Raw genomic sequence first — 119,735 nt, forward strand, 5'->3', positions numbered from 1 at the left:
TTTGGGGTTTTCATCAGCTGTACACCATGATCATCACAATTATAACAAATAAAGGCTTGGCATATCTCGCTTTGCATGTCATGAGTCTATCTCATATATTAGTTTCACCTTTTAAGTTGAATTGCTGAAATAAATGAACTTTCACACGATATTCTAATTTTTCGAGTTTCACCTGTACATTTTTGTTAACAATTTCTCATTGTTTTCCAATAATTCCTTTGCGAACTCCTTCCCAAAGCCCATCCCTTTATCGCATCTGAATATGTCAATTAATTGATCATATTGTAACCAATCTGTTAACAGAAATTCCATTTCATTATATTCTTTCACCCTTAATTGATTTTCTGATTCTATTAACAGATCTTTATATGTTGCCTAGTATCCTTTCATATTTACTTTTTTCAGAGATATCGCTTCCAATGGGGAAAGCCACCAAGGTGTCTTACATTCTAACAAATTTTTATATTTATCCCATACTTGAGAAATTGATTTCCTTATAATGTGGCTCTGGAATCCCTTGTGCACCTTTGTTTTCCCATACCGTAAATAGGCATGCCAACCAAATCTATTATCGTCTCGGTAGGACAGAGATGTGCTTTCCCAAGCTCACATTCCCAGCATGATCACACTCCTGTTTCAGCGATGTCTATGCTGGGTTGGTGATGCCCACAGAATAGAAGATGGAAGGATCCTTGATGACATGCTCTATAGGGAGCTGTCTTTAGGCACCAGGCCTTGGGCAGACCAACAGCATTACAGAGATGCCTGCAAACATGACATGAAGGCATGACAGATCACCACATTGTTTTGTTTTAAGCTAGGAATACATCTCAGATTTTGCTTTAAAATTGTGTACCATGACACTCCACCTTTACAACATCTGTGCTACTGACTTTGTGAGTGTTGAAATATATAGAGAAAAAGAGAAAAATAACTACCAAACTTTTAGAAGACATCTGAAGGCAGCCCTGTTTAGGGAAGCTTTTAATGTTTAATAGGTTATTGTATTTTAGTGTTTTGTTGGAAGCCGCCCAGAGTGGCTGAGGAAACCCAGCCTGAGGGGCGGGGTATAAATAATAATTTTAAATAATTATTAAATATTAATTTTAATAATAATAATAATAATAGAACAAAAAACTAATCAATTTGAGTTGTGCAAATCAAATTGTGTCTGCTGGACCCAAATCTTTCAAGCAGTGTGGACTGAAGTTGCTTTTGGGGCCCATCCAGGATTAGGAGCCCTGAAGCTTAAGCTTTCTTAGTTTCATAGTAGCTTCACCCCTGCCCAGAGAAGACACTTTGGTGCTGCTAACGTATCAAAAACAACATGGGAAGCAGCAGCTCTGAATGACCAGTCTCTGCAGCCACAGCAGGCGCTGTGATTCTCCAGCAGTTTGACTTCACCCCTAGAGGCATACTCCATTGTCTCTAGAGACAGCCAGCAACACAACCCCTGACTCCCTCCAGCTTTTGTCAAATCTCCCACTCCCAGGTTTCTAACAACAGCAGCTAAGGAGGGCTGTCATGAAAGATAAGTCACTCCCTGTCCCCTTGGCTTTGGGTAGAGCACCCACTGCCTTGCTAGTTTTCCAGATGCCTCCAGTTCTCCACCACTGCCACCCTTGTCTGTTCATTTCTTCCCTTTCTGTGACCTGGAAGCCCCTCCTTGCACTTCCTGATCCCTGTAACGCTTTAGAGAAAGAGAAAAGCACTCTGCACATGGTCAAGTATGCTCTTGCCTATTTTTTTAAATCTATGCGTGTGTGACGGGAGGGGAAGAGAGAGGGAACCCAAGCCTGCTGCAGGATACGCAGGAGCCTGGGTGGTATAAAACGAATGAAGCTTAAGTTTCAGGACTCCTAATCCAGGAGGGTCCCCAGAAGAGACCTTAGTCCACATTGCTTTAAAAAATGAGTCCCGTGTACGCAATTTGAGTCGCATGGCTCAAATTGATTTTTTGTCCCATGTATTTCAACAATCCCAAAGTTTGAGAGTATGTAAGCACAGATGTTGTAATGGTTACAACCCCATTGAAGAAGATAACAGTGGTTACCCAGACCTCGTTGCTGGTTATGAAGGGGCCCCCATGAGAGTGCAAGCTTCAGGGTCCCCAAAATGTATGTCCGCCACTGAGAAGGGGCAGGAAGGGGCGGCAGGCAGGCAGGCAGGGTGGGTGCGTGGGTGGGTCTCGGCGCCTGGTTGCCGCTCCGCCCGCTGAGCGGCTGGGGAGGCCGATGGGCGGCGACTTGCTTGCTTGGAGAGGCAGGGCTGGGCAGCAGAGAGGGCGGAGCTCGGAGAACCACAGAAGGTGCCGCGGGAGGGCAGGACGCACCTGGGGAGACCCGCTGGATGTAAGTAGCGCCGGCACCGGGGCAGGGAGGGGAGGAGCGCGCTGTTGAGGAATTTGGATCAGTGTCTTCGGCTGGGGAGAGGGCTTAGCTGGAATAAGCCTGGATTCAGGGGAGGCAAAAGCCTCATGCAGCAAAAGGGACAGGGTCCTCCCTTGCGAGGCCGGGGGTGCGGGAGACGATCTGCTTATTCTTTGCCCCCAGGAAAGAAATGGGGGTGGGGTTCTTGATGGCGCGCCGGGCACAGCGCTGCCCCCGCACCTTTCTTCTCTCTCTCTCTCTCTCTCTCTCTCTCTCTCTCTCTCTCTCTCTCTCTCTCTCTCTCTCTCTTACGCCGCGGGAAGCTCAGGGCAGGAGGGTGTTGCAACCGCGGGAAGAATGGGTGTGGGAATAAGGCAATGTTCTAAACAAGGGTTTTATTGGGGGCGGAATCCTACTTGGAAGTACCCCCTGTGATCGCGATGCCCCGCCCCTCCAACCCCTGAAAAGTTTGAGGTCGCGTGCTCTGCTTCTTCTGAGGGAGGTGTACACGATCCCGGACACGAGAAGTCCCTTTTCTTCAGTATCCCAGAGCTCGCTGGACCCTAGTGGATTCTGGCACACATTTTGAATTTCGCGTGTGACTGGATCGCAGCTGTCATTAGTGTGCTTGCGTACGTGCGCGACTGTATTTTAGTTCGTATTCTTCCAGACTTTAAAATACAACTCATCACAGGCCCTCAGGAAAGTGTGCAACTCTTAAATCAGAGATAGGGAATGAATGGCCTGCCAGATGTTACTGGACTACAACGCCCATCGTCCCTGGCCATTGGCCTTGCTGGCGGGGGCTGATGGGAGTTGGAGTCTTCTGCCTTTGCCTTAACAGCTTAACTGAATGCACGCACGTTAATAATTGTGAATGGAATGAGAAGTGTATAGCAGATTCAGGGAGAGTTGGGGAGCAGTCTGATCGAACTCCTGGCATTCTAAATGTTCTTGAAATTATGTGGGCTTGACTCCCTGGTTCTCATTTTCAAAGTGGTCCTTTGGGAGATTTGGGTGCTGACCCGCCCTTTAGAATGAAGGAATGAGCGCTTTCTCCTGAGCTCCCGGCTTATCTTACAATGTTGTGATTGTACGAACACAAAGTGCTTCTCTTAAGAGCCTGAAATCTCTTGCGTGATGGCATTGGGGGCATGCACCCCCTCCCAGCCTTTAGAATTTAATCTTTGAAGGAGGCACCGCTAATGCAGCCCGGGGATGTCAGTACTCAAGATGTCAAAAGGCTCCATCTGTCTATTTTAAGAATACGGAGAGGCGGAGGGATTAGCTAGGCTGGCTAGTTAGAGTTAGACAGCCAAGCGTTCCACCATATGCTTTCTAATTTTCCTTCTTTCTCCCTCCACCCCATTTCTCTCTCTCATGTGCGTGAGTTTGGTTGCCCTTGGGGGATGGTTGCTCTTAATTTATAAGCACAATTTGAGCCACTAATTGAAGATCCTTAGTTATTCTAGTTGCACTCAATTCAGTGTCACTTCCCCATACTGTATTTCCCTTCCTAAACCTTCACCTGAGAGGTTCAAAAGTATTCTGTTGTTGTTTCTATTGCTGGACATATTTTAGCAGGAGGGGCGGGAGCGGAGATCTGTTTTATTATTAGCATTTATGATAGCAGGTTCCCACACTCCCCATCTAAAGTTCTTATAGGAATATAATTATAGCAGCTATTTCTGCACGGCTACCATATATTTCAATAATTCCACACAAGCTTATTTATGCTGGTATTTATGCGCTTTCCTACAGGTAAGATCAAAACACTTGCTTGCATTAGGGCATGGGTGTGGAACTCCCGAGCAATTGGTGGACTGCAATTCCCATCATCCTTGACTGCTGGCCCTGCTGACTGGGGCTGCTGGGAGTTGGAGTTCAAAAGCAGCTGGAGGATCACAGTGTTACAAACCCAGTTTGGGGTGGAAATGCACAGGTTGGTGCTAGTGCTTCTGCTTACAGTGGTACCTCAGGTTACAGACACTTCAGGTTACAGACTCCACTAACCCAGAAATAGTACCTCGGGTTAAGAACTTTATCTCAGGATGAGAACAGAAATTGTGCTCTGGTGGCGTGGCAGCAGCGGGAAGCCCCACTAGCTAAAGTGGTACCTCCGGTTAAGAACAGTTTCAGGTTAAGTACGGACCTCCAGAATGAATTAGGTTCTTAACCCGAGGTACCACTGTATTAGGGCTGCCAACTTACTAAAGCAATTTAAAAAATAAAATAAAAAGGTGCATTTTAATCATGGCAACAGGCAGTGGCATAGCGTGGGTTGTCAGCACCCGGGGCAAGGCAAGTAATTTGCACCCTCTTACCCACTAATTTGAGCCACTAATTGAAGATCCTTTGTTATTCTAGTTGCACTCAATTCAGTGTCACTTCCCCATACTGTATTTCCCTTCCTAAACCTTCACCTGAGAGGTTCAAAAGTATTCTGTTGTTGTTTCTATTGCTGGACATATTTTAGCAGGAGGAGTGGGAGCGGAGATCTGTTTTATTATTAGCATTTATGATAGCAGGTTCCCACACTCCCCATCTAAAGTTCTTATAGGAATATAATTATAGCAGCTATTTCTGCACGGCTACCATATATTTCAATAATTCCACACAAGCTTATTTACCCGTGGATTTGCGCCCCCTAACCCCCAGATGTTGCGCCCGGTGTGGCCGGCCCCCCCCTGCACCCCCCATGCTATGCCACTGGCAACAGGTTCCTTGTCCTTGTATGATGGACTGTACAATCACAGGACATGTTGTAGATAGCTTTCCCAGAAGAACTCACATTCTTCTGGAATAATTAAGGTTATTCCAGGAACAAATACATTGAAAAGTGCTTTCTTTTGATATAGCTGTTTTTGGTGGAGGGAAATGACCTGACCTGCTTGGTTATTGGGAAATAACCTGACTTTGCATTTAGGAATGGGGAACATGCAGCATTTCCAGATATTGGTAAACGTCAGCCTCCCAGAGGGACTTGGGGGTCCAGCACTATGAAACTGCATCAAGCGATATTTTATTTTATTTATACCCACTCTGCCTTTTCCTCTTTTTTTAAAAAAACAATATTTTATTAAAGCAATATATTAAATAAACTAAGTAACATAACAAACAAACAAGATACATACTGTTATTGCTAACATGAGCAATTTTAACTTGGAGCAGTTTGATTTTTACTGTCTCTCTGGACGGACAGTAACAGCTTTCATTTGTTTTAATTTGTTATGCTTGTATGAATCATTGCCATTAATAATAATAGTAATTGCATTGAACTTCTCCTTTACTCCTCTGTTAGCTGCCCTGGAAACATAAATTCAAACCACATTTTGTAAATGTTTAGGGCTCTGGAGTGCAGGGAAGGCAAGTGCTGCTGCTTCATTTCTTGAATTTCCTTCCCATCCATTTATTTGTTTAGGTTTTCTTAGCACTGGAAACCACAGTGTGAATGGAAAGCAATAATTTTAGACTCTGGTTGCTTTTGCCAGCACCTTGGTACTGTCTAATGAGCACAAATTCCACTCCACAGAACAGGGGTGAAGACACAACCTCCAGATGCTGCCAACGTCCAGCCCTGCTGGCTGCGGCTGATGGGAGCTGGAGACCCTCAGCTTTTGGAGGGCCACAGTTTCCCCACCCCAGCACTAAATTGTGATTGACATCCATCTGTCTTGAGAGACAATGGAGTGCACCTACAGGAGTGAAGTCAAAACTCTGTGTGGGCAGCACTGAAGTGATACCCCTGGGGTTCAAACCTGGGCAGTGTCTATGGTGATCCTGGGATGCCCAGACAACAATATCCTGCTTTTTGCTTCACTGCTGTGGTCCAAAGGAAAGGAAAGCAATGCATTTGGCACCAGCTTGGCCGCAGGAGTTGCCAGAAGGAGCACCATCCAACTGCCTTAGGGACGAAGCACCATCCAACTGCCTTAGGGACTCCACTCTGGATTTGTGTAGGGTTTACTCCTTTGCCTTTTCTTCTCCTGAAGATCTCCTGCAAGGCAGTGGAGGGTTAGGATCAGAGCTTTCCTTCTCCTAGATGGGCTCCCTTCCCAGGTTGACAAGCCCCATTTATCGCTTCTTGAAATACTTTGTACACTGGAACAAACAGCATATTTTCTACTTCTTTACGCATAGCGACCTCTGGATATTTCGTGATCCTAGCAAATAAATGTTTTCACATCTCCGATCAATCTTTGCCTGATGCTTAATTGCATTTTTAAATCTGGTGAACATAATCTAATACATAGTTTTAATGGGATAAAATACACAGGGCCCCGGTCAAAAGGCCTGATCTTCTGCCTCTTTCCTCGCCTCCTACTGGAGGATTGCTGCTAATCTTTGTCTTTCTAGCATGGTTAGGCTCTGTGGTTAGCCTCCATATCATTAGTTACATAATGTGGGCATCAAATGATGCAAAAGAAGAGCAAGCACAGGGTAGAAGCTGCATCTCTTGGTTTCTCTTGGGGTTGCATGAAAATGTTACCCTGCAAAATAATTTCAAGGAAAAGATGTGCTTTCAGGAAGCAAACAAACCTACTTTTGCAACAACTTGCATTTTTCTCTCTGCTCATTTGCAGCTCTGGTGAGGTACTTTTAATATTTTCTCTCTCTCCAAATTTCTGCACAACAAAGAGACCTGCATAACCTACTCAGCATCCATACCACTTGACTTCATCTCCATCTTCAAAATACCTGCAATTAGGGATGGAAGGATCTGTCAATTCCGGTTCTCTCAGTTTCTCGTTTTTCGAATCTTAAATTCAGTTGTCCACATTTCTACAGCAATTTACGAATATGTGGTGGTTTGTTTGTTTTTTAAATCCTCATGGAAATTCTTCAACATTCTTGTGTGAATGTCTTTTAATAAACACATTTTTGTATGCAGTTTTGACAGATTCACACATTTTTGCAAGCAAATTCTCCTTTAATATAATGGATTTCTGTGTTATTTTCACTAGCATAATCATTTTTATGCACACTTTAATATATGCCTTTCAGGTGGTAAACATTGTTTGGAGGAGTGCAGCACAAAATTTAAATAAATATAAATTTCAGTAGATGAGTGTGCTTTGGTTCTTGGATGATTCCAAAAAGTGCAAATTTGATAGAGTCACCTTTAAATGCAAACTAAATCAAATTTCTCCCTTATCCCATGAAAAAGCTACAAGTAAATTGTGTAGGTATTCTGTAGGTACTCTTCTTTCTTCATTGCTTTTCACCTCTTTCTAGTACACCTCCCCACTAACATACGCATTTTGTCCACCCTTTATAAATGCAATATACCTACTTTTGTGTGCACATTTTGGGACTGAAAATCTATAGAAATGTGTGATCCAACTACTAGTACTGCTGTGATCGACAAGCAGCTTTGGAGAAGTCAAATCAGGTTGATCTGCTGAAAAAAAGTGCACAAATTCTTCCTACTCTCCCTGGTATTTTGCACCTGAGTTCCTGAACCCGCCTTCAAAGATGCCACTGCCCCTTAACATCTGTTTACTCCACTTCAAAATGCAAAGTATAAAACTGTTTGGATTGTTCCTATGATCCTACACTGCAGGACTATGTGCACCTTAAAAGCTTGAAATGAATGCATCAAGATCGTTCCCCCCTGCTGTGGTTCAAGAGATGTTCTCACGGTGTTATACACATCAGAGCAGGGTTGTCTTCAGCCAGTGCTCAGGACCTGCTTGGTTTCTTTGCCACTGCAGCCCCATCTCCAGAACTCCTATTCATGAAGCTGTCATCTGCACATGCGTGCACATTTCTAAATGCACAATGGGTATCTCAAATGTACACACCTGATTTCAGTACAAAGTGAATGTGGCTCTAAGCTTTATAGTCTGATTGAAGCTGGTTTGAGAGAGAGAGAGAAAATGCACCAAACAGTATTATTTCTCAGGAAACTACAGCACTGTTTTGGTTTGTGGCAGCTTCAAGAACTAGCAGTGGGAATGCACTGGCTGAGGAGTAGAGTGTGTAATTTGTACACAGCCTAGGCTACTTATTAGAAGAATGCAGCAAGCCAGGCAGAGATCCTTTGCATGTTGCTAACACGTACAGATTTGAGCTCAGCTTTCACACCAGATGTTCCTCTTATTAACAGTATTCGTCCTCAACTTCACTTGATAAACCTGGGTTTTGTCTGAGCTTGCCTGTCTTCTTCCCTGAGGAATTGTAGAGCAGGAAAGCAAGTCCTTGTAAGGCGTTTTTATTTTTTATTTTAATCTTGGTTTTTTTTGGCGTGCTTGCCTGCAGAGCTTCTTCTTTGATGGTGCTCCTCTGTGTTGGTTCCACCCCTCTTCCCCCAGTGAGTTGCAGCTGGGCAGGTTGCCAAGCATAGAATTGTCACTCTACTTCCAGACGGAATGAGACAATGGTCCTGACAATTCTGTGCCTCCAGTGGCTGCCTTGGTTTGGGTATCTGCACCAAGTGATACTTCTTAGGACTGATGTCGAAGATGGAGCAACCCCCAGTGAGGAACAGCTAAACCTTTTGTTTGGCTGAGACAAATAGTCCTGTAATGAAAAATTCTGTAGCGTCGCATCAAGTGAAGAGCCCCCCCCTCTTGATTTTTCACTATCGGGTGGCTATTTACTTAACAAAATTTGCATGCCGCTCAGCCATACATAAGCCTCCAGGAAGTGGTTTGTAAACAATATGAAGTATGCATTAAAATTGACATTAAAAACAGTTTATAACAAAAAGCAAAATGAATAAAATCAACAGTTAGAAGTATGCATTTCTAAGCCAAAATTACAGGCTATTTGTCTTTACTGGTCTGAGTAGGTTCACCTAAACTGAGACTGTATTAGCAGGTGCTGAAAAGAATATAGGGGAAGCACCAGGATAATATCAATGGGCAGGGAGTTCCAAAGTGTAGGAGCCATCACACTAAAATATCAGTTACTTACACGTGTGGAATGAACATTCTTAAAAATGCCAGTTTTGCAGCTCGAAGTGTTTCATTGGGCATATGTAGTGTCAGCTGATGTTTCTGTAGATACCTGAAGCTGCTTGCTCGAATGGCTGCTGATGGCTAGGCTAGGAGATGCTGTTTCACTCGCGTTGATAGCTCAGGTGGCTACTAAGGAAGGATGTGCCCCGCAAAATGAGGTCTGGGAAAGTAGTTGAGAATTGCCATATTGCTAGCACAGGAGGCAGAGAGTTCAGTTGTGCTGGTGGTCGGAAGGAGGAATCCAGAATGTAACAGCTAGCCTGGTGACTGGGATTGGTTGACCAGTCCTGAATTACCTACATTGGCTCCCAGTATGTTTGAGTACAATTCAAAGTGTTGGTGCTGACCTTTAAAGCCCTAAATGGTCCTTGACCAAGAATACCTGAAGGAGCGTCTCCACCCCCATCGTTGAGCCCAGACACTGAGATCCAGTTCCAAAGGCCTTCTGGTAGTTCTCTCACTGTGAGAAGTGAAGCTACAGGGAACCAGGCAGAGGGCCTGCAGTGGCACCAATCAGATGTCAAGGAGATTAGTAACCATACAGTCAAACCTCGGTTGTTGAATGTAATCTGTTCCATTCAGCTTCCGAAACATTTGACAACCGAGGCCCGGCTTCCGATTGGTTGCAAGAGCTTCCTGCACTCAAGTGGAAGCCGCATTGGACATTTAACTTCCAAAAAATGTTTGAAAACCAGAGCATTACATTGCAGATTTTCAGCATTCGGGAGCCAAAATGTACGAAAACGGGGCCATTCAGGAACTGAGATTTGACTGTATAACATTTAGAAGACATCTGTAGTCAGCCCTGTATAGGGAAGCTTTTTCAGGTTTAATGTTTTCTTCTGTTCGTATATATGTTGGAAGCTAGAGTGGCTGGGGCAACCTAGTCAGTAGGGTGTGGTACAATTATTATTATTATTATTATTATTATTATTATTATTATTATTATTATTATTATTATGTTAAAGAGGAGGACTATGTAGATGCTGTTTGCTTTGGGGAAAAGTGATACTGAGTCACACAGTAGTGCTGTCTGAGTGCCTGTGTTCTCCCTCCATGCTCAACCCATATATATTTGTAAATATATAGATATGGGTGGGTTGGGGACTACTCTTAAGCACCCAGTGCTTTTTCCTTCTAAGCAACTCCATTATCATTGCAATTTTTACTGCTAAGAAGAGGAGGCGGGGAGGTTGTGAATGAAACTGGATCGTGCCAAACAAACAGGTGCAATGGCAATACAAAAACCCTTTGCTTGAAATTGCAGGAGGGAGAGTGCTCTTGTCTTCAGGTCCTACTTGTCAGGTTCCCATGGGCACGTGAAAGCCACTGTAAGAACATGATGCTGAACTAGATGGGCCATTGGCCTGATCCAGTTGACACGTCTTATGGTCTTAACTGGGTGAATATTCAGCTTATGCCAGCTGAGTTATATGTGGCATGAAAACATTTGCTGTGCCTGTGTAATAGCCCTAGTTGTAAGAGAGGACCTGGCTATGGAGTCTGTAAAAGCAGAAATCGGAAAAATGAGGGGAGATGTACAATTTGGGGCATGCTGTTATATTTGGCAAGGAGCAATATGGATCTCATTAGAAAGATCTTTCATCTCCCACCCCACCTCGCTGCCCCATCGTCATTATGCAAAGCCTTCTAAAGCTTAGGAAAAAGTATAACAGCATTTCTCTCTGGTTTCAATTTCCCCAGCACTAGGCAATCCAATCAATAATTTTTTTGGTCATTGGTTTAGCAAGGAGAATGAATTGGTCCTGCTGCTAAATTTTAAACTCAGTTTTGTTTTGAGTTTCTCTCTGGGTTTCCCTCTCTTTTTGATGAGGTTTCCCATCTTAACCATTTTCTGCATTTATTGCAGTTGACAGTTTTTCCCATTCAAATGCCTGAAACGTTTTAGTTTGGAGCTCAAGTTCCAAGCTGGCATACAGAATGTAATCCTTGGGAATTCAGTTCTGAGCGATATTAAATTGTACAATTTCAGTTTTGATCTCAGCCTCTCTTTTTCTGGGCTTACTCTGTTGGATCCAACTGGGGAAGGAATTTATATCTCACTTCCTGAATTTATTTATTGTATCTATATCCCGCCCTATATCCAGAGATCTTTGGGCAGTTCACAGAAAAGATCATAATATATAAAATCAAAATAAAATCAATAACCCAAATAACCCCCTCCCCGAAGAGCCACATTTTAAAAGGGCATAGTATGTAAATCAGATCAACAAAGGACTTAAAGAGGAACGTTTTTCCCTGGCACCGAAATGTATATAATGAAGGCGCCAGGCAAACATCCCCGCGGAGAGCATTCCATGGATGGGGAGCCACTGCAAAGAAGGCCCTGTTCTCATGTTGCCACCCTCTGGACCTCTCAAGGAGGAGGCACATGAAGGAGGACCTCAGAAGATGATCTCAGGGTGTGGGTAGTTTCATATGGAAAGAGGCGGTCCTTGAGCTATTGTGGCCCTGAGCCATTTAAGACTTTATAGGTCAAAACCAGCACTTTGAATTGGGCCCGGAAACTAATTGGTAGTCAGTGTAGTCGGACCAGGATTTCCAAACCGTCCTCAGAGGCAGCTCCACTTATAACACATTGCAGTAATCTAACCTTGAGGTTATCAGAGCATAGACAACAGTAGTTAGGCTATCCCTGTCCAGATAGGGGCGTAGCTGGGCCACCAGCCCAAGCTGATGGAAGGTGCTCTGGGCCACTGAGGCCACAAGTGCCTTGAGTGACAGCAAAGGATCCAGGAGGACCCCCAAGCTGTGAACCTGCTCCTTCAGAGGAAGTGTAACCCCTTCAAGAACAGGAGATCTCCCAGCCATCAGGTCTAGGGAACCACCCACTAACAGTGCCCCAGTCTAATCTGGATTGAGCTTCAGTTTGTTGGCTCTCATCCAGTCCATTACTGAGGCAAGACCCTGGTCCAGCACTTCCACACTGTCTCACCTGCAGATGTAAAGGAGAAATAGAGCTGAGTGTTATCAGCATACTGCTGACAACGTACTCCAAACCTCTGGATAACCCCACCCAGTGGTTTCATGTAGATGTTAAACAACATGGGGGAATAAGATTGAGCGCTGTGGAACCCCACATTGAAGGTTCTATGGAGCTGAATGCACTCCACAAGTAACACCCTCTGGGGACGACCATCCAAGAAGGACTGGAACCACCGCAAAGCAGTGCCACCCACCCCTACTTTGGAGAGTTGCTTCAGAAGGATACCATGGTGGATGGTATTGAAAGCCCCTGAGAGGTCAAGAACAATTAACAGGGATATGTTTCCCTTGTCTCTCTCTCAACAGATGCAATCATACAGGGCGACCAAAGCAGTTTCTGTGCCAAAACCAGGCACAGTTCCAGGAAATCAGTTTTTTCCCAAAGTGCCTGGATCTGGTCTGCGACCACTCACTCCAGAACCTTGCCCAGGAAAGGGGGATAAGCAACTGGCTGGTAGTTAGTTAGGTTTTCTGAATCCAGGGAAGGTTTCTTAAGGCTTGGTTTTACCACTGCCTCCTTCAGACAGGCAGGGACCACCCTCTCTCATAAAGAGGCACTGATCACCTCCCTGGCCCAGCCAACTGTTCCCTTCCTGCTGGTTTTCGCGAGGTGAGTCCCACCCCCCGTGGAAATAATGACACATGACACAATTATTAAGGTTAATGGGCTAAATAAGGCCACAACATTTATTGGTTACAGGTGATGAGTGCTATTGGCTTAGGCATTGTCCTAACCGACTATATCAGACTATAGCCCATCCGCTAGAAGTCCGGGAAGGGTTAACCACCAGTAGGGGGAGTCTGCTGATGCACATCAACTAGGAACTCCCCCGGGGTCACTGCTAGGGGGGCGTGCCTTAGGCCCTCACCTCCTTAGGCTTCAGACAGGGCCACGCCCCCCGGAATCCTCTACTGGACTACCCTTCAATATGTGGGCCAGGTGATGGCGCTAGCTCCCCTCTTCCACCTACAGAACTATATCAATGCCTAACCACCAATACCCAGAAAGCTGTGATGATTTGGCTACAAGGTAGGCAAAAACCAAGTGGCTGGTGCCACTTTGCCAAGTGGAAAAATTCCTACCAGGCCCCTCAACGGCGACCAACCAAGGTCCATAGCAAGGTCAAAGAACGAAAACCTTATAGGGCAGGAGGGTGGGAAAAGCAGGAACAGCTGGTAAGCGGCAAAGAAGGAGATCCCTGGCCACGTCCTGCTTTAAATAAGGCAGGCCACACCCCCAGAGCCAGCTGATTGGCTGGCCAGGAGGTGACACAGCCGGGAATCTCCCCAATTGTGCGGGAGCTGTGTTCCAGCCACCGTGAAGCCTGCAACTCCACCTCCTCCGGAGGGCGGAAGTGGCTTTATCAGCCAAGAGGGGCAGGGGTCTAGAGCGCAAGTGGTTGCTCTGACTGATCCAAGCACCTTGTCCACATCCTCAAGCCTTACCAGCTGAAATTGATCTAACACAACAGGACTAGACTATGCTCTGGACGCGCCATGAGATTCATCTGCTATAACAGCAGAGTCAAGGTCTTGGTGGATGCAAGCGATTTTATCCTCAAAATGCTTTGCAAACGAGTCACAGTGAGTTACCGTACAAACTGGAAAAGCTCTGCCGGACGACATAATGAAGAGTTGTTAGGGGTTGTTAGATGCTGTTCACAAGTTCAGTATGCTCAACAGCCATTACGCTTCTTGAAGAAAAATTTCTTAGCCCCTAGCCATCAAAAGCACCTGAGCAAGCAGCTTCAGCAAACTGCAGATCAGTTGATGACTGCTGTTTATTATCAATCAACCAAGTGGAACAAACAAACAAGATCATAATCTCTTCACCGGAGACAGACAACATCACAGCATTTTCATTGCACCAAGGATGGGGAACCTGTAGCTTTCCAGTTGCTCATGGGCTGCACCTTCCACCATCCCAGACCATTGACCATGCTGGCCAGAGCTGATGGGAGTTGTAGTCCAACAACTTCTCGAGGGCCACAGGTTTCTCATTCCTAATTTACAGAACTCTTTCTCGCAGTGATACAAAAAAAAGCCTAGCTGAGTTCATTGGTATTTGCATCTGGCTGAAATAGAAACCTTCAGTCCTCTGCAAACTTGCATGGGAGTAAGGGCTTTTGAACATAGTGGGAGTTAAGGTCGTAGTGGATAGCTTGATAAAGATGTCGACCTAGTATGCAGCAGCTGTGAAACAGGCAGGAGAGGAACTGAAAATAAAAGTGACCGTATCTTGATGCTGTTATACAATTCTATGGTGTAAATGCATTTGGAATACTGTTGGAATACTGTTCTGGCCACCTCTCCTCCAAAAGGATATTGCAGAGTTGGGGGGGAACCCAGTACAGTGGTACCTCAGGTTAAGTACTTAATTCGTTCTGGAGGTCCGTTCTTAACCTGAAACTGTTCTTAACCTGAAGCACCACTTTAGCTAATGGGGCCTCCTGCTGCTGCCGCACTGCCGGAGCACGATTTCTGTTCTCATCCTGAAGCAAAGTTCTTAACCTGAAGCACTATTTCTGGGTTAGTGGAGTCTGTAACCTGAAGCGTATGTAACCCAAGGTACCACTGTAAAGGGCAGACAAAATGATTGAAGCGGTGGAGCAATTCTCCTATGAGGAAAGGTTGTAGCATTTGAGATTTTTTTTTATGTTTGCGGAAAAGGTGAGTAGGTGCTGGCATGACGGAAACCAATAAAATTCTAAATAGCATGAAGAAGGTAAAGATAAGCCCCCCTATAATAACAATATAACTTTTTGACATCCAATGAAGCTAAATGCTCAGGACAGATAAATAGCAGGTATTTCTTCACACAGCACATAAACTGTGGAACTTGCTTCTGCAGGAGGCAGCAATAGTCGGTCCCCAATTGAGATGGCTGTAAAAGAGGATTGGACAAATTCATGGAGGGTAAGGCTAGCAATAGCCCTGAGTGCTCACTGGAAGGACAGATCGTGAAGCTGAGGCTCCAATACTTTGGCCACCTCATGAGAAGAGAAGACTCCCTGGAAAAGACCCTGATGTTGGGAAAGATGGAGGGCACAAGGAGAAGGGGACGACAGAGGACGAGATGGTGGGACAGTGTTCTCGAAGCTACAAACATGAGTCTGACCAAACTGTGGGAGGCAGTGGAAGACAGGAGTGCCTGGCGTGCTCTGGTCCAGGGGGTCACAAAGAGTCGGACACGACTAAACAATAACAACAACAACAAAGGCTAGCAATAACTATTAGCCACAAGAGCTGTGCTTTGCCTTCATGGTTGGAGGCAGTGGTGCTTCTGAATACCCGTGGCAGGAAGCCACAGGAGCATAGCTGTCAACATTTCCCTTTTTCAAAGGGAAATTCCCTTATTCCGAACAGGATTCCTAGCAAGAAAAGGGAAAAGTTGACAGCTATCCACAGGAGGGGAGAGGTCTCTTGGGCTCGAATCCTGCTTGAAATTGCCAGTTCCCCACAGACATCTGGTTGGCCACTGTGAGAACAAGACCCTGGACTAGAAGGGCCCGATCCACAGGCTCTAACTTCTGAGTAAACATGCATTGGATTGTGCTGCCAAGCATGGAAGAGTAGCCATATCAGTGCTTTCCTCAATGGTTGTTTTTAATCAACATTTACCAACCCAGTTCCCACAGATGTTCTGGATTATTTACTCTCATCAGCTCCAACTAGTGCAGCTGTGCTTGTTGGGGCTGATGCAGGGTGGTTGTTACCCAAAACACCTGGAGGGAAAATAGTTTGCTGAAGATTGGTTTAAATGACTTCATTTTCAGTATTTTTTATTTATTGGTATAGAGGTTTTTGTCAATTTGGTGGTATAGTTGTACCTTGGTTTTCGAACAACTTAGTTCTTGAACGTTTTGGCTCCCGAACGCTGCAAACCCAGAAGTGACTGTTCTGGTTTGTAAACTATTTTTGGAAGCTGAACATCTGATGGGGCTTCCATGGCTTCCGATTGGCTGCAGGAGCTTCCTGCAACCAATCAGAAGCCGCACTTTGATTTCTGAACGTTCTGGAAATTGAACGGACTTCTGGAGCATATTTTGTTTGACTACCAAGGTACGACTCTATATAAATCTTGTCAAGTAAAATATAACGGGGATCTCATATTTTTAAATAAAAAAAATAGCTGGAGGGAATAAGCTACACTGTTGCATTGCTGAGAGAAATTTCTTTCCTCAACAACTGGCTGTGCAGCATGCTAGAAAGGATGTCCCTTGCTGTATAATTTAGACTCCTAATGGCTAGAGGAAATAACTTCTCCATTGCTGCTATTAATCTGTTGACACTGTTTTCTGTTCTGCTTCTTTTGGGTGCCCCAACATTTCACAACAGCCTATTTTCTGAAATCACTCCAATTGCAGGGATAGGCAACCATCGCCCCTCCACATGTTGCAGCTCCCATCATCATAGCTGTCAACGCTTCCCTTTTTTAAGGGAAATTCCCTTATTCCGAATAGGATTCCTCGCAAGAAAAGGGAAAAGTTGACAGCTATGCCCATTATCCCTGATCATTGGTTCTGCTGGCTAATGCTGATGGGACTTGCAGTCCAGAAGCATGGGGGGGCGGTGCCACAGGCTCCCCATTTTTGCCATATAGAAACCTGCCTTGCACTGAGTCAGGGCTGTTGGTCCATTTAGCTAAGGATTTGCCCTGGCAGGCAGTGGTTCTCCAGGGCTGCAGCCAGGAGCCTTTCCTTCCCCTTCCTGGAGTTGCTTGGGATAGAATTTGGGACCCTCTGCGAACAAACGCTCCTTTTTCTTAACAGGATTGCAGCTTGCTAGTTTGCCCCATCCTTTTTCGTACGGCGTGTTTCAAGTGTGTGTTCTTCTTTAATAGTCGGCAGAGTCCCTTATTAGCCATGGGCGGGGTGGGGGGGGGGAGAGAAAGAGGCGGAGAGACAAACAGATGGTATTTAGGGCTCGAGATGCTGTGGTTTTGTAGAGTTTGAGAGAGACAGGAGAGGGGAGAGTTAACAATTCTTACCCATGTATGGAACAAGCACAACCTTCTTTGAATCCTGTTAAACAGAGCTCGTGGGCCTCAGATCAGGAACTTTATCTGGCTAGTAATCTATAGGCACGCTGGCTTTCGAGTTGGTGTGAGGGAAAGCCGGATGCTAAGTGCTTAGTTCTGCTAGAAGGAAGCATCGTTATATGCACGTGAGGAGTTATTAAATATACACTCACACTGACTGTGTATGAGATACCATGGCTGCGTTCTACAGCTGTCTGAACTTTAAAAGGTAAGTGACTTTAATTATTCTTCGCTTCCCACCTCCTTCCCCCATATTACTTTTGCAGCGTGGAGACTTTTGCAAACACTTCTTTTTCTTCCTTTAATCATTGTATTATATTGTATGAAAGAACAGGGACCGCTTATCAGTTGTTTTAGGTTGTAAGCCTGCAGGCAGAATCTGTTGGTTTTTTGAAAAAAAATTGCTCTGTGTAAATGTCCAGGTCTTAGGTGTTTAAGAAAGACCATTCTTTTTTCACATGCAAAGGATGAAGCACCAAATGAATTACCTGGCTTTCCTGAAAGTGTAACTTTTGATATAGAAATGGATAATGGTAATTAAGGTTGCAAATGTACCTTGGGGTGGTGTGAGACAGTGGGAGATGCTTCTGCATAAATATGAACTGAATCACTGCAATCCTATTAAGTTACCTGGAAGTAAGCCTCATTGAATAGAAGTGAGCTTACTTCTGAGTAGACGTTTTTAACAATGCAAAGTGGGATTTCCAGTATGAAAGTGTATGTGCTTTTATTGTTTCTATAGTGTTCTTGGAAACTAGTTGGATTTAAAACACTAAATGGAATTGAAGATGAGAGTGTTCCACTTGCAGAAAAAAATGAAGGTTTTTTTTAAAATTTAAAAAGGAGTGTGATATTATAAAGCAACATCTTTGCAGTTTTAAAATAAATAGGTTCTTATTTGTTTTGATTAATTGCTCTGTGGCTGGAATCCATGCAGCAAATTGCAAAAGGGAAGAAGAATGGAACAAAGCAGGGTTATGTCTGTGTTCTTCTTCTTCTTTTTTATTACGTTATGGTCCATTAATTTTAATATGTACTTGTCAATCACTGAAATTAGTCATTTAAAAATGTGTACTACTTCCAGTGTAGTATCAGAAGAAGTGTACCAGCTTCTGGGAATTGCAAGTTTGGAGAGTGCTGTTGCATCCATGTCTGCCTTGAGGATTTCCCATGGACATCTATGAGAATAGGATACATGGAGTTTTGGTGTGACCCAGCAGGAGTCGCTTTATGTTCTACATAAAGCAGCTTTGCCAGTCCTATACATGGTGCATTGCTGAGCAGAGGGCCTGCAAAGTGCCTTTTGCTGTGGTGCCCAAGTGTCCCAACTCCAGTTGGCTGTTGGGTACATGGGAAGCACTGTGGAAGGGAGTTTGATGGACAGGTGGTTGGCCTGCACAGCTGTGAGAGGTTAGCAAACCTTCACTCCTTTCAAGCCATGGCTTATGAAGCTGGCTTTTTTCAGCAAACCATAGTTAAGGTTAGTTGCGCCATTGGGGTGGCAGAGACCCCAAAAAAATTTCAAGGAGGGGCCCGGGCCCCCTCAAAATTCCCTGGCGGTCATGTGCACATGCCACAGGGTGTCACACGTGCAAGCTGTGGAGTGTGCACACAACACATCAGCAAACCCTGTGGCGCATGCAAGTGACTTGCCCCACAGTGTGTGCATGTGGTGCGAGCATGCTGTGGGACACACTTATGTCATGTGTGCATGCCCCTCAGTGTGCACACACAACGTGCTGATGTCACATGGCCCCAGCCACCTCAATCACGGGGGCAAGGCAGTGTGCATGCTTAAGGTGAACTACAGTTTGTCAAGTCTGTATGCAACACTAAATTGCAGCTGATCAGAAATGGTAGTGAAACTTCTGATGTCTTCCTTTTCAGGTGTGCTAAAGGAGGATAATGAAAGAAGGGAACATGCAAGGCTCACCTAGACACCTTCTGGTCACTCCAAACCAGTGGTGGCAAACCTATGGCATGTGTGCCAGAGAGGGCACTCTCTGTGGGCACACGCGCTGTTGCCCCAGGGCAGTAGCTTCCCAGCTGGGGGTGGGGGAGGAGGGCTCTTGCGAGCTGTCCAAAGCCTGCGGCACCAGGGCCTGGCAAGTGAGCGAGGGTCTGAGCATGCATTGACTTTTAACGCGCCAGGGCCTCCCACCAGTCTGTTTTTCCTACTTGGGAGTAGAGATGGGAAGGCCTGGAAGAAAAAAACAACCAGGAAAATTGGGGGGGGAGGAGAGAAACCAGGGTTTTGTGCCTGGTTCCCCCCCCCCAATTTTCCCGGTTTCTTTCCAGGCCTTCCAGCACCCCCACTTTGGAGCTGCCTGCCAATTGACACCAGGCAGGTGCTCTCACTGTACCTTTTCTGGCAACTGCTGAAAACATTTTGGTTAGGGCCAGCCCACCTGGACACGTAGAAGCTGCATGCGATTTACGGTACTTCCTTTTAACCACTGCTGACTTTAACCATCTTTTGAATACTCTTAAATACCTGCTTTTAACTGTTTTATCAATCATTTTAATATTCTGTTGTATAGTTCTGTAAACTCTTTAGAAAGCTCTCTTACCATCATGCGATGTATAATATATAAAAACAAATTCAATTAAAAACACACACACACACACTCCTTTTCCATTCAAACAGAGTTTGAGCCTTAGTGCAACATACTATTCAGTAACTGGATGTTGGTTACTTCTGGGCCTGGCATGCAGAAAATTTGCCTTATGCTTTGCCCCGGCTGTCCTCAAGTAGAGATGGAAAGGCCTGGGGGGGGGGAATTGGTAAAATTGGGGGGGGGGACAGGTATCCATCCCACCCCACCCACGTTTTTCCCCAAAGCAGTTTTTAAAAACTCCATGAGAAAAATAAGAAAGAGCAAGAGCAAGAAGAAATGGAAAATGATAGCATTACAGTGGTACCTCGGGTTACATATGCTTCAGGTTACAGACTCTGCAAACCCAGAAATAGTACCTCGGGTTAAGAACTTTGCTTCAAGATGAGAACAGAAATCATGCTCTGGCGGCACGGCAGCAGCGGGAGGACCCATTAGCTAAAGTGGTGCTTCAGGTTAAGAACAGTTTCAGGTTAAGAACGGACCTCCGGAACGAATTTAGTATTTAACCCGAGGTACCACTGTAGTTCAGAAAATGAGATAGAATGAACCGCATGTATATGTTGTGTCTTCTGGTTTTGTTTTTTTAAAAAGCACTGCTCAAAGGGTAGACTTTCTATGGAGCTTAAATATTGAGGCGGACCTTAACTTTATGTGCTGTTGGTGCTAAGGGGCAAATCTGATTATTTTTTATGTTTATGGTTTCTTGCTTTTTTGTTGCTTTTGAGGGAAAGGGGGTGGCTACCCCTTTTATTGCAAGCATAATACTTTTATCTACACTCTGTTTCACGCAATTTGTAAAACTACTCCACCCTGAACGTTTTTTTCCAATTTTTCCATTTCCCCCCGGGAAAAAACAGGGCAAAAACCTTTCCCCCCCCTCATGGCTTCAGAATTTCCAGAAATTTTACATCTTTACCTGGGAGTAAGTCACCCTGAGTTCAGCAGGGCTTAACTCCCAAGTCAGTAAGCATATAAAGACGGCAACCTAAGACGGGTCTGCTGGGTTTACAAGTTCGCTGTGCTTTTCCGTGGAAGCCAACAGAGAAATCCATTCCGTGGAGGCTGCGATCAAACGGCAGCCAAGGAAATGGCAAAATATAATAATAATATATATTATTTATACCCCGCACATCTGTCTGAGTTTATTTTATTTTTTAAAATATTTATTTGTATGTGCGCACGCAGACAATCATTACTATCTCATATTAAAAATTGGGAGATGGTGGCTCTTAGTGCAGCCCTCCAGTGTACAATAGCGGCCAGAATTGTGGAACCTTCTGGAAACAATGTATTTCTGAGGTTTGATGGTTCATAACACCACTTTGTTTTGGAGTAATACCGGTGCTTTTTTTTCTGTGGTGATTCAGGGGGATGCATACCCCCAAACATTTTGTGAATTTAATGGGCGAAGAAATTCACTGTATTTATTTCCCCCAAATTGAACTGTATTTATTTTCCCCTGGTGGCAATTTTCTTGAGTCAAAATGACAGTACCCCTAAACATTTTTTCTTTTAGAAAAAAAGCACTGAATTATACTATAAGATAATTTAATGAAGAATGTAATGCAATAACTTTTAGGAAGCATTATTTATTACAGCAGCAGTCATAAAGAAGAAACGTGGAACGCACAGAAAAAATGAGAGACACAGGTTAAATTGCCATGTTGGTACTTTGTGATAAGTGGGCTTTGGGTTGCAGTTTGGGCACTTGGTCTCTAAAAGGTTCGCCATCACTGCTCTAAAACATGGCAATAAATATGGTTTATTATGGCATCTGAATGCAGCCCATCTCTTGGTTGTGACCTGGGAAACCTAGTTGTAATTAGGAATGGGTGAATCTGCCAGTTTCAGTTTCCCATACTTTATCATTTTCCCCATATTAAATTCAGTTTTTCGCATTTCCACTTCAGTAGTCCTCATGAAAATTTGTCAGCGTTTTCACGAGCATTGCTTTTAATATATACGTTTTTGTATGCAGTTTTCCCTAATGTAACACATCCTTGCAAAGCAATTTCCACTAACATAAATGCATTTGTGTGTGCGTTATCATTAATATATGCTTTTGTATGCACACTTTCCCTAATATACACATTATTGCACAAATTGGGTTTTTGTTTGTTTGTTGGAAAACTACATCACAAAATTCAGAGAAATGAAAATTTTAAAGGATAGTTGTGTTGTAAATAACTATACAACTTTTGGAAGACCCCTGAAGTACAGGGAGGCTTTTTTATGTTTGATATTTTATTGGGCTTTTATATTTGTTGGAAGCTGCACAGAGTGACCGGGGCAAGCCAGTCAGATGGGTGGGGTACAAATAAGATAATAATAATAATAATAATAATAATAATAATAATAATAATAATAATAATAATAATAATTTTTGGTTTGTGTATTGTTTTGGTAAGTGTGAATCTGATTCACATTAAATTGCAATCCAAACTGAATATCTGGGCCCTTCCGCATCCCTAGGTGTGGTCGCTGGTCTGTGAGATCTCAATCAGAATGCCGAAATAGGTAAGATGAAACTTTTAATTTGACCACTCTGGTGCTGTAGTGTGTGTGTGCATGGGCACACATTCTCTCACAGAACATCTTCCTTCTGCATGGCGAGGGGTGCTGTATAACTCTGAACTTTGCCTATGCCAACAAAAAACTCTGCTGTACTTATTTCTTTCTCTCTCTCTCTTCTTTCCCCATATCGTCTGCCTTTCTGGAGCTCAGAGTGCAAATTAAATCCGTGTTGTTTGCAAAAGTGGTGTAATTTTGATTCTCAAGATTTGCTGTTTCTTAGAGAAGTAGGTTATCAATGACTGCTAACCCCGAGGACTATGTTCTGCCTCCAGTGGCAGAGACTAAAGTACAGTACCAAGTTCTGAAAACCATGGTGAGGGGAGAGTTCTATTGCACTCAGGTCCTGCTTGTGTGCTTTCCGTAGACTTCTTGCTGACCACTGTTAAAATAGGATATTTGGCAAGTTGGTTCTAGAACCACAGATTCTTCTTTTTTTGGGGGGGGGGGTGTTCTTCCACCCAAAAACGATCTTTATTGAAACTTAACTTATATACATAATAACCAAAATTCCCAATGATTCCCTCACATAAAATATAATATCTAAATTACAACAGCTGCATAATTATGCACTTAACTATAAAATGCAGCACTCACCCTCTACTTCCCTCCACAGCAATTCAACTTCTTTATATTCCTTTCTACCTTTTTTCTTTGCATTCGGTAATAAATTATTTTTGTTAAATTCTGATTTTTCCTTTTCTTTATTGGTTTTGTTATTGCTTACATTTTTTATTCTAAGCCTATTAGCATGTCAGGGGACGCAGGTGGCGCTGTGGGTTAAAGCCTCAGCGCCTAGGACTTGCCGATCGAAAGGTTGGCGGTTCAAATCCCTACGGCGGGGTGCGCTCCCGCTGCTCGGTCCCAGCGCCTGCCAACCTAGCAGTTCGAAAGCACCTCCGGGTGCAAGTAGATAAATAGGGACCGCTTACCAGCGGGATGGTAAACGGCGTTTCCGTGTGCGGCTCTGGCTCGCCAGAGCAGCGATGTCACGCTGGCCACGTGACCCGGAAGTGTCTCCGGACAGCGCTGGCCCCTGGCCTCTTAAGTGAGATGGGCGCACAACCCCAGAGTCTGTCAAGACTGGCCCGTACGGGCAGGGGTACCTTTACCTTTACCTATTAGCATGTCATTTTTAGAACAATATTTTGAACAATCGCTATTTAGCACCATTACATTACAAAACAATAGGAAATTATTATCGAAAATTTACACTCTGTTTTTGGACTATGATTTGATGGATGAAGAGGTAAAAGAAACAATGGTCAAATGGGCACAAGATATCGACCACGCTTTATATTTAGAACAGTGGGAGAAACTCTGGCGTGAGGATATTCGCTTTACCGCCTGCTATATGATAAGGAAAATTTTGTTAAAATGTTTTACAGGTGGTATTTAACACCAGTTAAATTCACCAAAATTTATAAATTAAAATCCAACCTTCGTTGGAAATGTAACAAAGAACCTGGAATAATAATTCATATGTGTTGGGATTGCAAGGAGGAAATAAAGAAGTATTGGGGAATAATCCAGGAGGAATTTAAGAAAATGCTAAAAAAAACCTTGATAAAAAATCACGAAGCTTATCTGTTAGGGTTGGTTGGCAAAGACATAGTACATATATATATATATATATATATATATATATATATATATATATATGCAGGTTTTGGTGTCCTCGGGTGTCTTCCCGTGTAAAAGTTGGGGTGTCTAGGCGACGTTTCGACGAGGTCTCACTCGTCATCTTCAGGCTGGTGCTAAGATGACGAGTGAGACCTCGTCGAAACGTCGCCTAGACACCCCAACTTTTACACGGGAAGACACCCGAGGACACCAAAACCTGCATTCCTGTACCCGTGAAAATCTACGAAAGCATATATATATATATATATATATATATATGAATTATATGCAATAACAGCTGCCAGGGTAGTGATTGCCACTAAATGGAAGTCCCAGGACACTCCAACAAAGGAAGAGTGGATTTGTAAATTAAGTGAGTATATAGAATGGGCAAAATTAACTTCAATTATAAGATATCAATCAAATCAAAAGTTAAGAATGGAGTGGAAGTATTTCGAAGATATTTTTTTTTAAAGATATTTATTGGCAATTTCACAAATTTTATAAAACATAAAAATCACAAAAAGACACAAAAAAAGAAAACAAAAATACATACAAGAAAAAAACCACATGTATAACTTCATTCCCTTATATGCATGAAACTTACTTTCCCGACCTCCTCATACCTCTCCTTACTGTATTCCATTCTCTAATTAAGTCTCTTCAACAAATCCTTCCTTTAATTTCTATTAGATTTTTAAGCTTACTTTCCATATTCACATAAATGTTACAGCTAGCAACCCCTTAATTTCATAATCAACATTGTCTTAGCATTCAACAATTTTACAGTATTTCTTAAGATAGTCTTTAATTTTTTTCCAATCTTCTTCTGCCTTCTCTTTCCCCTGGTCTCGGATTCTGCCGGCAATCTCTGCCAGTCCCATATAGTCTATAACTTTCATCTGCCATTCTTCCACGGTGGGTAGTTCTTCTGTCTTCCAATACTTTGCAATAAGTATTCTTGCTGCTGTTGTAGCATACATAAAAAAAGTTCTGTCCTTCTTTAACACCAATTGGCTGACCATACCCAAGAGAAAGGCCTCTGGTTTCTTCAGAAAGGTATATTTAAATACCTTTTTTATTTCATTATAAATCTTCTCCCAAAAAGCCTTAATCTTTGGGCACGTCCACCAAAGGTGAAAGAATGTACCTTCAGTCTCTTTACATTTCCAACACTTATTATCAGGCAAGTGGTAAATTTTTGCAAGCTTGACTGGGGTCATGTACCACCTATAAATCATTTTCATAATATTTTCTTTTAAGGCATTACATGCCGTAAATTTTATACCGGTGGTCCATAACCATTCCCAGTCTTCAAACATGATGTTATGACCAACATCTTGTGCCCACTTAATCATAGCTGATTTGACAGTTTCATCCTGTGTATTCCATTCCAACAGCAAGTTATACATTTTTTTACCAATTCTTAGTTTTGGACTCTAACAGTTCTGTCTCCAATTTCGATTTTTCCACCTGAAAACCCTTTTTCCTATCAGACTTAAAAACCTCCATTATTTGATAATAGTGAAGCCAATCTCGCACTTTATCTTTCAATTTCTCATAACTCTGCAATTTCAATTTATCCCCCTCTTGTTCCACTATTTCCCAATATTTCAACCATTTTGACTCCATGTTAAGTTTTTTCACGGCCTTCGCCTCCATTGGAGATAACCACCTGGGAGTTTTGTTTTCCAACAAATCTTTATATTTAATCCAGACGTTATACAATGCTTTCCTGACAATATGATTTTTGAAAGCTTTATGAGCTTTAACCTTGTCATACCACAAATATGCATGCCACCCAAAAGTGTTATTAAACCCTTCTACGTCCAAAATATCTGTGTTTTCAAGAAGTATTTCGAAGATTTTATGTCAAAATATAGAACCATGGCTTCTTATTATATTCTAGCATGTGAGAAGCTACACAAAATATTTGGCATGCAAACCTTTGGGCAGACTTGAGATTGGACACCCCTAAAAATGTGCTGTAAATTATATTTCGTTCTCCTCTCCTGTGCCTCAATCCTTTTCCCCTTATCTCAAACCGGCAGCGCCGTCCTATTGCTAGTGCAAAGTGAGAACATAAGAAGACCTTCATAGACCGCAGTATGGTCAGGGAAATCCAGCCACATAATTTTTGTTGCATCAGTTATTAAATATGGAGGTGATAATTATTATATTGGAGTTTATGGATTGGGAACCTCAAGGCTAGATTGCCGCAATGCACTGTATATGTGGGGCTGCCCTTGGGCCTCATTCGGGAGGTCCAGCTGGTGCACAATGTGGTGATCAGACTATTGATACTTACTTTATTTATTTCTTTACACCATTTCTAGAACACACTCTCTCTCTCTGTGCAATGTGCAGAAAACTAGGCAAGAACAGACCACTTAAGCGACAAATATTACACAAATACAGAGCTACCTTATAAGAATGTTACATTAATACGGTACAAAGCATAAACAGATATCCTGCAGCAGAAGGAAGGAAGGAGGGAGAAAAGGCAGCTGGCTGGAAGAAGAAGCGTGGGGAGAGGCAATGGAACTCAAATATATGCTTTATTAACAATAGTGCAGTAACTCCCCCTTACATCTCAGACCAGCCAGTACGGAGAAATTATCTTAGTGCTCTAGATAGTATACCCTGTGGGTGTGAGCTTAATCTGTTTTCCGTCTGTTTTGATGCCATGTGCACAACTGCATGCAAGGCTTAACATCTGCCCATGTACTCGTTCTAGAAGACAACACGTTATGCTTGGTAATTGTTTCAAAACATTTCAGTAAAGTTTGTAATAATAATAATATTAAGAAGAAGAACTGGTTAACATCAGGCCACCTATCTACCTAAAAAGCAGCTGCCCGTGTGAGGCTTTTGTCGGTGGGAGTTTATTTTCTTTTTCTTTTTCATGTTCAAAGATCTTTATTGAAACTTAACATATATACATAATAACCAAAATTCCCAATGATTCTCTCCTATAAAATATAATATCTAAATTACAACAGCTACTTAATTATACAGTTAATTATAAAAGCCACCACCCACCCTCTATTCCCCTCCACAGCAATTTGACTCCTTTATATTCCTTTCTACCTTTTTTCTTTGCATTCTATAATAAATTACCTTTGTTAAATTCTGATTTTTCCTTCTTTCTTTATTGCTTTTGTTATTGCTTATATTTTTTATTCTAAGCCTATTAGCATGTCGGTTTTAGAACAATATTTTGACATATAATCTTCGAAATACTTCTACTCCATTCTTAACTTTTGATTTGATTGGTATCTTATAACTGAAGTTAATTTTTGCCAATTCTATATACTCATTTAATTTGCAAATCTACTCTTCTTTTGTTAGTGTGTCCTGAGATTTCCATTTAGTGACAATCACTTCCCTGGCAGCTGTTCTTGCATATAAAAAAATTGTTTTTTTCATATGTGGTATGTCTTTGCCCACCAACATTAACAGATAAGCTTCAGGATTTTTTAGCAAAGTTTTTTTTTTTTGCATTTTCTTAAATTCCTCATGTATTATTCCCCAAAAATTCTTTATTTCCTTGCAACCCCAACACATACAAATTATCGTTCCAGGTTCTTTGTTACATTTCCAAAAAAGGTTGGAGTTTATTTTCAATAGGGTCGGGATGGTATGGGGATGAGGGACCAATTCCTTTCTCTTGCAGGGGCCCAATTAGTGCCACTGCCTTCTGTTAAGAGTTTGGGTGTAATCCTTGACGCCTCCCTTTCCATGGAGGCACAGGTTACAGCAACAGCCAAGGCGACATTTTTCCACCTTCGCCGCATCAAACAGTTGGTCCCTTACCTTTCCCGTCCCGACCTGGCCACTGTGATCCATGCGATGGTCACCTCCAGGCTTGACTACTGTAATTCGCTCTACGCAGGGCTGCCCTTGAAGCTGTCCCAGAAACTCCAGCGGGTGCAGAATGCTGCAGCGAGGCTCCTCACAGGATCTCTGCCATGGGAGCATATTCACCCAGTGCTTTTCAAGCTGCACTGGCTCCCGGTGGAGTACAGGGTCAGATTTAAGGTGCTGCTTTTGACCTTTAAAGCCCTTCATGGCCTAGGACCCTCGTACCTATGGGACCGCCTCTCCTGGTATGCCCCACGGAGAGCCTCAAGGTCCATAAATAGCAACACCCTAGTGGTCCCGGGCCCTAAGGAAGTTAGATTAGCCTCAACCAGAACCAGGGCCTTTTCAACACTGGCCCCGGCCTGGCTCTGCCTCATGAGACCAGGGCCCTGTGGGATCTGATTTCTTTCCGCAGGGCCTGTAAGACAGAGTTGTTCCACCTGGCCTTTGGCTTGGAGCCAATTTGATTCCCTCCCTCTCTTTTTTCTTTTCCTTTCTCCTCCTGCGATGAGGCTACATTTTAATATTTTAATGTTAATTGTTGTATTTGTTTTTAAGTTGTATTCATTCAACTTGCTTTTATTATTGCTTGTTAGCCGCCCTGAGCCCGGCCTTGGCTGGAGAGGGAGGGCTATAAATAAAAATTATTATTACTGTATTATTATTATTAATAGGGCTAGACCCTACTGAGCCCACAGACCGTTAGTCTGATTAGCTGCAGCTGTTCAGGACTCCCCCCAAATCAGCCCACCTGAGTTGCCTCTTTGGGCCACCCACTTTATTGTTTCATTGGACATTGTTATGTGTGTGGTGTCCCTTTATCTGGAAGGTTTATGTTTTCATCTAGACCAGGGTTTCCCAAACTTGGGACTCCTGCTGTTTTTGTACTACAGTTCTCATCATCCATGGCTACTGGATCTGCTAGCTAGGACTGATGGCATTTGTAGTCCCCAAACAGCTGGAGACCCAAGTTTGGGAAACACACCTGTAGGTCATTTATTGGGTGAGAGGCTGAATGTGGTCTGAGCTAGTGGAAGTAGTTTCATATTCCTGGAGTGCACAGAACTGTGGCCCTTCCCAGGTGTGAGGCAGAAGGGAATGTGGAGTTTTTTTGTCCCAGGTGAGAGCTGGCGTGTGAGTCACGCCCATTTCTTATTTTTGTAAATTTCTCCTTGTGGATTTTCCCCTGACACAGTCCTCTGCTGCTTGTCTGTGTTCCTAAGGTAGGTCATGGATGTCGTATGTCTGGGTCAAGGGGGTGGATGGGAGCTGGACTGCCAACCTTGTGGTGACAGGTTGGTGGGCATTCTCTGTGGTGGCCCCTAAGTTGTGGAACTTCCTCCACATCTGACACCTTCATTATACAGCTTCTGCAGGATGCTGAAGACCAATCTCTGTATCCTAGCTTTTGATACCTGAGGTGTAAATTCATAGGACCCACCTTATTTTTATGATTGTATGCTGTTTTAAGCTACTTTTTTGAATGATGTGTTTTAATTTTGTAACCTGCCCTGGGACTTTGGGTGAAAAGGGTGGATAATAAATAAGTAAGTAAGTATAATCCCAGTTCAATCACTGAGATCAATGGCAAGAGTGTTGTTGGTCATTCCCCAAGCTGGTGAGGCTCATTTGACAAGAACAAGAAACTGAGCCTTTAGTGTCATGGGCCCATTTTTGTCAAATCTCTCTGCCAATAGAGATTCATTGGGCGCCTTCTGTGCCAGATTTCAAACGCCGCTGAAAACTTTTCTATTCAGTCAGGCTTATGCTGGCAATTAAGAATAGGTCTCTCCGTAACAGCTGATATCTGCTTCTAACTTTTTAATACGGTTTTAATTCTATGGGACTGTATTTTATTTTATTTTTTAAAAATCAGTAGTGATATCAAAACATTTAAAGTAAATAAGTAAGTAAATAAATAAATACAGTATTACTGTTCTGTGTTATCCTGCAGAACACAGTAATTTTTTTCCAGACCAGAAAGGCAGGCAACACGGTCGTACCTTGGTTCCCAAATGCTGAAAACCCGGAAATGTTTGGTATTCAAAAGTTTTTCAGAAGCCAAACATCTGATACGGTTGTCTGCTCTTTGGGGTGGTGGTGGTGGGGGTCTCCTGCACCAATCAGAAGCTGTGCCTTGGTTTTCGAACATTTCAGAAGTCAAACAGACTTCCGGAATGGAATAAGTTTGGTGCTTTTGTTTTTGCTATTTATTTTGCGTTTTTGTTTTTGAGACTTTTTCTGTTAATTTTTTATCATCTACAATACTGACTTATTTATTTTATAGTACAGTATATTGATTATTGCTTTTATTTTATGGATCAGTGGTCTCGTTAGATAGTAAAATTCATGTTAAATTGTTTTACGGGTTGTTTTTAAAAGTCTGGAATGGATTAATCTGTTTTGCATTACTTTCCATGGGGAAGTGCGCCTTGGTTTTGGAACACTTTGTTTTTGGAGCGGACTACCAGAACGGATGGGACGCGGGTGGCACTGTGAGTTAAATCACAGAGCCTAGGACTTGCCGATCAGAAGGTCGGCGGTTCGAATCTCCATGATGGGGTGAGCTCCTGTTGCTCGGTCCCTGCTCCTGCCAACCTAGCAGTTCAAAAGCACGTCAAAGTGCAAGTAGATAAATAGGTACAGCTCCGGCGGGAAGGTAAACGGCGTTTCTGTGTGCTGCTCTGGTTCGCCAGAAGCGGCTTAGTCATGCTGGCCACATGACCCGGAAGCTGTTCGCCAGCTCCCTCGGCCAATAAAGCGAGATGAGCGCCACAACCCCAGAGTCGTCCACGACTGAACCTAATGGTCAGGGGTCCCTTTACCTTTACCTTACCAGAATGCATTAAGTTTGAGAACCAAGGTACCACTGTACTGTCTAAGCAAACACGGGGGAAAGGAGGTGTGGCCCATTGGCTTGATGTAGAAGCTCTCCTGTTCAATTCCTGACATCCCCTGTTACCTGTTTGGGTAGCAGATCTCAGCAAAGCCTTCACTTGGCGAGCCACTACCAATCAGAGTAGATCACACTGGACTACTGTTGTGGACCAGTGGTTATAGCTCAGTATGGCCTTCCTCAACCTGGGGCTTTCCAGATGTCGCTGAATGACAACTCTCATTGTTCCTGACCATTGGCAGTGCTAGCTGGGGCAGATGGGTATTGAGGTCAAAAAACATGTGGTCATTACCAGGTTGAGGAAAGTTGGCTTGAGGCATCTTCCAATGCATCCTCCCAGGGGTAAGGAGTGGCTATTAAAAGCAGCGCATAAGCAGGCACTAAATGCCTCCCTCTCCCATGAATATGTGTGCAGCTTACTTTGCAACTGGATTCCAGCCCCCCAACCCCTGGTAAGTTGACTGAAGAGAGCTTGTTGGCAATGCAAGAACTGAAACCACAATGCCTGCCTTTCATTTACAATCTAGAGGCTCAAGGATGGGGAGCTGGGTTTTTTTTTTCCAGGGGTGGGGGAAATTAGTTTTTGTTTTGGCTTGGAGATTAAATGTTTATGGCAAGTGTCCCTCCAGGAATGCATGCCAAAAGTGTACCCTTCCATATTGGAATTCCCTGACCATGAAACATCTGCATTGAATACACTTGGAATCAAGTCTGCCAGCAAGGGATGGAAGGGGAATTCAATTTTGTCTAAACTGCCTCCTGTTCCCCATTGGAGCTGGTTGTTGTTGTTGTTTTTTAACCTACCAATTGATGCATAATTGACTCTTTTTCTTAGAACCTCAGAGTCTTTCCTGGTATTTTGAAAAGAAAAGAAAAAACACCAAGCATTTTTAGACTTAAGCTCTGACCTAACACCAGAAATACAATACCATAACTTCCTTGTAATGGGTAGAGGTGAGAGAGAAAAGCTGTTGGGAGAGGGGGCAGAAGTATGCTGATTTTCAGTTTCTTTTATTTCTTTTTTTAAAGAAAGGAACTCCAATGTGGCTTTTGTACAGGGGAGCAATGGGTGGGTGGAGTGTCTCAGGTAAGTTCCTGAACCAACAGGGCAATAAAGCCCCAGGAACATAGAAAATTACCTTATACAGAGTCAGAGCACTGGTCCCTCTACCTGAGTATTGTCTGTACTGACTAGCTGCGGCTCTCTAGGATTTTGGGTAGGGGGGGGGTCTTTCCCAGCCCAACCTGGAGATACTGGAGACTGAACCAGGAATCTCCTGCATGTAAAAGCAAAAACACTACCATAGACTTAGGATCCTTCCCCAGCTGTGGTGCATTAAAAAAAAAATCTTGGGTGGTGGAACTGGATGTTTGGTGCATGGGACCCGCTTCTCAACGAAGAAGCAAGAAGAACCTCAAAATACTGTTTTAAAAAAGGAGTATTTTATGAAGTAGCAAAAACTCCTCTTAAAATAGTGTAGCACTTCTTCAGGGAGAAGAACAGGAACAGTGAAATAAAAAATAAATAGAGGCTGTTATAGACATACCCACTGGTTAGAATTGAAGGAGCCATCCTTTAAAAAACAAGCACATCTTAATACAACAAACCTCAACTAAATCCAAACACAGCTGCAGCCAGAGGAAAATCACACATGGTATCCTACCAAATCTAAAGGCCTGTGCATTATTTTATTTAAAAAGCCATTGTTGTTGTTGACCATCTTGCTGTATAAAAAAAGGGGAGGGAATTTAAACATCTATATGAAACCGCTGGAGAGATCATCCGGGGGTTTGGGCTGGGTGTTCACCATTATACTCAGCTCTACCTCTCCTTTAAATCAGAACCGGTGAAGGCAGTGAAGGTCCTGTGTGAGTGTCTGGAGGCAGTTGAAGGATGGATGGCAGTTAACGGATTGAGGTTGAATCCTGACAAGACAGAAGTACTGTTTCTGGGGGACAGGGGATGGGGAGTCCTGAATGGGGTAGCTGTGCCCCTGAAGGACCAGGAGCATAGCCTGAGGGTCATTTTGGACTCATGGCTGTCCATGGAGGCGCAGGTCAATTCTGCCTACCTGTTCCACCTGGTACAATGGCTGAGACCTTACCTGCCTGTGCACTGTCTTGCCAGAGTGGTGCATGTTCTGGTTATCTCCTGCTTGGCATAATCAGACTTCCAGTACACATTCCAGTCAGGGAAAGACACATTTGAGGGCAGGCCAGTGAGGGGTGTAGCTTGGGGAGGGCTGGATAGAGTTGCATTTGCTCCTCCTCTGCCTGAGTTTCCCTAACTCCTGAGACAAGGGAACTAAAGGTGTCCTCAGCCCATACATCAGAGCTGGTCATAGGTGTGTGCGGCTGATAGCATACATCAGTGTGCTGACACGTAGTGTGTGGAGTGTGGTTTTCATCTAGCTTCTCACCTGTGCTTGACCTAGAGCAGCAATGGTGATCCTGCAGCATTCCAGGTGTCTGTGGACTCCCAATGCCCCTCTACCACAGTCAGCATGGTGATTGGTCAGGGATGTTGGAAGTTGTAGTTCAGCAACATTTGGACAACTACAGGCTCACCAACCCTAGTTCAGAGGATGGATGTGCCGCAGCAGGGAAGGTATAGGGCAATGGGCCTTCTTTCTCCTCCCTGCCCAGACACTGGATTCCTTCTGGAGACAGAACAGGTTTCTTCTGACTGGGAGATGCCCCTGTGCATGTGGAATAGCTAGTAGAGATGCTCCTTCATCCCCAGCCACATTGAGCATTCTAGATTACCTACAGTGCCCAGATTGTGTGAACTTACCAGAAGTTCAGAGTGACCAAGTGACAGGAGCCCAACTGCATCTCTTTAGGATGTGTATTTGTTTATGACATTTGGCTTGCCTTGAATGCCTGTGTCGGGTGATTTCTATTACAGAGGCGGTGCCATATAGGTGGGGAGAAATCGAGGCAGCATGAAATTCAAGACCTGTGGCTCAAAGAGGCGTTTGTTCCTTTGGCTTGACTGCTACGTAGCAAACCATTTATTTTCGTTTCTTTCACCAAAGAGACTTGCCTTGTCTTTCATTCCCTTTGGCTTCCCCAGCTAAGCCCGTGTAATTGTATGAAAAGCATTTCCTCCTGTTACATTTTTTTAAAGGGGGAAACCCACGAAACCAGCTGTTTTCTATTAGATTTTGTTTTACTTGGGCATGAAGACACACACACAACTCTCTCCAACAATAAAAGGCACTGCAGTAAAGCCTGTTCAATGTGAATGGCGGGAAAATCACACACACACACTTCTCCATACAGATGTACTTACTACTATTACTCCTCCTCCTCCTCCTAATACATTAATGTGTAATTGTATTTAATCAAATTCCTTTTTATAGGAATTGTATTGGCCTTTGTGGTGCACCCAGAGAGCTCATTTGAGTGTGATGTCCATTGATATTTGCAAAAAAGCCAACATGACCTTTTAATGATCCTAACAGAATGCTTTCATTAATATTGAATGTCACTTGGCTGCTGAACTCGACTTTCTCAATGCTATTACTATCTTATTTTATTTGTGATACTTAAGAGAGAGCTTGGCATCTTACACCTACCTCAGCCCAGAATGTGACCTATAGCTTGGAATGTGTGTGTTCTTTAGTTACATGAGAACGTGGGATGGAGGGAGCACTGGGGAAGCTGTGTGCCACCAGATGTTTTGGACTACAACTCCCAGGTAAAATGGCCAGTGGCCACGGTTGATGGGGCTTGGAGTCCAGTAATATCTGGGGGGACAGAATCTCTGACTCCTGTCTAGGATGTCTGAATAAGTGCAGAATTGAACTTCTTCAGCTGTCCTCTTTACATACATAAAAGTTTTCAAGCAACTTTCTGGCCCTTTGATTGTAAATATATGCTTGAAAGTGTATACATGGTTTGCAACCTGTAATTGATTAATTGGTTATATTAATTGATTCTAAAACCTTCTTTTAACTGATTAAAAGATTAACTGGATTATCAGTCAGCACATTTCAAAAAAGTTCATTATTTTTAATACAATACTTATATAAAGGGTTGTATCAAGTGTTTGTCCTCCTTACTGTAGACCTATTGATGGGCACGGCTTAGGCCCATTAATTTCAAGTAAAACTTAGTTGGCTGCAACTCAAAAACTGTAACTGCTAGGTACCATCTTAAAAGAAGGCACACCCTCCCCCCCTTTACCTCCTTACATGAGCATGCCCAAAACATTTAAAGATTCTCCATTCCTGGAATAAAATTAGGATCCACAAACACACTTGCTAGCTCGCCAGCGATACCAGGCAGAATTCAGGAGAATGAGGAAAACGCAGGGGCTGCCCAGGATGCAGCACTGAAACTTGTTATCAGGGCTGAAGCCTGTCTGGACCTCTGCCGTCAACTGCATAGAAATGCAAGAAAGGAAGCAGATGGTGGGTTGCGGAGGAGAGTGTTTTGCAAGCTTAGCAAGTCTGCAACCCTTCTGACTTCTCTGGTATGTGGGCATGATGGAAGGGCAGTCCGGTGGTTGCACTGCAGAACTGGGATTTTTGCAGCCCCGAACTGAGGGACCCTATAATAAAGCACATCAGTTTAGAAAGATAGTTACATGAGGGAGCTCTGTGGCTTTATCTATCTTTTCATTCCTCTGCGCCATTGGATCAGATCTGCCCCCAGTTTCCACTGCTATCATCTGTTGGGACTTGAGCCTAGTCCTTTAATGAACCCAGTAGTTAGGTTAGCCAGAAAACTCTCCACTTTGAAGAAGAAGAATTGTTTATTATACAGTCACAGACCAATAAATTTTTGTACAGAAACAGAATATGTGTCACAACAATGGGAAAACAAATACTTCTAAATATGCAGCCAAATCAGATGTGGACAGCAAGGATAAGTTCCTATTTTAGTCCCTGCTCCGAGGGGGGTTAGACACAGTCCTGTTTCTTTCAAATTTATTTCTAAATGACCTGGCTTCTTATCTGCATATTGTTGATTCTCATGCTCTGTCTTCACATCTGCTGTTTTCTGCTGTTGCTGCTGTATTTCCATTTATTGAGTGATAGCTCATATTCTCCGTTATGTAGATCCTTTAACCCCTTGGCACAGAGGTGGGGGTTTTTTAAGTCTAAAAAAAAGCTGTAGAGACTGATCTGTGAGATTCTTTTGCCCACGGGAAAGAAAAAAAAATTAAACATTCTAAGCATTTACTGTTTCTTCCCCCTCTTAATGCGAACGTTGATCCCAACTTCCTGAAAAGTGGTACATGTCCTCTTGAGAAGCAAGGCTGTTTGTTGTTTTTGGCTGGAGAATGGGGTGTTATTGAAAAGTGAGGGAAAGACCGTTTAGCTCCTGTGCAAATATATCTGTGAAATAACCCAACCCCCCCAACCCCCCCCCGGTTTGGTATGCACACAGTGGTTCTGTAGGACTGCATCAGAGACAATGTTTTCCTTCTTTGCTGGGCGTGAAACTATATCCCAGTCTATCACGAGTCCTTCAGAGTGTGTTCACATCTAAAGTAATCTTTCGTTTTATCATTGGAAATTTCAGAGAGACTGTCATGGCGACTGGAGTGTATGAGATAGAGCCATGTGAGGTTGAAGAGACAGAGGAAGAATGTTCAAGTAAGTAAATATATTGCACTTTTGATGGCTGCTTTGAAGATGTCCTGATCTATGGGTTGGCAACTGTCAGTCTAAACTAACCCCCAATAAGCTGATGATAACTGGCCAGCAGTTGAGTCACCACTCCCAAACTCCTCACCGCTTTCTCTCATGTAAGCTGAAACTCTGGCAAGGGTCTACTTTCTTTTTCCCCCCTCCTAGAGTAGCCTTACTGAACTGTGGTCCTCTAGGTAATTTTGGGCTACCACTCCTATCACATTTGACTATTGGCCATGATGGCTGGTGTTGATGAAAGTTGTAGTCCAAAAACAGACATGGATGCCACTCTGTTGGTGAAGGCTGTTCTAGAATGGCCCTCATGAACAGCAACAGAGGCCTGAATGGCAGCATGGAACAATGGCTGGCTGACTGCTGTCCAAAAATGTTTTTCAAAGTAGCATCTAGGGATGGGGGAGCAATTTGATTCAGTTCCCATTGAAAGGTGTATCTTATCAAATTTGCACTTTCCAAAACTATATGAGAACTGAAAAGCAGCCATTGTTCAAAATTCATGCTTATCCAAATATTGTGCTGCAGTGCCCCGTATCAACCAGCATTTTTTTTTAAAAAAAATATATATGTGAGTATATGGGGAAAGTGTGCATGGAAAGCAAATTCTCAAATGCATTGTATTAATTAGGAGAAGTTTCTTGCAGAAATGCTTATATTAGTCAAAACCGCATACGAAGATACGTTTCTTAGGAGGGATTCACACTAAAATGCTAGTAAACTTTCACTAGAACTTTAAAAAATTGCAGATTGCTGCATAAGTGTTGGGAACTGGATTTAAGACGGGGGGGGGGGAGCTGAAACCGAGAGAACTGAGATAAAACAACAACACCTGAAATTGACAGATCCTTCCATCCCTAGTAGTAGGGTTTAAAATTTCCTGTCTAAAATCCTTTGGGGCAGGCTGCAAATGAGCCTCCCTCAGAAGTTGTCCCTATAGTCTAGGTGCCACCATCTGTGTTTTGCTTTCTGGCATGCCCGGCACACACCAAACTATGGACTGTGTAGGGTTGTCCTTAAGATATCCTGATGTTACACTGTTTATGGAAGCCTTTAACTTTGAATTCCTGGCAACTCCAAAACACAAACATGTTTGGTGATGAACAAAAGCGGATCCTGCAAAGTCCCTGTGTCTTAGATCAAGATGCCTAATCACTATGTGCATCAAACTACGTGGCTTAAGTCATGTTAAGTATGTTGGCTGTGGCTGACATCTCTCTCCCACAGAGCAAGGCAGAGAGAGAGGGCAGGTAGCAGCCTGGAGTCATTGTTCACTCCACAAAGCAGTTACTGTGCAAGCCACTCTGCAGCTGATGGTAGCACTATCTTGCCCCTGCCATGCATGCTGGCACGAGGCGGAGAGAAAACATTGCTGACAAAATGATTAGCTGGCGGGGAGGGGAAGAGATGAATTCCCATTGAAGTGATGCTTTTGTTTTTGAAGGAGCCCACCAGCTGTGAGGAGTTTTAAAATGTCGGGTGCCCCTGTTTAGTCAAATAATAGAATATGTGTCAAGCCAGGTTCTGGTCATCTCATGACTTCTTTGCATCCAAGATAGTGCAATGCAGCTGGGAAAAATTTCTCATCTTAGAGGGAAAGAATGGGGGCGGCGGCATGGAATTATGTGTAATAATCTACACATTTAACAAATGTATGAGTTAATTGTTAGAGGAACAGCCCAATGTTTTCCAGGCATGTGAAGGAGCATAAGTTTCCTCCAAAATCGGACAGATCCATATTTGCTGCCGATTGAAAAAAATCGAAACTTTTGCTATCTAGCAGGCCACGAGCCTTCAAAAAACCACCACTGCTAATTAAGGAAGCAGCTGAACTAGTTTCGTGCATTGTTAATATGTGATATTTTAGCATAATCTTGTGTATTGTTCTTGAAATCTTCAGCTGGAGTGAAGGCTATAAATGGCTTTTCCATCACATTATTATTATTTCCTCCAGGGCTGCTAACAGCAATCAAACAAATAAAATCAAAGTGAATAAACTACAACTCTCATCAGCACCAACAAACATTGCTAGTGGCCAGGGAAGTGGTACTGTAGCTCAGCTACATCTGGAGTGCCAAAGTTTCCCAACACCTGTTTTAATTGCTGTGGGTATTACAGTGGTGGGTCTTTAAGCTGTACGCTGCCTTGCTATATTTCTTACAAAAGTGCCATTTATAAACAAACAATATTTTAAACCAATGCAGTACAATAAGAATGAAGTAATAAAATACAATGGACGCGGGTGGCGCTGTGGGTTAAACCACAGAGCCTAGGACTTGCCGATCAGAAGGTCAGCGGTTCGAACCCCTGCGACGGGGTGAGCTCCCATTGCTTGGTCCCTGCTCCTGCCAACCTAGCAGTTCGAAAGCACATCAAAGTGCAAGTAGATAAATAGGTACCGCTCCGGCGGTAAGGTAAACGGCGTTTCCGTGCACTGCTCTGGTTAACCAGAAGCGGCTTAGTCATGCTGGCCACATGACCCGGAAGCTGTACACTGGCTCCCTCAGCCAATAAAACAAGATGAGCGCCGCAACCCCAGAGTCGGTCACGACTGGAACTTTACCTTTAATAAAATACAATACAGCAGGCAGCCATTAGTTGGACGTACTGTTGTCTTCCATTTTCTCACAGTCATTATAACGCCAGAGAGGTTTTCCCCCTTCATGCCAACTGCTTTGACGTGACACTTTAAAAATTTTCTTTGTGCAGAGAAGAAGAGATCAAGGTTTCAGACTTTTATGAACTTTTTCTCCAAGAAGAAGAAAAACAAGGAGCAGCCGTCCTCCCTGGGAGAAATAAAATTAAAGCCAAGTCAATCCAGTACTGATGTCAGCATCCGAAACCTTGATTCCTGCATACTCCATTTGCCAATAGAGCCTGGGTAAGGTAGTGCAATTGTCTTGTAGCAACAGGTTAAAAGCAAGAATTGTCCCACAGCAAGCTACACATTTCATTCATGCTGGTGCACAAACAAATCCCAGCGCTGCAGCTGGAATGCCAGGAATTTCCTCTTTTCCATTTGCAGCGTGCCTCAAAACAGCTAGTGCAGTAAAAAACACACCCTCTGGACTGTTTTAGCTCACTGAAGCGCTGAGAGATGGGATTTGACCGTCTGTTGTCTATAATCCACCCAGACAGCACCAATTAGCATGGGTGCTGCAGGTGGGTTCATCAATATTTTATTGTCATCATATGGTACCTGAAATATTATCATGGCCTGAGCAGCTATTTCATACCACGATTGTGGGAGGAATATGACCTTATCCCTCCACCTCCAATATGCAGACAGTGGCAACACTCTGTAACTAATAAAAAAGATCTCTATAGCCAAATCTTGAACTTGCAGCAGTCCAAAATACAGAGCGCAGATGTGCACAGTATTATTGACTAATGCAAGGTATTATTTTAGGCCACATTTCCACGGAGAACAAAGTCCCCAAGGTTGCTTTGTATTGTGTATTGTTGTATGCAGTAGTGAACACAGGAAACAGAGTTTGAATGGGCCACCAAAGGTCCTCTAGTCTGACCGCCTTGCCAATGCAGGACAGTCTGGCAGGCCAGTGTGAGAGCAGAATGCTGGAAAAGAAAGCTCTGACTCAACAGAGATCTTCTTATGTGCTTATTTGCTTCTCTCTAGCCTCTGCTCTTAAAAACCTCTAACAAAGGAGAGTCCACCACATTCCAAGGAGGCTTGCTCCTCTGAGCAGAGAAAACTACTCCATTAGGATGAATGGTGCACTGCTCCACCAACCTCACTCTGACCCCCACCTTCCTGCCTTCTTACTAACAAGCAAGACAGTAGATGGCACTGTGTGTCAGCTTCTGCCTCCTCCTTAGTCTCAATGGTGCCCTTGCAGAATTCAACAGGGAGGAGGATGAGAACAAAACCAGGAAGAGTTGGCTGTGCCTGTCGTTAGATCTTGCTTCACCTACTGTTGGGCTTCCTGCTTTCTGCCCCAACCCTCCCAATGGGCACCAGAAACCACTGCCATGGAGTCAAACCACTGGTCTTTCTAGCCCAGCAATGGCTGTTCTCCAGGATCCCCTACAAAGGACTTTCACAGCCTCTGATTATTTATCTGGCTCTTCTATAGGCACTAAACTAAGGGTCCTGCCCTGCTTTCTATGTTACTATGGTTTTTATGGTTAAGCCACCTTGGCTGCTACTTGTAGAAGCACAGCAAGCAAGTTTTCTTAAGTATATATAAAATAAGAGATATAATAAATGAAGTACTTTTGGTGGCAGACCCACCCAACCAGGTGCCCTCTAGATGCTGTTGGACACCAAATCCCATCAGCCCAACAAATAGGAGCAATAGTCAGGCCTGATGGGATATGTAGTTCAGCAATATCGGGGGCTCCAGCTTGGGAAAGCTGGAGTTACTCTCTAAGACCCAGGAAGCCTCTTTCTCAGCTTAGCTTTGAATACTCTGAGTGCCTTTTAAAGCTGCTATTTCTTAGCCTTGGTGCCCTGTGCATGGTATGTAGGAAAGACAGCCCTACCTTACAGGACTGTTGTAAAAATTAGTATGTGTATGTGGAGAATGTAAGGCAGAGATGGGAGCCATCCAGACATTGTTGGACTCAAATTCCCATCAGCCCTATAAACCCTTGCCAGCAAAGACAGTGGCTAAGGATGCTGGGAGTTGGAGTTCAGCATCATCTGGAGAGTCATAGCTTCCCTGCATGTGACTTAAAGAAACAACATTTTTTAAAAAGCGTTAAAATATAGTTTTTTAAAAAGTCTGAACTGCCCCTTTTCCCCATTTCAGATCCAAAGGGAACATGGGAAACAAAGCCTTATCTCATGACAGTGTTTTCACAGTGTCCTCTCCAGAAACCTTTCCAGGGAAGGTGAAAGCTTTGCAGGTAAGAGGACCTTCACCTCTCCCGAGGGTTGTGGTTTCTTGGTTCAGTTGAGGATTCTCCAGGATCCCCCTTTCCTTCCAGCACAGTTTTGTCACTGAGAACCAGATGCTGCCACCATAAGTGGGATCATATGAACTCACCAAGGAGGAGCATGTGTTTCAATGCATGGTGGCCTCATAAGGCCAGAGAATCTCGCAAGTGAGCTCACTCAGTCTTGTCTTTTAAAGCTTGGTGGGAGGGGAGTGACAGCTGTTGGGACACCTCCCCACCTCCCCTCAGTCTTCCATCTCTTTCTTTTATCATGTATCTTGGGAAAATAACTTCTGGGCCCATGCTTGCTGCCGAGCCTGTGCCATTATTAGTAAGAGACACGGTCGCCATGTTTTAGGATGGGAGCATGGCAAATTAAAGCCTTTCAGCATAGCAAAAGTGACTTCCTTTTCCAAGTCAGAACTCATTCTTTGAGTGGCTGTGGATATATGCAAATTCCACGTGAGGATGTGCATCAAGACATTTGTCTGAATGAAGATATTGTACAGCCGCCGTTGGCTCATTTCTGCCCCTTCCTTTTTCGTGTGTGTGTTCTCTGAATGAGCACATTTTTCATTGGGTTGATACAAATGCCACAGATTTCAGAGCTCAGGCCAATTGACACTGCTTTAGAGAGACCACACAGCAGGACTCAGTTACCCACCAGGAGTTCTTTGAAGTTCTGGAGATCAACTTTTGGAACGTTTCTCCCCTGTCTCCATGTTCCATGAAATGTGCATGTTATTATTATTATTATTACAAGCTATGCCCAATACAATTGTAACCATAAGGAACTCGTTTCTTGCCCTCCATATCCGATAAAACCTGAAGTTATTGGTTTTTGCAACCAGCATCACATTCTGAAGTTTGGTCACTTCCAGGTGACCTGTTTATTGAGATTTGTTTGCTGGGAGGTTAGATGATGTTGTACTGAGCAGATGTTATCCCACACATCCCATTGCATTTTCCCAGTAGTTTCCTTATTGTAAAAAGTCCAGCCTTGTGTGGAAGTGGATTTGACATGTACGAGCTCCAAGTCGACCTCATTGGTGCAACCTGAATTTGCCAGGATACACTTGATCCAATAGGAATATTATTACGTTTGTGTCCTCCAAGGTCTGTCCCATCCTGTTGCCCACAAAGCTAGCCTGCTGTCCTCAGGTACAGTGGAGGAGGATACTATCATTGCCAGTGTTGAAGAGCAATTAAACTCTCAGGACAGCTGGTTGAATGCATATAGAGCTGTGGAAATGAAGAGTACCATCCTGTCCTAGGCTTCAGGTAGCAAACTCTCTTGGGCTGGTTGCAATGTAAGGGTAGAATGGAAACCGAAGCAACCTTAGCAGCATTGTACTTGCCAAGAGGGCTGCACCTCCTAGTTAAAGAAAATGTTTGACGACTCCTGTGTACTTTTATTCCTTCCTTTCCTTCCACCCAAACAGCTTCAGTTACAGCCGAACCTCGTGTTTCGATCGCCACCACTTGTTATCCCCAGCAAGAGAATGGAAGAGGTGGGTGGCATTTCGGAAGACGATGGCTTACCCAGAGGTCCTAAGGGAATTTCCACCCTCCATGATGTTCTGATTTCTTCTGCAAACAAGGTATGTGCTGTGCCCTTTTGAACACCATAGAGAATAGCACTTTGGGGGCACTTTCCCCTCACACTATTAATGATCTTGAGGTGTGGGGAGAGGGAGTGGGGTATGCTGCTGGCCCCTGTCCTGGCTATCCAGGCATTGCAGAATGTGAGGCAGAATGTCCTTCTCTATACATGTAGGCTCCTGCGTGGTGTGTGTGTGTGTGTGTGTGTGTGTGTTCCAGTCACTGGGAATGATCAGCTTTCATGCATTAGGGCAGGCTGCTTCCAACAGGGGATGAGGACATACAGTGCCACACCAGTGCCCTGCTCTCTCCTTCACACATTTTAAATTGTACTATTGCATTTATATTACCACTTTCCTCCAAGTAGCTCAAGGCATAGTACATTGTTCTCCCTCCCCTTCCATCCCTGCTTTATCCTCACAACAGCCCTGTGAAGTAGCTTACGCTAACAGAGAATAACTGGCCCAAGAACACACCATGAGCTTTATGGCTGGGTGCGGATTTAAACCTTGGTCTGCAGTGTTTTAACCATGGCACCACTGTTCAATCTTGTGAAGGATAATGCCCGAATAGGTCTATTATATCATGAGGTGTGGTGCCTCTGCCATTTGGCAGGCAACAGCAAATGTTTCACTACACGTTTCATTTCCTTTTCCTCCATTCCAGCTTTATTTAATATTAATTTGGACAAATCCTGATAGTTCTCCAAATCTTTATGGTCATGGTGGTTTCCCTCTCCACCCCTTTTTAACTCAGTCCTCAAATCAAGAAAAGAAAAGAGAAAAGAAAAGTGTGTGTGTGTTAAAGGGTAAAAGTAAAGGACCCCTGGACAGTTAAGTCCAGTGCTCATCTTGCTTTTCAGGCTGAGAGAGCCGGCATTTGTCCACAGACAGCTTTCTGGGTCATGTGGCCAGCATGACTAAACTGCTATTGGTGCACATATACATGTATATGAATAAGGGAGGGGAGCAGGGTTTGAGACTCCCATTGTTCTTGGCGCATTTTGCGATAGGGAATTTCATTAGCGCGAGCAGTTTCTGAGCTCTGGGCGTAGTACTGCGCCTAAGATTACAGATTAAAACTGCATAGTGGAAGGAAAGGAGGACCTTTTTCTGCCTCTCCACTTTCAGCTACGCTCTGAAGACTGGAGAAGAGACCCTCTTAAGAATATTAGGGGGGTGGGCAGGGGAAGGACTAGGCCATGTGAAAAATGAGCATAATATTTCAGCTGCAGTTCATGTGGGAATGTTCTGGGGTGCAGGAGAGGATATATTGACTAATTATATCCTTATCCAACTTGTGCTAACAAGTTCCCAAAATATCAGCAGAGTTTATAAACATTCCCTTTTAGTTTGCAACGGTAACGTGTGCACAGGTTCGCTAGAACCTCTATAATAATTACTCTGGTAATTTCCCCTTTGATCCCTCTTAAAATACAAGACACTACACAGTCTTTATAAAAGTATAAAAGAGTTTACTCACGTTCTGTTCACAATATGATCCCAGAAGGCACACAGACTTAGAAAGGTAAAATACATTTAGAATCTATCTTGTAGCAAGATAGTCCTTATCTCCTCTCTTGGCTGGGAGCCAAGAGAGCATCCTTAGATGTTCCTCATGGAAGGAAGATGGCAGCGAGAGGCAAGAGAGAGAGGCAAGAGGCAAGAGGCAAGAGAGCAAGAGAGAGAGATGGCTGCCTGCCCTGTGCTTTTATCATTACCTGCACAGGTGAGGCCACACCCACCTCTGGTCACATGCGGAGGAAGTCCGTCCCCAGGAAGTTTACCTGCTTGCTGGACAGACATCCCTCCCCATGTTCTAACATGTACACTCTAGGAATGTTGTCATTGACTGCTCCTGTGTTTTACATCCCACATACCCCTTCTCAGGCAATACAACATACACAAAATATAAACAACTTTATTCAACCACCCAGAGTCCCAGCTTGACACGTAGATTCTGGAAACTCTCTCTTGGTAGGGGTTTCGTCAGGATGTCAGCAGTCATCTCTTGGGTGCTGCAGTAGGATAGCTCCACAAGTCCATCCTGGATCATCTGGCGTATGTAGTGGTATTTAACCCCAATGTGTTTTGTTCTGGCCAGGAACTTCTCACTCTGTGTCAGCTTCAAGCAACTTTGATTGTCCTCCAGCAAGCTGACAGGCCCTTTTCTCACCAACCCAAAGTCCTTTATGAGTTGATCAAGCCAGGCGATCTCTCTGCAGGCTTCTGTTGCTGCAACGTATTCTGATTCTGTGGAAGATAATGCTACACAGCTCTGTTTATAACTGCCCCATGCAACAGGTCCATCACCAAACATGAAAACATGACCACTTGTTGATTTATAATCAGCATTATCCCCAGCCCAATCCGCATCAGTATACCCAACCAACTTAGGGTCTCTGACGGCTGGTAACCTTAATTTACAATTCATGGTACCCTTCAAATATCGCACCACCCTCTTTACACCTGCCCAATCATGCTCAGTGGGAGAATTCACTTTTCTGCTAAGAATCCCCACAGCATTAGCTAAGTCAGGTCTACATGTGGTAACTAAATACAAAAGTTTACCAATCGCCGACCTGTAGTCATTGTTGTCTGGCAACTGCTTCGAATCCTGCTGATTCTTCAGGAAGTCAGTAGCCATCGGTGTAGCAACTGGATGTGCGTCTTGCATCTGCATGTGCTCAATTAGCTCGTGGATCTTCTGTCTTTGGCTGAGAAGAAATGAACCGTCCTCTTCTCTTTCCACCTGGATCCCGAGGTAGTACTGGACATCTCCTAGCTCCTTGACCTCCACCTCTTTGCTAAGGTGTTTTACTATCTGTGTATAGTCTTTCTCACTTGCTGTGGCAATAATCAGGTCATCAACAAATGCTAGAATATATGAGAATTGTCCATTATTTGACTTACTGTACAAGCACTTGTCAGCGTCGCCTTGCTTGTACCCAAGTTGCGTCAGCATTTTATGCAACTTCTGGTTCCAGGCTCTAGCAGCCTGTTTAAGTCCATAAAGTCCTTTCTGGAGTTTGCACACTAAATGCGCCTCATGTGGTTTCACAAAACCTTTGGGCTGTTTCATATAAATTTCTTCTGAAATCTGCCCATGTAGAAAAGCGGTAGCAATGTCTATGTGTTTCACTCTCATTTTCTTGGAGGCTGCAATGCTTAAAAGCATTCTTACACTGCTGTACCTCACGGTTGGTGCAAAAACTTCATCATAGTCTTCACCAAAACGCTGTGAAAATCCCTGTGCTACAAGTCTAGCTTTGTAGCGCTGCACTTCTCCTTCTGACCCCTTCTTAACCTTGAAAACCCATTTACTGCCAATGGCCTTCTTACCGGGAGGCAGCTCAGTGAGTGTCCAGGTCTTGTTCTGATGCAGTGCATCCATCTCCTCCTGCGCGGCCTTCCTCCAGAGACTGGCTTCTGCAGCTGGCATCTCCTGTATCTCTTCCCAAGTGGAAGGTTCCTGTGGAAACGCCGACCCTGCAAAGTAGGACAACCGTAATGGTGGGACACCTTTGTTGGTTCTGGACGAGCGTCTGACCTCTGGTTCTGCAACCGCATCAGCTTCCTCATCCTCCTCCAACGCAGGCATGTCCCCATCTGAGTCCTCATCTTCGTCTCTGGTGCCGCCAGGGTTCTGGTCCTCTGCGTCTTCTAGTGTGTTGCCTGTAGGGGGCGCTGTAACACTCGAAGACAGATTATTACTTTGTGGGGTCTCAAAAGGGAAATATACAAACTCTTGAGTCCTTTCTGACTCATCTGAAGAATCCACAACAGTGTTCTTAGTGTCTACTTTTCCATATTCATCAAAATAAACCGCATGGTATGCATTTGTCTTACCAGTTTGTAAGTCCATAATTCTGTATCCTTTGCCTCCAGAGGCATATCCCACAAGGATACCTGCTTTTGCCCTGGAGTCAAGCTTGTGTCTGTGTTCTTTGGGCACGTGGAAGTAACACGGACTTCCAAACACACGTATGTGCGAAAGATTGGGAGCTTTCCCATGCCAAAGTTCAAATGGTGTGCGCTCTGCACCTTTAGTTGGCAGTCTATTCTGCAAATAGACCGACGTGTACACTCCTTCGGCCCACAGCTTCTGTGGCAAACATGCATCCTTTAGCATGCACCTTGTCATGTCCATAATGGACCTAAACTTTCTCTCAGCTATGGCATTCTGCTGTGGTGTGTAAGGAATTGTGGTTACGTGTGCAATTCCTTCCTTGGCCAGGAGAGCCTGCGTTTCATTTGAGCAGTACTCACCTCCATTGTCACTCATTAGCACAGCTGGAGCTCTTTGGAATTTATTCTTGACCATGGCAATGTATTCCTGGAGCTTGTCCACTGTCTCACTCTTCTCTTTGAGGAAATATACAACACAAAATCTTGAAAAGTCATCCAGAAATATTAAAATATATCTATTCTTTCCCAGTGAGGGAACATTCATGGGTCCACATATGTCAGTGTGCACTATGTCAAGCACTTTGTTGCTTCTTTGTTCTGCACAACGTGGAAATGAAGGTTTTACAGCCTTCTCAGTAATACAGCTTATGCACTTTGCTGGAGCTTTGTTGCTCTGCTTTACCTGCAAACCTCTTACAAGATCTCTTTTCTGTAGATCCAGAATGACGTTGGTGTCTCTATGTCCAAGCCTTCTGTGCCATAGGTCCAGATCTGCTTCATCCTTCTGGCTGGAATGTGCCACTTTTGCAGACTGATTCTCTGAAAGATCAAGCTCATATACACCATTGATTAGCTTTGCTTGAGCAAACACTTTGCCATTTCTAGTCACTTTACATTCTCCATTTCCAAATGTGATCTGGAAACCTTTCTTGTCCAAAGTGGACACGCTAGTTAAATTGCAGCTCAGCTCTGGAACATACAAAACTCTAGAGATTGTGTTCTCAATGCATTCATTGTTTATATTGCATTTCAGACTCATGGAACCTGCACCTTTTGCTTTAACAATGTTGCCATCTGCAATCTCAATTTCAGATCCTTCTTCATCATTTATCTCATTAAAATAGTCCTTTTTATATGAAAAATGTGAACTGGCACCTGAATCTAAAATCCATTTATTACGTCTATTCTCACGATTCTGGACTGTTAAATTCCTTTCTTGCAGTAGCCATGTGCATTCACATTTCCCCTTCTTTTCTCCTTTTGGCTGAAAGGGGTGGGGTTTCTTTGCTTTAGGAGCCCTGCAATTCTTTGCAATGTGTCCTTCTTTGTTACAATTGAAACAAATCACTTTCTTAGGCATCTCTTTCGACTTTGTAAATTGCCTAGATGCATAACTACTGTCTTTGCTTCTAGCATTTCTCACTGGAGATTCAGCTCTATCTCTGCATTCTTCTTTTAAATAACCAATCAAGTCTTTAAAAGTCAGACCTTGTCTATGATCCATCAAACTTACAAATGCGCTAAAGCGTGGTCCAAGTGATGATAACAAAAATGCCATCTTTGTATCTTCATCAAAAGCTTTGGGAGTCAAATCAATTCTTTGAATAATCTCAGTAAACTTGTTGATGTGCTCTGTGAATTCCTCTTTTGAATTCATCCTCAATCTGGTTAATTTACACACCAAGTTTCTGAAGCAGTTTATGCTAGATTCTCCATACACGCGCTCAATATCTCTTAAGATTTGAGATGCATCATCTGTACTATTTATTAATGATAGCTGCTCATCGCGAAGTCCACTCAAAATTATGTGTCTAGCTTCGCTGTTCATGCGTTTCCAAGCACTTATCTTGGCTAAATCCTCCTCAGACGATCCTGTAGGCTGAGGCTTTAAAGCTTCCAAAATGTGCTTATAATCTAAACATGCTATCAAGCGCTGCTTCCAGTGTATGAAATTGTGTTCATTCAGCACAGGCATTCCTAGCTTTGCATCACTATCAAAAGCTGCTCTAGCCATCTTAAAATCCAAAAATTTGAAAATTCTTCAAAATTTCAAAATTTCTCAAAATTTTAAAATCAAAATCTCAAAAATCTCAAAATAATTCTTCACTGCCTTGGGTCACTGTGAACTCTGAGGGAAGGGGGGGGTTGCTTAATCCCCACTGCACAATGGAACAAAGGACCATGTGCTTACCAGGAAGTTAACTCAGAAAAATACTACTCAACTCAAAATCACAATCCAAAGCAATCCTTCAAAAATACGCAGAAATATGCAATACTGGGGCCACTAACCCTTTGTGGGAATGTTCTGGGGTGCAGGAGAGGATATATTGACTAATTATATCCTTATCCAACTTGTGCTAACAAGTTCCCAAAATATCAGCAGAGTTTATAAACATTCCCTTTTAGTTTGCAACGGTAACGTGTGCACAGGTTCGCTAGAACCTCTATAATAATTACTCTGGTAATTTCCCCTTTGATCCCTCTTAAAATACAAGACACTACACAGTCTTTATAAAAGTATAAAAGAGTTTACTCACGTTCTGTTCACAATATGATCCCAGAAGGCACACAGACTTAGAAAGGTAAAATACATTTAGAATCTATCTTGTAGCAAGATAGTCCTTATCTCCTCTCTTGGCTGGGAGCCAAGAGAGCATCCTTAGATGTTCCTCATGGAAGGAAGATGGCAGCGAGAGGCAAGAGAGAGAGGCAAGAGGCAAGAGGCAAGAGAGCAAGAGAGAGAGATGGCTGCCTGCCCTGTGCTTTTATCATTACCTGCACAGGTGAGGCCACACCCACCTCTGGTCACATGCGGAGGAAGTCCGTCCCCAGGAAGTTTACCTGCTTGCTGGACAGACATCCCTCCCCATGTTCTAACATGTACACTCTAGGAATGTTGTCATTGACTGCTCCTGTGTTTTACATCCCACAGTTCATTCATTTTCAGCTTTGTATTCTTGTTATAAAAAAAGTGTGCTTAAACATTCTATTGTTGTGCCCATAACTTAGGTTTAAGGTGCCGTTTAGCTCCTAGCTTTCATATTTCAGTTTCTGACACTGGTGGGGAGAAAGACATTGGTCTGCTGGAGCCCTTCTTATTTTACAAAGTGGTGGCACTGAAATGCACACTGAGTGTTCTTGAAGCGTGGAAGAAACATAGGGTTGTATTCAACGAAGTCCTACTCGGAGTAGAATCACTGAAATTAATGACCTGAAGTTAGACCTTGTCTGCACTATCCATTTAAAGCAGTATCATACCATTTTAAACAGTTCCTACAGAGAATCCTGGGATTCATAGTTTCTAGAGGGTGCTTGAGTGTTGCCAGGAGACCTTATTTCCCTGACAGAGCCACAATGCTCAGAGTGGTTTCACGGTCAATCCCTCTTCACAGGGAACTCTTCCCATGGAAAACCACCCATAGAAATTGCAGCTTGCAGCTTGCGGTTTTAAGGCCCCTGCTCCTCTTTACTTTTATTTTTATGCGAATCTGATTTGGAGACATCTCATGAAGCCAAAACAGAGAAAACTCTCAGGAGAGCCCTGCTGAACCAGACCAAATGACTGTCTAGTTTTGCATCCTCTTTTACACAGTGGCAAGCTAGATGCCTCTGGGATGGCCAGAAGCAGGGCATGGGGGCAAGGGTCCTCTCCCACTGTTGTTGTTGCATAGCAACAGAGGTCCGCTGCCTCTGCTGCTGGAGGCCATAGCTAGCTATCATGATTAAGAACTTTAAGGAGACTTGGCTAAAGCTTTCCAGTGCACCCCAAAGCTTTGGAAGCAGCAGTTTATTGAAAACACTTGCCAGGACTTAGAAACCAAACATAACTTTGCACTGAAACGTAACAACTTTGTCCTTGCTCTGCGCAGGCCCTTTCCTGAAGAGCACTGGAGGGGTTCAACTCCCCACTCAGCTATGAAGTCCCCTGGGTACTGCCCACTGTCTTTCAGCCTAGCCTACCTTACAGGATAAAGTTGAGGATAAAATGGAAAGCGGGAGAAGGGTATATGGAGTGCTTTTTTTCCTGGGGGGATGCAGGGGTACGCATACCCCTAAACATTTTGTGAATCTAATTTGCCTCATTGAGGGGCAGTATTTCAATATGAGTAGGAAAATGAGGGTACATATATATATATATATATATATATATATATATATATATATATATATTTAAGGGGGGAAGCACTGGGTGTATGTCAGTGGTACCTCAGGTTGCAAACACTTCAGGTTACAGACACTTCAGGTTACAGACTCTGCTAACCCAGAAATAGTACCTCGGGTTAAGAACTTTGCTTCAAGATGAGAACAGAAATCGTGTGGCGGCGGCAGCGGGAGGCCCCATTAGCTAAAGTGGTTCTTCAGGTTAAGAACAGTTTCAGGTTAAGAACAGACCTCTGAAATGAATTAAGTTCTTAACCTGAGGTACCACTGTAATAGCAACAAGTACAACCCCATCTGTCCTAGTGGCAGCTATTTTGGCAGTGCAAGGATAGTTGCCGGCAATATTGTCATAAATGCATTAGAGATGGGTGCTGTGTTGACATTCCTCCCCCCACCCCCTTTGTGTTTTCTCATAACTGTCCTTTTTATGTGCCATCCTGGAGAACGCTATACCAGCACCATGCTTCCCTGACTTATCCCTTGTTTTATCCTGCAGTCCTCAATCCCTGCCCAGCGCTATAACTCTTTAAGTTTAGGTGGCACAGACAGTGAAGATGACCAGGTAAATAGGTTTTTCCAGCTACTGCTGAAGCGGCAGCCTTTTGTACTTTTCTGCGGTGGCAGAATTCAATCCCACACAGAACCAGACAGACCCCATTCCTCCATAGCTTCACATGGGTCTGAACGACCTGTATTTTATTATTTCTGCCTTTGGGGGTGGGGCTAATTGTAAACTGAGCTGTAGAAATAAATGGTGCTTTGGTTTAATTGGTTGTTTTATGTATAAGGCTTGTGCTGGGTGATTGTCATGTCTGTGCTGGCTTTGCTTTTTCTTCTTTTAGTAGCATTATGAAATAGGTCTTTTAAATGGAACTCTGGGAACTGTAGCTCTTTGAAGGGAATAGGGATCTGCTATAATTCTCAGCACCCTGAACAAACTTACAATTCCTAGGATTCGGGGTGCGGGGGTGTGTGCGGAGCCACGGCTGTTTAAAATTGTGTGGTGTTGATTTAAATGTAGAGTATAGCACACATGGGACCTACCTTGTGCACACCAGGCCAATGTCTGACCTAAGTTCAGCCTGTGAGTTTTGTGGGGATTGGAATCCTTAACTTTCAAAGTGTGTAGTGCAGCAATCTCTATCAATAATATTACACTGACTTGATTGGACAACAGCCTACTTCAGTGCAGTAATTTTCCCAGGTCTAAAGGTGGAATCCTACCTACTTATAATGTTTGTTATGTGCTTATACATCTGAGTATTTTAGCTTCTGAACCCATCTAGGCCAAATTGTTGTTGTTGTTGTTGTTGTTTTTAGCACAATAACCACATGTATAGGGGAGACCTGAAACCTATTAAACTTGTCTGTCTGCATTTTTCAGGTCACCTCAGAATCCGCCTCCAGACCCCTTAGCCCACAACCCTCTGCAGTTGTTGGGAGTCCTACCTTGCCATACTGCCACTTGCTTCCTGTTGATTTCAGCCGTCCACCCACTCCGCTGGGCTGCCTCGACACCTCAGCAGCCAAGCACAAGATTGCAATAAACCCGCGAAAGCAGAAAGCCTTCACTCACAAAACCCGAGCTATTTCAGTAAGTGCCTTCTGGAGGTTGGAAGAAATTCTCTCTTATGAGCCTTCCTGTTTGTTACGATACTCACACAGGACTCTGCTCCAAGAATGTTCTTGCCCAGATCTCGTCAACGCTTGCAGCAGAGTGAGGCATCAGAATGCTGAGCTGACAGCAAGGACTGTACTACTTTGAGTTGCTAATGGGGGAGCATTGCATTTTGAATTGTTGCCTTTTTTATTAATTGCAAGAAGAAAACTAGCCTCACAAGGAATGGGATGGGCTAGTTTTCTTCTTGTAGGTTGGTAGATTATTTTTTTAAAAAAAGATATGAGGGATGATCCAATTCCTTCCTGATTCTTTTGGAAGAGATTCTTCCTTATGGTTTTTTGTAGTCTGTAATTTTTGTAGTCTGCCAGGCTTTGGGAAGGGTAGGTGTTAGATTCATGCCATTTTATCCATTCGACTTTGTCACATTTTATCGGTCCATTGTCGTAAGCTGCCTTGAGGTCAAGGGGTGTGTTAAAACAAATGTGTTTCCTTTGCCTATGGTTCCATCAACACTGTTCTCTTTGGATCTTGTACAGAAGCTCTTGAAGAATAAAAGTTTGATGCAAAACAAAGGAATCATTTCCCCCTTTCACTTTCCATTCTAAGTTCCCAACAGCGCCTTTCAATATTACATTGCGAAATTGGTTGGCTGCCTTAAAAAGGCAGGCAGCTGATCAACCCCCAACCCCCTTTTTGTTGGTTGAAAGCCCTTTTTGTTTATGTTCAGTTGAAAAAATGGAATCTGTGCCCTCTGCAAATTGTCTGAACTGTCTTTCTCTTTCACAATAGGTAAAAGAGGTGGCAAAACAGCAAGGCCTTCTCAAACCCAGAGAAGGAAAACCAGACCATGAAAAATTACTTGAAGAAGATGGTAGAAAAAAGGAGGGCTTGGCAGGTAATGGCCTGTGTGTGTGTGTGTGTGTGTGTGTGTGTGTGCATGCAAGAGTGTGATCATGCATGTGCCAGCACATGTGGGAGAGTGTGGGGAAGAGTGTTGAAGTTTGTATTGGTTCTGCAGACCACAAACCTATGGAAGAACACATTGTTTGCAATGCAAAAGGTCCCAGGCTCACTTACCAGCATCTCCAGATAGGGATGGGAAAGACTTATGTGTGAAACCCTGCAGAGCCAAAAGCAGCTGGTACCTCCCACCATTCCTCTGCATCCAGCCAGCCCATGACATGGACCAATGATCTGACTCTGCTTCTTGTGTTCTTTAACCATCTTCTTCTCTCCTCCTTTCTTACTTAGGCCTATCAATCCAGAATACCAGTAACTTAAATGGGAGTCAAACTAATGATGCATTATCCATGACAAGGGCCTCTGATGCTTTGCATTATTCTTGGAATGCTGGCTCTGGTGCTGAGGAGAATTGCAGATTAGAATCTGAGAACCAGAACCGTATGGAAACAGATCTCCAGGCTTCTGTAACAGTGTCCTGTCCAAATGCACTGTCCTCTCTAACAAAGCACAAAGAAGAAGAGATGGAGGAGGAAGGGGTGAAAACAACTGGGCAACCAACTGATAACGTCATGTCGAACTCACAGAGCTCCGTGAAAGAGATCATTGAGAAATTTGAACCTTTACAGCCTGAAACAGAAAATATTAGATGCTTAGATGCTGCCTTGCCTGGGAATAGCATGGATAAGGACCCTGATGCAGCAGAAGAGTGTCACAACATACCTTGCCTACAACCTGTAGATCAAAAAGCAAAAGACTCCATTGATGGCAGTGATGCAATACATATTTATGAAGCAGAAGATAGACTTGGTGACAGGGACAGCTCGGTCACGCTTCAGGAAGACCCTGCACTGCACGGTCCACAGTTTTCTGCATCTACTATGGAGGCTCCCACAGAAGCAGAGAAGGCCATAGCCTCAGCCCTTGAAAAACACCAGATACCTAAAGAAGTTACAGGAGGACAGTCTGCAGATATGGAAATTCAACTGTGCAAAGGCCACACAAAGCCAACAGCCTTTCCACAGGGAGGACCAGCCATCTCAGATTCCCAAATAGATGAGCTTCCACTTAACAGTGCCGTGGGTGAGAAACCTATCCACCCAAATGAACCTTATTGTTCTGATTTGAACAGCAGCCGAGACGGGCAAGAGGATGCCAACTTTAGAAACCTGAGCAACCCTTCTCTGGTAGGTATGTCCTCTGCAGGATCCCCCAAGGTTGCTCCTAAAAGTAGCTGTTCTGATGACGAGGCTGGAGACTTACCAGGAAATGTGAAAATGGAAGAAAGCAAAGGTCCAGATGAGATTGCCAAGGCCCACCCAAAGTCCACTTCTGCTAAGCCTGCCAGGTTCACCATTGCATCAGCCTGGCAGAGGTCTCTTTCGGGGGGTTCGAGTTCCATGGATAGTTCCTGCCCTGGAAGCACCCCTACTTCACCCATAAGACCAGAGTTGTTTGAAGGAATGCCCCAGTTGGATGCAGCCACAGAGGGATATATAGTAAGGAGCCCAGAGTGTCTTGACAAGGGTAATGGGACTGTTGGCACCAACTTAAATTCTGCAAATGAATGGCCAAAAGAAAATATGCTTGACCGTGAGAGCCCATTTGGGGTTAAGCTGAGGAGAACACCCTCTCTATTGAAATACCGGACCCAGCAGAAGCATCACGAGCCTGCAAAGCAACTGGCATCTGTGGTTCCAGGAACCTCTTCTACTTTGGTCAAAGAAGATGTGATGCCATCAAGTTCTGGGAAGCCTCCCCAAAATCTGACAGGTGGCACTCAAGCTTCGGTTCCAAAACCCATCTTCCAAAAGGAGAACCACCCCATGAAAGCCATCAAACCTGACGAAGATGAAGCCAAGCAGCAGATAGGCAAACTCTCAGGTATTTGTGTTATTATACAAGCCAGCTGCTTTAGAGGCATCTGCTTGTTGGCTGCTTGGTAATGCATGGATGCTCAGGAGAGTGCTACATGTTATGTGGGGAAACAGCTGTGTTTCATGCTGCAAACATCTGCATGTCGCCCAACAGATGATGCTGGAATCCAGCTTCCATTGGCCTGAGCCAGCATAGCTAGTGCTCATGTACGATGGAAGTTGTGGTTCAACAAGTTGTCTGTATTTGGTATACATAATTACTTTTATTTCTTAATGTGTAGATTGCATTTATGCCAAAATTCCACCCCTGTATATACATTCAGAAAACCACATTTTTATACATTTTTATACAGGTTCTGTGGGCTTGGCTGCACTATGAACACAGTGGACTTTTAAATTGTTATTTTTGTGCATATATACAATTTCAAGTTCACAGAACGTTGGGACATAATAAACCAATAAAAAACATTTGAGTTTACTTTCATTCATTCCAAAAATCCATCAATCAGATACATAAGCACTATGTCAGTTAGAAATAGATCATCTGAACCATAGCTTGAACAGTTTTTGCAGTTTTTAGGATGCATTTTGACGTTTGAGACTTTGAATAACTATAATGCAGGGTTTGCTGTTCAGCTGTGCATTGACATGATTTGAATTCCTCTTCTTGGTATTCTGCACTTTGCAGAGTCTGGATCAATAAAAGGGTGTTGAAGAACTTTTTTACAAACTTTGTGTGTGTGTGGACTTGAACAGACTTACTAAGGATTAATAATATACCTCTATTTTCATGGGCAGTAGTTTTGTCATATCAGCCACCCTCTGGTCTGCCACTGCTGCTGTTGAATGCTAAGTCAGTGCTGAATAAGACCCCCCTTACCGCAGAATCTGATTGTGGATGAGGAGGCTGAACTAGTCTGTATCACTGAGACCTGGGTGAGCAGGGTGCAGTTGGTCTCAACCAGCTTGTACCCACCTGGGTACTCAGGGCAGCATCAGGGCATGAAATAGTTGAGTTGGGGTCATCCAGAGTTTTGGAGTTTTCTTTTACATCTGTTGGTGTTGCAGTAGATCTGCTGGACTGTTGTTTTTCCTCTGGATTGGATGATAGTCAACAAACTCAATCCAGATAAGATGGAGGCACTGTTAGTGGGCGGTTCCCCAGACCTGCTCTTAATGGGGGTTCACTCCTACCCATTAAGGTTCAGGTACATAGCTTTAGGGTTCTTCTGGATCCATTGCTGTCACTTGAGGCTCAGGTGGCCTCAGTGGCCTGGAGTGCCTTCTATCAGCTTTAGTTGGTGGCCCAGCTGCACCCCTTTCTGGATAGGGATAGCCTATACTGTTGTCTATTCTCTATTGGTTAGATTACTGCAATGAAGCTGCCTCTGAAGACAGCTCAGAAACTTCAGCTGGTTGTCAGGTTGTTCCAGGACCACAATAACTCAAGGACTGCCTCTCTCCCAATGAACTGACCCGGACCCTGTCATTATCATCTGGGGCCCTGCTCTGTGTAGCTCCTTCACAAGAGGTCTGGAATGCGGCAACATGGGAACATGTGGCTCCCCATTTATGGAATACTGTCTCCAGAGAGGCTTACCTGGGGCCACCTTTACATATCTTTAGGTGTCAAGCAAAAACTTTCCTCTTCACCCAGGCCTTTCACTGATTAAACAATCTACAGCCTTTTAAAGTGTTGGTGGGCGGCAGAGGGGGTATTGTTTTGTTTCTTATTATGTCATGTGTTTTGTGTTTTTATGTTATGTGTTTTGTGTTTTGTGTTTTTATACTGTGACCTTTGGATGAAAGGAAATATATTCAATTGATAAATAATAATAATCTTACATATTTGCGATTGTGCCTGTCCGTGTGTGGATTAAGTGTATGTGATTGTGTGATTGCAGTCCCCAAACAGATTTTTTTACCAAGGCTGCATGGCGCTCTGCATGCGTCAGGTGCACCGGGAGGGAGGCCAGTGTGAAAGTTTGATCAGTTTCTCTCCAATCCCTAGGGCAAACCCCGGCCTCACATGTGGAAAGCACATCCTCTGAACCAGCATGGATTCTGATGGCAAAACTAAAGCAGAAAGGCTTCCAGGATCACCCTCTTGCGAAAGAACAGAAATGCGAGGATAAAACCTCTGCCGAAACTGAACAAGGAGGAGAGAAGTGCAGCAGCATTTCTCAGCAGGAAAAGGTAGGTGCATACTGACCCTTGTTCATATCATTTAGCGGGATAGTTTTGTAGGAAGCTCTCCGTTGGTATACTCGGAGATTGACTGATAGTTTTATTTCTGATTTTAATTTTCAGTAATTGTGCACCTTGAGTACGTGTGTGTGTGTGTATAGTTATGTAGAAAGCTGCTTCATCAGGTCAGACTGTTTGTCCATCTAGCCCGTATTGCCTACTCTGACTGGCAGTGGCTCTTCGGGTTTCAAGCAGGATTCTTCCAATCCAGGGCCAGCACCAAGGGCAGGTGTTACTGGGCTCTTTTCAAGGCCCTGGCCCCTGACCACTGCCACACTCTGCATACAGACTTACCTTCCTGCTCCTCTTTGCTGTCACTGCCTGTGTTCACCTTCTGTCTCTGAACATACGGGCAGTGATGAGCGAAGGGGCACGGCTGCACCATCCACAGGCCTTAGTAGGTGGTTGTCTGGAGCAAGGAATGGGCAGCAGTGCCTCAGAGAGCAAGAGAGGAGCCAAAGAGGTGTCCAAAGAAGCACCTCTGCAGAACCTAGAACCAGCATTGTTCCCATCATCTGCTACTTAAGTACCCCTTCAGCTTTGGCTACCAGGGATTAAACTGCCTATGCTCTGCCACTGAGCCATGGCTACTCTCACTAATACATTTGGATATCAGGATTTATTTTTTTAAGAGCCTAACTCTTCAAAACTTGACTTCAATATTGTGACAGTTGCAGGGAAGGAAGCACATCCTGCTTCGTTTAGACATGGTCTCTGGGTTTGTGTGTAGGGTACTTCGTGTTGGTGTCATGTGAACAATTGGTTAACTGTACACAGTGCTTGGGCTCTTGAGTTGAGGAGCACATCCCGCACGTCTTGATGTTCTGAGATAATGCTTCCAGGTGACCTGGGTTACCATAGTAACAGCAGCGGAGGTCGAGCGTATGACTTCCTGAGAGCTTCACCCTCTCCTCAGTATAATGGTCTCTAGGGCAGGGTTTCCTAAACTTGGGTCTCCATTTGTTTTTGGACTGCAGCTCCCATTATCCCTAGCTAGCAGGACCAGTGGTCAGGGGTTGATGGGAACTATAGTCCTAAAACAGCAGGAGGAGACCCACGTTTGGGAAACCTTGTTCCAGGGCATTGCGTTCATTATGTATGTCCTGATGTCTGTGTCCTGACGCATGTCCTGATGCTACCCTGTTTCCTGTCGGGGGCTGACTCTGAATCTGTGAGAGTCAGCAGAAGAGGCTGTGGGTCTGCAACCTTGGAAAACAACTGATAGTCAGTGGATGGAACAAAAGTCTTTCTCAGTATAAGACACTTTCTTATGTTTCTATGACTGTTGTGGGAGTACTTTATGCACAGAAACTGTTCATGGCTCAGCCAAGCCATTCATCTTTCAGATGGAAGAGTCCTGCCGTGGTAAATCTTTGTTTAGGAAGCCAGAAGCCAGTGCCAAGTCTGCACTCCCCTTTGATGCTTCAACCCTGGTCTGTATAAATCAAAGTTACTTTTCATGTCTTTCATCTCCGGGGTCTGATATATTGGACAAAAGTGGGAACTGAGCCTGTAATTAAGGCTTGATGAAGTTAGGCTGGCTCTTAAAACGTTTATGTACGTGTTTTTCAAATGCTGCTCAGTTTTAAATTTTTATAGTTTCTAATTTGCATGTAAGTTTAGTGATAGGATTTTGATGGTGACTTGCAAAGTAGCATACAAGCTGCAGTGTAGGAAGAATCCCTCTGGATCATAGCTGTCAACCTTCCCTTTTTTTGAGGGAAATTCCCTTATTCCAGTGCTGTTTCCCGCTGCTTCCCGCTGCTATCCCGGATTGTTAGATATCCTGTAGACTGTCCCCGGGACAGGTGAGGCTGCTGATCCCTTATTTTTGAGGCTCCTGATTCCTTATTTTCAAATCTGAAGGTTGACAGCTATGCTCTGGATTTGTGTTGGTTTGCTTACTAGGCACTTAAACAAGGATTTGACTGTGGCTTAGAGTCCTGATTAATACACTGACATTAAACCAGAGTTCCCTATTTCAGTAGTAATTAGGATGCAATTGCAATGGGAGGAAGGGAAAAGGAGTGCCTGGGCCTGAAGCTCACTCCCAACTTTCTAAACCACTGTTTGTTAAACTGGAAAAACCATTGGCTGAAATCCAACACTAGTCATATGTTAATGATTGAAGTCAATGGACTTAAGTCACTCAAGCGTCATCTGCTCTGCAGTGCATGAATTGCATTCTTCTTTTTTTTGCCTTATAGCAAACAAATCTTACCAGTGAGAATATATTGAAGAAGACCAGTGCTCCTCAAGTACGCACACTTGAGAGTAAAGTCCCATTGAAGATGGCTCCATCAGCTATAAAAGGTATTAAAAACTGGAAAAAAGAACAGGAGTGGTTATTTAACCTTCTCCCATTGAGCTCAACTAATATGGAAGGGATGTTTAAACTTTGATATAGCACCGTGCTTGGATGGAAATAGTAGCTATATTTGGATATATTGCAGGATGATGCATGCATGCAATTCTTCCATGGGCAGTGAAAAACTTCAGGGTCTTCACTGAGACTTGGGTTCATTTTGAAGAAGATTCCTGCATAGTGGGAGGTTAGCCTAGACAACCTTTGATCAGCCAGGACATATGACTTATTTACAAACAAATAAGCAGAGCACAGGTGGAGGTACAGCGTTGACAGTTCTTCCAGGAAAGCAGATCCACTACCTCCCCTTCAACATGTTTTCCATCCTTCCAGCAGAATTTCACTTCTCTTTGTGAATTTAGAAAACTGCCTTTTACTTATTCAGGCCATGGACCTATCTAATTTGGTGCTGTCTACCCTGATAGGCAGGGACGCAGGTGGTGCTGTGGGTAAAACCTCTGTGCCTAGGACTTGCCGATCGTCAGGTTGGTGGTTCAAATCCCCGCGGCGGGGTGCGCTCCCGTTGCTCGGTCCCAGCGCCTGCCAACCTAGCAGTTCGAAAGCACCCCCAGGTGCAAGTAGGTAAATAGGGACCACTTACTAGTGGGAAGGTAAACGGCGTTTCTGTATGCTGCGCTGGCTCGCCAGATGCAGCTTGTCACACTGGCCACGTGACCTGGAAGTGTCTTCGGACAGCGCTGGCCCCCGGCCTCTTAAGCGAGATGGGCGCGCAACCCCAGAGTCGGACACGACTGGCCCGTACGGGCAGGGGTACCTTTACCTTTACCTTACCCTGATAGGCAGCAGCCATCCAGGACTTTAGGCAGAGTCTCTCCCAAGGATTGCCAGGGATTGAAGCTGGGACCTTCTGCATACAAAGTAGATGAGCTGTAGCTCTTCTTCCCCTTCTTACTCTGCCTTAACCACAGTTTGTTGAAGCACAGCGACACAGGCACCACAGGCACCATCCCTTAATTGAGGAAGACAATAATTCCTGCACACTTTCCAGGATCAGGAAGCCATCCCCTAACCAAGGGACGGGGAACCTGCAGCCCTACGGGTGCTGTTGGAATCCAGTTCCCACCATCCTTGACCATTGGGCATGCTGGCTGTGGCTGATGGGCCACCTCTGGAGGGCCACAGCTTCTCGCTTATTGTTTTAAGCCAGTGTTTCTCAAACTTGAGTTCCCAGCAGTTGTTGGGCTACAATTTGCACCATCCTTAACTGCTCATCCTGCTAGCTAGGGATTGCATCCTCATTAAGCAAAACTTTCCCGGGTAGCATGAGACCTTTTACAGTCTGGCCCAAAGGAGGTAGCAAAACTGATTAGAGCTCATTGTGACTTGTTGACAAAGCATTTTGAAGAATAAATCACTTGCATCTGCTGAGAACTCATCTCCAGTGTTACGCAGTTTAATCTCAAGGGGGTTACATGGCACTGCTTTGTCCTGTTGGATGAGTTTCAGTAAGGCCCAAGGACACAGACATAGAGCTTGGATCGGTCAGAGCGACCGCCTGTTCTCTGAACCCCTGGCCCTCTTGGCTGATAAAAACTAGCAGGGAGGAGACAGCTGGCTCTGCCAAGGAGGTGATTAATGTTTTCTTGTGAGGAAGTGGTTCATGCTTGCTTGAAGGATGCAGCGATAAGACCACTGCTTAAGAAACCCTCCCTGGATTCAAAAAATCTGAGCAATTTCCTGTCTGTTGTCAATCTCTCCTTCTTGGGCAAGGTTCTTAAGTGGGTGGTGAAGGACCAGATCCTTGCTTTCTCAGAGGAAACTGATTTTCTAGATCCACTTCAACTGGAGTTTAGACCCAATTTTGACACAGAAAGTGCTTAGGTTGCTCTGTATATTGATTTTTGTCAGGAGAGAGACAGGAGAATTAATTCTCCTTGACCTCTCAGCAGCTTTTGATGGCATCAACCATAGAATCCTTCTGTAGCAACTGTCCAAGCTGGGGGGTGGGTGGCATGTTTTGTGGTGGTTCCGTCCTACTTGGGTGGTGGTTTGCAAAGGGTGATGCTTGGGGTGTGCTCTTCAGCCCCATAGAGCCTACTTAATGTCCTCCTTTTCTCCCCAGCAACATCTGTTAGAACAAAGCCTCAGGAAGCCCCTCAAATGGAAAAGGAAACGAGGCCATTGCCAAGCCTACCAATGTCATCATGCAGCCCTGCTGAGCCACCTTGGCTTTCTCTGGCCAGGAAAAAGGCCAAAGCATGGAGTGAAATGCCTCAGATTGTTCAGTAGCCATTCGGAAGAATTGTCTACACTGCCAATAGCTGCATTAATAGCATATACTAATGTCTTCACTGTGATCATTTATTGAGGGTTTGGAGGGATGATAGGAAGCACTGGTAAATTGGGGGGGGGGGTAATTTCTACCACACATTTAATACGAGGGTAACCATTGGAATTATTAATACACTGGGTGCTTTTCACTGTAAGACAATAATTGCTCCAGGAATCTTTGGCCATATGTTACAGTATCAGTGTTAAGGTCAAAGACTCTGCTGAGAAGGACCTTGAAGGTGGTTACACATTTCCCATTAAAAAAAAAAGCCACCTGAGACACAGTATTCCTGCACTGGGTGGAAAATATTGTGCTGGTAGTTCTGGCTTTTCTGTTTTCTGCCAAAAAGACAGAAACCCTAAGCAGGCCCTGGGTTGCCAGTGGCTGATGGTGAGGCTACAAAGATGGTGGCTATGTTCTGTTCTTCAAATAGTGAACTTAGTTTTCTAACAGCAAGTGCAACATCAGTGCCTGCTTTGATAGTAACCAAAGACATCTCTCACACACAGACTTCCTATTGTATGGGAGATATGGTTGTGCAAGGAGACGGATTGTACCGATTTTCCAGATGTTTAGAGTCAGTCCAAAGTACTTGTCACTCAATGGAAGAGGTACCCAATGTGGTGCTCTCAAGATGCTGGACTACAACTCAATCCACCCTTGCAAGTGGGACCATTGGTAAAGGATGTTGGAAGTTGTAGTCCTAGCATTATCTGAAGGTCATCATATTGACTGCCCTTGTGTGAAGACCCAATGGCAATTCATGGTAACCCTTTCAACTCCATTTCCCCCAAACATCTACTGCTGCCCAGCCTAGTTTTTACCTATACAGGCAGCAGAATAGCAGCCATGACTTCAAGGTGTGTTAATTTGTGGAAAAGGGCACAACTGGATAGTGCTGCTCTTGGCAATGGATGATTGCCAGTAAAATAGCACTTGATTCAACCATTCAGGAATGTCCGCATGCCTGTCCAGAACTGTCTGCAAATACAACAAATCTAGTTTAATATTTTTTTCAGGCTTTAGCATAGATGTCTGAACCAGTTACGAAAGAGCATACGTAACACCAAGCAGAGTTGAGTTTTCTGGCTGAGCATACTTGGAATCTGAATCTGCTGCAGCCCCTCAGATCTTCCAAAGCATCTTGTCGCTGGCGATGGATGAAGTTGCTCAGGTCTTCCCCTGTTCCTTATGACCCTTTTGAGCCCCAGTCCAAGAAACTGGCTGTGAAATTCTAACTTGGGATCAACCTCCGATACCAGACTTTGCTAACCTGGTGCCCTTCAGATGTTTTGAACTACATCTCCCATCAGCTCCAGTTGGCACATGCTGGCAAAGGCTGATGGGGCTTGTAGTTCAAAACACCTGGAAGGCGTTTTGGCAAAGGCTGCTCTACACATAATGATGTCTTCCTTTTGCACCAGGTATTTAAAGCCGTATCATACCACTTTAAACAGCGGTGGCTTCCCCCAAGGAATCCTGGTAACTTTGCCATGGGTACTGAGAGTTGACCCCTGTTCCCATCACAGTGCTGCAGTTCCCAATCAATCCTTCTTCCCAAGGAATGCTAGGAATTGAAGCTCTCTGAGGGTTTCCTAACAACTTTCAGTGCCCTGAACAAACCACATCTTTCAGGATTCTTTGGGGGAAGCCGTTACGGTTTAAAGTGGTATGATACTACTTTAATAGTATAGTGCTGGTGGGCTATTGTCTTGGAATGCTGTCCTGCCATTCCTAATCTCCTTCTTCTATGTAAAGGATACACAAATCAATACATTCCTGGCTTCTGTTCAGTTCTTTATTCTTTATTCATTAAAAAAAGAGAAAGAAATGTCTCTTTTGAAATGTATGGAATGTATATATGTTTTTGTAATCCTTGCCTTTCTGGAGCACATTTTCTTTTTTTGTATTGTTCCCACACTTTGTTTACTATTAAATTCTTTTGTCACAATTGACTTTTGGTTTGTTGTGGTGGCAGGGAAAAACACATTTTAAAAGAAGACAACACCTTTAAATATCCAAGATATTTAATATCCAACATGTTTAAATATCCACTTTCAACTGCCTCTCTCACCCATTTGCTAAACCAAAGGCACACATGCTGTTTATAGCATTAAATAGATGGCGATGCGGGACGCGGGTGGCACTGTGGGACGTGGGTGGCACTGTGGGATGCGGGTGGCGCTGTGGTCTAAACCACAGAGCCTCGGGCTTGTCGATCAGAAGGTCAGCAGTTCAAATCCCTGCGACGGGGTGAGCTCCGGTTGCTCGATCCCAGCTCCTGCCAACCTAGCACTTCGAAAGCACGTCAAAGTGCAAGTAGATAAATAGGCACCGCTCTGGCAGGAAGGTAAACGGTGTTTCCATGTGCTGCTCTGGTACGCCAGAAGCGGCTTAGTCATGCTGGCCACATGACCCGGAAGCTGTCTGTGGACAAACACTGGCTCCCTCGGCCAATAAAGCGAGATGAGCGCCGCAACCCCAGAGCCGTCCACGACTGAACCTAATGGTCAGGGGTCCCTTTTCTTTTACCTTTAGATCTACAGTGGTACCTCGGGTTACATACGCTTGAGGTTACATATGCTTCAGGTTACAGACTCTGCTAACCCAGAAATAGTGCTTCAGGTTAAGAACTTTGCTTCAGGTTGAGAACAGAAATCATGCTCTAGCGGCGCAGCGGCAGTGGGAGGCCCCATTAGCTAAAGTGGTGTTTCAGGTTAAGTACAGACCTCCGGAACGAATTAAGTACTTAACCTGAGGTACCATTGTATATTTATGCTTCGAAAGTTTTCACTTGGGTTCCTCCCCTTTGCCTGCCAGTAGAGGGCAATAGGACACCATTTTGGAAAAGTTTGTTATTATTTCGTTTTATAATGGCAATCAACACTTTTTAAATACAATTAATTTTTCATTGTGGATTCCTGTTCTAGGAAGATAAAAAAAAAAATCCCTAAATCAGCTTGTTCTATTTCATGTGTGGCCCTGGTTTGGTTTATGTAGTTGTACAGTGGTACCTCGGGTTAAGAACTTAATTCGTTTTGGAGGTCCGTTCTTCACCTGTAACTGTTCTTAACCTGAAGCACCACTTTAGCTAATGGGGCCTCCCGCTGCTGCCCCACCACCGCACAATTTCTGTTCTCATCCTGAAGCAAAGTTCTTAGCCCAAGGTACTATTTCTGGGTTAGCGGAGTATGTAACCTGAAGCATCTGTAACCTGAGGTACCACTGTAGTTAAGGCTGCAATCCCATTAATCTGTTAAGTCACATTGGATTCACTAGGAATTACTTTAGGCTGCAATCCTTTGCACGTTTTCCTGGGAGGAAGTTCTGCTAAGAAGTGTGTGGAATATTAGGGGAAGAGGAGTACCTCTGGTGGGGGAAATGTTGTACTCCTGAGGTAGTTTGTCCATCTTTCGCCCCCACCCTGTGCTCGGAGCTCACCTGTGCCCCTAGAAACTGTCAGCATGACAACACTGCAACAGTGACAGCGGCCACACCACAGGAAAAGGCTTTGACTGGCTGATTAAACCAAGTGAGGGCAGCTGATCGGTGAGTTAGGCACTTCCCCTGCATATGAAGAGAGGCTCTGGTGAATTGAGCTGACAAGGCCAATAGTGGGTCCCATACTACTCGCTGGGAAAGGACCCTTTTCGGATTATCTGAGAAGATGATATAGTCAAATGAAATCACAGGCAGGACTTGAGGAATGATAGGAATGTAATGTAGGGTATATGTTTTGGAGACGTACTACTTTTATGGCAGTAGATGAATGATTTGAATTGAAACGTCATGAAATAAAGGGTGGGAAGCCAAAATTATAAGGGAATATTGTACTGAAATTGATCTGAATTTGTTAAATGTTTTAAAAACTCATAAAATTTTATTAAAGCAAAAAAGGAAATGGTCCAAAAAAAAATACTTTTGAGTAGACATGCTTAGAATTGTGATTGTTAGTCCCAGCGGAAGTAGTGAGACTTGTTTCCAAGTAAACATGCATCGGATTGTGCTGTAGGGCTACTATCTGCACACCTATCACAGAACTCTCTAGTATTTATGGCCAAATATGCAATAGCTTCAAACAGTAAGCCTTATGAACATCTGCACAGGACTGTGGATTGCATGTCCAACTGAAAGCAATGGAAGAAATTAAGTTGACCAGCTGGCATCAGTGGTGGAGCTTCATGCTCCGGCACCAGGGGGTGGGGTGGGGGGGGTGGAGAGCAGGCAGCGGAGGGGCTGGCATGCGTCCTGGGGGTGGGATGCACTGCCTGCAGGGGCGTGGCATGTGTCCTGGGGGCGGGGCGTCCCGCCCAAGTTGTGAGGCTGCTGCTCCAATCAGCCCTGACCATCAACCATGCTGACTGAAGCTGATAGGAGCTGCTATCCAATGACAAGGGGCTTGTGGCCTGCTCTACAATTCTATGAGTCTATGAACAAAAAAAATCCAGAGAGCAACAGGTTCCCCATCCCTACATCTGAGACTTGTTAACCCCTCCCACATCAGCATCATCTTTTAAAACTTTAAATAGTTCAGCTGGATTATCATCACTTCCACTGGCCTTGTTATTAGCAGTGCTTTCTAAGGCCCATTTGACTTCACTCTCCAGGATGTCTGGCTCAAGGCCAGCAACCACACCTGGGGTGTATGAGACATCCATATATTTCTGGTATAATTCCTCTGTGTTTTCTTGCCACCTCTTCTTGACGTCTTCTGCTTCTGTTAGGTCCTTACCACTTTTGTCCTTTATTATGGTAATCTTTGTACAAAATGTTCCTGTCAGTTAGGAGATGATGTTCTAAGCTTGGACCTTGTAGCTTAAAGAGAATGCCTGCCTGAGGAGCTTCAAGGCTACTGACTAAATCCCTCTCAGAAATAAAACAATGCACATCTCAGATCCATGGGGCCTTGACATTTCTGCATGGAACTCAGTGTACAGTGGAACCTTGGGTTGCAAACATGATCTGTGTGGGAGGCACGTTCTCAACCCGCACTGTTCGCAACCTGCAGCACCGTGTTTGTGCACGCGCGGGTTGCGATTTGGTACTTCTGTGCATGCGCAAAGCGCGATTTGGTGCTTCTGTGCGTGTTCAATTACCGAAACCCAGAAGTAACCCGTTCCGGCACTTCTGGGTTTGGCGCGGTGCGCAACCCAAAATCGCGTAACCTGAAGCGTCTGTAGCCCGAGGTACCACTGTACTGTATGGAACTCCTGCACGAAACTCTGTTCACTGCAAAAACACAGAACCCAACATCTCCAAGAAAGGCTGGGGAAGGTTCCTTATCTGAAATTCCAGAGAGCTGCTGACAGTCAGTCTTGACAACACTGACCTAGACAGGCCAATGGTCTGATTCTGTATAAGGCAGCTTCCTATATTCACATCTGCCCACTTTTTCCATATAGACTGCAACCCTACCCTCACTTATTTGAAAGAAAGTCTCATTGCAGTGAATGGTGCTTATTTCTGAGTAGGGGTGGAAAGACCTGACAAATTTGTTTCTTACAGATTATCATCCCACCCACGCCCCACCGCTGTTTCAGATTCAGTTTTCCACATTCTACAGCAATTTGCAATGTATTAGGAGAAATTTTAGTGCAAATTTTTGTATGCTGTTTTGACTAATGTATGCTATTTTTGCAAGCGATTTCTCCTAATACTATGCATGTTTTTGTATGTGATTTTCACTAATATAGTTATGCACACTTTCCTCTAATATATTATTTTTTGTAAACATTTAGTGATATGTTTTAAAATATATTATTGTTTTTTAAAGTTTTCCTCCCAACTTTCATTGCAAATGTTGGGAGGGAATCCACTTATCTCTTGTCCCCAGCTTTCATTAAATCTTTGAACTTTTAGACTTTTGCAAATCGACAACTGATTTCTAGCGATTTGGGTGGCTATGGAAGGAGATGAGATCTGACCTAGAAAACAAGAAACAGCAGCTGCAAACTGACATTGGCTGCAAATATTGCAACAAACAACATAGGTGATGAAGGGAAATAAGCTGTTCTGAAAAGGTGTGAGGAACTGCAGCGAAAGTAGGCTAAATATTATACTACATAGTAATAGAGTCTATTACACAGAATGAGCAGAACAAAGCAGAACATTCATAATGCAGGGATTATGGCTAAAAAGGAATACCACTGTAACTTAACCCTTAGGAAAGAGCATTAGGCCTTTGAATTCTCCAGGGGAAAATACTGGAAAGCTGAGAAACAGAAAGCATATTGCTAATGTTTTATGTCTCTTTATGTAGAGTTAGATTATTCTGCTCGAACCTGAAACCCCTGATGTTACAAGGGGTATATTTTCATTCAGTTTCCTTTCCCTGTCCCACTAAAAGCCAAGCCTTCAGTATTTGGTTGTACAGAACCACTCTCTAAGGCAGAACAGCCAGTTTTGCTGTTGTCATCATTCAGAGTGTAAGTTGACTTGCTTGTTGCAGTTGACCTCTTGCAAAGCTTACCTTAGTTAGCAAGGGTGACCTACTGCCCTCCCACTGCTTCTGGACTTTAAACCCCATTGTATTATACCATTGACCATGGGGAGTCCATCAAGAGGTCTTCCATCCTGTCCTAAATACTAAAATAATCCAACTCTTTCTCCAATTCTAAACCAGTTCCATGGTTCTGGGGAGGAGGAAAAAATGGTTCAGTTTCAAATTCTGCTGTTACAGGTCTACTGCTGAATAAGTGCAAGACAATATTGCCTTTTGAAACCTCTGTGTGTACACAGCTTTCTTGAAGCATTACCTTTCTTTTCCTCATAGCTCTGGTGTTGTTTTTCTTGCAAATTTGGTTTCCAACTAGCTACGGAAAGTTATTTGTGGAGGCAGCCATGACTAAGATTGGATATTTATTTGTTACCTTATTTCAGGGGGGACACATGCAGACTTTTTAAAAAATCCTTATTTTGATCTAGGACTCTGTAACCTTTAGTTACAGAGGCTGTGGTGAGGACTGCAGGGCCTGTTCCCTTCCAAGGTCTTTTCTAACTGGCCCAGGGCCTCATTTGGAACAAACTTTTGGGAAAGTGTGGGAGGCTGTTCCGCTATTTCTTCCCTGTTCCAAGTGGCTAATGAGTTTTAAAATGCCCTTAAGCAGTCGGTGGCGTTTTAAATTTTTCTTTCTTTTTCTCCTTTTTTGCTTTGTTGGGGGTGGGTGGTTGGGATGGATATCTGGTTGGGGATTAATTTTAGTATAATTGTTCTGTTTTTGTTTTTTGTTGTTTTATTGGTTGTTGTATAGTTTGTGTCTTGACCAGATGGATACTGGAATCAGCAAGGGAAACCCACATGACCTGAAGGTGTTGCTGTGTAATGCTAGGTCAATGATTCATAAGACCACTGCCATCCATGACTTGATCGTGGATGGAGTACTTGACCTGGCATGTGTAACAGAGACTTGGTTGGATAAAGCAGATGGGCCTGTCTTAGCTGCTGCTTGTCCACCAGGTTTCTCTTACGCACAGCAACCCAGGTCGTGTGGGCGGGGAGGGGAGGTTGCAGTGATTTTTAGGAAGTCATTAGTCTGCACCAGGCGTCCTATTGGGAAGACCCAGTTCTGGAAGTTGGGCAATAGGGGCAGTACAGGATTGCTTTTGGTGTACTGACCTCCCCGCTGCACCAAGGATTCCCTGCCCGAGCTGCTTCAGGTCGTGGCGGATGTTCTCCTAGAGACACCTAGTTTGGTTGTCCTAGGGGATTTTAACATCCATGCCGACACGACCTTACAAGGGGCCGCTCCCGACTTTGTGGAAAGCATGGCCTCCATGGGGCTGTCCCTGAATAAGTTTGGCCCAACTCATAGTCATGGACATGCCTTAGCCCTGGTGTTCACCTCTAGTGACGTGGGTGATCTGACACTAAGTAAAAGCAAAACAAAAGAAGTGCCATGGTCAGATCACTTCCTGGTGCAACTGGATTTCTCCGCAACCCTTCCCCTCTGCAGGGAGGTGGGACCAATTTGGATGGTCCGCCCCCGCTACTTAATGGATCCAATTGGCTTCCAGAGAGTGGTAGGGGATGTTTTATCCCATGTTGATGGCCTTTCAGCTGATTCCCTGGTGGCCTGCTGGAATGCGGAGTTAACCAGGGCTATCGACTGTCTGGCTCCGAAGCGCCCTCTCCGATTGCATGGAGCCCGGACAGCCCCGTGGTTTTCTTCGGAGCTGAGGACGATGAAACAATCGCTGAGATGGCTAGAGAGTCGGTGGCAGAAAACTCATTCCAAATCTGACCTGACATGGGTTAGAGCTCAACGTCGAGCCTACCAAGTGGTGATAGCGACAGCAAAGAAGACTTTATTCAACATCTCTATTGCATCTGCAGAAAATAGTAGCAGGAGACTCTTTCAGGTGGTCCGCAATTTAATGGAACCACCTTTACCACCGGGGCCTTGTAAAGACCCCAAGATCTCCTGCAACGATTTTGCAAAGTTTTTTGCAGTCACTCATATTTGGAAGGAGGTAGACACCACCGTGGGAGCAGGGCTGGGGCGGGAGAGTGCTAGAGCCCTGTCTGGTCAAGTTGCATGGAGTCAATTTCAATCCGTTACCCCCGAGGATGTGGACAGTCTGCTTGGACATGTGAAACCAACCATCTGTCTCCTTGATCCTTGCCTATCCTGGCTAATAAAAGCAAGCTGGGAAGGGCTGGGCAATGGGCTCTGTGAGGGAACATTCCCAGATCTGCTGAAATAGGCGGTCATTAAACCGCTTCCTAAAAAAAACACATCTTTAGACCCGGCCAGTATGGCCAACTATCGCCCAGTCTCAAATCTTCCATTCTTGGGCAAGGTGCTTGAGCAGGTGGTTGCTGAACAACTCCAGACATGCCTGGAGGATGCGGACCATTTGGATCCCTTCCAATCGGGATTCAGGCCTCATCATGGGACTGAAACTGCCTTGGTCGCACTGGTTGATTATCTCCAGCAGGCTAGGGACAAAGGTGAGAGTTGTTTCCTAGTTCTGCTGGATCTCTCAGCGGCCTTTGATACAATCGACCATAACATCCTTCTGGACCGTCTAGAGGGGCTGGGAGCTGGGGGCACTGTTATACAGTGGTTCTGCTCCTTCTTCCTGGGAAAGTGGTGGTGGGAGATGAGTGTTCAAACCCCTGGGCCCTCACTTATGGGGTGCCTCAGGGTTCCGTCCTCTCCCCCATGCTTCTAAACATCTATATGAAGCCGCTGAGAGATATCATCAGGGGGTTTGGACTGGGTGTCCATCAATATGCAGATGATACCCAGCTCTACCTCTCTTTCAAATCCTGTGTGAGTGCCTGGAGGCAGTTAGAGGATGGATGGCGGCTAATGGATTGAGGTTGAATCCTGACAAGACAGAAGTACTGCTTTTGGGGGACAGGGGGTGGGCTGGTGTGGAGGACTCCCTGGTCCTGAATGGGGTAACTGTGCCCCTGAAGGACCAGGTGCGCAGCCTGGGAGTTATTTTGGACTCACAGCTGTCCATGGAGGCGCAGGTCAATTCTGTATCCAGGGCAGCTGTCTACCAGCTCCACCTGGTACGCAGGCTGAGACCCTACCTGCCCGCGGACTGTCTCGCTAGAGTGGTGCATGTTCTAGTTATCTCCTGCTTGGACTACTGCAATGTGCTTTATGTGGGGCTACCTTTGAAGGTGACCTGGAAAGCACAACTAATCCAGAATGCGGCAGCTAGACTGGTGACTGGGGGTGGCTGCCAAGACCACATAACACCAGTCCTGGAAGACCTGCATTGGCTCCCAGTACGTTTCCGAGCACAATTCAAAGTGTTGGTGTTGACCTTTAAAGCCCTAAACGGCCTCGGCCCAGTATACCTGAAGGAGCGTCTCCACCCCCATCGTTCTGCCCGGACACTGAGGTCCAGCGCCGAGGGATTTCTGGCGGTTCCCTCATTGCGAGAAGCAAAGTTACAGGAAACCAGGCAGAGGGCCTTCTCGATAGTGGCACCCTCCCTGTGGAACGCCCTCCATCAGATGTCAAAGAGATAAACAACTACCTGACATTCAGAAGACACTTGACATTCATGTGTGACATCTTAGTGTATTTTTGGTCTTTGTGGAAGCCGCCCAGAGTGGCTGGGGTACAAATAATAAACTATTATTATTATTATTATTATTATTATTATTATTATTATTATTATTACCCCGGTTATGTAACTGGGCCACAATGCAACAACATGTAGTTCTAATGACCCCCCCCTCGAACTCCATGAGTTCAGAAAGGTGTTATCTGTCAAGTTGGTACAGCAGCAATAGCTTTCCTGGCTTTGTTATGCAGGTATGCATAAAGAAAAGAGAGCTTTAGGCTGGAGAGAGCAGAAGTTTAGACAGGTTAGTAGGTCTTTGAGTACAGCAACCTCAGCCAACCTTGGTGCCTCTGGATGTTTTGAACTGCAGTGCCCATCAGTCCCAGCCAGCACTGATGGGATTTATAGACTCATAGAATCTTAGAACTGTAGAGTTGGAAGGGACCTCGAGGGTCATCTAGTCAACCCCCCCCCCGCAATCTCAACAACATTATACATGACAGATGGTCATCCAACCTCTGCTTAAAAATCTCCAAGGGAGGGGACTCCACAACCTCCCAAGGGAGTCTGTTCCACTATCAAACAGCTCTTACGTTCACAAAGTTCTTCCTGTTTAGTCAGAATCTCATTTTTTCTAACTTGAAGCCAATGGTTTGAGTCCTACACTCCAGAGCAGGAAAAAATAAGCATGCTTCATCTTCCATGTGATAACCATTCAGATATTTGAAGATTATTATCATAACTCTTCTCAGTCTCCTCTTTTCCAAGCCATACATACCCAGCTCCTTCAACCTTTCCTCATAAGGCTTGGTTTCCTTGGTGACCCTCATTTGCAAACATTCCAGCTTGTCAATAAGCTTCTTATAATGTGGTGGCCAGGTATTTTCTGACCAAGGCAGAATAGAGTGGTACTATTACTTCCCTTGACCTTAACACTCTACTTCTGTTGATGCAGCCTAGAATAGCATTAGATTTTTTTGCTGCTGCATCACACTGTTGACTCAGGTTAAGCTTATGGTCTAAGACCCCCTCGATCTTTTTTACATTTCTGCAGATGGTTCTTCCTGCCTAAGTGTAAAACTTTGCATTTCTCCCTGTTGAAATGAATTTTGTTAGTTTGGGCCCAGTTCTCCAATCTGTGAAGGTCATCTTGAATTCCATTTCTATCTTCTGTGGCATTAGATACCCCTCCCAGTTTGGTGCCATTTGCAACTTTCCTGAGCATCCCCCCAGCTCCCTCATCCAGAACTCTGCAGCACCCCACTTGTCACTTTCCCCCAGGATGACAAGGAACCATTGGTTCGGTCAGTCAGCCAGCTACAAATCCACAGTTACCTTGTCCAGCCCAATTTTACCACCCTCTCTGTAAGACTATAATGGTGGACTTTTGTCAAAAGCCTTAATGAAAACAAATACACTACGTCCACAGTATCCCCCTGATCCACCAAGCTTGTAACTTTGATTTTTAAAAAAGAGACTTGTGAATTGTAGTGGTGAGAGCATAGTTGGAGAACCTCAGGCCTGTGGACCAAATGTGGCTCTCCAAAATTCTCTGCCAAGCCCTCAGGACTCTCCCTAGGCCATGTCTCCTCAGGCCGCACCTTTCATTGGTCCCCCTCAAGTGCTTTTACCTGGCTGGAGTGGGTCTGTGCAATGATACTACCTGGCTGGAGAAACATGTCCTTGCGTATATCTGATTTTATATCTGAATGTACACCACCCACTTTTGTCTTGTTCCCACCTACCGATAACCCTAAATACACTGGTTTATGATCTTAGGCCGTTTTCTCTCAGACTAAACCTACATCATAGGGTTCTTGAGAGGACAGATTTGAGGTGGGTTAGAGGAATGGGAAGAACCCTATGTGATGACTTGGAGGAAAGGTGAGCTATACATTAAAAGCTAGACTGTACTATGAGAAGTGTGGGTTTAGCTAGCCCTGAGCTAAACTGTGCTTCACTTTATACCTATCAAAGGGGTGTGTGTGTTTTTTCACTCTCCAGGTATTGGGTGTCAGATTTCTGTTGCAGAAACAGAATGTGTGACTACGCCCCAGTCAATAAGCTAAGTAATAATGTGCAACCTTCTGTTACAAAACAACACAATGACATCCCATATCAGTTAAGCCACCAACACACGTTAGTCAACAAACAATTTTTTTATTAGCAAATCACAGATCACCAAAGCTTTGATGCAAAATGACATAAGAACACATACAGATTTTTTTTTTTAAAACTAGACTATGAAATACATTTATAACATGACAAATCAGAATGCACTGGGGAAAAAATTCCTAATCAAACCTAACAGAAAGAGGTAGCTGAACCATGATAAGAATTTATACTTAATTTCACTTCAAGTTCATTGTAGTGCAAACTTTGGCTTCTTTATTAATTCATTCATTTTTAAAGAATGCTGTACAAAGTGATGTAATTTCACAATTTCACAGGAGGTTGGCTACCTTGGGGCGGCTTAATTTCTGGCATCAGAAACATTTTATTGTTAATGCAGGGCTAAGACAACTGAGACCCTCCAGATGTTGTTGGATTGCAACGCCCATTGCCCATACTGACTGGGGCTAATGGGAGTTTCATTCCAGCAACATCTGGAAGGCCAGTGGTTCCTCACCCCTGGTTTAATGGGATTGCTGAGGAGCAGCAACTTAACCTATTTGAACTTTGGCCTGTTCTACACATGCAGACTAGCTGAGTTGTTGAGAGTATTGCAATAGTAAAATGGGCACTCCTTCCATCTCTGATATTTAAATGCGACTGCTGCGGCATATATAGCTAGAGCAGTATGAACCACACGAAAGAATGAAGCTTCAGCAGGCTTAAAAATACCAACACCTTAAAATCTGCAGAACAACAATAAATCTTTACAAAAAGCCCTAAAAGGGGCGGTGCAGTGTGTGTGTGTGTGTGTGTGTGTGTGCGCGCGTGCACGTGTGTGTGTGTGTAAAAGATGTAGGATTAAGCATGTTCAGTGACCAATGCTGAAAAAAATGGAAAGTAGGTAGAAAGGGAAATGGAGTGGACATGGAAATGAAGAGGAAATGTTAATGCTGCAACATTTTGTTGCATGCCCCACCTGTACTACTACAAACTACAGGTGAGGTGCCATTTTAAAAAATATAGATTTCATTAAACAAACCAACACAACTCATTGCATGTAGAAATTTTGTACAGCAGAAACCGGGTTGGGATAAAACTTACTCCCCCAGCCAATAGGCTAGTTTTCTACTTGCAGGGTGTTCCTAAACCAACCAACCCTTAAAGGAGCATTCAGACATGGTGCAGTGCAACTCAGGAACAATCTGCCACCTTGTTCTGCTGTTTGTGTAGACTAGGCCGAAGCCTTGACAGAAAACATTTCAAAGCATAAAACACTGGTTTTGCTACACTACGGCTTTGTAAACCTTTTCGTTGCTCAAAATTTACTCTCAAATGTATTTTCAAAATCTTCTTCAAAAAGTAGTATATGGCTCATGAAGTCTGAGAGGCTCATAAATAGCAACTAACAAAAGTATTCAGGCACTTCAAATCCAGGAGTTAAGTCATTCTTGTCGTATGAAAACTTCAAAGTTTAAAGGAACAACAGACATCGACTTTGCCAATGCCTGTCCAAGTTTTGTGGTCTCTAGGAGACTGTACGTCAAAACATCCTGAAAAACCAAGAGAGAGACTGAGACGGATCAGTCTACTAAGTATCACAACTGCATATTATTAGATTTCAGGTTTAAAAAGTCTCTGCTGATTAATTGTATGACTTTTTAAGGCCCACTCAGGAAATCCACTGGCACTACCCAACAGAGGGAATTCTAATAAGAACCCCCCGGTTCCTCCTCTTCATTATTGCAACAGACCAGTTCACACTGGTGGTGAAGAGGAGTACATCCCATGGCTGCTTGCTCACTGATTAGCCCCTGCCTGAAAAGCACACAGGTCTGAGCAGGAGATGAGGAATGGGAGAAGCAGAAGCAACAGCAACAGGTTGCTATGGTGATGAGGAGGCAGACTCACTCATTGAAGTAGGGAGGCCTTTGACAAGTGCCCCCCTCCCTTAAAACCCTCCATCGTACTGGCTCTTGTTAGTCTTGTTAGTGGGTATAGGGCTGCAGCCCAAAGCTACACTCTTGTATATACCGGTACTTTCCTGGGAGCCCCATTGAACACACAGCTGGCCCTACGTCTGAATAAACATGAATAGGACTGCACTGCTACGGCTGCAAAACTTTGCACAGGAATAAAAACAACCATTCTAAAAATAAACATATCATCTCTCCCCCCCCAGCCCCCTTCAAAATACATGTGTGGCGGCAGACAGCATCTCAGCAGGGTGAGAGAAAGAGGCACCCACCACATGAGGATTTTGAAGTCTGTGTATATATTAAAAAAATATGATTGCTTTTTTTTTAAAAAAAGTTCTTTAAATATCTGCAGCCCACTCCATCAGGGTCATCCTCAAAATCCAGTAAAACCTTTTTCAAAACAGTTTCGTTTAACGGATTAATTTAAATATTGAATCGTGATCATCATCCTTATGGCATCATGATCATCATTCTTATTTAGCCATTCTCAATATCACACAGAGAGAAAGCAACAATTTGGTGTTTTCACCCACAAGAAAAGCTGTTGTCCACATTTCTTTTACACACCCTTAATGGACCTGCGCCAAATTCTTATGTTACCAATATGGCAACCTTCCTAGTAACCAGTGGTTACCAGTGGTTTAACAAAAAATAGAAAAGATTTGGGCAAGACCCATCCAGAGAAGATAAATATAACTCATTGCAGGCCAAATTTTCCATTACTGGTTACATAAATTTATTCAGCTCTGCTATATGCAAACTGCCGTTGTCTACCTCCCAGAAAGGTCTTCTACCTGAGAAGGTGAGTATGGGCGTACACAACCAAACCACACAACTGCAGTGTTGCTTTGCTCCCTATTTGTGACTGCATATATTTAATGAGTAGCTTCACAGTACAGTTTTGGTCTCGACACATCTTTGGTTTCTTTCAGGCAAATGCGCACACAAAATTCTGGCCACTTTTGAATGAGATCATTTCCGTTACTGTTTTTCTTGTTCTTTTTTACACTATCACTTGGAGTGGGTGGGAGGGAAACCGGCACAAAAATCCACAGGTGGGAGAAAAGTGTCTGAGGACCTAGTGTTATATAATGCCTGGAGTGGCCAGTTACATAGTGCAACAAGTGAGGAAATGCATCAACCAAAAGAAAAGAAAGACAGGTTTGCATAAAGTACAACATGCTGATTTACATACGGATGCACATTTGGAAACAACAACAACAACAACAATAATAATTCATGAAACTGAACTTGCATCTTCAAATAGGTCTTCAAATGCAGAGAACTGTCCTCCAAAATAGAACACAATGGAGATTTATGTAGAAAGCAGTGAGTCAGATTAGTAGCGTAACCAACTTTGACTTTTCTCATGGACATTTTCCTCAATTGCTTTCCACAATTGCTAGAGCACAGCCAATGAGGAGGCGGAGGTGGAGATTACATCCTCTGCCCCAGTTCCCAAGTCTGTTGTAAGCTACAGATCTGTAAGTACTTGCGGAAAGGACTTTTCTAATGGTGGCAGTACTGCTCTGGAATCGCATCCCCATTTAGGTCCACCATATATCTCTTTAGGTGTCATAGGGTTGCCCCTTCTTCGAGGAGTCATTTATGTAATAATAGTGCATTAGTAGCAGATTTACACAAGGCTGTCCACATGTCAGGCCCTTTTTTCAGCTGGAACTCACTGGAACTCAGTTCTGGCACCTCTCAGGTGGGCGTCATTGCCATAGTAAGAGAATAAGGGAGGCATTCATGGTGAGTTCCGGCACCTCTTTTTCTAGAAAAATAGCACTGTCATATGCTGTTCTGCAACAGTTGTTTTGGGATGCTCCTGCAATATTATTGTTCTATTGCTATTTGGAAGGGTAAAGGTAAAAGGCCAACTCTGGCAAACCAGAGCAGCGCACGAAAATGCCGTTTACCTTCCCACCCGAGTGGTACCTATTTATCTACTTGCACTTCGTGCTTTCGAACTGCTAGATGGCACAAAGACTACTGAAAGCGGAATCAAGTTGAATCACCCCGATACCATCAAGAGCACAAATCGTCATGAATGCAGAATAAAAGGAACGTCTGTCGGGATCCATGTTCATTCTGCCAGGCTTTCGGCTATTATGAACTGTTTTTGTTTGCTAAAACCAGCATTTAAGTCTTCTCCTTTGATCACATGAATATGTATATAGAGATCTCATGATACCTTTGTACCATCTTGTTTTCAATCATTGCCTACTTTTGCTATTTTTATTTCATATTTTTGTAAACTGCCTTGAGCACTCCAGTAGAAAATAAACAGATTTTTTAAAAAAAATAAAAGAAATAAATCTGGCAATGCAATCGGTAGGAGTGCAAATATTAAATAAGACATTTCACCTGGTTTTAAGGACAGGTTTTCATCATGAGTCTGGAGGAGGGGAGCAGTGCGCGGTGGCAGCAGCATTTCAACCTCCTTCTTTGAAGTTTAAAAAGGGTTAATGTTTCTGAACATTAACGTCCATCACAGTAGTTTTCAGCCCCAGAACAACTCAATCTCCCCTCCACCACTCCCCCCAAAATTTATACAACTGCAATGCATTTCCATTTGCAATGCAGACCTCATGTAAGAGCATTTCAGAGAACTGCAGCAAAACCTGTCCAGAAATACGTTAGGAGGCATCCAAACCACCACCAGCCTCACAGTGAAGATAAAAGATACATGCTTTTAAAAAGTGATGTTGTTATCACATTATCTAAATAAAAACAATGCAGTTTTGCAGCAATTGGGAGCCAGAGGATGCAGGTGTCAGAAAGGCAACAAAGGAAAGGGAATGTAGGAGGCTGCCTTAGAATAGAGTCAGATCAATGGTCCGGCCAGCTGAGTATCATCTATGCTGACTGGAAGTGACTCTGTGGATTCAGGCAGGGGTCTCTCCCAGTCCTAACTGGAGATGCCAGGGATTGAACTGGTGGCTTTCTGCATACAGGCAGATGTTCTACCACTGAGCAATGACCGTTCTCCAATTTAGGAATACATTCCCAAGGAGAGTAAATTGAGAATTACCAATGGGAGAGTAACACTGATAAAGCCAGTGGGAGCAGTATCTCAGTCTGTTATTCTCCTGTTGGCAATGCACATAATCTTCCTATGTGGAAAGTTCTTTGTGTCCTCCTGTTGCTGCCATCCAACCTGTCCCCAGTATAAAGGCTACCAAAGAAATGCTGTAAAAGAGTCTCTTCAAAGTGGTCTGCAGCTGTTTTGTGAACAGCTACCTAAGAGCTCAGCTTGGCAAAGCTACAACATTCATTTAGATCAGAAAAATAACAGCAATCCCAAAGCAAACTGTCACAGCAAGCTTCTCTAAACAACAATATGAAGGACAATGTGTTATGTACACCTTGTTCCCCTGTCCCTGATCATTGTTCCTTTGACCCTCACTGCTGTCCTTGAACATCCTTTTAACAAATTAAATGTCAAAACAGGATTTGTACAGATATTATCTGATTCCTGGTACCAGGTACAGATAATTCTGTACTCACAGAAAGAATTGTAAGTACTATTTTTGGTGTGCTTTTTTTTAGAGAGAGAGAGAAAAAGAGAAATTCATCGAAGCATACCTTGACACATCTTCAAAAATTACAGCGTTGGATCCAGACTTCAATGGCAACCCAAACCCCACTTTCCTAGATGTAAGTCCTATTGAATCCAATGCATTTTACTTCTAAGTGGACTTGGTTAGGGTGCTGCTGTTAGTCATGCCTTGAACAGACCCACCTAAATTAATCTTAGGTTAGTCATCATGATAATGTCACATACATGTCAATGGGTCTGCCCTAAGTATGACAAAGTCTGGATCCAACCCATTGTACCAGTGGCATTTAGACCTTCCACAAAATGTAAAAGCAAACTAGTTATCAAGCATTAGACTGTATATTATTAACACTCCCACCCCCCATCTTCATGTTCATTATTAAAAACACTATAAGATAGCAAAACAGCCAGACTTCTATGAAGAATACACACAGTCTTAGGCTATGATCCTAAACACACTTTCTAGGGGAGTAAGCTAATCACCACTGAATGTAGCAGGATTTACATTAGAGGATCATGCTGTGAATTTACAACTGAAAACCAAATAAAAAATTTTAGTCCAAAATAATACTAATAATATCCATCAAAAACTGTTAATATACAGATTTTTTTTAAAAAAAACCACACCAAACCAGAACCCTTTGGAATATACCTTGAAATAAAACAGCACGATGGCTAGTTATTTCAGCTTCACATTAAACCAGAAATATTTCAATGCATCTGTTCCCAGATAAAATAAAATAAAAATTTGGACAAACCTTTAAAAAAATTGTTTATAGCAAAAAAGAAAAAAAGGAAAAAAGTTCACATCTGTTTTGTTCACTTTCATTATGCATATATGTAGAAAGATATCTATATATTTATGGAAACATTGGTAATTCTTTTTGAACTGAAGAACCAACTCAACAACATTAAGGCTGCAGCCCTTCAGTGTGGCTACATGGAAGTGAAGTCCTGTCACGCTTTTCAGGACTTACTTCTGAGTAGAACGTGCTTGGGATCGTGCTGCATGCTCCCCGCACAGTAGCTATAGTTTTTGCTGTGTTGATGTTAGAGCCATTTCTCGCTCCAAAAAAATCATTCTCTGTTAACACATCATTGCAACTAGTTAAAGGGCTCTTCCACCCATGAAGCTTAACCTTGCAGATCTTGCTTCAGCTGGCGAAGAGACAATGAGATGTAGTAGCAGGTGAGAAAGTTCAAGAAGTCATCAGCGTAAGCAAACAGCCGAGAGACGCTCAAGTATTCTAACAGGATTCACAGGATCTCTTGCGCCGCTTATCCTCATGGTCCCGGGTTGGCCATAAAGTCAAGAATGCGCTTGATGCCGAGGAGACGCTCTTTCAGGGATGTCATGGCAAGAAATGGGAGCTGGGCTCTGCTCTCAAGAGGAAAGACAGCAAGGATCCACCAGCACCAGGCAGGGCCATTGGGGTTGCCCTGCAAGGAAGAGCAAGCATTATTGTTAACAGCCATGGTTAATAATTGGAGAAAGTGGCAGGATGGAACCCCGTGTTCAGGAACCGCCAACCTAATTGTAACATCTTAAATTAAAAGGCAACGTACCGTATTTTTCGCTCTATAGGACACACTTTTCCCCCTCCAAAAATTATGGGGAAATGTGTGTGCGTCCTATGGAGCGAATGCAGGCTCCTTGGCTTCAGTGATAGTAACGCGAAGCCTACCAAGCGCAGAGGGAGAACTCCCTCCGCGCTCCGGAGGCTTTGTGTTGCTTTCACTGAAGCCTGGAGAGCAAGAGGGATAGCCGCCTGAAGCCTTTGGAGCGCAGCGTGAGTTCCTGCTGCGCTCCGCAGGGTTCAGGTTCCTTTTGCTGAAGCCAGGAGAGCAAGACTGTCCGCGCAGCCTGTCCACTGCTCTTTGGGGCTGGGGGTGGGGGATAAGATTTTTTTTATTGATTTCCCCCTCTAAAACTAGGTGCTCCTTATGGTCCGGTGCGCCTTATGGAGCGAAAAATATGGTATATAACAATATGAATAAGCTTAATATAATAAAATAACTGAAACTAGACCCAAGGTAAAATGCACACAAAAATGCAAGGATGGCGTGCAAAGCATCACTCTGTTCTAAACAGTGCACTCCAAGGGTGAGGAATAGAGGAAGCTGCCTTATAACAAGCCAGACCATTAGTTCATCTAGTTTGGTGCTGTCTACATGGACTGGAAGCAGCTCTCCAGGTTTCCAAGGTTTTCACACGCCCAGGCCTGCCTGGAGACGCCTGGGATTGAACTGGGCAAATTGAGCGAGCTCAAATTCCTGTCCCTGCCGGAGTGTTACATCCTGTACCTACCTGTGGATCTGAATCCTTGGCAGGCATTGGACCAAAGTGACCGAGGATACGACCCTTGAGCCCTGCACCGAGGGCATCAAACCACTTGTAGGCCTCGTCATATACAGACTCGTGAAGGAGCATCAGCTCAGCACATTCTGCCCCTTGCACCTGGAATCATAGAGTTGTAGAGTTGGAAGGGGGACACAAGGGTCATCTAGCCCAACCCTCTACAATGCAGGAATCTTTTGCCCAACGTGGGGCTTGAACCCACAATCTTAAGATTAAATCTCATGCTCTACCAAACTGAGCTATCCCAAGAGGTATCACCAGGGAGCATCAGGGGGAAAAACAGTTTTAGAGGGATTCTAACAAAGAAACCCAGGCACCTGGATTAGTTGTCAAGATTGTAGGCTGGATTTGGGATGCTCAAATCAAGGCATTCCTCACTGAAGCTGGCCTACCTCACAGGGTTGTGGCAAGAATAAAATAGTATACCACAATCAGCTCTTTGGAGGAAAGGGGGCTATGAAATGATACTGGTAATAAATAATTGATATTAAGCAGCTGCCTTTACTGTACTGTTTTTGGCACCTGCTATAATAATTATAATTATAATTATAATTATAATTATAATAATTATAATTATAATTAATTATAATTATTATGCAAACCTACCCAGACATGTGTATTTGACATGTAGTTTTATTTTATATATGTTTATCTTTGAACCTGCTGGTTTTATTTTTAAAAAATATTCCAGCCAATTTACATTGGGTGGGTTTTGATGAAGCAGTATATAAATCCTGTTAAATTAAATTAAATTAAATTAAATTAAAGCAGTAAGAAAGCATGGATATGTCAGGAACCCAGAATGCAGTGGTGGCCACGACACTGAATCAATAGCCGCAGGTCCACTGGCTGAGGGGCTTGACTGGCTTTCTGGCTCTGAGCCAGATACTGGGGCCCACTGAACCAGAGAGTGGCAGGCAGGAGACCACTGAACATCAGGACTCCACAAATTAGGGTCTGCAGAGCCAAGGCCATGACAGATACCTTTCCTGAGCCTAAGGAACAAAGTAGCCCTGTTACTATCTTGTCGGTCAAATTGTCAAGGGAGGACACAAGACCACATCCCTCCTATGCATCAGAGAATCATAGAGTTGGAAGGGACCCCAAGGGTCATCTAGTCCAACCCCCTGCAGGAATTTCAGCTAAAGCATCTATAACATATGACGATCCAACCTCTGCTTAAAAACCTCCAAGGAAGAGAGTCTACCACCTCCTGAGGGAGAACGTTCATGGCTCCCTGCAAAGAATTCTAGGAACTGTAGTCTGTTAAAGGGGCTGAGAGTTGTTTGGAGACACCACAGAGCTCTAGTTTCCAGAGTGTTTTAACAACAATTCCTATTCCCAGGGAACTCTGGAAGCTGTAGCTTTGGCATATCGAGTCAATGCTCACCTTCTGATCTTCTATGTACTCAATGTCTGCGGTGTTGTATCCATCGCGTTGGCCATGCTTCAGCACCTTGAACCTCCTCTTGCCAATACTGTCAACCACAGATCGGCCATCAGCAAAGAACTGAACATTTTTTATCTCCAGCATACAGCCATAATCTGCAAATCTGTTAGCCAGAAAGGACAAGGTAAAGAAACAAGAGTTACTCTTTTCTGGCTGCAGTTTCCACAGGTCAATGGTGAAGACATTCAGCAGTCTACTTCAGACTTGCTCAACTTGGTGTCCTTCCAGACATTTTAGGATTTACCCCAGCCAGATGGAGCTTGTGGTCCACAGAACCATAGGAAGCTGTCTAATCAGACCATTGATCCATCTCACTCAGTATTGCCTACAGCAGGGGTTGGGAACCTCAGGCCCAAAGGCCAAATGTGGCTCTCCAAGCCTCTCTATTTGGCCCTCATGACTCTCTCCATACCACATGCCTCATTGGCCCAGCGTTGCAACCTCATTGAGTGTTGATACCTGTCAGGGCTGGGTACCAGGAGCAGGTCAGTAATAACTCACACAGCATTAGTGCGAGCTATTAAAGGGGAAAAAACAGCTCAGGAGGCTAGGCCTAGTGAGCACAGCTGGTGGATCTTGCCCCTATAAGGGAGTGGCAAGGACTGAAGGTCCCTGCCTTCCCACAGCTAAGTCTCCTCCTGGGTTCTTCCAAGGAGCCTGAGCCTTCCTCACCTTCTGTATCTCTGCTCTGCCCTCTTCATACCTCTGTGAGTACTGGGCAACCAAGATGGAGGGGAGCTGGTCGCAGCAGGAAAGGCTTCTTCTCTGCCTCTTGGCCCCCCTCCTCTACAGCCTCCTCTTCTGCCTCAGATTCTGTACCGCTCTCTGTCCCAGGCTCTTCCTGCTCACTAAACCCTGTTGCATCTTCAGCTTCCAACACCTCCTCCCCGCACTCTGCCCCTCTTTTCTCTCTGTCCATTCATCTTTGCCCCACCACCACTCCGCAGGCTCTGAGCCATCTGCCCTTGGGGGTTCCTCAGCTGGTTTCTCCAACCATTCCTCTGTGCCCAGCCAGTCCATGACAATGCCTGGCTGGAATGTGCCCTTGAATTTTGATAACGCCTCTTGCTTCCCTGGGTGGAGGAAAGAGTGAGTGTGCGCACAAACTACCCTGTTGTACAAAGGCAAAATGTTCACCTGTTGCTCCACCCACGTTTTCCTCTGGTACTACCCACCACTGGAATTCAGCCCCTGCCGGGAAGAGAATGTGGTCCCTAGGCTCAAGCAGCTTATTCCCCTCTGGTCTACGCCAACTGGGAGGAGGTCCCCAGGTATTCAGAGAAGAGCCCCTCTCAGCCCTACCTTGATATGGAGGAAAATTGTGCACTACCACTGGGCAGTGACCCTTCCTCCCCCTCCCCCCCACGTCCAAAACATCTGGAGGGACTCATGTTGGGCAAAGCTGGTCTAGCAGCACATAACAGCATCATGCTCTCTGTCACTCACCCTTTGACAGGGTCCCCAAGGCACATCCCAAACTGCTTGGTGCCAGTTTCCATACATCTGCGGATCATCAGGCGGTAGCATGGTTCAAAGATGTGCAGCGGGCAAGGGACGGTCGGATAGGCAATCGTGCAGACAAAGATGGGCACATTCTTATTCAAGCTGCAGGACAAACCTTTGGGTTAAAACTCTGAACATGCCACACTTGCTCACAATGCAAAACACAAGAGAGGCAGGATGTGGAAGAGGGGCAAATATTAAACTGACAGAGTGGGGGGCGATCAACTCAGAATATTGTTTGTTTCTTCATATCGTACTAGAAGAGCAAGCCCGCAGTTCCTGATTTTTTGTATCGTTTTGCTAATCTACTAGATTTTTAGCCGTCGTCTGCATTCATATGTGGGGTTTACAGTGGTTGCATATGCTTCAGGTTACAGACTCCGCTAACCCAGAAATAGGACTTTGCTTCAGGTGAGAACAGAAATCGTGCTGCGGCGGTGCGGCAGCAGCGGGAGGCCCCATTAGCTAAAATGGTGCTTCAGGTTAAGAACAGTTTCAGGTTAAGAACGAACCTCCGGAACGAATTACCGTAAGTACGTAACCAGAGGTACCACTGTATTGTGTTAGTTTTTCCTGTCTCGGTTTCTAACATCCCTTTTATGCTGCAGTATCTGTTGTGTTATGGGACTGTGGCTTTTTGATCAATATACTGCAATGGAAAACTAGTTTTTAAATGGTGAGAAAGAAGTGTATGCTGGGATGCCGCTTCATATTTAGTCACACACAACTCCTGCTATTTTCCAAGTTAACAGGGTGGCAAGCTGATTTTCTCTCTCTCTGGAAACAATGGACACGGAATGGGTACTAAACTACCACTAGATTCCCAGGTGGTTTTTTTTTATGTTGTGGGAAAGATCATAGCCATATTCAGGCCACACCATGCATTTAAAGCAGTATTATACTACTTTTAACGGTCATGGCTTCCCCCAAAGGAATCTGGGACTTGTAGTTTAAGGGTGCTAAGAGTTGTTAGGTGACCCCTATTCCCCTCACAGAGCTACAGTTTTCAGAGAAACTGTAATTTTAGTTCTGTGAGGAGAATAGGTGGTCTCCTAACAACTCTCAGCACTCTTGGCAAACCACACCTCCAAGGATTCTTTGGGGGAAGCCATGTTTGCTTAAATCCAAGAACAGGGTCCTCTCAGAGAAAAACAGACTTCATTCTTAATGAATCCTTGCTCCTGGCCTGCGAGTGCTCCAATTGGAGAATAGCCTTTACCAAAGGTGTCATGAGCTTTGAAGACACTTGAACTCAGGAGGCAAGAGAGAAATGGGCTAAGAGGAAGGCACGCTTGGCAAATCCACGCTGTGATCCACTCCCACCAGGAAACCAATGTCCCCACAGTGGAAGGACGTGTAGATCCAGAATTGGCCTCCACAGTCACTTACGGACTCACTGTTAAGACTGTGCTCATGGAAGACAATCTTACTCAGCTACGAGCATAGGCGCCGACTCCATGGGGCTTGAGGGGGCCCGAGCCCCCTCAAAAATTCGTTTGGGGGGGCTCCGCCCCCCCAATAATCTCCGGCGCCCCTCCAGCAGAGCGCCATCGCCGCCCCTCCCCCAGCCCAAAATGCACAGGGAGGGGCGGGCTGCATGCCTCCTGCCCTCCCTCCCGAGCAAAAGCTCCACCCAATTTCCTTTGGAGCTGATTAATAGGCGCAGCACGCTCTCCCCTATTCGCTCACGAGGAGGCGGCGCCACTTTATTTGCATATTCATGAGCTTATTTATTATTCATGAGCTTTCCCGGCCCCCCCCCAATATTTTTTATAAGTCCGCGTCCCTGGCTACGAGTGATAGCCAACACTCCCCAAGGGTGGTGGTGGGAAATGTTTTAACACCTCCCAGATTTTTTTTGGGGTGGGGGGAAGCCATGATTGCCTAAAGTAGCACCAGAGTGTTTTAAATGTATGGTTTGCATGTGGCCTATCAGGTAAGGAAATGTAAACAAAATGTTCTTCTTTGAAAAATAGGTTTGGAATTGCCCAAGAAAGATGTTACCGTATTTTTCGCCCTATAGGACACACCAGCCCATAGGATGCACCTAGTTTTCAGGGGGGGGGGGAATCAAGTAAAAAAATATGATTCCCCTCCCCTCCGCAGTTCTGGGAGCAGTGGACAGGTTGCACGCAGCTTGTGCGCTACTCCAAAACCTTCTCCCTGCTTTTGTGGGAGGTGGCGGAATTCCCCCACCTCCCGCAAAAGCCCACAGGAGCCCAGCGTGACTCCTGCGGGCTTTTCAACCAGGAGGGAGAAGGGACTGACTCGGCCAGTCAGTCCCTTCTCCCTCCTCTAGGAAAAGCCTCCAAGAGTGGCACGCTCTTTAAAGGGTGCACGGCTCCTGCGGGCTTTTCTAGGAGGTGGGGGAATTCCCCCCCCCGTAGAAAAGCCAGCAGAAGCCGCGGAGCCCCTTTAAAGAGCGCGTGGCTTTTGCGGGAGGTGGGGGAATTCCCCCATCTCCCGCAAAAGCCCACAGGAGGCTTGGAGAGTAGCGAGAAGGCGTTGCGCGCCTTCCTACTGCCCCCCATCCTCTGGGGCGGGCAATGGGGGAAGCGCTGCTTTCCCCACCGCCAGCCTCAAAGAGCAGACTCTCCTGGCTTCAGCAGAAGCAACGCAAAGCCTCCGGAGCGCAGGCTTCGGAGGCTTCGCATTGCTATCGCTGAAGCCAAGGAGCCTTCATTCGTCCCATAAGACGCACACACATTTCCCCTTCATTTTTGGAGGGGAAAAAGTGTGTCTTATAGGGCGAAAAATACGGTAGATTGTTTTTGTATGCCACAACTGCAGCTAGAATTTTGCTGGCTAAAAACTGGAAAATACAAGAAGTGCCAACAGTGAAGGAATGGCAGATGAAGATGATGGACTTTTAGGAGCTAGCCGACCTGACCGGAAGAGTCCGCGACCAGAAGGAGGAGGAACGCCAGGAGGAATGGACGAAATTTAAAGACTACTTAGCTAAATATGCTAAGATAACTAAAATAGAAATACTTGCAAGTACCAGACTGGCCTAGGATTTAAATACAGTGGTGCCCCGCAAGACGAATGCCTCGCAAGACGGAAAACTCGCTAGACGAAAGAGTTTTCCATTTTGGAGGTGCTTCGCAAAACAAATTTCCTATGGGCTTGCTTCGCAAGACAAAAATGTCTTGCAAGTTCCTGTGTTTTTTTTCCCCTCCCCCCCTTTTTCTAAGCCGCTAAGCCACTTATCCGCTAAGCTGATAAGCCGCTAAAAGCCGCTAAAAGCCGCTAAAAGCCGCTAATAGCGCTAATCCGTCAATGGGCTTGCTTCGCAAGACAAAAAAACCGCTAGACGAAGGGACTCGCAGAACGGATTCTTTTCATCTTGCGAGGCACCACTGTATGCGATGTTATAGAACAATCTGTTTAAAGTTGAAATGAAAAGAAATAAAGATGTTAATTGACTAAGTAAATTTTATGTGAAAATAGTTTTGGAAAACCGTTACAATGATATACATAGAAACTCAGCCAGGGGGATTTGAGGAAGTCACCCAACAATGTTAACGAAAATGGAACTATTACAGTTAGGAACTATGTCTGTCTGTCTGTCTGTTTCCTTTTTCCTTTTTTATGTTTGTTATAAATTTGGAAAATCAATAAAAAAAATTGGGGGAGGGGAAGGAAATGTAAAGAAAATGGAATAAATGTTGTCTGAATGCAGCCATACAGCAAAACCCAGCCAGTGCAACCCCAGCTATCTTGATGCAGTCAAAATTAGGGATGGGTAGGTCCAGACTCCTGCACAACCCAACAATTTCCAACAGAGAAGGCTCTTCCCCGCTGCCCAGCTAAAAAGAGTAGGCAAGGCTCCCCCGGGGGGTTGGTGCATCAATACAGCGTAATCAGTGAGTACATCAGCCATATGAAACCCACGCACAGCTGTACACATTGCTGAACCTCTCCAGCAGCGCATGGAGGGTTATTCAAAACTACCCCCCCATCACTTGTCCTTCCCTAAACACCTGTTTATGATCTGTTGGGCACAGAGGATTATCTTTTCAATGTACTGCTGACGAGAGAATCAAGGTCGCAGCTTGTGATCCCTTATCTTGTACCAGGATGGCACATCGTGTTCCTACCCTTTCTGCTCAACTGAACAGAGAAGGGGAGCTTGCAAATGCAGACTTCTGCACAGAGATGTTGCAGGAGATAGGGTACCAAAGCCTGCTTGGTGTGACAGTTCTGAGCAGTGCTTTTTTCTGTGGGGATGCAAGCCTATGAATACCCCTAAACATTTTGTGAATCTTTGTACTTTTGTCCATTTACTGTATTTATTTTCCCCGATTTGAACTATAAAATGATGATTTTTTTTTGAGTCAAAATGAGAGTACCTCTAAACATTTTTTAATTAAAAAACCCCACTGGTTCTGAGAATGCTAAAAGCTTATGTGAATCCCCTCTGGAACCAGAGAGAGATTCAAGAGAAGACTGATAGGCTTTATAATTATTGTTGTTGTTGTTGTTGTTGTTGTTGTTGTTGTTGTTGTTGTTGTTGTTGTTGTTTTTACTGTATTATTATTATTACCAGCCCATCTGGTTGGGTTTCCCCAGCCAATCTGGGCGGCTCACAGCACATTTCCGAAAATACTAAAACATCAAACATTGAAAACTTCCCTAAACAGAGCTGCTTTCAGATGTCTTCTAAAAGTCAGCTAGTTGTTTATTTCCTGACATCTGAAGGGAGGGTGTTCCAGAGGGAGGGTGCCACTACCGAGAAGTCCCAATTTTGCCTTGGTTCTGCTGCCACCATCTACCTGCTCCTGCCACTGCCTGCTCTGTCCCATCCAGCATGGCAGAGATTAGGAAACTGCCATCAGCGCCACAAGGTCTCATGTGATTTTGGGAGAATTCCTGCCCCAAATGGACACAATCTTGCCCAAAATCAGCACAGATAGAGTTGGCACTTTGCCTGTGGGTGTGCTTCCCCGGGGGCTTCTGCCGCCTGAAGTAGCAGGCTCACCTTGCCTAATGGGTGAGCTGCTTCTGAAGGAGGCAACAGTCGGAAAATACTCCTAAGCCTTTGCCTCCAGGTGAAAAAGTTTTATTGCTTTGCTGGACTTTGCTCGCATAAACCCCAACAACACCTTCGGCACAAATGAATTCTACCCCAGCTGACAGGATAATTAAGAAACAAAACTTTCAGGTCAAACCTTAAGTCATAAACACTTACGGTTGTAGTCACTCAAGAGCAGACCTATTGAAATTAACGGACCTGGGTCTATTAATTTCAGTGTGTTTACTGTAAGCAAGAATTAGCTAGCTATAACCCTTATCCATGAATCTACAGTGGTACCTCAGGTTAAGTACTTAATTTGTTCCGGAGGTTTGTTCTTAACCTGAAACTGTTCTTAACCTGAAGCATCACTTTAGCTAATGGGGCCTCCTGCTGCTGCTGTGCCGCCGGAGCCCGATTTCTGTTCTTATCCTGAAGCAAAGTTCTTAACCTGAAGCACTATTTCTGGGTTAGTGGAGTCTGTAACCCAAATTGTATGTAACCTGAAGTGTATTTAACCTGAGGTACCACTGTATTTAAAAACGATTATACAGAACTATTGCAAACATTTGTTACATGAAACCATTTTTTGGTACGTTGATAGCTGAGTGTATTTGAGGTAAGGTTCTGATTCCCTCCCCCAATGCACTGGGTCAGTTCTGCGTCAACGGAATAACTTTCTGACATATGACATACTTGGAAAGTTCAGCAATTTCCTCTTCATGAAGCCTCCTTCTTTCTGTGAGTTGCTCAGGAAGGTACTTTGCTATTAAGTCTTCCACCAGCACTGTCTTACAGTGTTTCCTCATTGCCAAACACTGGAACAGAAAACAGGGATTCCTCTCAGGCTTGGTTTAGAAATGTTCAGGATTCTGTTAGAGCAGCTTCCCCTGTTAAAATCTTCAGCTTCATCTGATTTTTTTTTTTTTGGTCCTCTAGCTTACAGACTGCTGACAAGCCTTTAGTGGGGACACCCTGAGTGCCTCTGAAACTGCCCTGCCTTGTATGGAGCCCTTTCAAGGGTGTATGGAATAAAATGTGACCAGCAAATAATAGTGCCATTAACGTGTCTGAATCAATAGGTTCTGGGGCTGAAGCCCAATATGCTAAATTCTACTAGTGGGAGGGGAGTTGCGTGATTTCCAGGTGGGCAGAGTTATGAATACGAAAGTTTGCAAAGAAACCATGCTCACCGACCAAGCATTGATACCTGCTCTACACCTGACATCAAGTGTGGGGCAGGCAAAGATGGGGTTGGGCCTAAGGCAGGTGGGGGGGGCGTTCCACACAGTGCTTTGCATGCCCTGAACATGGTAAGGGTTTTTATACCTAGCAGGGAACCTAAAACATACAAAATGTTAAATGCTCACACCAGTATTTGTAAGCATCAGAAAAAGGTAAAGGGACCCCGGACCATTAGGTCCAGTCGCGAACGACTCTGGGGTTGCGACGCTCATCTCACTTTACTGGCCGAGGGAGCCTGCGTTCAGCTTCTGGGTCATGTGGCCAGCATGACTAAGCTGCTCTGGTCAACCAGAGCAACACATGGAAACGCCATTTACCTTCCCACCAGAGCGGTACCTATTTATCTACTTGCACTTTCTGACATGCTTTCGAAATGCTAGGTTGGCAGGAGCAGGGACCGAGCAACGGGAGCTCACCCCGTTGTGGGGATTCAAACCGCCGATCTTCTGATCGGCAAGCCCTAGGCTCTGTGGTTTAGACCACAGCGCCACCCGCATCCCATTAAGCATTGGGGTAGACTTGTATAAGCATAAATGTCCAGGAGGATACCATGGTATCAAATGCCAACAAAGGATCAAGCAGCAGGAGCAAAGTCACACCCTCTCTCTGTCCTGCTCTCTGCAAAGGTCATCCATCAGGGCAACCAAGGGCGACTCAGTTCTGTGGCCAGGCCTGAACCCAGATTGGAATGGATCCAAATAATCCATGTCCTCAAATAATGCCTGCAGCTGCCTCACTACAGACTTCTCCACCACCTCCCCCCAAAATGGGGTATTGGCAACTGGTCAATAGCTGTTCCAATCCCTAGGGTCCAGAGCCAGTTTCTTTAGAAGCAGCAGGGCCCACCCCCTCATGCAGTGAAGCATTAACCACTGGACCCAACCAGTTACCCTCCCTCTGCTGTATTTCATAAGCCAAGAGGGGCAGGGGTTGAGGAGGCATGAGCAGAATGCCTAACATGGGCTATGGCAAAAGGAGCATTTCAATACAGGAACTCAGGAAGCTGCCTATTCCAGAGGGAAATTCCTAGCCCGACATGGAGATAGAGGGATTTGAACCTGGGAACTCCTGCATGGAAACCAGTTGTTCTGCCCATTACGATAAGAGTCCTTCCAGTTTCACGACTCATTTCAGTCCCTAACCCACCCCAGGTGCATGCCAATATTTAGAGAAACATCAGTGACAAGACATAAGCAACACAGGCTCACCTCTGAGAGACCCTCTTTGCACAGGGGGCAATTTGGTTTGTGATCCAAACATCTTTCAAGGCATTTCAGGCAGAAGGTATGTCCACAAGGGGTGGTGACAGGTTCGTAGAAGACCCTGGTACGGAAAAATCAGGAGAGGAAAGAAAAGCAATACAATCTTTTAGCAGGAATAATGGAAGGCATGGGAATTCACATCAGTTGACACCCATGAACAATCAATGTGGCAAGGATGAAGTTCCAAACATCCCAAGGACCAAAAACATCAGGAGTGTTACAAGTAGAACAGCAACAGAATGTTGCTGTGTGAGGTCTTCCTATCCAGAGTTTCAGCCAGCCAGCCTTACCCTTTTGGAGGATACTCCACTCAGTTTCCTCATTTTTCTTGTCTAAATCAGTCAGAATGCCTTGATCCTTGAGCATACTCAGTCCTCATTGGGCTGACTGAGGTGTCCCTTCCTTAATTTTTTATTTCTTTCCAAATCCTGGGATTTCCCTGAACCTACTGATGTCCCTTTGTTTGTGTTATAGAGTCAATAGTCACATATTGACTATATAAGGATCCACAGAGAGAATGAGTTCTTTTAATAGTGGAAAAGCTGATCTGTATAAGGTTTCTTTGTTACGTGTGTGCATATGTGTAACTATGAAATCATATAAGTAGAAATCTATTTTATGTGTCTAGGGCCCCACATGCACTATACAGTTAAAAGCAATAGCATGGAGATCCCTGGGAACAGCGGTTTGTAAAGGATGCTGAGAGTTGCTAGGAGGCCTCTATTCCCTTCACAGAGCTCCAATTCCCAGAGTGGTTTCACAACCAATCCTTCTTCCCAGGGCACTGTGAAAACTGTAGCTCTGCAAGGGAAATAGGGGTCTCCTAACAACTTTCAGCACCTTTTACAAACTACAGTCTCAGGCTGCTTTGGGGAAAGCCATGACTCAGCGGAAAGTTGTTATAGATTGGGGGCCTGAAATGTTAATACAGTGGTGGTGGCAGCTGAAAGTTTTCATATTTGGGGTGGGCCTGAAAGTCCTCTCCTCCAACAACTTTTCACTTCCAGCAGAGCAGCCAAAATTACAGTGGACGCTCGGGTTGCGAACGTGATCCGTGCGGAATGCAAGTTTGCAACCCGCAGTAGCACATCTGCGCACGCGCGGGTTGCGATTCAGCGCTTCTGCGCATGAGCAAAAGTGATTTCGCGCTTCTGCGCATGTGCGACCACCAAAACCCGGAAGTAACCCGTTCTGGTACTTCTGGGTTTCGGAGGTCCATAACCTGAAAAAAGGCAACCTGAAGCATCTGTAGCCCGAGGTACGACTGTATTCTATTAGCTCACCTGGAACAAGGCTGAGGATTCTAGCACCTGAGTTCAAAGCAGTTCAGGGTACGAGTCTGAATGTGTTTTAAGGAGAAGGATCAGGGGAGAGGATTAAAAAGCAGCCTCGGAGAAATTCTGTCCAATTACCTAGGTGTGCTGCAGGTGTTTATGCAAGTTTCTTGGTCTGTCCCTGACTCACTCCCTGGATGTAGGTCAACTACATTACTTAGTTGGGCGGGCAAACTGGGTTAATAACAGCTTGGGCCGGTTGGAGATGAGATCACTGGGTTACTGGTTCATGGAAATACAGTATGCAGATTTCGTTGAATTTCCTTATGGGCAATTATGACAAGCTCTACAAGTTAAAGTAAAAAGACTCAGACTCATGCCAAATCAGTTGCATGGATTTCCAGCAATTCAGGCAACCTATCACCTGCCTAGCAACCTGAACAATTGTTTCTAGGTGTTCATGCTTACATTCCTTTTCATTCCCTCTCCTGAAGAATTTGAATGCCACCCTCCAGCTTTCAGGGTTATGTTGGCACCACCATCAACCATGGTTAGCACTAAGCAGGTTCCAGAATTGGTTTCAAGTGGGTTTCTATTCCCGAGTTAACACTGCACCTTGGTTTGCATCTGTCACAAAGGATAGATCTCCTTCTTCCACCATTTCTCTAAGCTGGTCTGTCACCTATTTCCTGCCAGTTCTGTTCAAATGCAAAAGGGGACTTGGGTTCCCCATATGGGAGGTGTGACATATCTGACAAACTGACTGTGGCTGTCCCTGGTCAGAAAGAGGCAGGGGTTGCTCCCTCCAAGGAGAGGAGAGAAAGCCTTTAAAAGCTGAGCTGCAGCTATGGTCCCTCTTACCATTAGGGATCCAGGCTGGATCTGACCATCCTTGCTGCCTACTTGTAAGTAGACCAAACATTCTGTCCTGTGGCGAATAGGCTAGGATTAGTCCAGCTATACAGCCAAAGCACTTTGATTTATTTTGCATTCTGTTTGACCTATTGCCTGCTTTCCCCCACCATTTATTTCTTTTTTTCTTTTTTAAAAAAATAATTTTTATTAAAGATTTTCTTGGATTAAAAAAATTATGTACAAGACTCATTTATTTCTGATAAAGTTTCATAATCCGACTGTTGATATGTGTGTGGCTGCCAGTCCCAGCACTCTAGAATCCCTAGAAGCTTGGAATCCAGTTACTGAAAGGTTAGGCTCAGAGTCATAAGAGATCAGCATATTCTTCCACCCCTGGAAGAGACTTGGGAGAGCATGGTGTGCCTTTATGCTCTGAATAAACTATAATGGAGCTGTCTGGGAAATGCAAGGTGAGTTTGTCTTGGAGTCCCTGGGCTTTGGGAAATTGAGGGGGTCTACCAGGGAAATGAGCAAGCTGCTTTGATCTCAGGGGTGGGATAAGGCTGGAAACCAGCCCTGCTTTCCCCAAGCAAGTTGTGAGGTGGTTAGGCTGATGAGTGGAACGTCCACTGGCTTGGACCCTATTTAAGAAGTACAGGCATCCCCCCCACTTACATGGGGGTTACATTCTGGGCCCCTGCATGCCTAAGTGGAATTGTGTAAAGTGGGGAGCACCCTCTAAAAAGCCTCTAAAACCCTATTTTCCCCTGCTCTCCAGTTCTCCCCCCCCCCCAGTCTCTTTCCAATCCACACCAAAATATCTGGAGGACACATGGGAAAGCGGCAGCTGCTGCTGTGCGACCCTGCACACCAGCTGTTAGGCAGGGAGGCTGGGCAGCCTAATCAGAGCCCTGCTGTGCCTCTGGTCTCTTTGGGGTTTCCTCCTCTGCAGACTCTGGGGAGAGTCTCCTCATGAGCCACAAGGAACCTCTGGCCCTCCAGAAGTTGCTGAATGCCAGCTCCCATCAGCCCCAGCAAGCACGGAGAAGGACTAGGGATGATGGGAGTTGTAGTCAATCAACATCTGCAGACTGAAAAGTTCCCTGCACCTATTTTAGACAAGAAGATAGGAATGGTTACCTCATGCACAACGAACACTCCATATCTGATGGATCCACAAATCCAAACAGAGAACTCTTCCCAGCACCAGATCCTTTCCCCTTACTTGCATCTGTTAAAAATGGGGGGGGGGCAGGACAAAGAAGGGGGGAAACCAAACACACACATTACAGAACTGGAAGGAGCATATATTGGAGTTAAAAGTGTGCACTTGGCCACAGATGTGTAAACGCCAAACAATCGAAATTGGTGACTTAACAATCGTCTCTCCCACAAGAACCCACCATTTGCACCTCACATTTTTGGGCATCTCAATCGTGTCTGCAGGTTCAAAGGTCTAACATTTGTAAGTGCTTAATACAAAAGTTTTATAGTTTAGAGAAAAGTGTTGTGTTTAGGGGGGCATTTAATCTACACATACTTTATACAGAACATACAGTGGTAGAATTCTGGATGGTGCCACTTCAGAGAGCAGGGATTTTAGAATCCTCCAGCCCCATGGCAATTTTTTTAAAAAAATAATGAACAAGACTTTCCTACATGTAGTTTCCCTCGCTTTCTGATGGGCTAATTTTTTACACGTACAGGGTGGTGGGTTTTTTCATGCGAAGATATAGTGAACCCTGGCATATGCAATGTGAAGTGGTACAATCTACCACCTCTTTCTGCACATCATGTAGCCTGGCTACACGGAACATTTCCAAAAAGGTACATATTCAGATTTTATAGCTGAATTTAAATTTAGGCTCTTCCCCTCTATTTGAAGACATCCTGATTTGTATGAAATGCTAGTCCTACTTAGAGTAGACCTATTGAAAGTAATGAACATCAGTAGTGCAGGTCCATTAATTTCATTTTTTAAAATAGATTTTATTGATACATCAGAACAACAACAACAAAACAGAAAAAAAACAAATGTTTTGTTTTATACATTCTAGCTATTTTTGAAGGTGTTAGATACCACCTATAGAACATATTGATTTGATTTTCCCTTAATGCCTTGCAAGTAAAACTTTGTTGGATACAACCACCCTCTGTTTGAAAGGTTCTCAGGTCCAAGCCCAATTTAAATAAAGAAACTTCAGAAGGGATGAGGGTCCGGAAATGCCCTATCAGCAGTCAGCATCTGGATGGAAGACTAAGTAGGTACTCAGATGACCTCCTCAGTCTTCCCACACTATGGTGAGGTGTACTGTATTGCTATTTAAATTAAAGTAACATTTTAAAAATGCATCTAGCCATATAAATTAGAAAGTGCAAACTTCTCAAAAATTATAAGCCATCCTTTTTTTTTTGGCATTGCCACTTTAAGGTAAAGGTAAAGGGACCCCTGACCATTAGGTCCAGTCGTGACCGACTCTGGGGCTGCGGCGCTCATCTTGCTTTACTGGCCGAGGGAGCCGGTGTACAGCTTCCGGGTCAGTGCTAAAATAGATTCTTTTTTTTATTTTTTAAAGAAAGCTTACCCCTTTTCATAATTTTGCTAGGTGGGTCAGTGTTTGGGGCCTCATCAGAGCAGTATTTTCTCTTTAGAAGACTGCTCTGATCAGCTATAAGGGTGGCTGATTCAGTTGCTGAAGAGGCATGACTACCTTTCTTGCTCTCTGCCACTGGGGTGGACTTTTCTAAGCCACTGCGGCCAGCTGCTCTCTGATCTTCACGGCGAGCCGCACACATATCCATATTTTCCTGTGCAAAGAAAAAGGTTATTCTTTAGAACTACTGATCCCCAGAGATGGTGTTCTTCACAAGACCTTCACAGATATCCTCAAAGCGCACCTGCACAGAACATGGAACACCTCTGTTAACAATCTTTTTACCTTGCATCCTTGACAAACTACAGTTCCCAGGATTCTTTGGGATAAGCTGTGATTGGTTAAAGCAGTATGATACTGATTTAAATGTAGAATGCAGATGAGGCCCAAGAAATAACAAAGAACAGGGTTCTATCAGAGAAGAGAGCAGGCTTCATTCAACTCCCTGCTCACCACGGGCAGCAGGGACATATTTTAACTCCCATTCTCATGGTGTTTCTCCCATATAGTGGCTTTTAAAATTTTCTTCCTGTTTGCATGTTTCCCAGAGAAATTATCACTAAGTGTTGGGTAGCTGATAAACAAATACAGAGGTAGTTTGGAAATATTGAAAGGAAAATGAAAAGGTCAATAAATAAAATTAATCTGCTTCAGGCTGGTATCATTTCAGCCTACAAGTGAAGGCTCACATTATTCTCCCCTCCCCCTCCCAAACATACCCTGCATGTAGAAAAGTAAGTTGTCAGGGAGAAGGTTTCAAACTTTGCTTTCTTCCCAACAAGCTGGTTCGCAACATGCAGGTATATTATTAGCAGTATTATGTTAATAATAATAATAAAAATACCAGTGGTTGTAGTAGTATGAAGTGGTATGGCTTTGAAAAAGATTGACTACTTCATTCAATTGATTTGTGAAAATTGAGGCTACTTCTTATGGGAGTTAATAACATTCAAAATAGAAAATAAGCTATTGTTGAGGTCAGCTTTAAAAGGCCTGGTTACCAGAGCCGGTCAAGATTTAACCTTAGCAGTCATAAGCCAAGGCTTGCCATTGGGGCAAACTATTATCTGAGTTTTTTCAAGGGGCCTTCCAGGCAGGGTACATCTCATGCTTCTACATAAAATCTGGAGTTTGTATGTGACTAAGTTATAGTAGACCTTTAGTTAGTCCTGTCTATTAATGGTCCCTATGTTAGTCAGGCCCATTAACTTTAATGCGTCTGCTGGGAGTAGGGCTACTATTGGCAGAGCATGAGATTCTTAATCTACAGGCTGTGGATTCAAGCCCCTCGTTGAGTGAAAGATCACTTCATTGCAGGGGGGTTGGACAAGATGAACCTCATGGTCCCTTCCAACCCTACGATTCTGTGATTCTAGGTGGGACTCACAACAAAATGGTGCCGTGCAGAGTGTTCCTGCTCAGGGTTCCTGCCAGCCAGTCACACCTTTTCCCAAGACAATCCGTACCAATCTATTCCCCTCTCTGCAGTTTTCCATTTAACCCACCAACCTGAACACTTTTCCGGGTCCACTTATCATGCTCAGCCTTCACTAAGATGCTTTTTGGGAGTCTCTTCTCCACCTTTGGTTTTTTTTGTACTTCAGCAAACATTGCAATTCCCCCAAGCTTGTCCACATCTCCCTCTTTGGCATGGATACTAGACACAGCCATTTGGACTGTGCAAGGATCTGCATTTGGAGAATGAGTTTGCTATGTAGGATGCTTTGGCAATGATGCTGTGTTTTAGGAACCTCTTCCCTGCACCATGATGAAAGAGCAACTCTGTCCCAAAGCTACCTTGGCCGGTTTCAGAGATGGCCACCAGAGACAAAACTGGTCCAATACATTTTGGCAACTGAGGCAGACCCCAAAATGGCAGCCTCTGCCCTCCAGGGAAGAAGGCGTTAGCAAAGACCTACATCAAGCTGGGGGAGAAAGATTGACATTGGGATCTGCTGCCTGAGGCAGTCACCTCACCTTGCCTCATGAGCGGGCCAGCCCTGATCAGAGGTGACTGGGGGAGAATGGGGAAGAGGTGGGGGTCCTTTTGTTTCCAAGGAATAGTACTTAATGCTGGAAGGGAGACTCCATAAATCAAACTGCCTCTCAACTCAAGCCCTAAAATGCAATTCGGAGCTTCAAATCAAAACACCCTGCAGAAAAAGCTACACACATCCCCCAAAATCAGGCTTAATCTTGCCTGTACAGCATCTTGCTCACAATTTGTCTTGAGACAACTGAAGCAGGATGAGCAACAGATGACTTCAATAGAAAAACAATCCTTCTGCAAAAGTAACACGAGACAGACTTGGGTAATCTTTTGTAATATGACGCCCTGTGCGTGGCCAAAATTTTGCATCCCCAAATGGATCTTCTCAATTATGGATCTTCTTAATTTTGCACCCCCTCGGTGCACTTTTTTTTGGGGGGTGGGGGACTGACTGCACAGCACTAAACCCGGTGCTGAAAGTTCAGATAATACACTGGGTGCAACACTAAGCAGTAAAATAGTTTAAGGGTTGCATTCCCTGCCAGGGCCACAGTCAGAAGTGGGTGGAGCAATGAATGTAAAGTTTACCTTTATGCAATAGGCTAGCTTCTATACATACCCACCCACTCACCCCTCTCTCAGTCCTATATCCAGACAAGCAAGAAGCATAATCAGAGTTCAACAACATGTTCCAGCCAGGCAAAAACACTCAAGGAAGGTTTGAAGCAGGGCTGGTGAGCGGTGTGGCCTGGGCAGAGTACCAAGGGCCAGACAGAGAAGGCAAATACAATGGCTGTTCTATCTCACCAGCCCAAAGACACAAGATCAGTTCTTTGCAGCCCAGTAAATCCATACAAAGCCTATTCTGAAATCATATCTCACACTTTCTGGTCAAGGTCTTGAAAGGAGAACTTATAAAAAAATTAAAAACATTGCACACATGTCCAGCTTTGACATTTCCCAGAAGCACCTGGCTGTGGTGGCGGGACTTGGGTACTATGACACCCCTCATTCATCTTACTGCCTTCCCAAAGGCAGGTAATGAGCCCCCCCCCTTAGGAAGGGGGCACAAGGATTTTGACAGGGTCCTAGAGCCCTCTCCCTCCTTACAAAGCTGGGAAAGCACAAACCAGGCTTTGGGAAGGAGGCGGGAGGGCTAGGACCATTTGGGTCTAATCTATCAGCCAGACTCTTAAGCTGTAAGAAATAAGACCCAGTTTAATGAGTCTTCAATCCCAACCTTTCTGCCAAGGTTTTCCCTAATGACTGGCTGCAATTCTCAGAGAACCCCATGAGCGTCTTGTTAATAAAACTAGAACCCCCATGTGCCTTGCTAATAAAATCTCAGGGTGGTCAGCAGCATGCACTCATGTGTCAGGCCAATGACCCTACACACTCACCCAACAGCAAACTGCACAACCACCTCCCCTCCACAACCAAATATTAACATACAAGGACAGTATCACAGACAAGTGTTACCTTGATCAAACTTTGTAGGCTATGGATGGTGTCTTCAGATGGTGCTGAACTTAAAAGGTTCCCTTTTAATTTAGGGTGACGGGATACCAGCTGCAGGATATCAGGCATGCGTTCCTGAGCATCCCTCGGGACACGCGAAATTAAATTAAGTAGAAGCTATGATATAAAACAAACACACACACACACACTTCATTACTTAATTTGAACACATAAAGTCTTGCGTTCGATTCCTGGCATTTCCACTTCTGAGGAACTAGGCCACACACTATAAATTTAATGCACATTTGATTTAACACACATTTAAAGCACATGGCTTGCCCTAAGGAATCCAGGGAAATGTAGTTTCCCTCTCACAGAGCTACAATTCCCAGCACCCTTAACAAACCGCAGTTCCTATAATTCTTGAGCATGAAATATGCTTTAAATGTATGAAGCGAATGCGGCAGCAGGTGATGGAAAAGCTCTACAGGGGCTCCAGAGAGCCATTGTCAGTCATGGCCATCAATACAAGGCTATCTGGGACAAGGATCTTATTTAGTGTGAGCTAGCAACAGATGTTGAGGCTTGGGGTATTCAGGAGAGAAGTGCTCTTTAAGCTTCCCTGAGGAACAGTTAAGCTATGAAAAGCACACACACAAAAGGCTGCTGCAATGCATCTCATCTTGTCAGTGCCAACAGGTTGATAGTCATACACTTCCTGTTTAATAGACAGACTCCTAACAAAACAACAAAACAAAACAATTTTCAGTCATCTGGGTTTGACCACAGGGCAGGGCAGATTTGACTTGTGTTCTACCCACATCATTAAAAATTTAAACACCTGCATCCTACCTGTCTTTCAAAGGGAAGAGGCGAGCATACCTGGGGTTATCCTACTTTTATCTACACAACCACATTGTGGGGTGGGTTAAGCTACAGCACATTCCCTGTCTCTTGGGATAAGCATTAGAACATAGTTCAAAGCTACACGAAGTGGGCAGGAATCTAAACCCAAGGTTCAACAGGAGGGGCCAAGCCTGTGCATCCCATCTCTGAATGAAATCCAACAGAGGTAAGCATCAAGTTTAATCCTCCGCACCAAAGCAAGATTTGCTGTGTGCTTTTACATTCCAAAACGGGATCATCATACATTCAGAGAGAGAGAGAGCCAACAGATTCACAAAGATGTGAAAACCACTGGTTAAGTGCCAGCATCAAAAGAATGCTGATTCATCTGAAAACTATTAACTGCAAGCTATCTCAGCATAAAAATAAAATCAGAGACTGGAAAATTCTGCTGCTTTATTTCCTGGGCTCCTAAAAAAATCCAAGGCTTGCTTCTGTTGCCTTTTTGGCAGCTACCAGAAGCCATCCCCTCTTTCAACAAGACTTTTAAGTAGGGAGCTTTCAAAGTCTGCACCTGTAATGGAATTCTTTTAAATATATTTTATTGCATGTACATTTGCTGCCCTGGGCTCCTTTGGATAATAATCATTAGCCCCTTCCCTCTCCAGTCAAAAGGATCAGGCGGCAACAGGAAGATTCCTTTGCCCAAAGAGCAGCTGCTGGTCTGCATAGACAACGCTGAGCTAGATCAGGGTTTCCAAAACTGTTTTTGGACTACAACCCCCATCATCCCTAGCTAGCAAGGCCAGTGATCAGCTGAAGACCTAAGTTTGGGAAACACTGGGCTAGACAGACAAATACTCTGATCTGGTATGAGGTTGCTTCCTACGTTTTTGTTTCTTAGAGGCAATCCCTTTTTTCCACCCTCTACCATCAGGGATAGGGAGCCCAGTTCCTCCAGAGGTTGTAAGGACTACAACTCCCATCAACCTTGACCACTATCCAAGCTAGAGTCCAGCAACATCTGGAGGGCCATTTATCCCCTACCTGCAGTTTTGCATTCTCATCTCATGAGACTAAGAAGCTAACGCCAACCATCGGCATCAATATTGCATTGCATGGGCCCAGTGAAGTTTGCCGCAACCCTCCCAGCTTGAATTGCACAGTGGAAGCCTCATGCACACTGTGTGGTGTGACCAAGTTACAGGGCAGTACGGGTTTCTCTTGGCTGAGATGTCTCCCAACTCCTTTCCCCTATATTCCTGAACAAACAGCATTTGTGAAACCCGGAGGCAATATTCTGAATTGAGCAAGGGCTAGAGGGCCAGAAACTTATTTGCTTCCATATTACCTAAGACCCAAGCCAAAGGGCTCTTTAACCTCCTCCCCACACTTTATTTCAGGGCTGGGGAACCTGTGCCCCTCCAGATGCCTCTCCCCAGCCAGCACGACCAATGGTCATGGTTGATGGGAGTCTGACCATATCATAGGCTCCCCACCCCTACCTCCCCTACCTGCAGCTCGTTTTTCTGAATGCCAATTGCTCAAGATACTCAAGCAGCAAATCCTACCAGAGCCTCTAGTTATTTACACCGGAGAAGGAGGTGACTTAAAGAGCCCTTGCGAGCAAAGGTATATACTGTAATAAACAGGCATTGAATATGGAACAGAGACTTTTCCCAGTCTCCACACTGGAATTCCAAGGTAGAAGGGAGGTCAGGTTGCTTCCCTAAACTTTATCATGCTCACTGAACACAACCCACTTCTTAGGCTGATGGCAATTGTAAACTAAGCAACCAGCTAGGATGAGCTCAGCTTCATGGGTTCAGTCTGAGCGCTTCTGAAATAAGAGTGTCACAACTGCCCAAACAGCCTTAGTGAAGAATCAGACAAGTTCACTGTGCTGTGCTCTGAGGACAGTCATCCAATTCACCCAAAGGCTACTTTTATCATTAAATGCAGCCTCCTTCACACAATGCACTGTCACCAATGCAACTTTGGAAAATGAACGTTATCAGGTCATTGCAGCGTTGTGCTGAGGAACAGCACTGAAATGAGACACACCAGTACAAAAACAGCACATGGCACAATGACAGCACATAAGGCAATGGTTTGTCAGGGAGGTAGGGGGAAAGGGACATGCCAAGATACAAAAGTTGGCATATATATACGGTGTATATATATATATATATATGATATATATATATATATGTATGTATGTATTTCACCTTACCAAGAAAAGGAAGTTAATTTTAAAACCAGTTGCAAAATTGCTCCAGGGGCTGCCAAGAAGAAAAGAAGAAGTGGCGGGTTGGTGACATCAGAGTCACTAGCCAACTGGCAGCCTTCCTCCCCACAGCCAGCTTTCCCCAGTTCAGCCTGAATCATGCCAAAAACCTTGTGCAACTGGTTTTTCAAAATTCATCCCAGGGAGGAAAACTGTGTGCATTTGATGGCACCAACATCACCATAATTAAGCTATCTCTACCCCTTTTTAAATCTTACAACATGATGGCATGACTTGGCTTAGAGGTTTAATATGACAGCTGACAAAAAGTGGGCTAAAAATCATGATTATGGCTGTTTTTTATTTATACAATGCCATTAGGGAGATGGATGCAGAGGACAGACACAGGAACAATATGCAATTACTTTAGAAATCCATGGGCAATGTACGTGAGGCATGAGAACTATGGGGTTATGCTAAGTACTTCTAAGGGAAAGGTGGGTTTTGAAGAAGAATCTGATGGGGGAAAGGTGGAGTCATGTAGGGCAACCAGGATACAAGTTACAAGTAAGGGGAACTTGCAAAGGGAGAAACTCACAAAGATCCATGCCAACTTCACCACCAATCCCCGAAGCAGTTTTAAAAAGTATTATTGATGAAGTGGTGGGGATCAAAGTTGAAGTGAACACCCTACATTTTAAAAAGTGAGCATGGTGCAAAAGGGGCAAGACCGATGGCTGAACAAACATCTGATTTGCTATTTTGCCTGCCTGTCATGTGCACTGCGAAGGACTCGGTGTGACCTCTCCATCACAGCACCACCGATGTGCTTGGCAGCTTCATTTGGCAACAAGATGGTGACAGTTCCCTGCTCCAAAATAACTTACATAAGGTTCACCCAGACAATACAATAGTGGAGAGCATAATGAAGCACAACCACATCCCATAAACTGATAAACTGGCAAGCTACAGGTTGGCTTCTTTCTTAAAATAGGAGATGGTGCTACGGTTAGAGATGTGGACATCAGATAAAAAGATACATAGAACTCACCCTTTGAGCTTCTGATTTGGCCATTTTGTTCCCAGAATCCAAGGCAAGGGAGAATAAAAAGGCCTGAAAAGCTTCTTCTGTTTTCCCAAGTTTAACAAGGGCTTGTCCCTTCCGTAAGTGACCCTGCAAGAAGGAAGGGAGTCATCACTGCCTTTTCCTAGGCTCACCGAACAACTTAAACATATGCAGTAAAAACACAGGAAATTGTTTAGTTCATCAGGTTTAGTATTGTTTACATGGACTGACAAGGGCTCTCCAGAGTTCCAGAGAGGGAGTCTCTCTTGGCCGTACCTGGAGACTCTGGGAATTGAACTTGGAACCTTCTGCATGTGAAGCAAATTCTCTGCCACCCAGCCAAAGCCCTTCCTGTGCTTCTGGGGATACAGCAGAGAAGACCTATAGTTTGTGCACCAGCATCTTGAAGGCGGCAGGTTCACCAGCCCTGTTACACTACAAAAGCCGATAAACTTTTTCTTACTGAGGGCCACATTCCTTCTGAGGAGTCTTCTGGAGGCCACATGACAGTGGTGGGCAAGGCCAGAGTCAAAATCATGCATACACAAAGCGTTATCAGAGATCAAGGAGAAATTTTAGCCAAGCAAAACCACTCAAGGAGGGTGAGGGCTGGGAAGAGGAGGTGTAGCCTATGGAGAATCCTGACAGACGGACAAAGATATCTGATGAGCTGCATTTGCCCATGAGCCTCAGATTCCTCACCGCTGCCATACTAGGTAATCTGTAGTGAGCAAAATTACCTCCAAGTGGCTAGGCAAGGAGGAATATTTTGTAAATGTAGCTGATAACTTGATTTTTTCTTTCAGGCCACCAATTTGCCAGAAACTACCAAAACGTTGGGGGACGCGGGTGGCGCTGTTGGTTAAACCACAGAGCCTAGGACTTCCCGATCAGAAGGTTGGAGGTTTGAATCCCCATGACGTGGCGAGCTCCCGTTGCTCAGTCCCAGCTCCTGCCCACCTAGCAGTTTGAAAGCACGTCAAAGTGCAAGTAGATAAATAGGTACCACTCCAGCGGGAAGGTAAATGGCGTTTCCGTGCGCTGCTCTGGTTCGCCAGAAGCGGCTTTGTCATGCTGGCCACATGACCCGGAAGCTGTACGCCAGCTCCCTTGGCCAATAAAGCGAGATGAGCACCGCAACCCCAGAGTTGGTCACGACTGGACCTAATGGTCAGGGGTCCCTTTACCTTTACCAAAACGTTTGTAGACTAGTAACTTGCATGGAGTTATTTGCAAGCTCAGGCCTCCTTTATATCTCAGAAGTTACCACTGCCTATTTCCCATCACAAATTTAACTGCGCCCAATCTGCTGGCCTGTTTGAGGAATTTCCAATTGGCCATAAATCAGAGACATTTATTTCCACTGTGACACGGACAGTGACGATTTGCTCAGTTAAATAAAAAAGATGTGAATCTGAAACCAGCACTCACCTTTATCCATGTTGGCTGGAGATTACAGGCCATTTCTGCATCTTTCAGAGCTTCTTCCCAACAGTTCAAAAGTGAGTAAACCTGGGACCGGTTGCTATATGACAAATGATCACTGGGCTCTGGAAGTAATGGAAACATTGACTCAGTACAACTATTAACAAGAACTATAGGCACTTCTGATGTATACAGTATCCTTCATAATCACTTCGTCTCCGGTACGTCTTGGAAACATCCATTATTTAAGTTTTAAATTAACTGGAGCTCTCGGGAACTGGTGTTATAAGAGCCATCATGTTTGTCTTACACAAGCTCTTCAGGAGTTTCATAAACACAGGTGATGACAAAGCTATAAGATCACACAGTTTCTATAAATCAATGGGGAGGAAATGAAGGTTCTGTTATTTCTACAAAAGGGTGGATCAAAAAAGGCTACCATAGCAGACAGTGATGTTTAAAACATGAATTTCCTGATTTTTAAAATAGTGTTTTTCATAGTGTGTTCTATGCAAAATAAACTTTACATAAGAGTGACAGGAACCAGTGCTCCCCTCCCTCTGTTTGCAATGTTCAGAGGCAGGTGCTGCTGCTAATGCAGTTGAAACAGCAGCATCCACATAAAATCATAGAGTTGTTTATTATTATTATTATTTATGCTTTTCAGGTTTATTGTTGTTGTTGTTTAGTCGTTTAGTCGTGTCCGACTCTTCGTGACCCCATGGACCAGAGCACGCCAGGCACTTCTGTCTTCCACTGCCTCCAGCAGTTTGGTCAGACTCATGTTTGTAGCTTCGAGAACACTGTCCATCCATCTTGTCCTCTGCCGTCCCCATCTCCTTGTGCCCTCCATCTTTCTCAACATCAGGGTCTTTTCCAGGGAGTCTTCTCTTCTCATGAGGTGGCCAAAGTATTGGAGCCTCAGCTTCAGGATCTGTCCTTCCAGTGAGCACTCAGGGCTGATTTCCTTCAGAATGGAGAGGTTTGATCTTCTTGCAGTCCATGGGACTCTCAAGAGTCTCCTCCAGCACCATAATTCAAAAGCATCAATTCTTCTGCGATCAGCCTTCTTTATGGTCCAGCTCTCACTTCCATACATCACTACTGGGAAAACCATAGCTTGAACTATATGGACCTTTGTCGGCAAGGTGATGTCTCTATACATCTCATTAATTTTACAATCATTTTAACATTTCAAAACTTGACTTCCTTCCCCCTTTCTGCATTTCCTTAAATTTTTTAATATCTTCCACATATCCAAATTAACTTAATTTGCTCATTTATTCATCTACTTTAAATATGTACTCTTATGAAACTGCAGGTTATTACAATAATCCCACCAACGTTCTTTATCTGTTTGCAATTTATCTATAAATATTTAATGAACCATTTGCATTCTTTTAGAAAACGTTTGTTATCTTGATTTCTTATTCTTCCGGTAAATTTCACCATTTCTGCATACTCCGTACATTTTTGTATCCATTCTTCCTTTGATGGGATTTCTGCATCTTTCCATTTTGAGGGCGAGTAACATTCTTGTCGCTGTAGTAGCAGACAAGAATAAGAAAACCCAGAAGCTTTTGTTTTGGGAATTATAGAGACAGAACTACTTAAACTGCATAGAATTGTAGAGTTGGAAGGGGCCCCAAGGGTCATCTAGTCCAACCCCCTGCAATGAAGGCAGTTGTCTAATAGGTACATCTAGGCTACTGGTTCTTTTAGCTCAACGTTGACTATGCTGATCAGGGCCAGATTTAGGTTTGATGAGGCCTAAGTGTGGGTGGCGCGGGACGCAGGTGGCGCTGTGGGTAAAACCTCAGTGCCTAGGACTTGCTGATCGTATGGTCGGCGGTTCGAATCCCCGCGGCGGGGTGAGCTCCCGTCGTTCAGTCCCAGCTCCTGCCCACCTAGTAGTTCGAAAGCACTCTTAAGTGCAAGTAGATAAATAGGGACTTCTTCCTAGCAGGAAGGTAAACGGCATTTCTGTGTGCTGCGCTGGTGCTGGCTCGCCAGAGCAGCTTCGTCACGCTGGCCACGTGACCCGGAAGTGTCTTCGGACGGCGCTGGCTAATGGCCTATAGAGCGAGATGAGCACGCAACCCTAGAGTTGGACATGATTGGCCCTGATGGGCAGCGGTACCTTTACCTTTAAGCGTGGGTGGCGCTGTGGTCTAAACCACAGAGCCTAGGGCTTGCCGATCAGTAGGTCAGCGGTTCGAATCCCCGCGATGGGGTGAGCTCTTGTTGCTTGGTCCCTGTTCCTGCCAACCTAGCAGTTTGAAAGCACGTCAAAGTGCAAGTAGATAAATAGGTACCGCTCTGGCGGGAAGGTAAATGGCGTTTCTGTGCGCTGCTCTGGTTTCGTCAGAAGCGGCTTAGTCATGCTGGCCACATGACATGGAAGAACTGTCTGTGGATAAACATCAGCTCCCTCATCCAGTAGTAGTAGTAGTAGTAATAATAATAATAATAATAAATAATAATAATAATAAAATTTTATTTATACCCCGCCCTCCCCAGCCAAGACCGGGCTCAGGGCGGCTAACAACCAATAATAAAAACAAGTTGATTAAAATACAATTTAAAAGATTAAGATACAACATTAAAACAATTTGGGAGCAATCTCTTCATAGGAGGAGAAAGGAAAAAGAAAGAGGGGGAGGGAATCAAACTGATTCTGAGCCAAAGGCCAGGTGGAACAACTCTGTCTTACAGGCCCTGCGGAAAGAGATCAGATCCCGCAGGGCCCTGGTTTCAAAAGACAGAGCATTCCACCAGGCCGGGGCCAGTGTTGAGAAGGCCCTGGCTCTGGTTGAGGCTAATCTAACTTCCTTAGGGCCCGGGACCTCTAGGGTGTTGCTATCCGTGGGGCATACCAGGAGAGGCGGTCCCGTAAGTACGAGAGTCCTAGGCCGTGAAGGGCTTTAAAAGTCAAAACCAGCATCTTAAATCTGACCCTGTACTCCACCAGGAGCCAATGCAGGTGGAAAAGCACTGGGTGAATATGCTCCCATGGCAGAGATCCTGTGAGGAGCCTCGCTGCAGCATTCTGCACCCGCTGGAGTTTCTGGGACAGCTTCAAGGGCAGCCCTGCGTAGAGCGAATTACAGTAGTCAAGCCTGGAGGTGACCATCGCATGGATCACAGTGGCCAGGTCGGGGCGGGAAAGGTAAGGGACCAACTGTTTGATGCGGCGAAGGTGGAAAAATGTCGCCTTGGCTGTTGTTGTAATCTGCGCTTCCATGGAAAGGGAGGCGTCAAGGATTACACCCAAACTCTTAACAGAAGGCAGTGGCACTAATTGGGCCCCCGCAAGAGAAGGGAGTTGGTCCCTCATCCCCATACCATCCCGACCCAGCCAGAGGACCTCTGTCTTTGAAGGATTTAGTTTCAATCGGCTCCCACGAAACCATCCAGCCACAGCTTCCAAGCATCTGGTCAGTGTGTCAGGGATCGAGTTGGTGTGGCCATCCATCAGCAGACAGAGCTGAGTGTCCTCAGCATATTGGTGACAACCCAGCCCAAAGCTCTGGATAATCTGGACAAGGGCGCCCCCTTTAACATAAAGATGTTAAAAAGCATCGGGGAGAGGATTGTGCCCTGCGGCACTCCACACACCAAGGGGTGGCAATACGACAACTCCCTCTCTAGTGCCACCCTCTGTCCCCAACCAGAGATAAAAGAGCACAGCCATATTGTGATGATATATGGCTATATGAACGATTGCATGATATTATGGTTACATGGTATGGTTGCATGATTTGATGATTTGATTATGTGATATGATGATTTTCACTACAGATGATGCTCTATGGCTCAACATTTTTTTTTCTAAACACAACAAAAACTTCATGGCATCCCAAGAGTTTTCCTTTCATCTTTAAAAGGTGCCACAAAGAACCTCTGATTTCTCTCTCTCTCTCTCTCTCTCTCTCTCTCTCTCTCTCTCTCTCTCTCTCTCTCTCTCTCTCTCTCTTGGCTGCAAAATACTTAACACAGCTACCACTCTGGAAGTTATGCAATAGTTTGCCAAAAGAAACAAAGATTATTTTTTTTAAAAAAAGCCAGCAGGATTCATGTGTCAAGCCTCTTGCTACACCAAAGGTAAATCAAGATTCTTTATGGAGAAGCTTCCACAATTTCTGAAATCACTGACACTGACCCCTTCGATTTGGCACAATCAATACTTTCTTAAAAAGGCATTTCACTCAATTCAACAGTGTCTATTAATCCTAGCTTGCATGCTGCTTTAAAGAGAAATGCGTGGGGCGGCGGCGACGGCGCGGGGGGGGGTGGGATCCTTTGCAGACAAAAAGCCACTGTTCACATCTAGAAATAAAATCTAATTCCAGTGAGCAAGAGACCACAGCAGTGAGTCATTGGCAATTTAACTAAATATGATCAGCCCGCCAGTGGGATGCTTTGGAAAACGCGACCTGTGCTTCGTTACACAACTATTCCATAGGAAGGGGGCAGGGAATTAAGACCGGGCTACTAAACTTATGCAACATACTGTTCTCCTGACCTACTTTCAGTTCGGACGGAATCGACAAGACTTTGGTGAGGATGCAAAGGTGAGGGTTTGCCTGATGGACAAGACACAGCCAGGGTTCATTGCCCTTTCCGTTCCTGGGCTAGATGCCAGTTAGGGGGTGTTGCTAATCGTGTGCGTGGTCCAGGGACTTACGTGATCTCCTGTCATTTCCTCTACTTTTAAAAAAGCTTTAAAAAAAACGACGACAACAACAACAACAAAGACAACAACAACTTTGTTTATAGGGCAGCTCAGCATGCTGCAAAGCACCGTGCAGCTTACAGATCGATATTTGTAGCTGTACATGTAAATCAGAATATATACATTTTAGTCATGCCGAACCTTTTAAGACCTTGCAGGCTACACCCCTCGGAGGGGGTGGGTACTTAGATCCCCTTGTACAGTGGTACCTCGGGTTAAGTACTTAATTCGTTCCGGAGGTCCGTTCTTAACCTGAAACTGTTCTTAACCTGAAGCACAACTTTAGCTAATGGGGCCTCCCGCTGCCGCCACGCTGCCATCGTGCGATTTCTGTTCTCATCCTGAAGCTAAGTTCTTAACCTGAGGTAATATTTCTGGGCTAGCGGAGTCTGTAACCTGAAGCGTATGTAACCCGAGGTACCACTGTATTTCGTGGCCAGCAGTATAAGCTGACCAAGATATTCTGGTTGAATCCCATCACATTAATTCAGCATCCCAGAGGATCCCAGAGGAAACACACCTGTCGTTCTTTTAATACACTTTGGCTTTATACAAAGATTAGAGGCGGCTAGAAGCATATTGGTGATAAGACTACCTTGAAGGTCTGAATCAGTGTTACTAATCTGTAATTTATCATGTTTGTATTTACCTTCCATTCCATCCTGCCAACAGGCAAGAAGAGCTTTCTTACATGGCAGGTGTAGATGTGGGGTACATTGGTTGTATGAATGCGCACTCTCACCAGGTAGGACACTATGCCCAAGCAGTTACACTGATCTGCCCTGGATAACATACACGGCAAACAGAGCCCTTGTTTAGGCACTCGCAATAGTGACCCAACACCAATACTAAATCTGTCAAAACGAGCTGGGTTTGGAGTACAATAAACTCAGGTTCATAACAATCGGCGCACATCTTCTGTATAACTTCTTTTTTACTGATCTGCTGCTATACCTTTACACACACACACACCAGCAGCAGCTCTACATATTGCCAAGAGGGTACCAGTTGAATTTCTGCCTGTCAGGATACAAGACAGGGCCGGAGAGCAGGGCCAGTTTAACAAATAACAGCAGCTGGCCACCTCACCTCTGTGTCCCTCAGAAAAGTTTAAGAAGTTGCAAGGAGAACGGAAAACGTCAAAGGAGTGACATGGAGCTAGTTCACACGTGCATATTAATTTCTAGGAAACGGAAACTTCCTGTGGTAACTTGCACATGTGCACGAGTCACCAGATAGATAAAAACACGGAGAAAAGTTTCAACCCCACCCCCCTACCCCGCCAAGAATATCACTTTCCCCCATCAAAGCGAGGAAACTTACACGCTCATTTGCGAGTCAGCAAGAAAGGAAGGGAACAGTGGCGTGGCGTGGGTTGTCAGCTCCCGGGGCAAGGCAAGTAATTTGCGCCCCCTAACCCTAACCCCCAGATGTTGCGGCCGGTGCGGCCGGGGCCCCCCACGCTGCGCCACTGGAAGGGAATAACGCGTTCTACGCTCGCGCGTGAACAGGCGAGCAGAAATACAACCCCACAGGTCCCTGGTTAAGCGAGAGGAAGAGACAGAAAAGAAAAGAAAAGGTGGCGCTGAGTAATCCACTGCCCACCTCACCTACGGAGCGCATCGCAAGGTAACTTACCTAATCGGATTGCTTCGTTGTACTTCTGAAGGGCAGCCTGAAAATTCTTCTCATTATATAAGAGATTCCCTTCACACCGGAGCTGCGACGCCTTCACTCTTTCAGGAAAGCATTTGGCCAACAGGTTGCTGAGGACGACATTTATCCGGAGCCGGGGCAGAGCGCCCTTGCTCTCTGGACAGATGCTGCATCCTGCCGCCTGGCCCCTTTCCTTCTCCAGGCACTTTTTGCAAAAAGTGTGGCCGCAGACCAACGAGACAGGCTCGTAGAGGAAACCTTGGCATTTGTGGCAGCCGAAGACCTCCCATTCACGTACCGGCGCCGAGCTGCTTTTCAATCGGATGCTGCGCGCCATGCAATCCACCAGCTCGCCCATTTGCTCCGCGCGCAGCAGCCGAGTGTTGCCCGACGCCAGCTCACAGAGCCGAAGGACTTCGGGGAGCTGCCCGCTCTGCGCCAGCCACCGTTCTGCCCTCTGGAGCATCCCCTGCCACTCGGGCGGGCGCATCGTGGTCTCTGGCGGCCGCGAGGACGCAGAGAGGGCGGCGGAAGCCGAGGAAGAAGAGCGCTCGGAACCGCGCGCCTGGGGAGCCTCGGCAGCTGGTAGCTTTTGCTCCTTCTGCCGCTGCGGGGAGCCCATGACTGGGCGAACTGCTTGAGCGGAGGCGGTGGGTGGCCTCTGCTCGTGAGGGCGGGCACGCTGCTCAAGTGGCGCCGCGGAGCACGACAAGCTGGAGGAGGCAGAGACAGCGTCTACACCGCGCTGTTGCTGCTGCCCGTCTGTTTCTGTGGAAGCGCCAGCCCCTCCATTCTGCCGGCTTCCCTCCCCAGACACGCCCCTCATGAAAGTACCTCATCTATGCAAAATACTTATGTAAAAATCAAAAGGCCAATGCGATTGTCTGCCTGGCTTTCCTTCTCTCCACCCCGCCCTCCTCCCGCTGCAGCCGCTCATTGGGCAGCGGCGTGCGGGATGGTTACAAAACCCAGGCAGTTTTATAATGTGTTGTTGCTGCGAGCGAGTTGCAGGACGAGGAAAGCGCTTGGAGTTTGGGTTCACCTCCTCGTTTCAGTTAGCTCCCCGAAGCAACCCCACAACACGGCTGGGTAAACTGGGGCAGGATTCAGCCTGCCGTTCGTTTCTAACAAGAGCTCCCCAAGATCCCATCCACGGAAGCCCCATACGAAAGAAATGCACTGTGTCCACACGTTGCACTGTACACGGTGAGGTGTCTCTGCGAGTGTTCAAATGTTTGTGCACATGCTGATTTGTACAGGTCAGCTACTCATGCGCACAGAAACTCGGACTGGACATTCAGGTCTTGCTTTGGGGGTTTCCAAAGGGACCTGGTTGAGCACCATGAGAACAGGATGCTGGACTACATGGGACATTCGCCTGATCCAGCAGGCTCGTCTTATTTGGTGGTGGGGGATGAGTGTTCAGACCCCTGGACTCTCACTTGTGGGGTGCCTCAGGGTTATGTCCTCTCCCCCATGCTTTTCAACATTTACATGCAGCCACTGGGAGAGATCATCAGGAGGTTTGGGCTGGGTGTTCATCAGTATGCAGATGATACCCAGCTCTACCTCTCTTTTAAATCAGAACCAGTGAAGGCGGTGAAGGTCCTGTGTGTCTGGAAGCGGTTGGAGGATGGATGGCGGCTAACAGATTGAGGCTGAATCCTGACAAGACAGAAGTACTGTTTTTGGGGGACAGGGGTCGGGCAGGTGTGGAGGACTCCCTGGTTCTGAATGGGGTAACTGTGCCCCTGAAGGACCAGGTGCGCAGCCTGGGAGTCATTTTGGACTCACAGCTGTCCATGGAGGCGCAGGTCAAATCTGTGTCCAGGGCAGCTGTTTACCAGCTCCATCTGGTACGTAGGCTGAGACCCTATCTGCCTGCAGACTGTCTCGCCAGAGTGGTACATGCTCTGGTTATCTCCCGCTTGGACTACTGCAATGTGCTCTACGTGGGGCTACCTTTGAAGGTGACCCAGAAACTACAACTAATCCAGAATGCGGCAGCTAGACTGGTGATTGGGAGCGGCCGCCGAGACCATATAACACCAGTCTTGAAAGACCTACATTGGCTCCCAGTACGTTTCCGAGCACAATTCAAAGTGTTGGTGCTGACCTTTAAAGCCCTAAACAGCCTCGGTCCAGTATATCTGAAGGAGCGTCTCCTCCCCCATCGTTCTGCCCGGACACTGAGGTCTAGCTCCGAGGGCCTTCTGGCAGTTCCCTCACTGCGAGAGGCCAAGTTACAGGGAACCAGGCAGAGGGCCTTCTCGGTAGTGGCGCCCGCCCTGTGGAATGCCCTCCCATCAGATGTCAAAGCGATAAACATCTACCTGACATTCAGAAGACATCTGAAGGCAGCCCTGTTCAGGGAAGTTTTTAATATGTGACATTTTAGTGTATCTTTCATCTTTGTTGGAAGCCGCCCAGAGTGGCTGGGGAGACCCAGCCAGATGTGCGGGGTACAAATAATAAATTATTATAATATTATTATTATTATAGCAGAACTGCAAACCTATGCATCCAGTTTAGTTTACCTAGGAGTAAGCTGCATCAAACTCTCTCAGGTGGTCCTTCTGTCCTTGGGGACCTGCATGCTTTCATTCCCGAAACTGACAACATTCCCTTCCCTTACAGAAGCAGGTCTGCAAACATTCCAGTAGCTTCATCCCCTTAGCCAGTTGATAGGCAGCTAGGCTTCCCCACTGCAAGTGCATCACATTACAGTGAACTGCTCAACTTACCCTTAAGTGTGCTTCGGTGTGTTTACAGTATACACATTGACTTTGCATCGCAGTTGACCCATTTAATGTAATTTCGACTGCAGAGCTACAGTTTGGTGAATTATGCCTAAAATAGCTGGGAGAGGCACATTTAAAGCGACTAAGGTTTAGATTTCAAAACAAACAGCAAAAATGTGTCACTGCTGCAAGCATATCTTCATTCAGAGATCAAGTGGCCAATTGCCTCTCACAGTGGGAACCACTCTTACGATGAAGGGTATTGAAAATAGCAACAGGTGGCCATCAAAGCAAGAGCCAGGAAGAAAAACTGATAATGCAATTATGAAAAGATGAGTGAAAAAGGGGGTCAGACTTTCTCAGTTTATAAATAAGCTCTCAGAATAAAAAAAAGGGGCATGAACAACTTTTACACATCTGCCTATAATAGGCTTGTTAAGTGTTATGCGGCTCAGCACGGCTCACAGCTCAACTAGGCTTGCCGAAAGGGAGGGCTCAGATGATGATAAAATGGAGGCAGGGTGTGGTGGTACTTGGGGAAGAGTGACAGCTCAGTGCCAGAGGTTGCAAATTCAATCCTCAGCATTCCCAGGTAGTGTCGCGGACTAGCTGGATGCAGATGAGTGCGAGGAACTAGCTGGGGAATTCCTAAGGGAAGAAGGTTCAGAACCCGGGGATTGGTGGTGGGACAACAATGAGTGGTCAGAGGGAGCAGCATGGGAAGAGGAAGTGTTAGAAGCTGAAGAGGTAACAGGGCTTAGTGACCTGGAGAAGTCTGTGGCAGAGAAAAGCTCAGAAGGCAGAAGCTGAAGCAGGGTAGGAAGGAGGCCAAGAGGCAGAGACGAGTCTGGCTGGTGAAGAGCCATGGGTGTCTCCCTCTCCTGCCGCAACCCCCCCTACCTTCTGGTCTCCAAAAACCATTGAAGGTATGAAGAGGAAGGAGCAAAGACAGGCACCGCAACCAAGTCTCAGATTCCCTGGGGAAGACCCAGGGGAGGAGGAGACTTAAGCAATGATGGGAGAATTGCAGAGTTGGGGGGGGACCCCAAGGGTCCCCTGGTCCAATCCCCTGCAATGCAGCAATCTCAACTAGATCACACATGACAGATGGCCACTCAACATCTGCTTAAGAACCTCCAAGAAAGGGGAGTCCACTACCTCCTGTGGGAATCTGTTCCACTATTGAACAGCTGCTTTGCTCAGCAGCTATTATATAATAGGCAATTGCTTAACTGCTCACAATGAAAAAAATAGTAGCTGGAGATGAAAGCGGAGGGGCTGCATAAATTAACTGAGTGCTGAATATTTAAGATATCAAATAAGTATGGCTCTCAACAGTCAGCAAAGTTGACTGGGATTAGCAATGGGTGAACCTGTTTGTTTGGTTTCTCTCAGTTCATTTTTCCAATCTTGAGTTCAGTTCTCCACATTAGTTTGCAATTTTGGGGTTGTTGTTGTTTTTTTAAAAAAAACAAGTTCTCATGAAAATTCACTAGCATTTCAGCATGGCTCTCTCTTTATACATGCAGTTGTATGCAATATGGCGTCATTTTTTGCAATAGAGTGTATATAATGCATAATATGCATTTTTGCATGTTATTTCACCTATTTGCATTTTATGCACATTACCCTGCTTTGTAAACATTACTTGGCTGGATAACTGTGTTGCAAAATTCAGATAAGTGCAAGTTTCAAAGGACGGCTATGTTTCGGTTTGTGCATTGTTTCAGAAAGTGTCTATTAGGTGGGCTCTTTTAAATGCAGACTGAATCGAATTATCTATTGCATCTCTGTGATACTTCAATTTGAACTCTACCCTCTACATCAGGCATGGCCAAACTTGGCCCTCCAGCTGTTTTCGGACTACAACTCCCACCTTCCCTAGATAACAGGACCAGTGGTCAGGGATGATGGGAATTGTAGTCCCAAAACAGCTGGAGGGCCAAGTTTGGCCATCATTGCTCTATAAACAGGCTCTTCTTCGGACACTGCCCATCTTTTATTGCTTCCCCCTCTTGCAAACCTCATGTACTTGCTTTTCCAAACAGTGTCCCATGCAGTGACAAGCAGTTTTGCTCACATTCATTGTTTCCCTGGCCTCTCCCCTGCTTCCTCTGACCTCTCTTTCTAACCACTGCTACCTAATTATAGATGGTAGGTTCCCTGGGGCAGGGACCTGTGTTTTGCTTACGTCACATTTGTTGTTGTTGATGAGAGGTGCATTATTTTGGGAATAATCTGTTGGCTGCATTATGCTGCTGGTGGTACACAGGACTGAAGTATTATGGGTGGGGCAGAGCCCAAAAACTTAACCCCTTTCACCTCTCTCTTTCTGATACCACTCCGTTCACCCCACCCTATTTCTCACACCCTTTCTCCTTGCCCAGGGGAGGTTCAGATTGCTCTTGCCAGCTGTCTCAACTGACCACTTGCTTTTGCAATTAGGCTAGCAGCCTCAGCGGTGCAAGTTGCCCACTCCTGTATTAAAGTGTCATGTAGGCACTGATGATACTACAGAATTTGGCCCCCCAAGAAGGAGTGGTGGGAGGCAGCTTAGACTGGTTGTTGCAATGATTAGAACAATTCATGGACGATAAAGCTTTCAGTGGTTACTAGCCGCAAGGGCCGTGTTCTACCTCCATTGTCGGAGGCAATACATCTCTGAATATATTGCCTCCGACGATGTATCCAGAGCACTGTTGTTCTCAGATTCCGCTTGCAGGCTTCCCAGAGGCATTTAGCTTGCTTCTGTGAAAAGAGGATGCTGGACTAGATGGGGCCTGATTCAGCAGGCTCTTCTTTCCCCTCTGAATGTATATATTGCTCAGCTGAACAGAAGTTTAGATAACTGGGTCCATAGCTCCATCAGTAGAGCATGAAACTCTTAATCTAAGGATCATGGATTTGAGCCCCACATTGGCCAAAATATCCCTGCACTGCAGGTTGTTGGAGTGGGTGATCCTTGTGGCCCCTTCCAACTCTATGCCAAGGATCCTGTGCAACAGCGACACTACGGCCTGGCCAACAGTCCCCCCCAGTTCCCCACAATAATTAATAAAGGCCTTGACCCTTAAGAGAGAAGGGCATTTTTGCTGGCCAGGTTTAATTCAAATCCATCAAACCTCCTTTGGGGAAGGTTCTCTGGTAGGGTGGAAAGAGAAAGAACTTGCCCATGTGAAGACCACCTGGTGGAAACCCTCACACATATGGTTTGCAATTGTAAACTATATGCTGATCTCCTCCAGCAATTTCTAAATCAACTCTGTATCCCCAAATGGAAACCAGAGTCAGAGGTCATACAATTTCTATTACCGGGGGGGGGGGGGAATGATCAGGAGCTCACCAAGTTAGTGGCTAAATATCTCTATTTGGTTTTTTTGTCGTCGAAATACACTGCAGACGCCTGATCTCCCTGGAGACCCTGAGATGTGACGATAGACTGCTCTGCCTCCTTTCTTTTAGCAAATGTTTTGCACCACTGGGGAAGTGGTAATTCTGTGTTGATTTGTTTTGGATGTTGTATGTGATGCCAATAAAGGTTTTACGATACGATACGATATATGATAAAGGCCTTGAGTGGAGTTACACAGTTTAGGGATACTTCCCTGCTTCTTCTTCAACAAACTTCAAGTCTCTTATACTTTCATTGTACGCAGCACAATGCCAACTGCAATTCTTCTTTAAGCAAACAAGCAAGCACATGTGCACCCACGCAAGCAAGCAAACAAACAAACTGAATTTCATTCCTGA

At 44.8% G+C, this 119,735-nt stretch overlaps 2 protein-coding genes across 5 annotated transcripts; one reads left to right on the plus strand and one right to left on the minus strand.

The window, feature by feature from the left end:
- The first annotated feature begins 17,296 nt into the window (after positions 1-17,296).
- KIAA1210 lies at positions 17,297-63,701 on the plus strand. Of its 3 annotated transcripts, XM_081897587.1 has the most exons (14): positions 17,297-17,586; positions 22,469-22,512; positions 36,476-36,559; positions 39,317-39,488; positions 41,380-41,476; positions 42,949-43,107; positions 51,674-51,739; positions 52,562-52,771; positions 53,588-53,693; positions 54,050-55,642; positions 57,647-57,831; positions 59,229-59,315; positions 60,090-60,195; positions 62,331-63,701. In XM_081897587.1, the coding sequence occupies exons 1-14, from the start codon at positions 17,552-17,554 to the stop codon at positions 62,495-62,497; spliced, it is 3,111 nt and encodes a 1,036-aa protein (XP_081753713.1). In that variant the 5' UTR covers positions 17,297-17,551; the 3' UTR covers positions 62,498-63,701. The 3 variants fall into 3 exon arrangements, with proteins under 3 accessions (XP_081753713.1, XP_081753714.1, XP_081753715.1); XM_081897588.1 differs by lacking the exon at positions 51,674-51,739; XM_081897589.1 differs by lacking the exons at positions 17,297-17,586; positions 22,469-22,512 and adding an exon at positions 28,832-29,290 and having other exon boundaries at positions 36,490-36,559.
- A 17,283-nt stretch (positions 63,702-80,984) lies between these two features.
- Positions 80,985-113,821, minus strand: LONRF3 (LON peptidase N-terminal domain and ring finger 3). 2 transcript variants are annotated; one of them, XM_081897621.1, is made up of 12 exons: positions 113,227-113,821; positions 106,860-106,978; positions 105,414-105,536; positions 101,311-101,466; positions 97,899-97,995; positions 96,328-96,418; positions 93,005-93,119; positions 91,248-91,369; positions 85,481-85,639; positions 83,975-84,137; positions 82,534-82,683; positions 80,985-81,665 (listed from the first exon to the last, which is right to left on the minus strand). In XM_081897621.1, the coding sequence occupies exons 1-12, from the start codon at positions 113,732-113,734 to the stop codon at positions 81,510-81,512; spliced, it is 1,959 nt and encodes a 652-aa protein (XP_081753747.1). In that variant the 5' UTR covers positions 113,735-113,821; the 3' UTR covers positions 80,985-81,509. The 2 variants fall into 2 exon arrangements, with proteins under 2 accessions (XP_081753747.1, XP_081753746.1); XM_081897620.1 differs by having other exon boundaries at positions 97,773-97,995.
- Positions 113,822-119,735: the final 5,914 nt, after the last annotated feature.

This window comes from Podarcis melisellensis (assembly GCF_964234715.1).
Source record: "Podarcis melisellensis genome assembly, chromosome: Z".
In the NCBI taxonomy this organism is placed as follows: Eukaryota; Metazoa; Chordata; class Lepidosauria; order Squamata; family Lacertidae; genus Podarcis; species Podarcis melisellensis.

Coding starts and splice junctions, on each gene's coding strand:
- KIAA1210 (XM_081897587.1), top strand. CDS start 17,552: ATGGCTGCGTTCTACAGCTGTCTGAACTTTAAAAG. Junction 22,513..36,475: donor TCAATCAGAATGCCGAAATA/GGTAAGATGAAA, acceptor GTTTTATCATTG/GAAATTTCAGAGAGACTGTC. Junction 53,694..54,049: donor AAAAAAGGAGGGCTTGGCAG/GTAATGGCCTGT, acceptor TTTCTTACTTAG/GCCTATCAATCCAGAATACC.
- LONRF3 (XM_081897620.1), bottom strand. CDS start 113,734: ATGCGCCCGCCCGAGTGGCAGGGGATGCTCCAGAGGGCAGAACGGTGG. Junction 101,467..105,413: donor CCAAATCAGAAGCTCAAAGG/GTGAGTTCTATG, acceptor TTTATATCATAG/CTTCTACTTAATTTAATTTC. Junction 82,684..83,974: donor AGTACATAGAAGATCAGAAG/GTGAGCATTGAC, acceptor CTATGATTCCAG/GTGCAAGGGGCAGAATGTGC.